Source organism: Dendrobates tinctorius, unplaced genomic scaffold, assembly GCF_039654945.1.
Source record: "Dendrobates tinctorius isolate UK_male_01 unplaced genomic scaffold, ASM3965494v1 ptg000274l, whole genome shotgun sequence".
NCBI lineage: Eukaryota > Metazoa > Chordata > Amphibia > Anura > Dendrobatidae > Dendrobates > Dendrobates tinctorius.
Genome location: NW_027361941.1, coordinates 2,226,056 through 2,370,234, shown reverse-complemented (window position 1 = coordinate 2,370,234; position 144,179 = coordinate 2,226,056). Strand labels below are relative to the sequence as shown.

General features: G+C 45.9%; 1 protein-coding gene across 1 annotated transcript; it reads left to right on the top strand.

Moving 5' to 3' along the window:
• Nucleotides 1-36,978: 36,978 nt before the first annotated feature.
• Nucleotides 36,979-38,800, top strand: LOC141072509 (uncharacterized). Its single transcript, XM_073559784.1, has one exon. The coding sequence runs from the start codon at nucleotides 37,050-37,052 to the stop codon at nucleotides 38,589-38,591; it is 1,542 nt and encodes a 513-aa protein (XP_073415885.1). The 5' UTR covers nucleotides 36,979-37,049; the 3' UTR covers nucleotides 38,592-38,800.
• Nucleotides 38,801-144,179: the final 105,379 nt, after the last annotated feature.

Genomic DNA, 144,179 nt, shown 5'->3' with positions numbered 1-144,179 from the left:
AGCAACATCACCACCTCCCCAGGCAGACCCCCCCTCCAGCATGCACATGCAGCCCCATGCAACCAACATCAACCCCTTCTCCCCAGGCAGACCCACCTCCAGAATGCAGCCCCATGCAAGCAACATCACCCCCTTCTCCCCAGGCAGAACCGTCCTCCAGCAACATCACCCCCTTCTCACCAGGCAGACCCCCTCAAGCATGCACATGCAGCCCCATGCAAGCATCACCCCCTGCTCCCCAGGCAGACCCCCCCTCCAGCATTCACCCCCATGCAACCAACATCACCCCCTTCACCCCAGGCATACCCCCCTCCAGCATGCACATGCAGCCCCATGCAAGCATCACCCCCTTCTCCCGAGGCGGACCCCCCCTTCAGCAAGCACAGGCAGCCCCATGCAAGCAACATCACCCCCTTCACCCCAGGCAGACCTCCCTCTCCAGCATGAACATGCAGCCCCATGCAAGCAACATTACCCCCTTCTCCCGAGGCGGACCCCCCCCCTTCAGCATGCACACGCAGCTCCATTTAAGCAACATCACCCCCTTCTCCCCAGGCATACCCCCCCTCCAGCATTCGCATGCAGCCCCATGCAAGCAACATCACCCCCTTCTCCCCAGGCAGACCCCCCCTCCAGCATCCAGCCCCATGCAAGCAACATCACCACCTCCCCAGGCAGACCCCCCCTCCAGCATGCACATGCAGCCCCATGCAACCAACACCAACCCCTTCTCCCCAGGCAGACCCCCCTCCAGCATGCACATGCAGCCCCATGAAAGCAACATCACCCCCTTCTCCCCAGGCAGACCCTCCTCCAGCATGCGCATGCAGCCCCATGAAAGCAACATCACCCCCTTCTCCCCAGGCAGACCCTCCTCCAGCATGCGCACGCAGCCCCATGCAAGCAACATCACCCCCTTCTCCCCAGGCAGACCCCCCTCCAGCATGCGCACGCAGCCCCATGCAAGCAACATCACCCCCTTCTCCCCAGGCAGACCCCCCCTCCAGCATGCACACGCAGCCCCATGCAAACAACATCACCCCCTTCTCCCCAGGCAGACCCCCTCTCCAGCATGCACACGCAGCCCCATGCAAGCAACATCACCCCCTTCTCCCCAGGCAGACCCCCCCTCCAGCATGCACATGCAGCCCCATGCAAACATCACCCCCTTCTCCCCAGGCAGACCCCCTCTCCAGCATGCACACGCAGCCCCATGCAAGCAACATCACCCCCTTCTCCCCAGGCAGACCCCCCTCCAGCATGCACACGCAGCCCCATGCAAGCAACATCACCCCCTTCTCCGCAGGCAGACCCCCCTCCAGCATGCACATGCAGCCCCATGCAAGCATCACCCCCTTCTCCCGAGGCGGACCCCCCCTTCAGCAAGCACACGCAGCCCCATGCAAGCAACATCACCTCGTTCTCCCCAAGCAGCCCCCCCTCCAGCATGCAGCCCCATGCAAGCAACATCACCCCCTTCTCCCCAGGCAGACCCCCTCTCCAGCATGCACACGCAGCCCCATGCAAGCAACATCACCCCCTTCTCCCCAGGCAGACCCCCCTCCAGCATGCGCACGCAGCCCCTTGCAAGCAACATCACCCCCTTCTCCCCAAGCAGCCCCCCTCCAGCATGCACATGCAGCCCCATGCAAGCATCACCCCCTTCTCCCGAGGCGGACCCCCCCTTCAGCAAGCACACGCAGCCCCATGCAAGCAACATCACCCCCTTCTCCCCAGGCAGACCCCCCTCCAGCATGCGCACGCAGCCCCATGCAAGCAACATCACCCCCTTCTCCCCAGGCAGAACCGTCCTCCAGCAACATCACCCCCTTCTCACCAGGCAGACCCCCTCAAGCATGCACATGCAGCCCCATGCAAGCATCACCCCCTTCTCCCGAGGCGGACCCCCCTTCAGCAAGCACACGCAGCCCCATGCAAGCAACATCACCCCCTTCTCCCCAGGCAGACCCCCCTCCAGCATGCGCACGCAGCCCCATGCAAGCAACATCACCCCCTTCTCCCCAGGCAGAACCGTCCTCCAGCAACATAACCCCCTTCTCACCAGGCAGACCCCCTCAAGCATGCACATGCAGCCCCATGCAAGCATCACCCCCTTCTCCCGAGGCGGACCCCCCCTTCAGCATGCAGCCCCATGCAAGCAACATCACCCCCTTCTCCCCAGGCAGACCCCCCTCCAGCATGCAGCCCCATGCAAGCAACATCACCCCCTTCTCCCCAGGCAGACCCCCTCAAGCATGCACATGCAGCCCCATGCAAGCATCACCCCCTTCTCCCGAGGCGGACCCCCCCTTCAGCAAGCACACGCAGCTCCATGCAAGCAACATCACCCCCTTCTCCCCAGGCAAACCCCCCTCCAGCATGCAGCCCCATGCAAGCAACATCACCCCTTCTCACCAGGCAGACCCCCTCAAGCATGCACATGCAGCCCCATGCAAGCATCACCCCCTTCTCCCGAGGCGGACCCCCCCTTCAGCAAGCACACGCAGCCCCATGCAAGCAACATCACCCCCTTCTCCCCAGGTAGACCCCCCTCCAGCATGCGCACGCAGCCCCATGCAAGCAACATCACCCCCTTCTCCCCAGGCAGAACCGTCCTCCAGCATGCAGCCCCATGCAAGCAACATCACCCCCTTCTCCCCAGGCAGACCCCCCTCCAGCATGCAGCCCCATGCAAGCAACATCACCCCCTCCTCACCAGGCAGACCCCCTCAAGCATGCACATGCAGCCCCATGCAAGCATCACCCCCTTCTCCCGAGGCGGACCCCCCCTTCAGCAAGCACACGCAGCCCCATGCAAGCAACATCACCCCCTTCTCCCCAGGCAGACCCCCCTCCAGCATGCGCACGCAGCCCCATGCAAGCAACATCACCCCCTTCTCCCCAGGCAGACCCCCCTCCAGCATGCGCACGCAGCCCCATGCAAGCAACATCACCCCCTTCTCCCCAGGCAGAACCGTCCTCCAGCATGCAGCCCCATGCAAGCAACATCACCCCCTTCTCCCCAGGCAGACCCCCCTCCAGCATGCAGCCCCATGCAAGCAACATCACCCCCTCCTCACCAGGCAGACCCCCTCAAGCATGCACATGCAGCCCCATGCAAGCATCACCCCCTTCTCCCGAGGCGGACCCCCCCTTCAGCAAGCACACGCAGCCCCATGCAAGCAACATCACCCCCTTCTCCCCAGGCAGACCCCCCTCCAGCATGCGCACGCAGCCCCATGCAAGCAACATCACCCCCTTCTCCCCAGGCAGACCCCCCTCCAGCATGCGCACGCAGCCCCATGCAAGCAACATCACCCCCTTCTCCCCAGGCAGAACCGTCCTCCAGCAACATCACCCCCTTCTCACCAGGCAGACCCCCTCAAGCATGCACATGCAGCCCCATGCAAGCATCACCCCCCTTCTCCCCAGGCAAACCCCCCTCCAGCATGCGCACGCAGCCCCATGCAAGCAACATCACCCCCTTCTCCCCAGGCAGAACCGTCCTCCAGCAACATCACCCCCTTCTCCCCAGGCAGACCCCCTCAAGCATGCACATGCAGCCCCATGCAAGCATCACCCCCTTTTCACCAGGCAGACCCCCTCAAACATGCACATGCAGCCCCATGCAAGCATCACCCCCTTCTCCCCAGGCAAACCCCCCTCCAGCATGCACACGCAGCCCCATGCAAGCAACATCACCCCCTTCTCCCCAGGCAGCCCCTCTTCCAGCATGCAGCCCCATGCAAGCAACATCACCCCCTCCCAGCTCATGCATGAACATCCACTTACCTGCCATGACTCCGGCAGCTTCCTGTCTGCTGCTCTGCTCTATGGAGGAGGAGGCCCCGCCCCTTCTGGTCACATGGGCATGACGTCAGCACAGCTCCAAGCCGACTTGGATTTAGCCTCTACCTTTTTTTTTAACAGCTGTAACCGGAAGTAGAAGCGGCTCACTTCCGGTATTACAGATCATCGATGTTGTGTGGAGCCACAGGAGAGCAGTGTGGAGAGCGCGCAGCAGAGGAGCCCGGAGGAGGGAGCGGCGACACCCCGCAGAGGACAGAAGGGAGACGGTGTGTGGAGAGAGAGTGTGGGGGGAGCAGAGGCTGGGCATGGGGGGGCAGAGCCAGAGCTGGTGAGTGGGGGACGGGGGCAGAGCCGGAGCTGTTGTATGGTGTGTGTGTGTGTGTGTGTATATATATATATATATATATATATATATGCAAGTGAGATCTATATGAAATGCATATATTTCCATCACAATCCCTCCTTATAAGAATCCTGCTCCTTTCACAAGCGCTGCAACTCTTTTATGCTGCCAGTGGGTTGACGCATGCCTGATGCATACACCCCCCCTCCATACAGACTTTTGCAAATGGGCGGTCAGGAGGTCTGTCCCTAGCGGGGGTTCATTGCATTGTAATCAAAGTCTCTTAGTCAGCAGTCTATGCAGTCAGTGGTGTGTATTCTCTAGCGGGTAGGTAATTTATTCAGTCAGGTAGGGCTTCCACAGCATCATTCCAGCTCAGGTTGGGTTGGATCAAGGAAATGCTGTAGATATAGTATATCTTGACTTCAGCAAAGCATTTGACAAAGTCTCTCATACAATCCTTATTGAAAAAATGACTAAGTATGGAATGGACAAGGCAACTGTTAGGTGGATTCATAACTGGCTTAGTGATCGGACCCAAAGAGTGGTCGTAAATGGCTGCACATCCAGTTGGAAGAATGTCTCAAGTGGGGTACCACAGGGCTCTGTCCTGGGCCCTGTATTGTTCAACATCTTTATCAACGATTTAGATGAAGGAATTGAGGGTAAACTGATTAAATTTGCTGATGACACAAAGCTAGGAGGGATAGCTAATACTAGAGAAGAGAGAGGATTCAAAAAGATATAAATAAACTGGAGAAGTGGGCAGCAACTAACAGAATGGTTTTTAACAGGGAGAAATGCAAAGTACTACATCTGGGCAATAAAAATGAAAAAAGCATATACAGAATGCAGGGCTGTGGAGTCGGAGTCGGTGCTCATTTTGGTGGAGTCGGAGTCGGTATAAAATGGAGCGACTCCGACTCCTAAAATATATAATAAATTGGGTACAGTAATTCAATGCAGGATGTGCTGAATATTTTTTCATAGGAGTTTGGGAAAGTTATGAAATGTCCTATAAATGGCTGTTCTATTCCTGATCTAAGGCTACATTCACACACAGCGTTTTTCCTGTGTTTTTTGAGGATACGTTTTTCAGCTGCAAAAGCTGATCATCTTTTTAAAAAACTGCATCACCTGAAAGGTTTTTGAGCTCATAGATAATGTTTTCAATAGCAAAAGCAGATTAGAAATCTGCTCTATCTATCCATTTATCCATATCTGTCTATCCATATCGTATCTGTACCAAAAAGAATGAAAACCGGGTAGTACACCAATATATATTCTGTTCTATCTAAATATCTTGATTATTGGATCATAAAAATGATTAAAGGTCTGAGGTTCACATTGTACTACAATACATTTTTCACTTAAATATAAGCAATATGTGTGGGAGTCGGAGTTGGAGTTGGAGTCGGTGTAAAGGAAATTGAGGAGTCGGAGTCACAGGTTTGGCTTACCGACTCCACAGCCCTGACAGAATAGGAGGAATAGGGCTAAGTGACAGCACATGTGAAAAAGACTTGGGTATACTAATAGATCACAGACTGAATATGAGTCAACAGTGTGATGCAGCAGCAAAAAAAGGCAAATGCAATTCTAGGATGTATTAACAGAAGCATACAGTCTAGATCACGTGAAGTCATTATTTCCCTCTACTCCTCTTTGGTCAGACCTCATCTGGAATATTGTGTCCAGTTTTGGGCACCACATTTTAAAAAAGACATCAAACTGGAGCAAGTTCAGAAAAGAGCGACCAGAATGGTGACCGGTCTGAAAACCCTGTCTTATGAGGAAAGTTTGCAGGATTTGGGAATGTTTAGTTTGCAAAAGAGAAGACTGAGAGGAGACTTAATAGCTGTCTACAAATATCTAAAGGGCTGTCACATTGTAGAAGGATCAACTTTATTCTCATTTGCACAAGGAAAGACTAGAAGCAATGGGATGAAACTGAATGGGAGGAGACACAGATTAGATATTAGAAAAAACTTTTTGACAGAGTGATCAATGAGTGGAACAAGCTGCCACGAGAAGTGGTGAGTTCTCCTTCAATGGAAGTCTTCAAACAGAGGCTGGACAGACATCTGACTGGGATGATTTAGCGAATCCTGCTTTGAGCAGGGGGTTGGACCAGATGGCCCAGGAGGTCCCTTCCAACTCTACGATTCTATGATTCAGGTGTATCTCTTGGTATGAGAGCTTTCTTGCAATGCGATGCGTGGATCCAGGTGGGGGTTCTCCCTCCAGGTTGGTGGCGTCAGCACTTGGAGAAGCGCCATCAATTCTGGAATTGAGTGCTCTTCTTACAAACTTTTTCAACCAACACTTAGTCTCCTGACTTCAGGGCGTGCATACCAGGCACCAAATCTGGACCTGGCCATGAAGAAGAAACTCGAGAATGGACATTAGCAAGAGTCTTGATAAATTCAATTACACAAGCAAAGTATCACATTGCATAGTCAACTGCTGGGAAGAATACCCCTAACCTGAGTTTAGACCAAAATAAAATTTAATATTGGTGACAGCTTTTACTGAGCCTATGGGAGTGTCTAATGCCATGGTTTGTCTCTTGGGCAATTTTTTAGCATGCTGCTCTTAAGTGTCCCACTTAGTCTATGGTGGGAAGTGTGTAGGCCTAAGTCTGACCCTACTGCTGATCAGATCTCTTGTGTCAGGTTTGCTGTGAATGTGGGTCCCTGATCACTTGCTATCACTTCTGGAACCCCATATCTACACACTATTTTTTAGAGTAGCTTCTTTGCAGTAGTCTTCACCAACTGGTTCCTTACTGGGAAAGCTTCAGGCCAGATGATGTGGGAGAACTTTTTCCACTCGCCCAATGTTGCATTTGTTGGGTGCTAGACATCTGCTGGAAATTTGGCTGTTAAGGTGGGAGTCCAGATCAATCAGGTCATTCATCTGTGTCTTCAATTCTGTGTGGGGGCCATGTATCCATTGAACCACCATAGGGTACATACTTAGAGGTAGTCTGGGTGTGCCTTGAGGTAGACGATTGAGGTAGACAGGGTTTTGGAGTTCAGTGCTTTTGCCCTTCAGCATCCAGCTTTCCTTCTCCTCCTTTGGGGTCTGGTCCTACTACTTCTTGAACAGATCCCAGGACGTCATTTTTTGTCAGGTTTTCTCGTCTTCAGTCGTTATGTAGTTGCCGTCCGGCTCTATGACCTCTCCCACTTTTCCAAATGGTCTTCCTTTGGCTGCCACGTCTGCCATGTCGATACCCCATGCCTCTACTGTTTTCAGTTTTCCGTGTGCCTTGACCTTTAACACTGCCACCACTTTTAGAAGTTGAAGAGCATCCAGCACGTCCCTGATGGCTCCATGATGCTTCACGGTTGACCCGCTTGCTATGATGAAGTCTCTTGCAGCCCAGATGGGTCCGAAGTCGTGTGCCATGCCATGCGAGTACTTTCGTCAGCGCTATCAGTTCTGCTTCTTGGACTGACAAACTTCTGGACCATAGGATGTCTTGATTGCTGGTTACTGCAGATCTATGGTATCCTGCAGATTTTTCTCTGAAGAGTCCGTATCTGCATCCCCCTCTTGTGAGTGGGAGTAGAATGGCGGTGGAAGATGTATCTGCATCCCCCCCCCGTGGGAGTAGAGTCAGGCAACGGCTGAGAGCACTGAAGAGTGGTGGGGAGAGAATCTCCATTGGTTGTCCAATAATGACATCAGCAGCCTTGTCCAGGAGGGCGTGTGCTGCAAATATTGTTTTCATGCAGGAGGGCCACCCCCCCTTGCAACTGGATCCAGGCCAGCGGAGAGGTAGTCTAGAGGCCTCTGGTTTTCCTCTGTGGGTCTGTTTTAAGACGCCAGTGGCATGACCTTCTTTTTCCATTCGGTAAAGATGGAATGGCTTCTCGTAGTCAGGGAGGCCTGGAGCTGGCGCAGAGACTATGGAGTCTTTCAGTTTCCTGTACGAGATGAAGGCTGCAATGCGTTGATGCAATTGTACAGAGGCTGCATTAAGACTGGAGCACCAGGGATCCAAGTTCTGCAGTACGAGACTAGACCAAGGAAGGCCAGCGGTCTTCCGGTCATCTGTCAAGCGGTTTGTCTGGCGGGCAATACGGTGTCTTCAGGAACGTAACTTGCTTTTGACACCTGGACTCTGTTTTTCCAGAACTTGTGTTGCTGCTCCACCAGGTAGAGTAGAGGAGATGAGGAAAGGGCTGTGCAGGTAGAGATGTCGATGACTTATGCATGTTCTGCAATCCAGTTGACGAGGATGGAGGACAATGCTTTGGTGAGCTGTGAAAGGCTGTTCTGGGCCCTCTTGGGCATCACTGTCCATGTGTTCTGCACCCCCCTTGTGCGTTTTCAGGTCGTCCAGGTGAACATTGAAGGAAGCATTGGACAGATCCATCACCGTGAGCACTGTTGCTGTGACTGGCATGTTTGACAGCAGAGTGTGCAGATCTGGCACAACTGGGGTTTCAAACATGGTTGCTTTGTTCACAGCCCTCAAGTCATGCACCATTCTGAACCTGGCTGCTTCTCCTTTCACAGGTTTCCTCCTGATTGGGAAAAGCTGGGACTGCACGATGATTCCTATGGACGAGGTGGCTCAATCTGGCCTTGCTCTTCACAATTCTGTGAGGGACTACCATCTTCTGGCACAGAGCCGGCAGGGAAACAAGCCGTTTACTGGGGTCCTCTTCATCAGAGATGACGTTTAGCTGAGCTTTCTTGCTCTCCACCAAGGAGGTCATTGTGGTAACTCCTGCTCTGATCACAGGGGGTCTTTTTGCTGGGACGTCTTCTTTACCAGCCAAAACACAAGCCGTGGAGACACCATCACATGTTTCTCAACGCAAGCAATGACTAGCCAGGTCTTTCCCCAGGAAGGAACAACCACAGGAAGGGCAGTCTCCAATGAAGGAAACCACCTATGCCTCTAGACATTGCTTCTACTGGCCATTTTCCTACTCCACACTGATGAGGGGCAATACCCCAAAACAGCTGTCTGTGGATGGATACCATGTTTTGGCATAGGTGGTTTCCTTCATTGGAGACTTCCCTTCCCGTGGTTGTTCCTTCCCGGGGAAAGACCTGGCTAGTCATTGCTTGCGTTGAGAAACATGTGATGGTGTCTCCACGGCTTGTGTTTTGCATGTTTTTACATATTTCCCATAAGGGATGGGGGGGGGCATTGCTCTAGAATCACTGCATTGAGAAACATGTGATGGTGTCTCCGCAGTGTTGGATGTTGATCTCCAGGAGTTCATTCATCCTCATTTTTCACATTCTTTAACAGCAAGCAGCCGTTCCTTTCACCTAGCTTGATCTCAGGTCAGCATTTGTTAACCAGTTTGAGGAGCTGAGTGGCCTTCTTCTGGTCCAGGGCCTGGATAAACTTCAGGGAGCACCTTCAGAATCTTGTCCAAGATGATCCTCTGGAGCCGGAAGCAGTGCAGCCATTTCACGAAGCGTGTAAGGTCCCTTTGGGTTGAAAATTTCCTGGCCCATACCCAAGTTCTTCGGCCGTTTGTTGAACAGCGATTCCACTCAGACCTCCAGTTGGTCAGAGACAGTTTGACTCTGGGTGGTGGACAGGGGATGCTGGGCATTGTGAGGGTGCGGGGTTCCAAACTTGAGTGACACCCACCCTGGCGCAACTTGAAGTCTCCCTTGGGCCACAGGCTATTGGGTACTATATCCAGCACCTCCTTGAGTAGGCTTGCACCGGTTCAAGGCTCTTGTAGGGCCACCAGCATGATTGATTCTTCTTGGGTCAGAGGTGGAGAAAATGTCATGTCAATGTCTCTCATCCGGTGGGGTGGGCTGTTCTCCACCATAAACTGAAAAAGGATGGAGTGTCCTGGCTGTGTCCACACGCTCAGGGGCTTGTAAAGCCCCCATCACACATAGCGATTTTTTTGTGACGCAACAGCGATCTCACCAGCGAGATCGTTGTGCAGGGGTCCTCAAACTTTTTAAACAGGGGGCCAGATTACGGTCCCTCGGACCGTTGGAGGGCCGGAATATAGTTTAAAAAAAATTATGAATAAATTCCTGTGCACACTGCACATATCTTGTTTAGAAGTAAAAAAAAAAAATAGGAACAAATACAATAATAAAAATGAAGTTAAATCATCAAACTTACCGATTTTTTTTGGGTTCTCCGAATATCCTACACTTCGAGTTAACTTTTTCTCTTTCTTGATATCATTGTTTCCTAGGGATTCAAAATTGCTATTAGTAAAATACCAACATATATACAGCGCTACAAAAACAATATACCAGCAATAAAACTGAGACATACAGACTGCACTGCCCATCAATGCAGCCTGATCAGTGCCCATCAATGCAGCCTGATCAGTGCCCATCAATGCAGCCTGATCAGTGCCCATCAATGCAGCCTGATTAGTGCCCATCAATGCAGCCTGATCAGTGCCCAACAATGCAGCCTGATTAGTGCCCATCAATGCAGCCTGATCAGTACCCAACAATGCAGCCTGATTAGTGCCTATCAATGCAGCCTGATTAGTGCCCATCAATGCAGCCTGATCAGTGCCCATCAATGCAGCCTGATCAGTGCCCATCAATGCAGCCTGATCAGTGCCCATCAATGCAGCCTGATCAGTACCCAACAATGCAGCCTGATTAGTGCCTATCAATGCAGCCTGATCAGTGCCCATCAATGCAGCCTGATCAGTGCCCATCAATGCAGCCTGATCAGTACCCAACAATGCAGCCTGATTAGTGCCCATCAATGCAGCCTGATCAGTGCCCATCAATGCAGCCTGATCAGTGCCCATCAATGCAGCCTGATCAGTACCCAACAATGCAGCCTGATTAGTGCCCATCAATGCAGCCTGATCAGTGCCCATCAATGCAGCCTGATCAGTGCCCATCAATGCAGCCTGATCAGTGCCCATCAATGCAGCCTGATCAGTGCCCATCAATGCAGCCTGATCAGTGCCTATCAATGCAGCCTCACCAGTGCCCATATTGGTGGAACTCCACTTTTACCTCAGGCTCAGACTGGTGTGGTGCAAGAATCCCCAATAGGCAGCATTGGTCCCTAAAAGGCAGGTAAATGTACCCAATAGGCAGCATACGTCTCCAATAGGCAGGTAAATGTCCTCAATAGGCAGCATAGGTCCCCAATAGGCAGGTAAATGTCCCCAATAGGCCGCACAGGTCCCCAAAAGGCAGGTAAATGTCCCCAATAGGCAGCACTTGTCCCCAATAGGCAGCACTTGTCCCCAATAGGCAGGTAAATGTCCCCAATAGGCAGCACAGGTCCCCAAAAGGCAGGTAAATGTCCCCAATAGGCAGCACAGGTCTCCATTAGGCAGGTAAATGTCCCCATTAGGCAGGTAAATGTCCCCAATAGGCAGGTAAATGTCCCCAATAGGCAGCACAGGTCCCCAAAAGGCAGGTAAAAGTCCCCAATAGGCAGCACAGGTCCCCAATAGGCAGGTAAATGTCCCCATTAGGCAGCACAGGTCCCCATTAGGCAGCACAGGTCCCCATTAGGCAGGTAAATGTCCCCAATAGGCAGCACAGGTCCCCAATAGGCAGCACAGGTCCCCAAAAGGCAGGTAAAAGTCCCCAATAGGCAGCACAGGTCCCCAATAGGCAGGTAAATGTCCCCATTAGGCAGCACAGGTCCCCATTAGGCAGCACAGGTCCCCATTAGGCAGCACAGGTCCCCATTAGGCAGCACAGGTCCCCATTAGGCAGGTAAATGTCCCCAATAGGCAGCACAGGTCCCCAAAAGGCAGGTAAATGTCCCCAATAGGCAGCACAGGTCCCCATTAGGCAGGTAAATGTCCCCAATAGGTAGCACAGGTCCCCAATAGGTAGCACAGGTCCCCAATAGGCAGGTAAATGTCCCCAATAGGAAGGTAAATGTCCTCAATAGGCAGGTAAATGTCCCCACTAGGCAGGAAAATATCCCCAATAGGTAGCACAGGTCCCCACTAGGCAGAAAAATGTCCCCAATAGGTAGCACAGGTCCCCACTAGGCAGGAAAATGTCCCCACTAGGCAGGAAAATATCCCCAATAGGTAGCACAGATCCCCACTAGGCAGAACAATGTCCCCACTAGGCAGGAAAATATCCCCAATAGGAACCGGCATTAAAAAAAAAAAAAAAAAAAAAAAAAAAAAAAGTACTCACCTATGTCCCCGCACTGCTCTGAAGAGGCGCCCGCTCGTCTCCGTCTTCTTCCGGCACAGGCCCAGGCGGCGTGACATCATCAGACCGCGCAGGCGGCGTGATGACAATCACGTCGTCTCTGTGCACTGTGCTGCGGGAGGGCTGCGCAACGCCTTTCCTCGGCGCCTCGTCCCGCCCGCAATTACACAGCCCGCCGGCACTGAACTGCAGTGCAGTTCAAGATCTCAAAGTCGGCCTGGCGGAGGGCCGGATAAAAGTCTTTGGAGGGCCGCATGCGGCCCGCGGGCCGTAGTTTGAGGACCCCTGTCGTTGTGTGTGACAGCTATCAGCGACTGGCCCCCCTGCCGGGTATTGCTGATCGTTGTTGAAACATCTGGACATTTTTGGGGTCGCTGGTCTCCCGCTGGCCAGCACGCATCGCTGCGGGAGACCAGCGAGCTGGAGCTGGTAACCAAGGTACACATCGGGTTTCTAAGGGGTGTGCGCCCCTTAGAAACCCGATGTGTACCTTGGTTACCAGCTCTCTGCATCAGCACGCTGGTAATTAAGATACAATGCGGGTAACTAAGCGACGTGCGTCGCTTGTTACCCGCGTGTCACTGGTACTGATCGCTGGTGAAGCTGCCTGTTTGACAGCTCACCAGCGATCATGTAGCGACACACCAGCGATCCTGACAAGGTGATATCGTTGTCGGGATCGCTGGTGAGTCGCTATGTGTGACGGGGCCCTAAGCTGGGAATGTCTGACTTGACCTTCAATCCCCACACAAGACACAGTGTTCTGATAGGCAGGAGGGGTTGGGGAGTTCCACATGCCTCATCACACTTCTGACTGCACCAGTGTCCACAAGGAAAGATATGACAACCCCCGGAGATTTGAGGTATTGGGTCCGCTGATGGAATTTTACATGTCAGGGGCGTGATGTCTTGCGGACCTGGCTTGCCTCTGTCCTATAGACAGGGTTCTTCACTGTTTCCTGTGTTTCTTGGCCTATTCCCCTGCGTGATGTCCTGGGCTGCCGGGGTGCTGTGCACTGGTTCCGGAAATGACCAAGGTTGCCACAGTTGTAACACCTGATGGGTCTCCCGTCCCTGCAGGGTGGGTGCTCTTCCACATCGGTGGCCACCATAGGAGGGGCTGTCTTCCGCACTCCTGGGTGGGACTGAATTCTTCTGGCTACTGCGAGCAGGGCATCTACGGCTATTGACCTGTACTCAGGCCTGGTCACTGTCAGCAGCTTCTTGATTGGTTCTCTTAGTCCATGCCTAAAGGCCTCTGCCAACATTTGTTTGTGTATCTGATCATGAATAGTGAAGCCTAAGTCTTGGAATACTTGCCTCACTCTGCCATGAAACTTGTCTACAGACTCTGTCTCGGCCTGGCTCATGTTATGTAGGCTGAGTGCTTGTCTGGCTTCGGCCCACTCTCTGAGCTGCTCAATTAGCTTTGATCCTGACTCCCAGGAGTGCACATCTAATTCTGATGGAAGCTTGAAGTGTTCCTTCATGATTGGCCAGAGTGTTTCACCTGCTTTTAATTCCATTATGGACCAGAGATCAATCCAGATTGCAGATGTTTGCTGGCTCTGCTGCATTCTTCAGTAAAATGGCATGGGGTCCATATATGGGTTTGGCAGATTTTTCAGAATACTCAACACCTGACTAGGGGTGAAGGGCACATAGTGTAAGAGTTCTGGCTCTATCTGCCCCTGCCTACTTGGTGTCTGTGGGTTTCTTCACCTAGTACTGGGCAGCATGTATGATGTCCCCTCTTCATATTCATCAGAGGAGAAACTGTGACATTGTGTGGGTGCTCCCCCCCCTTCTGAGGTTGCAGGTCTGCCTGGCACTTAGGATCCTCATTGTAAGACCCAGCAGCTGCAGACACTGATGACTCACACCTCCCTTCTGCTAGCTGTTGTATTGGGGGGGCACCTGTGGTGTTATGTGTAGGGAGTGTTTCACTTTCTTCTCCTGGTATCAGCTGGCTCTTTAGATAGGGTGCCCTGTGGAAATAAGGACACCTCATTTTCTGGATTTGGCACTGGCCCAGCTGGTGACAATGAACTGAGAGGTGGAAGAGAGGGTGAGGAGCAGGGAGGGGTAGAGGAGAGAGTGGAAAGGTGGGGAGATGAAAAAAGAAAGAGGGAGGAGAGGAGGAAGGTGATAGAAGAGGAGGGGAGAGAGAAGACGAGGGGGATGAGGGAGGAGGAAAGACAGAGGGAAAAGATGAGGGAGGAGGAAATATAGGAGGAAAAATAGATGAGGGAGGAGTGGAGAGGGAAGGAGCGGCGGACTCCTTCCCCTTTTCTGCTTGGACTTGTGCCCTCTCCCGGGGGGGGGGGGGGGAGTGGGAAGCGGGGTGCCTCACAGACGGCACAGCTTAGAATTCCTCTGAAAACACTTTTTTCTCTCTTGTACATGTAAAAATAATCCTTTCCTGTTCACCTAACTCTCAGTACTTCTATGCTGTAAATCCGCTGCCACTTTATAAAACGCGGACTTCAATTCAGCTCAACTAACTAACTTCCCTTTTTTGTTAATGCATTATGCCATGCTGCAGCTTAAAAGCTGCCCCTGTAAATCTACATACTTAACTTTCTGAATAACACTTACTATGTCTATTCCAAAAACTTCAAAGAAAAAGGTGATTAAAACTTCACAACCCTTTTTTTAAACTTGCTTAAAAAGGAAAGAAAAAAGCAAAAAAAACCAAAATATTTATAAAAACTTCAAAAGAAAATGGAAAACTAATAAAAACTCAAAAAATGGAGAAAAAAGAAAACAAAGAATAATCAAGAAGTTGGTAAAACTTGAAAAGAACACCTCCAAAAAGAAATCAAAAATCCAAAATTCAGTACAACTTCCAGCAATAAAATGTCCGTGCACAAATGGAGGATACACACTTCCCCTTTCCTCTGCCTGCATCTCTCAGTAAAATCTTTTGAGAACAATGGAAACAAAAGAGCAAACTGAGACAATGGTATATATTCAACAACCCAGCATTCCCAAAAATTCTCACACTACAGTAAAAAACTTCCACCAAATGCAAGATATAACAAGGGAAAAGCAGAGTACAGAACAAATGTGACAATATGAAAAATATCAGAGAAGCACCCTACGGGCAAAAGAGGAAGTGTAAAAGGAAAGGAAAAAAAACTTTCTGCTTCAGATCTTCATGGAGAACAGCAGTGAATTTACAGGTTGATGCACATATAGACGTCCGGGGAGAAATCGAGGCCCTCTTTAGTGACACGTAGCACAAGCAGCTCTGGTAACCAACAACTGCCAATCACACTTGGTGTACTACGCTCGGTAACCCGGGAATGTTAACACACTGTACCGGTTGTCCCGCCGGTAACAGGAATCAGTGATAACTCCCACAAAATTGCCACCATCTGTACCTGGCTGGCCTCTCCTGTCCTTCCGATGTACAGGTGAATCGGTGGCAACCTGTCAAGTGATTTGGCTTGCGATATTTCCCCCAAGCTAATCACTACCATGTGCCTGGCGATCTGGGTACTCCTGTCCCTTCCGATGCATGGGTGTATATGTGATAGCTTGATAGGAGACTAGACTAGTGATATCTCTCTAAGCCCCCACAACCCATACCTGGATAGGCTTCTCCTGTCCTCCCTGTGTACAGGTTTATTTGTGAGGACTTAGCAGGGGAAGTTGAATCTTAGATATCGGTTTCCCAGCAACCACATGCACAATCAATCACCGTTCCACCAGCTCTATCCCGGATCTAGACACAAACAGGACCCAAAGCAGACACCTTGGCTTATCCCAGGGTTTGGATAAGGGTGTGGACTTTTACACTACCTGGGAATGCGGTGGTGACCACACCTGACCGGCTAGAGGTACAGACCCGGACTGGGCACAGGGGACATTCTGGTAAGATAACCAGATTTTCTTACCTTACTTATGGAGTTGCGCAAATCTCCGTCCCCATGAGCCAAGGCCTTAGTCGGCACCTCCGTCTCTCTGGTCAGCAGGGTCCCCGTGCGTTTCGTCCACAGCCCCGCGTCTCTGCACCAGATGATATGGAAATTTGGATAGATATATCTCTGTGTGCTGCGGCCTGTCCTAATTAGAACAGAGTCTCATTGAGCGCTCAACAGAAAAGACACCCTAAACACCTTGTTAGCAGTATCTCTTTCCAGCAGGACTCTGCTGGTTTATTGCACATACGCGTATATGGTTTTATAATTACATACAGAAAGGAGTGGTTAGTCAATTAACATAAGGTTTGTGTTTTAATGCTATTGGCTATTTGAGTAAATGAACTTATATGGCAGTGTCCGACATGAGGGTGATTTAGCATCATATGATTTACTCTTATGCATTGTCTTGCAATGTCAGCAAACCTCCGATATCAGCTAGTGCATCTGGTCCAACTTCCTCCTTTCCCATGGCTGGCTGATATATCACAAGACAATGCTACCATGAGACTATGCTGGTTCTCCAGACTGGCTCATGGGGTTAGTAGGTCATTTTCAGCAATTGATTATAAGGTTCAAGATAGCTATGAAAATGTGTCTATCTGTATATAAGGATATATGCAAGTGAGATCTGTATGAAATGTATATATTTCCATCACCGCTGGAGTGTGGTGGACGGGAGATAAAACATAACCTTTAGTAAGATAGTAGGATAAAAACAATTTTGTGTCCCCCAGAGTGAATTAATATAAATGTATCGGTGAAGTCACAAATAAAGGGGCGTGAGGAGCACAGCCCGATCAGGAGGAATGATTCACACTGGCTGAACTGCAATCAGCAAGTCCCAGAATCTCACGTTATGGATCTGGGAGAATCCCACAGAACCCCGCAAACAATGACTGACAGATTCTGGCTGCATATAACAGTAATGACTGGAATCTGGATGACATTAATAGAGTTACCACCTGAAATATGCCAGAGCAATAAGTGAGGAAAGGCACAAGCTCAGCCATTCATGAAGGGGGTGCGGGAGGAAAAGGAGATCCTGGGTCCAGGATGCTCCATATAGGACAAGGGGAAGAAAATGCCCTACAAGACCCTAAAGGGCTAACAGTAGTCTATCCCCAAGACTCCCCCCTGACTGTCCACAGCTCCCCCTGTGCTAAACAAGCCCTGCACACCCCCATGGAAGGGCCCAACGCGTTTCTTCCAAGCTGAGTCATCAGGGGACTTATCCTTGTGATAGGAGGTGAGGTGCCATAGTGCTGAGCTAAAGGTGGGGGGGGAGGGGGGAGTATGAAATACATACCATGGTACTTCCAGTGGTTGAAACACACGCCAGGGTGCCATAAAGGTGCGTGAGCCGCAAGGAAAAAATCTGCGACACTCAAATGAAGGCGAACTACTAATTGTGTCCCATGTGGAACGCACGCCAATGCCACATGCGGCATGTGGAACGCACGCCAACGCCACATTTGGCTTTGATGGCATCTTCCCTTTAAACTGCCATGGTTTTTGTTGCAGCCGCTCTTGTGCCGTCCCTGCGGTGTTCATCTATGTTATGGTTCCAAAAAGAATTAATTTGTAAAAAAAAAAAATGTTTCACTTGTTAAAAAATAGTAAAATGTGTCTTCTGCTTTATGTTTTTCTTTTTACAAGAATTGTTGGAGCCAATTTTTCATTAGAAACGTTTTAATATCGGCTTTTTCTGGAGTTTTTCTTGTAATATAGGAAAGTCTAAGGCCAGAAATAATCCCCATAAATCACTGTACATGGAGACTTTGGGATCAGATCATTTCTGTCCGTTGTGTTTGTGGAAACAAAAAATCTTTTCTAAAAGCCTCAAACTTCTGTGTGTGACTCAGAGCTGAGATCTAACGTGAGAGAAGATTCCAGTGCGGGGAAGACGGGAAACCTTCATATAGACGGCCGGTGGGGATGGAGGCAGTGACCGACTCTGGCCACATCTGTCTCTAGAGCCGCAGTAAAAGATGAAGATGTCGTCCTCATCATGAAGGAGTTATTTCTCATGTCGCGTGTAATGAATATCTCCTGCAGTATTGCTAATGCCGATTCCAGTGTCGGTAATGAGACGAGAATTAGCGTTATGGAAGATGAGTCTATGAGGAACGTGTTCAGCTGCCGACTCCGAGGAGGAAACTGCTTGTTGTCTGTGGCCTAAATATATAGGTTTTATTAGTAGATGTCAGGGAAGAAAACTAAACCCTGTAAAATAATAAATCTCCTCATATGTTTCCCTTATTATCTCCAGTAATTGTATTATTACACAGGATTCTTATGGTGTTACATCGGATCATCTTCTTCTCATTCAGGTCTTTACAATATCGGATCCTCTCAGTGAAGATCTTCTACAGAAGAGAATTTTCCTGATTTACCCATCAAGGATGGATATGGACAGAGACAAGATGGCGGAGAGGATATTACACCTCACCCTAGAGATCCTCTTCCGTCTCACCGGAGAGGTGAGAGATTCTGATGACGTCACATTACATCATTCTTATCTATGGGAATAAGAGATGGACAGAACTGGAGAGGTGAGGACTCTGGAAATGTCTGTAGTGAGATTTATTAATGTGTCTCTCCATAACCAGGATTACACAGTGGTGAAGAAGACCTCTAGTGATCGCTGTCAGGACCCTGTGTCTGAGGGATGGAGAAGACCCCTGAGCCCAATCACGGGGCCTCCACCTCACCCCCTGATACATGAGGACATCAATGACCAGAAGATCCTAGAACTCATCTACAAGATGACTGAGCTGCTGACTGGAGAGGTGACACTGCTGGGAATGCTGGGACATTATACAGTAACACTATGAAGGGATCGGGGGGATGACTGTTTCATTGTATGTGTCAGGTTCCTATAAGGTGTCAGGATGTCGCTGTCTATTTCTCCATGGAGGAGTGGGAGTATTTAGAAGGACACAGCGATCTGTACAAGGACGTCATAATGGAGGTTCCCCAGCCCCTCACATCTCCAGGTAATAAATAGGACTAAATACACACGGTCTATAATTATCTGTATGTAGAGAATGAATTCAGTCCCTGTATGTGTTTCCTCCAGATCTATCCAGTAAGAGGACAACACCAGAGAGATGTCCCCGTCCTCTTCTTCCACAGGACTGTAACCAAGAAGATCCCAGTGCTCCTCAGGATCATCAGGTAGATGGAGAGAAGGTGTCAGGAGATCTCCCCTATGATGTGTAGATGGCTGTGAAGGTCTTGTGCTCAGTCTTGTTTTATCCACCAGTATTATATGTTTTATACTTGTGTAATGAGAACGGTGGAGATGGCAGGATTAGAGCTGATCATAGATGGGACTTCTCCATCTGTCTGTGACTTTTACAATATTTGTTTCAGGGTGAAGATCTGACCCATATTAATACTACAAAGACATATGTGAGAGATGATGAGCGGTGTAAAGAGGAGATTCCCACATATGACTACCCAGGTGAGTAGTAACCACTGAATGCAGAGAAGTCACAGATTCCTCTCAGTCACCGGCTGTGGCTGCTTTATCGGTGGTGTAGTTCTGCCGTATTACCATGATCACCATTTTGCCTCTAGACCACAACATTCTCCTCCACCCAAAACTGTTCAAATGACTTTGGGCATTGAAAGCCCTTTCCTATAGAACTTACAACCTGGAGGATCCACATAACCCCTGGGATTAGTGTGAGGGTGATTCCTTAAAGCGAGATCTATATGATTGCTTGTATCTGACCCAATAGAGGCCGAGCGCACACTTCAAGAGTCACACCGAGCACGGAGTTAGATGTCTACTCCTTTCTCATCAAAGGCTTGCACACAACTGAAGTTCATTCTCAAGACAAAGTAACAGGAAATGGGTGTCACACAATCTTCTGAGTAGCCAGTGTCAGTGTATGATAGGTCCATTTCAGCTTCACTTCCATATATGGTATCCAGTATCTCAGCTTCTGCATTCCAAGGATTCCTTCCAGGGTGTTGTCTGAAGACACAGACGCCATCTTGGTAAACCATATCTGAACTGACTTGTATAAGGGTTAATAATTGATTTCAGTAGCCATTCTCGCCTTCGCATTAGGAGACGCTGACCGTTACCTGCCCAGATCTGTAACTATAAAGCCAAATGACAGCGTAAGTAGAGTGTGCTGACAAGATAGAAAATCACTTGAAGAAAAATCTTATGCTGGGCCTGTAAGAGAAAGCGGAGGGTAATGATGCTGTTGGCTTCCTAGATCCCTGAGATCTTATCGGATGAATCTTCTCTCCCTTCTGTGCTGCTGAATGTCTCATGGTCCCTACAAGACCAGGTCCAGTCTTTCTGGCCAAACTTCCCTTTTATGAGCGACAACAGTAAATGTGCAGTGAGGCCGAGTGTGAATTTCTGCACAATAACAGCAGAGTTTCCCTTTATCCTGACTTTTCAATTTGTATTAAAACCAACTAACTTCAAGGAGGATTGTGATAATCTCCAGGACAAACATTCCACCTGTGCCATGATATATCTCTAAGCTGTGCGTGGCTGAGGGCTGTAATATACATTTATTCCCGCCTGCAGGAGATGTGTTGGCTCCAGCCCTGGTGTCATGGATTCACTCCACGTCATAAATTACATTGTTTCTGATCCTAAGGAATTCAGATTACTGCACAATCTCTCCTGAAATGGGGAGCAATATTATTTCTCTAATCTTCTGCTCAGGATCCATAGTAGCTCCAATGGTCACCATAAATGAGGGCAACTCTGGTTTACTGTTTAATCTGTATTTGTAGCTTTCAGTTAATGAGATTCTCGTGCTCTGGGGCGGGGCTGTGGGCGTGCCCATGGGTGGGGCTGTGGGCGGGGCTTTATGTGGTGCTCTGATTACATATTCATCTGTATTGGCTTATGACAGGTCACTGATCCCTCACTGACCTGCCCCCCATTTTTATATAATAATAATCTCTATATAGCGCCAGCATATTCCTCAGCACTTTACAGTTTAACAGTTTCAAAACACAAGTCATAAGTAACAGTTAATACAATAATTAAAGCAAAATAAGCCGCCCCTGCTGTTGAGAGCTTACAATCTACAATGAGGTGGGGGAGATACAAAGTACAGGTGTGTATTTACAATGGTGTATTTACAATGAAGGTCCCGCCATCTTGAGGGAGTGAGGGATGGATGGAGATAGTGAATGGGATACACACGCACACTTACACATACAATGACTTTGATTAGTGAACGTGATAGGCCGCTCTGAACAAATGTGTTTTAAAGGAACGCCTGAGACTATGCAAATTGTGGATAGTCATTTCTTGGGGTAGAGCATTCCAAAAGATTGGCGCAGCGCGGGAGAAGTCTTGGAGTCAGGAGTGGGAGGTGCGGATTAGTGCAGATGCTAGTCGAAAGTCGTTTGCAGAGCACAACAGTCAGGCCGATAGACAGAAATTAGGGAGGATATGTAGCGGGGTGCCGCACTGTGGAGAGCTTTGTGGGTGAGAACAAGTACTTTGAATTGGATCCTATAATGAATGGGCAACCAATGTAAGGATTGGCAAAGAGCGGACATGTCCGAGTACCGATTAGCCAGATGGATGACCCTGGCTGCTGCATTAAGGATTGACTGGAGAGGGGATAGTAGAGTAACGGAGAGGCCAATTAATAGATCATTGCAGTAATAATAATCTTTATTTTTTATATAGCGCTAACATATTCCGCAGCGCTTTACAGTTTGCACACATTATCATCACTGTCCCCAATGGGGCTCACAATGTAAATTCCCTATCTTTGGAATGTGGGAGGAAACCGGAGTACCTGGAGGAAACCCACACAAACACGGGGAGAACATACAAACTCCTTGCAGATGTTGTCCTTGGTGGGATTCGAACCTAGGACTACAGCGCTGCAAGGCTGCAGTGCTATCCACTGAGCCACCATGCTGCCCATAATCCAGGCGGGAGTGGATCAATGCTACAGTGAGGGTTTTTGTTGTTTCCATGGTGATAAGGCGGATTCTAGAGATGTTCTTTAGGTGTAAGCAGCAATAGCGGGCATGAGATTGTATATGGGATGTGAAGGAGAGATTGGTGTCAAACATAACACCCAGACAGCGCACCTGCTCCCGTGGTGTTATTATGGTGCCACCCACGAGAGGGAAATGTCAGATTTAGGGAGGTTAGTAGACGGCAGGAGCAGAAGAATTTCAGTTTTTGAGAGGTTGAGGTTCAGATAGAGAGCGGACATGATGTTGGAGACTGCAGACAGTCACTGGCGTTCTGTAGTACAGCGGGGGTAAGGTGGGGGATGACGTGTATAATTGTGAGTCATCAGCATAAAGATGTTAATGAAAGACAAATCTGTTTATGGTTTGTCCAATTTGGGGCGGTGTAGAGAGAGAAGAGGGCCAAGGACTGAGCCCTGAGGTACCCCGACATTGAGAGGAAGAGGAGATGACGTGGAGCCAGAGAACAAAACTCTGAAGGAGCAGTCGGAAAGATAGGAAGAGAACCAGGAGAGAGCAGTGTCCTTAATGCCCAGTGATTGGAGCCTAGAGAGTAGGAGACGGTGATCAGCAGTGTCGAAAGATGCAGAAAGGTCAAGAAGAATGAGCAGAGAGTGGTGACCATTACGTTTTGCTGTCAGAAGGTCATTGGTCACTTTGAGTGCAGTTTAAGTCAAATGTAGGGGCGGAAGCCGGACTGTGAAGAGTCTAGGAGGAAGTGAGTGGAGAGGTATTGGGTAAGCCGGGAGTAGACTAGGCGCTGCAAAAGTTTAGAGATGAAGGGGAGATTGGAGACTGGTCTGTAGTTAGTGCAGGATGGGTTGAGAGTGGGTTTCTTTAGTAATGGAGTAACGATGGCTTGTTTGAAGGAGGATGGGAAAATGCCCGAGGAGAGGTTAAAGATTGTAGTTAGGTGAGTTGTGATGACTGGAGAGAGAGACTGGAGGAGATGTGAGAGAATGGGGTCGGTCATGCATGTAGTCGGACGAGAAGAAGACAGGAGTCTGGAGACTTCTTCTGTGATGGGATCAAATGTGGAAAGTGAGCCATGGGAATCACAGCACTTGGTGGTTGGGTGCAGATTTCCTGACAGATATTATCTATTTTTTCTGTCAAGTGGGAGGCCAGGTCATCAGCACAAATGTCTGTGATAGGGGCTTGTGCTTTTGGCCTGAGGAGGGAGTGAAAGGTGTCAAAAAGTTTCTTGGGGTTGTTGGTTAGTGAGAAGATCAGGGTGGTGAAGTAGTTCTGTTTGGCGAGGTGAAGGGCAGCGTTATAGGTTCTTAACAAAAATTTGAAGTGGATGAAGTCTTCTGGTGTGCAGGTTTTTCTCCATAGGCGTTCAGCACTCATAGAGCATCGCTGGAGAAGTTGAGTTTGCGATGTGAGCCAGGGTTGTTTTACTCTGTGTTTGGAAGTTCTGAGGGTGAGGGGCGCTACTTGGTCAAGGGCGCTTCTAAGAGTCTAAGAGTGTCGTTGTAGTGATGAACAGCCAGATCAGTACAGGAAAAAGAGGAGATTGGGGACAGTGATGAGTGTAGTCTCTAATAGATGCTACTACGCAGGCGCCGCCATCGCCGGTGACAATTTGCTGGATGTAATTTTTTTCTAAGCCTCACAATAGCCACAATATTATAGGCATTATCACCAATAATATCAATGCTATTATATGCATTATGTAATAATGGGGGCAGGTCAGTGAGGGGTCAGCGACCTGTCATAAGCCAATACAGATGAATATGTAATCAGAGCACCACATAAGTCTCATTGACAGTTACAGGAATCGTTTGATTGCAGTGATTGCCTCAAAAGGTTGTGCAACAAAATATTAATCCTTTCACGCCAAAGCCTGTTTTTGCCTTTGTGACCAATTTTTTCAGCTCTGACCAGTGTCACTCTATGAGGTCATAACTAGAGTTGAGCGACTTTTGGTTTTTTAGGGTCGCGTTTCGTTTCGTGAAACCCGACTTTTCCAAAAGTCGGGTCGAGCAAGATCGTCCGATTATAGGGAAAAGTCGGGGTCGTCCCGAAACACGAAACCCAATGTAAGTCAATGGGGAATAAAAGTCGGCAGTGAGAGGAGGACAGGAAACACACCTACAGTGCCCATTTGAATGCCAAAAGCATCAATTCTTCTTTCTTAAGCTTGTCAACCTTAATTAACTTCATAATACAAGTTACGCACTGAAAAATGGGGGTTATTTGGCTACAAACTGTGGGGGGGGAGGGCTGGCTCCAGGTTTTCATGTGCCCTGGGCGAAAGAGCGCCCCTTTAACACATACCACAACTCATTATGCTCCGATACGGCAGATAAATAGCGGTATAGTACAATGAAAAATACCTCACTTTTTACATCTCATGACGAGGCCCATCTATTTCTCCATACAGAATCATTGGTCCCATATAATGTTTGAAACAGTATATGATGAGCTCCACATAATGCTACAGTATATGTTGGTCCCCATGGATGAAGCTCCACTGTCTTATGGGCCCAAATAATGCTCCAAACATAATGGGCCCCATTTCTAATGCTCTAGTGTATAATGGGCCCTGTAAATGCTGCTCCAGTGTCTGATGTCCACCTTTGGAATGTTCCAGTGTATGGTGGGCCCCATCTATCATTCTCCAGAGTATAGTGCTCCCCAAAAATTGCTGTCCCAACATTGAAAACAATCAAATAAGTCTCCTCGCTAGGGAATCCCTGTACTTGTCTGGACAGGTGCTGTAGCTTGCTTAACAGCTCGCCAGCCGTTCTCACGCCCAGTATGGATTACACGTGATTGCACAAAGGTGAGAAAGGGTACCGTATCCCCAGATAACATGTATGGATAGCGTACACATTCAAAATATATGTCTCAGGAGGCAGGCTCAGACGGTGTTAGGCCCAGTATGGATTGCACGTGATTGCACAAAGGTTAGAAAGGGTACCGTATCCCCGGATAACATGTATGGATAGCGTACACATTCAAAATATATGTCTCAGGAGGCAGGCTCAGACGGTGTTAGGCCCAGTATGGATTGCACGTGATTGCACAAAGGTTAGAAAGGGTACCGTATCCCCGGATAACATGTATGGATAGCGTACACATTCAAAATATATGTCTATACAGCATGAGGCAGGCTCAGACGGTGTTAGGCCCAGTATGGATTGCACGTGATTGCACAAAGGTTAGAAAGGGTACCGTATCCCTGGATAACATGTATGGATAGCGTACACATTCAAAATATATGTCTCAGGAGGCAGGCTCAGACGGTGTTAGGCCCAGTATGGATTGCACGTGATTGCACAAAGGTTAGAAAGGGTACCGTATCCCTGGATAACGTATGGATAGCGTACACATTCAAAATATATGCCTCAGGAGGCAGGCTCAGACGGTGTTAGGCCCAGTATGGATTGCACGTGATTGCACAAAGGTTAGAAAGGGTACCGTATCCCTGGATAACATGTATGGATAGCGTACACATTCAAAATATATGTCTATACAGCATGAGGCAGGCTCAGACGGTGTTAGGCCCAGTATGGATTGCACGTGATTGCACAAAGGTTAGAAAGGGTACCGTATCCCTGGATAACATGTATGGATAGCGTACACATTCAAAATATATGTCTATACAGCATGAGGCAGGCTCAGACGGTGTTAGGCCCAGTATGGATTGCACGTGATTGCACAAAGGTTAGAAAGGGTACCGTATCCCTGGATAACATGTATGGATAGCGTACACATTCAAAATATATGCCTCAGGAGGCAGGCTCAGACGGTGTTAGGCCCAGTATGGATTGCACGTGATTGCACAAAGGTTAGAAAGGGTACCGTATCCCTGGATAACATGTATGGATAGCGTACACATTCAAAATATATGTCTCAGGAGGCAGGCTCAGACGGTGTTAGGCCCAGTATGGATTGCACGTGATTGCACAAAGGTTAGAAAGGGTACCGTATCCCCGGATAACATGTATGGATAGCGTACACATTCAAAATATATGTCTATACAGCATGAGGCAGGCTCAGACGATGTTAGGCCCAGTATGGATTGCACGTGATTGCACAAAGGTTAGAAAGGGTACCGTATCCCTGGATAACATGTATGGATAGCGTACACATTCAAAATATATGTCTCAGGAGGCAGGCTCAGACGGTGTTAGGCCCAGTATGGATTGCACGTGATTGCACAAAGGTTAGAAAGGGTACCGTATCCCTGGATAACGTATGGATAGCGTACACATTCAAAATATATGCCTCAGGAGGCAGTCTCAGACGGTGTTAGGCCCAGTATGGATTGCACGTGATTGCACAAAGGTTAGAAAGGGTACCGTATCCCTGGATAACATGTATGGATAGCGTACACATTCAAAATATATGTCTATACAGCATGAGGCAGGCTCAGACGGTGTTAGGCCCAGTATGGATTGCACGTGATTGCACAAAGGTTAGAAAGGGTACCGTATCCCTGGATAACATGTATGGATAGCGTACACATTCAAAATATATGTCTCAGGAGGCAGGCTCAGACGGTGTTAGGCCCAGTATGGATTGCACTTGATTGTACAAAGGTTAGAAAGGGTACCGTATCCCTGGATAACATGTATGGATAGCGTACACATTCAAAATATATGTCTATACAGCATGAGGCAGGCTCAGACGGTGTTAGGCCCAGTATGGATTGCACGTGATTGCACAAAGGTTAGAAAGGTTACCGTATCCCTGGATAAAATGTATGGATAGCGTACACATTCAAAATATGTCTCAGGAGGCAGGCTCAGACGGTGTTAGGCCCAGTATGGATTGCACGTGATTGCACAAAGGTTAGAAAGGGTACCGTATCCCTGGATAACATGTATGGATAGCGTAAACATTCAAAATATATGTCTCAGGAGGCAGGCTCAGACGGTGTTAGGCCCAGTATGGATTGCACGTGATTGCACAAAGGTTAGAAAGGGTACCGTATCCCTGGATAACATGTATGGATAGCGTACACATTCAAAATATATGTCTATACAGCATGAGGCAGGCTCAGACGGTGTTAGGCCCAGTATGGATTGCACGTGATTGCACAAAGGTTAGAAAGGTTACCGTATCCCTGGATAACATGTATGGATAGCGTACACATTCAAAATAAATGTCTCAGGAGGCAGGCTCAGACGGTGTTAGGCCCAGTATGGATTGCACGTGATTGCACAAAGGTTAGAAAGGGTACCGTATCCCTGGATAACATGTATGGATAGCGTACACATTCAAAATATATGTCTCAGGAGGCAGGCTCAGACGGTGTTAGGCCCAGTATGGATTGCACGTGATTGCACAAAGGTTAGAAAGGGTACCGTATCCCTGGATAACATGTATGGATAGCGTACACATTCAAAATATATGTCTCAGGAGGCAGGCTCAGACGGTGTTAGGCCCAGTATGGATTGCACGTGATTGCACAAAGGTTAGAAAGGGTACCGTATCCCCAGATAACATGTATGGATAGCGTACACATTCAAAATATATGTCTATTCATCAGGAGGCAGGCTCAGACGGTGTTAGGCCCAGTATGGATTGCACGTGATTGCACAAAGGTTAGAAAGGGTACCGTATCCCTGGATAACATGTATGGATAGCGTACACATTCAAAATATATGTCTCAGGAGGCAGGCTCAGACGGTGTTAGGCCCAGTATGGATTGCACGTGATTGCACAAAGGTTAGAAAGGGTACCGTATCCATGGATAACATGTATGGATAGCGTACACATTCAAAATATATGTCTCAGGAGGCAGGCTCAGACGGTGTTAGGCCCAGTATGGATTGCACGTGATTGCACAAAGGTTACAAAGGGTACCGTATCCCTGGATAACATGTATGGATAGCGTACACATTCAAAATATGTCTCAGGAGGCAGGCTCAGACGGTGTCAGGCACAGTATGGATTTGACGGCCCAGATTACACAGCGGAGGAGCAGGGAGAGGTAAAGATTGCAAATGCTGGGGCCCTGCCCAAGCAAGGGGGGCCCACTCGTGGGCGTCGGTACTGGCACTGGGCCCCTCATAGTACAGCGGTGTGTCTGACGGCGGGTGTGCACCACCACCGTCAGGTACACTTGATTGCACTATGAGGGACCCTGTGCCAGTGCCCGCGCCCAAGAGTCGGCCTACCCACCTGTCCAGGGCAACGGCACTCGCACGGTGTCGTGCGGTATGTGGTGACCCCGGCCATGGGGGGGGAGGCAGCACAGTTAGGGAGTTTTAGAAAGTGGCATATGTTGATGTTGGACATTCAGCTGATGCAAAAGGCGAAATAGGTGAAGTACCAGGAAGAGGTGGACCAAAGCAAGCCATTTTTCTGTCACCCTATGTGTCATCAGGGGAAGGTGGGACAAAATCCTTGGAAACCCATGCGTGGTTCATTTTAATGAAGGTTAGATCATCCACATTTTGGGTTGACAGACGGGTCCTTTTTTCTGTCAGGATTGATCCAGCTGCACTGAAGACTCTTTCCGATAGCACACTTGCAGCTGGGCAAGCGAGCTCCTGCAAGGCATATTGGGCCAATTCAGGCCAGGTGTCCAGTTTAGCGGCCCAATATTCAAAGGGGAATGACCTGTGTGGGAGAACATCGATATGGGAGGAAAAGTAGTTTGTTACCATAGTTGACAACTGCTGTCTCCTATATAAGGAAGAGGAACAGCATCCGGTCTGGGTGAAAAATCGTATCAAAAATTTATTCTGCCAGTATAAAATACAACATTTCGGCCATATTGTGGCCTTTTTCAAGTATAACATAACAGTACATATGGTGGCCTTTTATAGTGTGGCACAGCCAATCACCATCAAGGTAACACCCATCATAAGGAATCTATACATAAAATACATATAATTTCATCCATCAATTACGTTTATATTCAATAACACAGCTTATCCAATCGCTATTAATGATAATCGTATTCATATTAAAGATATTACAAAAATGTCTCATATATAAACATCAATCCCCAAATCTGCCCACCAATGGTCGTAATGCATCAAAGGTATCCATAGAAATAACACACCAATCCCTTGCAGTATTACATATCCATATGTGAACCGCCAATCCCCAATCATATAAAAGTGGCGCCAAACCCAATGGACCAATCCTGAGTGGACTCACAAATCCCTATATCGGCAGAGTTCCCTCCCCCCGCATGACAGCATCAGCCAGAGCCAGGTCACATCAGGAGCGCAGCCCGATGATGCGCACTACACGGCCACAGCGAGCACGCCGCCCATGCCCGGCCACGCACATTTATCTATGTGGCTATTATGTTTTTTAATCAAATATTTTTTTATTTTTAGTGTATATAGGTGATACATTTGAAAGAATGGAGGACACGGGGACTGAACAGTCCTGAAATCATGAAGAGGATGTTTTCCTTTTTGAATTTTGTTGTTGTTTCTTGACTGCCTCTCCCCGTGCCCTCTTTTCTCTTTTTCTTCTTTTTTCTTTTCCTTTTTTCTTTTTTGTAAATATCCCAATTTTGCTCCTTATATAATATACAACATTTATGAATCTTATAAAGTACGGAATATTATTAAATTTACCATGGATGTGGTTTTTTGACTATAAATGTCTTTTTTTAGGAGCATCTTTGGTCTATTCGTGTGGACTCATTATTCAAATGTGGCTTAACATTTGCTTTTAGCTACCAGCACATGTGCGGGTTTCACGGAGGAGTGATGCGTGTGATCGCGCGCTCTGGGCCTCGGCGCGTGCGCGGTCCTCCCCGGTGGGCGGGTCGCGTGGTTGATTCCTCACATAGCACCGCGCATGCGCGAGGTCTGGTGATGGAGTCTTCGCGTGGCCGGGCCTGGGCGGGGATGGGCGGCGTGCTCGCTGTGGCCGTGTAGTGCGCATCATCGGGCTGCGCTCCTGATATGACCTGGCTCTGGCTGATGCTGTCATGCGGGGGGAGGGAACTCTGCCGATATAGGGATTTGTGAGTCCACTCAGGATTGGTCCATTGGGTTTGGCGCCACTTTTATATGATTGGGGATTGGCGGTTCACATATGGATATGTAATACTGCAAGGGATTGGTGTGTTATTTCTATGGATACCTTTGATGCATTACGACCATTGGTGGGCAGATTTGGGGATTGATGTTTATATATGAGACGTTTTTGTAATATCTTTAATATGAATACGATTATCATTAATAGCGATTGGATAAGCTGTGTTATTGAATATAAACGTAATTGATGGATGAAATTATATGTATTTTATGTATAGATTCCTTATGATGGGTGTTACCTTGATGGTGATTGGCTGTGCCACACTATAAAAGGCCACCATATGTACTGTTATGTTATACTTGAAAAAGGCCACAATATGGCCGAAATGTTGTATTTTATACTGGCAGAATAAATTTTTGATACGATTTTTCACCCAGACCGGATGCTGTTCCTCTTCCTTATTTTGGACTATTGTTCATTTGGGTCCATGAACCTTTGAACTGGCATCCAATCCTCCGTTGTGCTGTCGGCTGCTTTTTGCTGTTAACTGCTGTCTCCTGTCACTTTCCATCGATGCAGTATTACCAGTTGTGTGAGCGGTATTTGAAAAATCAGTCCACAACATTGTCATGAAACCCCTGTCTCCAACGCCACTTCTGCTGTGTGCACCACGAACACCTCTGCCAAGCTGCCCCCGGCCCGTACGGCTCGTGTGAGAACCATCACCGCTGCTGTGTGCTGGGAATTCCTCACGCAACCGATTTACCAGAGTTGCTTGTTTATTAGCCAATATTAGGTCAAGGTTCTCCTGTGGCATGATGTTTTGTAATTTGCCTTTATAGCGTGGATCCAGGATGCTGGCCAACCAGTAGTCGTCATCGTTCATCATTTTGGCAATGCGGGGGTCCCTTTTTAGGATCCGCAAGGCATAATCTGACATGTGGGCCAATGTTCCCGGTGTCAATGATGCACTGCGAGTGCTGGGTGGAGGAGCACTTTCTGGCAAATCCACATCCCTCCAGTCACGCACAAACCCTGTACCAGACCTTGCCACGCCAACATTTTCACTTGCCCCACGAGATGCATCCTCCTCCCCTAAGTAATCATCCCCAACATCCTCCTCCTCCTCCTCTTCTTCCTCCACTTCGTCCAGGAGAGGTCCCTGAGCAGACAATGGCTGAATGTCATCAAGGATTCCCTCCTCCTCTTCCTCCTCATCAACATTGACTGCAGACGCCTGCTCCTTAAGGTGCGTCAAAGTTTGCATGAGCAGACGCATAAGTGGGATGCTCATGCTTAGGATGGCGTCGTCTGCGCTTACCAGCCGTGTGCATTCCTCAAAACACTGAAGGACTTTACAAAGGTCTTTCAGCTTCGACCACTGCACACCTGTCAACTCCATGTCTGCTCTCAAAGTGCCTGGCCGTGTATCCTCCCACAAATGCATTATGGCCTGCCTCTGCTCGCACAGCCGCTCCACCATGTGCAGGGTGGAGTTCCACCTTGTTGCAATGTCGATAATGAGGCGGTGGTTGGGAAGGTGGAGCAATCGCTGCAGCTTCTGCATACGAACGGAGTGTACAGGCGACCGGCGGATGTGCGCGCACAGTCTTCGCACCTTCTGGAGCAGGGCTGTTAACTCCGGATAATTTTTGAGGAAGCGCTGCACCACCAGGTTCAAGGTGTGAGCCAAGCAAGGTATGTGGCTGAGTTTTGAAAGGGCTATGGCTGCCACAAAATTACGGCCGTTATCACTAACTACCTTGCCTGCCTCAAATGACACTACCCAGCCATGACTCAGTTTGTCGCTTCAAGTACTCGGCCAGCACCTCGGCGGTGTGTCTGTCGCCCAAACACATCATCTGCAACACAGCCTGCTGACGCTTTCCACTAGCTGCTCGATAGGGGGACACATCGTGTGCAACAGTGGCAGCTGCAGATGGAGTGCTCGTACGACTGCGCTCTGTGGACGAGCTTTCGCTTCTGGAGGAGGAGGAGGAGGGTCGAACGCCTACAGCCAACTGTTTCCTATACCGTGGGCTAGGCAGCACTGTCCCACCACCGCTGTCCCCTGTGGACCCTGCATCCACCACATTAACCCAGTGCGCAGTGATGGACACGTAACGGCCCTGGCCATGCCGACTGGACCATGCATCAGTTGTGAGGTGCACCTTTCCGCTCACTGACTGCCTGAGTGCATGGACAATGCGGTCTTTCACATGATGGTGGAGGGATGGGATGGCTTTGCGAGAGAAGAAGTGGCGACTGGGTAGGTCATAGCGTGGTACTGCATAGGCCATGAGTTCGCGGAAAGCTGTGCTTTCCACCAACCGAAAGGGCATCATCTCAAACGAGATTAGTTTGGCAATGTGGGCGTTCAAACCCAGTGTACGCGGATGAGAGACTGAGTACTTTCTTGACCTACTCATAGTGTCTGGGAGGGTGAGCTGGACTTGAGAGCTGCATATGGTGGAAGTAGCGGTGGACAGGGCGGACTGAGAGAGGGTTGATGATGGTGATGGAGTTGGTGTTCTTTCTGATTGCCTAGAATCAGTCTTTCGTTGATATAAGAGTGGGATTCCCTGACTGCTGTGGTCTTGCAACGACACCTCAACATTTGCTGCTGTGCTAACCGGTGGGCTTACAGTGGGGGAAACAATGTAGCGTTGCTGACTACCTTCGTTGTGATCAGTTGCACATGTGGCACTTGAGGTTTGGTGTTGTGTCCACGCTTGCAAGTGCATGCTGGTTAAATGTCTAAGCATGCAACTGGTATTCAAATTTTTCAGATTTTTCCCTCGGCTAAAGGTCTTTGCGCACTTCTTACAGATAACCTTGGCCTGATCATGAGGATTTTGTTCAAAAAAGTGCCACACTGCACTCTTCCTACTTTGGCAGACATTTTGCGGCCTAGCACTCTGTGATCTTTTGACCCTCTGGACAAGCTGTCCAGCAACTCTTTTGATGTTTGGAACCTGTCTTTGGAGTGCTCCGGGCCTGCCAGATAACAGCTGTTGCGATGTCGATGTCTGCTGTGGATGCTCCTCATCTGAGCTATTGGAAGCAGCACCCTCTTCCCCCAATGGATGCCAATCTGGGTCAACAACTGGGTCATCCATCACCTCCTCTTCAATGTCATGTGCACCTTCCTCTGTGTCACCGTGTATGGTGGTATAGTGTGCGGGAAGGGGCACCTGAGTCTCATCAGGGTCAGAATCTGGCTCTGTACACTGCGAGGACAATGTAGTGCTCTTAGTGAATGTACCAGCAGAATCATCCATCAGCGGCTATGCATCAGTGCACTCCATGTCAGATTCATCTTGGCCTGGGTAATTCACCATTTCACTTGATAATCCAGGCATGGTATGTGAAAACGGCTCCATGGAGTAATCAATAGTATGGCCTGCGTCATCCTTCAATCTTGGTTGGGGTGAAGGACACAAGGAAAGGTGTGGTTCATGAACATGAGCCTCCAATGACGACTCAGTGCTTTTACTTTTTACAACTGAAGAAGAGGAGGCGATAGAGCTGGAGGCTGAGTCAGCAATGTAAGACAAAACTTTTTCCTGATGCTCTGGCTTTAAAAGCGGTTTGCCAACTCCTAGAAAACTAAGCGTTCGAGGCCTTATGTAGCCAAACGATGACGCAGGGTCAGCACCTCCTGCATTTGGTCCTATTTTGCTCTTGCCACTACCATCAGATCCACCACCAACACCATCATTACCAGCTGCCAACCCCCGCCCAATTCCACGGCCTCTTCCACCAGCCTTCCTCATTTTTGGTAGAAATGTAGACAAAATCCAACAAACTATATAGTAATGTAAAACAAGGTACAAGGTGTCTATAGGACAGGGGAGATTTTGAATATCTGCACACACTTTTGGACACTGGACACTTTTGGATTGTGTGAGGCCCACTGATATCTGAGCGCTGTGTGACAGGCTCGATAGCACTGCTGTGACAAAAGTGACGAGAGGATAAGGGAGATTTTGAATATCTGCACACACTTTTGGACACTGGACTCTTTTGGATTGTGTGAGGCCCACTGATATCTGAGCGCTATGTGACAGGCTCGATGGCACTGCTGTGACAAAAGTGACTAGAGGATAAGGGAGATTTTGAATATCTCCACACACTTTTGGACACTGGACACTTTTGGATTGTGTGAGGCCCAATGAATATCTGAGCGCTATGTGACAGGCTCGATGGCACAGCTGTGACCTAAGTGACTAGAGGATAAGTGAGATTTTGAATCTCTGCACACACTTTTGGACACTGGACACTTTTGGATTGTGTGAGGCCCAATGAATATCTGAGCGCTATGTGACAGGCTCGATGGCACAGCTGTGACCTAAGTGACTAGAGGATAAGTGAGAGTTTGAATCTCTGCACACACTTTTGGACACTGGACACTTTTGGATTGTGTGAGGCCCAATGAATATCTGAGCGCTATGTGACAAGATCGATGGCACAGCTGTGACCAAAGTGACTAGAGGATAAGGGAGATTGGATTGCTTTTAAAAAAGCAGTTTGCGGAGCAGTGGGTAAACAGCAATGCCAGCCTGTCAGGAAGCCTTAGAAGGCAGCCCAACAACCAACACCACTGATACACCACAATATAGCCTCCCCTTGCACTGCACACACAGTGACTGGTGTGTTGTGCAGGCCAAATCGCTAGCAGCAGAAGCAGTTTTTTGGTCTTCCCTGCCTAACGCTCTCCCTACAGAATCAGCAGCAACCTCTCCCTATGCTAAGATCGACAGAAGTAAGATGGCCGTCGGCGTGCACGCCCTTTTATACCCCCTGTGACGCCCACCAAAGCAAGCCAATCACTTGCATGCCCTTCTGAAAGATGGTGGTGACCCGTGCCTATGTCATCACGTTGCCCACAGTGTCCGTGGATCCTGATTGGCTGAAAAAGAGCGCAAAACAAACTTTTGAAACGCGACTTTGGCGCGTAAGTCGCCGACCTCGTGGCCGACCTCATCCTAGGGTCGGGTTTCGTTTCATGAAACCCGACTTTGCCAAAAGTCGGCGACTTTTGAATTTTTTCGACCCGTTTCGCTCAACTCTAGTCATAACTCTAAAATGCTTCAATGAATCCTGGTGATTGTGAGAATGTTTTCTTGTGACATATTGTACTTTATGATAGTGGTAACATTTATTTGATATGACTTGCGTTTATTTGTTAAAAAAAGGAAATTTCACAAATGTTGAAAATTTTGCAATGTTCACTTTTTTTTAATGCTCTTAAATCAGAGAGTCATATCGCACAAAATAGTTAATAAATTAACATTTCCCACATGTCTACCATCAGCACAATTTTGCTAACAATTTTTTTTTTGTTAGGAAGTTATAAGAGTTAAAAGTTGACCAGCGATTTCTCAGTTTTACAACAAAATTTACAAAACCATTTTTTTAGGGACCACCTCACATTTGAAGTGAGTTTGGGGGGTCAATATGACAGAAAATACCCAAAAGTGTCACCATTCAAAAAACTGCACCCCTCAAGGTGCTCAAAACCACATTCAAGAAGGTTATTAACCCTTCAGGTGCTTCACAGGAATGAATGGAATGTGGAAGGAAAAAATAAGCATTTCTATAACAAGAAATTTCCTTTAGACCTAATTTTTTTTTACTTTCGCAAGGGTAACAGGAGAAAATGGATTATACATTTTGTTTTGCAATTTCTCCTGAGCATGCCGATGATACCCCATATGTGGGGGAAATCTACTGTTTGGGCACACTGCATGGCTGAGAAGGGAAGGAGCACCATTTAACTTTTTGAATGTAAAATATGCTGGAATAATTAGTGGTTGCCATGTCGTGTTTGTAGGGCCCCTGATGTGCCTAAACAGTGGAAACCCACAACAAGTGACCCCATTTTGGAAACTAGACCCCCCCCCCAAGGAAATGTGTGATGGGCGTTTTGAGCTTCCAAGTGCTTCTTAGAAGTTAATTACGTAGAGCCGTGAAAATAAAAAGTTGTTTTTTTCCACAAAAAATGATCTTTTTGCCCTCCTTTTTTTTTTTCCAAAGGGTAACAGGAGAAATTGGACCCCAAAAGTTGTAGTGCAATTTGTCATTGGTGTGCGCCAATTCAAGAGCACTAGGGACAGCGCTAGTACTGGGCATTGTTCCCTGAGTTGGAGACATTTCTCCAGAAGCGCTATTTGTCCTTCTTGTTGTACTGGTCCTTGTGTGTGAGGATGGACCAGAATCACTGCTCATTTCTGAGCTATCACTGTCACTGCTACTAAAGCCCTCAAAATCCACATCACCATCTGACACTGCACTTTCTTCACTGTCAGAACATAAAAGTGCATAAGCCTCCTCTGCACTATAATACTGATGGACCATTTAACCCTAACAGTAACCCTAACTTTAGTCTAACTTTAGCCTAACAGTAACCCTAACAATAACCCTTACTTTAGCCTAACAGTAACCCTAACTTTTGCATTAACTGTAACCTGTAACTGTAACAGGCAGCACGGTGGCTCAGTGGTTAGTGCTGCTGGGGTCCTGGGTTCGAATCCCACCAAGGACAACATCTGCAAGGAGTTTGTATGTTCTCCCTGTGTTTGCGTGGGTTTCCTCCGGGCCCTCCGGTTTCCTCCCACACTCCAAAGACATACTGATAGGGAATTTAGATTGTGAGCCCCATCGGGGACAGTGATGAAATGTGTGCAAACTGTAAAGCGCTGCGGAATACGTTAGCGCTATATAAAAATAAAGATTATTATTATTATTAACCTGCCTTATCTGTTTTTCCATTGACAGATGAAGTGAATGCCATTACTCCAGATATATCATCATCCATTCACAGCAAAGGTCTGTCATCTGATCCTATGAAACAGGTCCCATCTTCTGATTCATTACTGACTACTAAGGAAAATCAAAGTCACAAAAGAGGCATTAAAAAACAAACTTCTCCTAAAGCAAAGAAGCCATTCTCATGTTCACAATGTGGGAAATGTTTTAACCACAAAGGGAATCTTATTAGTCACCATGGAGCTCACACAGGGGAGAAGCCTTTTTCCTGTTCAGAATGTGGGAAATGTTTTAACCAGAAAGGGAATCTTGATGCACACCAAAAAACCCACACAGCAGAGAAGCCATATTCATGTTCAGAATGTGGGAAATGTTTTAACCGAAAATCACATTTGGTTAATCACCATGGAACTCACACAGGAAAGAAGCCTTTTTCATGTTCAGAATGTGGGAAATGTTTTACTCAGAATTCAAGTCTTGTTACACATCAGAGAATTCACACAGCAGAGAAGCCATATTCATGTTCAGAATGTGGGAAATGTTTTAACCGGAAATCACAATTGGTTGATCACCATAGAACTCACACAGGGGATAAGCCGTTTTCATGTTCAGAATGTGGGAAATGTTTTACTCAGAATTCAACTGTTATTGCACATCAGAGAATTCACAGAGCAGAGAAGCCATATTCATGTTCAGAATGTGAGAAATGTTTTACCCAGAATTCAACTCTTATTGCACATCAGAGAATTCACAGAGCAGAGAAGCCATATTCATGTTCAGAATGTGGGAAATGTTTTAACCGAAAATCACAATTGGTTAATCACCATAGAACACACACAGGGAAGAAGCCTTTTTCCTGTTCAGAATGTGGGAAATGTTTTACTCAGAATTCAACTCTTATTGCACATCAGAGAATTCACAGAGCAGAGAAGCCATATTCATGTTCAGAATGTGGAAAATGTTTTAACCGAAAATCACAATTGGTTAATCACCATAGAACACACACAGGGAAGAAACCTTTTTCCTGTTTGGAATGTGGGAAATGTTTTAACCACAAAGGGACTCTTATTAGTCACCATAGAACTCACACAGGGGAGAAGCCTTTTTCCTGTTCAGAATGTGGGAAATGTTTTAACCACAAAGGGACTCTTATTAGTCACCATAGAACTCACACAGGGGAGAAGCCTTTTTCCTGTTCAGAATGTGGGAAATGTTTTAACCAGAAAGGGAATCTTGATGAACACCAAAGAACTCACAAAGGAGAGAAGCCTTTTTCATGTTCAGAATGTGGGAAATGTTTTACTCAGAATTCAAGTCTTGTTAAACATCAGAGAATTCACACAGCAGAGAAGCCATATTCATGTTCAGAATGTGGGAAATGTTTTACTCAGAATTCAAGTCTTGTTACGCATGAGAGAATTCACACAGGGGTGAAGCCTTTTTCCTGTTCAGAATGTGGGAAATGTTTTAACAATAAATCAGATTGTGTTAAGCACCAAAAAACCCACACAGCAGAGAAGCCATATTCATGTTCAGAATGTGGGAAATGTTTTATCCGAAAATCACAATTGGTTAATCACCATGGAACTCACACAGGCGAGAAGCCTTTTTCCTGTTAATGTGGGAAATATTTTAACCAGAGATCGCTTCTTGTTAGACATCAGAGCAGTCACACAGAGGAGAAACCTTTTTCATTTTCTTAATGTGGGAAATATTTTACTTGGAAATCAACTGTTAATAAACATCAGAGATGTCACATAGGGGAGAAGCCTTTTTTGTGTTCATAATGTTGGAATAGTTTTAGCCAAAATTGAATCTTCTTAAATGAGTTGTCTCTTGTCATTCTTCATGTTTGCTGACAAAAGGATAAAACTAAGTTTTATTAATTCCAAATATAAAACTATACCCATAATTCATCCCCTGAAGGTTAGTCAATAGGTGACTAATAGAAAAAACATGTACCCCACAGTTCAGTACAGTACATAGGGTGAGGTGATGTATACACACTCACTCTCCAAGCCTCTCATTTCTATGGGTTTCATCATCCTCACCAAAGACGACTCGTCAGGAGACTATTTAATATTGACCTATATTCAAACGAGACTAGACAAAAAAAAAGCTAAAATGATTTATCATGTTATCCAAAACAGTCAGAAAACTAGCCACATATTGGCAGATCCCAGACCTCAGACTATATGCTTTGTAAGTTTATAAGCCACTCCAGTGTCAGGAATAGATAGTATGTGATAATACAGTATAATTCTTGTATTTTTCTCCTATAGGGACTGCCCTAGTTTGGTATTGTAACTGCTGATAATTAGTAGTGCAGACAAATTGTCCTAGACTAAACGCTGTTTTCAGACGGCCCAATATGTACCATTCAGGGAAAACTTACCTGCTCCAAAGATCATTAGCAGCTTCTAACTAATGGCCATGCTGCGGTCTGTCAGGGAATGAGTGCAATATCGTTATAGAGACTAGGGATATGTGCAGTCATAATGCCTGGGAGATCTGTGCCATTATTTAGTATGAATATGGAAATTATCTCTGAAAGGTAAGTGTTCCCTGAGCGGTATATACGGTATTTTCACATACTATCTATTCCTGACACTGGAGTGACTTATAAACTTACAAAGTATATAGTTTGAGGTCTGGGATCTGCCAATATGTGGCTAGTTTTCTGACTGTTTCGGATAACATGATACATGATTTTAGGGTTTTCTTCGTCTAGTCCCGCTTGAATATAGTTCAATATCAAATAGTCTCCTGATGAATGAATGAATCCAATGAATATTCATTTCTCTTAAGTAGCGGCACACGTGACCGCCAGCAGCAGCAGGAAGCCGGTGGCTGACACTGCGCGCTACTGAAGAGTAATGAATACTCACCGCTATCTCTGATGATCAGTCCCGGTGAGCACTCCGGCAGCTGTGCAAATAACGCTATAACAACGCATTCCTATGCAATCCTATGGGAATCCGCAATTGCTGTGCCCATGCCGTGGATTTTTCCGCTGTAGAATCGCATCGCGGTAAAATCCGCACCATGTCCATTGAAACGCTCACTTTACACATGTGGCTATGCCCACTATACGTAAAGTGAGTGCTTCATGTGCGGATGGTACCCAGGGTCTGGAGGAGACTTTCCTCCATGCCCTGTGTACCATATTTCTGTAAAAAATAGAATTAAAATAAAAAAAAAATGGATATATCTACCCTCTGTCGGCCCCCGGAGTCCTCCCGGCCCTCAACGACGCTGCCAGCAACTTCCGTTCCCAGGGATGCATTGCGCGAATGACCTTTGTGACGTCACGGTTGCGTGACAGCTACGTCATCAGAGGTCATTCGCGCAATGCATCTCTGTGAACGGAAGTTGCTGGCAGCGTCGCTAAGGACCTGGAGGACTTTGGGGGCCGACAGGGTAAGTATACACATTTTTTTTATTATTTTTAACATTCTATCTTTTACTACTGATGCTGCATAGGCAGCATCAATAGTAAAAAGTTGGTCGCACTTGTCAAGCACTATGCTTGACAAGTGGGACCAACCTGTTTATCACTTTTTCAAGCGATGCTTCAAAGCGGTTGGAAAGCGCTAGCATTATGGAAGCTAAAAACGCTTGCAAAATGCTTGTGTTTTGCCGGAAAACGCTTGCAAATTCCCCATGCATTTTACCCACGGCAGGGAGTTGTGGAAATGCTGCAGACAATTTTGCAGCGTGGGCACATAGCCTAAAACAATTGCTGGCATCGGAGCAGGATGCTGTGAGGGAGCCCTGGGTAGGTAAGTGTAATTTTTTTAAAAATATTTTCTGATGGGGCCATGCATAACAGGACCGGGATGGGGCCCTGCATACTAGGACGAGATGGGGGCCCTGCACACCAGGATATGGATGTGACTATGCATACTAGCATAGGGATGAGGGCGATCATTCCTGCCAGGATAGGGATGAGTGATCCATGCATACTAGGTAAGGATGAGATGGCCATGTGTATCAGGATGGGGGTGAGGGGACCATATATACCAGGATAGGGGATATTAAGTACAGAATTGACCACATTTTTTGCGTTAATTTTTTTCCTAATTTCCTGCTCTAAAACCTAGGTGCATCTTTTAGTCCAAAACATACGGTATATATATTTTTTTTTCACCAAACTCATTCCTCATGTTTGGCCTCATTAAAATAAAAACACTCATACTCCGCTGGTGTGCCGGCTCCACTTCAGCTGTGTCGAGACTCACTGTCCTGGGGCTTATGTGAGGTTGTCACATCACACGAGCCCTGCACCCAATCAGCAGCAGCTTTCACTGTTCCTTCCTTCACACATTGAAAATCAGCAGGAGGCCAGGGCTGCGGCTGCTCTCTGACAGCCTCATGATGCTTGATTTGTCTGAAGGTGGGGACAGTGACGTCAGCGCTGATTGGGCACAAGGCTCACATGATGTAAAAACCTCAAAAGAGCCCCAAGAACACAAGTGCCCAGACCACTGAGACGGAGCCAGCATGGGAGGTTTGTGTAAGTGTTTTTATTTTAACAGGACCAAACATGAGGAATGAGAAGGGGTTGTCCAACTAGTTGTCAACCTCTTTATCAAAAATCCCACACAGGGAAAAGTCATTATTATACCTAGAGCGTGAGAAATGAATTACAGGAAAATCATTTTTTCTTCACCTTCAAAAATAACTCAGACGAGGAGAACCTATATATATTATTCACAAATTGTACAAAAACATGATGCACGCGGCGTGCGTTCAAGGATGGAACATTGTATGGAAGTTTTATAGGATAAATTCAAGGATGAATATTATATGGGAGTTTATTCGGACTCCCATGACAGCACCACGAGAAAGGGGATCCGCCCTTCGGGAACAGGAAACCTACAGATACAAAAGGGCGGCACCTCTCCCACACATCAGTTGGTTTCCTGTTCCTGAGGGGACGGGATCCTACAGACCAGATCCCAGGCCGGCCGGTACAGGTAGCGAGGGGGTCTCCTACCTCGGCCTGGGAGGTGGAGTCCTTGAGTGGAGGCTGCCGACGCCCTTCTGCCCTGCGGGTGATTTCTCTGTGGACTTCTAGGACACCAGTCTGATTCCTGCTCCTCTAAAGCTAAGTTTTCTGTTTTGCCTGTTAGCATTTTTGTTTTGTTTTTTGTTTTCCTTGCTTTTCTGTATTCTGCCATCCTCTGCTGGGGTGAGCTGAATCTCCTTTTGCCTGTAGCTCTGTCTTCAGAATATTCCTGAGTACTGACATAGCTTTTTTGAAGCCTAGCGTCTTCAGGGCCTTTTTCTCTGTCAGTCTGTTGGCTCTTATTTTCATAGGGTTTTTCTCGGATTGCAGACAGCAGCCTTCCTGTCCTTTTCTATCTAGTTAGCTTGGGCCCCGTCTTTGCTCAGTCTATCTTTCTGTCTGTGTTAGTATTTTCATCTTGCTTCACCGTCATTATATGTTGGGGGCTGCCTATTGCTTTGGGGTCTGCTCTGGGGCAGTTTAGATTTCCCCTTTCTTTAGGCCTATTTAATTCTCCGGCTGTGATCGAGGGGTCTAGGGCATCGTAGGAACACCCCACGGCTACTGCTAGTTGTGTTGATAGGTTCAGGGGTCTGCAATCCGATAGCTGCCAACTTCTCTGGTTTTCTGGACTTAGCTAGCATTTCTGTTTTTGCCTCCTACGGTGACTCAATCATAACACACCTGCTTGTAACAAAGCAAAGATCCCAGCTGAGCTATATATTCCCACAAATGGTGTTTCGAATGCGGACAACTGTGGCTGCTGGACTGTGACTGCAGAGAAAACGCTGTGTATGTCCTGGCTGAAAGCTTCTGCGCTTTTGAAGAGCCAAGAGTCCAGTAATATGGAGGAACTAGTGAAGCAGTTATTGCAAGCAAATGTGCAACAACAGCAGACTAATACTTGCTTCCAGAAGGCTCTGGAGCAGCAACACCAGATGCAGCAAGAGCAGTTGGAGGCAATAAAGCAGGCCTTGGTTCGGCAACCCCGAGATGAGGGAGACCGTGCACAAAGCGCTGCTAGTGCGCAGAAAGCTGTACAGAAGACTTTACTTAAAATGACCGCAGACGATGATGTGGAAGCGTACCTCACCATGTTTGAACGTATTGCAGAACATGAGCACTTACCGCTGGACAGATGGGCTGAGGTAGTTGCTCCATTTCTGAGCGGAGATCCACAAAAGGCCTATTACTATCAGAGTGGAGCGGATGCTATGGACTTTATCAAACTCAAAGGCAAAATCCTGGCAAGGCTGGAAGTAAACACATATGTACAGGCACAGAGGGAGCATTTATGGACTTTTGTGGAGCATCAGCCAGCCCGCTCACAAATGCATGATCTCATCCACTTAGTAAAAAAATGGTTGCAACCAGAGACTTTGACATCCGCACAGATGGTGGAACGTGTTGTTCTAGACAAGTACCTGCGGTCCTTATCCGCTAAGATCCAGAGGTGGGTTGGACAGGGTGACCCAACTACCGCTGACCAGTTGGTGAATATGGTCGAACGCTACAATGCTTCTGAAAGCCTACTCCATGGGACGTTATCACCCCGCTCTGGCTCCCCAAGAAATGCCGGGGAGCCCTGCGAATCCTACTTCATCTTCAAAAGAAGAGAACGTCATAATGAAGGGTAGCAGACCTACAAAGGACTATGGAGGCGGTACGGGCTCACAGCAAGCCAGCAGACCCAGTCTAGGATCCCCATCGAGGAGGCAAGGGCCCATACAATGTTGGCGATGTCACGGGTTTGGCCATGTAGCAGCTAACTGCCCAATGACTACAAAGCCAATGGACTGTAACGCTATGCGGCGTCTTTCGTTATATGTGCAGTCAGTCTGTGTGGTGGAGACCCTCACGGGAAATGAACAACACGTGTGCCGCGTTGAGGTTGACGGTTATAGTGTTAATGCTGTCTTGGATTCCGGCAGTCAAGTAACTTTGGTACATGCCAGTTTGGTGGACTCTAGCACCCTAACGAACTTAACCGTGGGCATTACTTGCATCCATGGCGATACTAAGAACTACCCAACTGCCTGGGTTACTCTTGCCATGCCAGTAGGGACCAAAAGGCATCAGGCGGCAGTCGTAAAGTCTATGGGACATAGTGTAATCCTGGGGAGAGACTTTCCCTTATTTTGGGACTTGTGGAACTTTAAAAATGCCATGAACACTCTAGTTGAAGATGGTACTCCAGGGCTAGCCCCTGTGCCATTGCAGCAGGACGACGGGGAACCCATCTCAGAGGAAGTACCAGAATCTGTGGACTCTCTGGCTGTGTATGCAGGCGAGGCAGACAAGCTAGAGGATGATTTAGAAATGCCAGGCCTTGAGGTGGCCCGTGGTAAGTTCGGGATCGCTGAGCACCAGGATACTACTCTAGCAAGGGCATGGGAAAATGTAAAGGTCTCCGAGGGAAGACCATTGTACCCAGGGGCTCAAAACGAGTTCCCACACGTGGCGGTGCAGCAGGATATGCTGTATCACATAGACAAGGTGCGAGGCGTGGTGGTAGAACAATTAATGGTACCTAAGTCCTTTCGCCAGGTAGTTTTGGAGTTGGCACATAAACATCCCTTGGGAGGACACCTGGCGGTAGAAAAAACAAAACACCGTATTCTGCAACGTTTCTTTTGGCCGGGTCTAGTGGGAGACGTGACCCAGTACTGTTGGTCCTGTCCTACGTGTCAATTGACCACACCTATGTCACATCTTAGAAACCCCTTAGTGCCATTGCCAATAATAGAGGTGCCCTTCGAGAGGATAGCAAAGGATATAGTTGGTCCGTTAGTTAAATCTGCCAGGGGTCATCAGTACATTTTGGTAGTATTAGATTATGCCACGCATTATCCCGAAGCAGTGCCCTTGCGGAATGCCAAATGCGAAATCAATTTCAAAGGAGCTGGTTAATATGTTTTCCCGCATCGGCATTCCGAAAGAGATACTTACTGACCAAGGGACCCCCTTTATGTCTTGTATACTTAAGGACTTATGTAAACTACTAAAAATCTCCCATTTGCGTACCTCAGTATATCACCCTCAGACTGACGGATTGGTGGAGCGCTTTAATAAAACCCTAAAGGGAATGTTGAAAAGGGTGGTGGATAAGGACGGGAGAGATTGGAATGCCCTCCTACCATACCTGCTGTTCGCTATACGTGAGGTACCCCAATCCTCCACAGGCTTTTCCCCTTTTGAGTTGGTTTATGGGCGGTGTCCTAGAGGCCTGTTAGATATTGCCAAGGAGACTTGGGAACAAGAGGTGACTCCTTATCGCAGTGTAATTGAACACAACACTTATGCAGGACTGAATTGCAGCAGTTATGCCAATAGTTAAAGAGTGTTTAGAGCGCGCACAACATGCCCAAAGCATGGTATACAACCGAGCGGCTAAAACACGAGTCTTTCAACCCGGAGACAGGGTATTGGTATTGGTACCTACCGTAGAAAATAAATTTCTTGCGAAATGGCAGGGACCATATGAAGTTCTGGAACGAATAGGTGAAGTAAATTATAAGATACACCAACCAGACAAGAGAAAGCCCGAACAAATATACCACATAAACTTGCTTAAGGCCTGGCGGGACAGGGAGAGTCTAGTGGCAGGAGCTGCCCTTGAGGATGGGCCTCGAGGGGCACCACCTTCTAAGGTAAAGGACCCCCAGGTAGCTCCTCGAGAAGTGGGTATTGCAGATACGCTATCCGAAAGCCAAAAACGAGAGACCAGGGAGTTCATACAGAGGAACGCAGATGTTTTCTCAGAACTTCCTGGCTGGACTCACCTAATTAAACATGACATTGTTACTGATCTACAGGCGCGGGTACGGCTAAAACCATATCGAATTCCAGAGGCTCGGAGACAAGCCATAGCCCAGGAAGTGAAGATGTTAGAGTTCGGGGTCATTGAGGAGTCCTGGAGTGATTGGGCTAGCCCAATCGTACTGGTGCCCAAACCCGATGGGACTATCCGGTTTTGTAATGATTTTCGGAAATTGAATGAGGTATCGAAATTCAATGCCTACCCGATGCCAAGAGTTGATGAACTGATATAGAGACTGGGTCCGGCCAGGTACGTATCCACTACTGACTTAACAAAAGGTTATTGGCAGATTCCCCTCACGGAATCAGCCAAAGAGAAAACTGCCTTTGTTACGCCCCAGGGATTATTCCAGTACCGAGATATGCCATTTGGGTTGCATGGAGCCGCAGCCACCTTCCAACGTCTAATGGATATTGTCCTAAAACCCCATGTCCAGTATGCGTCCGCATACTTGGAAGATATCATTATCTTTAGTGATGACTGGGACACGCATTTGTCAAAAGTACAAGCCATCTTGGACTCTCTAAAAACTGCTGGGTTGACTGCCAATCCCAAGAAATGTACTTTGGGATTGGAAGAGGCTCGCTATCTGGGATATAGCATAGGGAGAGGAGTCGTGAAGCCTCAAGCCAATAAAGTGGACGCTATTCAAAATTGGCCACGACCGGTAACCAAAAAACAGGTTGGAGCTTTTTTAGGGATCATTGGTTATTATAGGCGGTTCATCAAACACTTTGCAACCATCGCAGCCCCTCTCACAGATCTTCCTAAGGGGTCGAAATCTGTCACAATAAAGAGGAACGCAGAAGCAGAGGAGGCCTTTCAACGATTGAAACCGGTCCTCTGTGACCAACCAGTGTTGGTTGCACTGGACTTTAAATGGGAGTTTATTGTCCAAACGGACGCCTCTGGTGTGGGCCTCGGTGCAGTGTTGTCACAAGAAGTGAATGGCGAGGAACACCCAGTGGGCTATCTAAGCAGAAAACTTACGAGGGCAGAAAGGAACTACAGTGTAGTTGAGCGGGAAGCCCTGGCTGTGAAATGGGCCCTGTACACCTTGCGCTATTATTTACTAGGTCGCCAATTTAGGCTAGTGACGGACCATTCGCCCCTAACCTGGATGTCCCGGGCAAAAGAGGGCAATGCGTGAGTGACACGCTGGTTCTTGGCATTGCAAGGTTTTAAATTTTCCGTTGAGCACAGGGCGGGCGCAGCGCACAGAACTGCAGATGCGTTGTCTAGAACGCACTGCTTGGTGACTCGTTGTGTCCGACCCCACGGGCTCGAACAGAGGAAGGGGGGGGTGTGTGATGTGCCAAGGGGAGAGGTGCTAGAAAACAGATATATTTCTCCCCGTTTCATTTCATATGTCTCCCTGTACTGATGGTGAAGCCGGTTTATTTCATTATAATCCAGTCCTGGTTTCCTTAGTGGTCAGCGTGGAAAGGACTGGTAGTTCCCCTCCACAGATTCAATCCAGGTTTTGATTCTTGACAGGTCTAGCAGATATAATCAGGAGGAGCTGGGTTCTCTGACACTCTCCCGTCTGCTGAGCTGGGAGCTGACACAGTAAGATTACATGGACTTCTTTGTTGTTATGTAGGTTTATTTTGTAGTTAGCTTCTATTGTTAGTTAGCGGCCAGATGGCCTTAGACGTTTTATTTCATGTTTTGGCATGTGTAACATTGAATAGCAAGTGTGCACAATAAATATGCTGTGCCCATGTCCGTGTGGAACTTGCTAGTCTGCTGGAGTGACTTCATAGCCACACGCTTGTGCCAAAGCAAAGATCCCAGCTGAGCTATATATTCCCACAGTTGATGTATCTGCACCATTTCTGTAATTGATTTTAATGATCATGTATACACTGTATTGATTTTTATCTGTTTTGTATATTTGTATGTTTTTTCTATTTATTACTGCTGTTTATTATACAAAGGGCGGTCTTTTGATATTGATTGGTCACTGTGACCTATATAAGACCGCCATATTTGCTGTTTTGTATGCTTGTAAAAGACCATGTGATGGTCGAAACGTCGCTTATCTTCATGGCTAAAGAAATCTCTACATATTTCTTCACCTGGATGGGATGCTCTTCTTTATTTTCCTGGGATTTCTGATGTCCAACTGGGTCTGTGGACGGTGAGCGTGCATCTCGTTGATCCTATGAGTGCTGTCAGCCATCCTTCTTATATGCTTGACGATTTGGACCCTGGCCGACGGGCACTGGATCTACATGATGGAACCTATCAATCCAGAGGTGGGTGATCTGGATACTGCCATGATTTTTTCATATACTGAAGATGATGCCTTGTGGACTTTGTCTGGATCCTATACTGATATGTCGTTTCTGAACAAACCAACTACTGATATGCTCAAGAGAAAATATGAAAGTGAAAAGAGGAAACGTATTTCCTTTGAGCTTCATGTCACAACATTATGTGAATATTATAAGGTACATAGAATACCACGTGGATTAAGACCACATTTACATCCGACCTTGCTTGCGGACAATGTACTTTTCTGTAATCGGTCAGAGTCCATCACGAACAAGTATGCTTTTGATCTAATGCTTCTTAATATTGAGTTTCTTCGGCTAGAGATGGAAACTATAAGGAAATCGATGACTGATCTGGAACAACAACTATCATCCCAGATGACGACACAGGAAATGGAATCCACTAAGACCCAGTTGGATAAAAAATTACTTAAATATCGTGCTGACATTGAAAAGACAAAGAGGGCGAAATGGTTCCGTGATGCCGATGACTACAAATCCGGTCATATTTTTTCCTGGCATATGGGAGCTGGTTCTTCCTCCTACAATAGGAGGGATAGACCTATACAAACACGGAAACGGAGGAGACCACAGGATAGACAGCAACAGAACTTTGGGTTTACTACAGCTGAATCTGACTCCACTGATGATTCAAATGTCGGTGCTTCCTCTTCTACTTTTTTAGGGAAAGACAAAGCCGACAGAACAATGGCAAAAGAAGGATCCGGCGAGGTGGTAGGAAACACGGGGGAAAGGAGTGATATGCACAGTCATGGGAAGGGATACAACCCCTCGATGAGGACTCGCAATCTGGAGGGGAGACGGAAAGGCCTGTAAGGCAGGACAATTTGGTGGTAAATATTTCTTCCTGTGAATTGTCAGAAATTGATTATAATATTTTATCGAAAGGACTGTCGTTTTGCCCTATGAATTCTACAGATTGGTTTGAGATTGAATGTGATTTATTCTCGTTTTTTAGGAGACTTCGATTAACTACATATTTTTCGGAAAAGCAGGTGGCTTCCAATGCTCTACCTGATTGTGAATCTGGCACTTTCATGCTTCATCGGAGTGGGTTGTATTCAAAGTGTAATTTTCAACCCCCTGCTAGAAATAATTTTGTGGAATCTTATATTCAACTCGTTAAAAGAGATGTTGCTCAACTGAGAAAAAATACCAGCCATTGTGGTAGAAATAACCTTAGTCTTGCAGAAAGACAAGAAAGACAAGCATTACAGAGGTTATCTGAAAATACAGCTATTATGATTAAGAATGGTGGCAAGGGTGGAGCTGTTGTTATAATGGACACGAGTAAATATAAAGTGTAGATTTTGCAACAACTGTCAGATTGTGATGTCTATATGAAATTGGCAGGTGATCCTACCTCCCGGTTTCTTGGTGAGTTGCGGCTTCTGGTTGGTAAGGCCTATTCCAATGGACTCATAGACCAGAAGTTGATGGATTTTTTGATTGTGGATACTCCGGTGACACCAATTTTGTATACTTTACCGAAGAGCTACAAGTATCTTTTAAATCCTCCCGGGTGCTCTATTGTTTCAGGAAGGGGTTCGTTCTTCAATAAGGTAGCCATTGTTTTGGATAAAGTTTTGAGACGGTTTGCAACATCAGCACGATCTTATATCATGGATACTAATGATTTTTTGAATAAGATCAAGGATATTGAGGTCGATTCTAATAAAGTATTAGCCTCTTTTGATGTGACCTCACTGTATACATCTATTCAGCATGACAAAGGTCTAGAGGCAGTCGATGTGGTGCTATCGGGCTCGGACGTGGCCCCCAAATGTGCACAGATGATCCTCTCCCTGCTAGGTTTTTACCTTAGGAAGAATTATTTTCTTTTTGGGGATGATTATTACCTGCTGGTGCGGGGTACCGCCATGGGGTCCAATGTGGCCCCAACTTATGCAAACATCTATATGGCAGTATTCGAGGATCGTTTTGTGTACAATTCCTCCTTTTGGGGCTGCGTCCGTGCCTGGTGGCGCTACAGCGATGATGTTTTCTGTGTATGGGATGGCAGTGTGAAGGATTTTTATAATTTTCAAATAGAGTTGAACAGCGTTTATCCAGAACTTAAGTTTACTTTGACGCAATCTCTAGCTCAAGTCCAATTTTTGGACACAATGGTATATAAGGAAGGGGGTGCATTATGTACAGCTCTTTATGTTAAGGAAACTGATAGGAATAGCCTTTTGTTATATAGTAGTAATCACCCAAGAAAGATGGTGGAGTCTTTACCTTGGAGCCATATGGTACGAGTACGAAGAATAGTCAAGAATGAGAATAAGCTAAATGATAGACTTGATGAGATGTGTGATAAATTTATCAACAGGGGTTATCCAGTGAGACATGTTAAATATTTTAAAGAAAGGGCTATGAATTTGACGTCTGGTGATATTTGTCAGAAACGAGATAGAACAACTGTTAGACGGGTACCATTTGTATCTACTTTCTGCCCTATTAGTGACAAAATCAATGGAATTTTGAATAAACATTGGGATGTATTACGAAAGGGGCTACCTGAGGTCCCTGAATTTACCACCAGACCAATTTCATCATACAGACGTGGATGTAATTTAAAAGACAAACTGGTAAAAGCAGATGTAGGACCTAGTAAAATTCTGCGACAACTGACATTAGGCCCCTTGAGTGTTGGTAATTTTCCGTGTCTCGGATGTGCCTGCTGTGGGAATATGATTAAAGGTGATAGCTTTTTTCATCCACACACTGGACAGAAATTTTTGATTAAGGAACGATTTACATGCACTTCCAGTTTTGTTGTCTATGTGGTCACCTGCCCTTGCGGGTTGATGTATGTAGGTGAGACTACTATGGAAGTTAGGGCACGGATCAGTAAACATAAGAGTACAATTAGAACACAACTTTTAGAACTTCCAATAACCAAGGATTTTATTGAATGCAGACATTCTGTGAATCAGTTGCGATTTAAGGGAGATAGATGGGGTCCCTTTGTTGAGTCGTGGGGGCGATAGGATTACACTATTGAAAAGAAAAGAGTTGAGATGGATCTCGACTTTAGGTACTCTTCAGCCGAAGGGTTTGAATCTTGACTATAATCTGCAGATTTGTACAAAGTAGCCCACATTAGTCTAGACAGTATCATTTTTCAGTGTTTAATAGCATTAAAATCATAGAATAATAGAATCATAGAGTTGGAAGGGACCTCCTTGGCCATTTGGTCCAACCCCCTGCTCAAAGCAGGATTCGCTAAATCATCCCAGTCAGATGTCTGTCCAGCCTCTGTTTGAAGACTTCCATTGAAGGAGAACTCACCACTTCTCGTGGCAGCCTGTTCCACTCATTGATCACTCTAACTGTCAAAAAATTTTTTCTAATATCTAATCTGTGTCTCCTCCCATTCAGTTTTATCCCATTGCTTCTAGTCTTTCCTTGTGCAAATGAGAATAAAGATGATCCTTCTACAATGTGACAGCCCTTGAGATATTTGTAGATAGCTATAAAGTCTCCTCTCAGTCTTCTCTTTTGCAAACTAAACATTCCCAAATCCTGCAATCTTTCTGTTATGGTCGGTGGAACGCACCAGATATAAAATAATAAGAGGTGCGTTCGCCGCCCGGGGTCCACCGTGCGGTAGTTGGTAAGACCGATGCTGGGTAATGGCAGATGCACCAGAAGGTGACGTAGTGCGCACGGGTTAACTTCACCCGAACGCTAGGAGCGGCTCTGTTCAGACACAGAGTTGCTTGCCAGAAATATATGCAAAGGCGCTGGCCCTGTTAACGTCACAGGAGTCAGCGTGTGGCGTCGCAGCCGCGAACACCAATAGCTGCTGTTAATGCAGCGCAGTGGCAACTATAGCCGCAAGCGTCGGCGCCGAGAACCGGGCACCGACGGACGCTAGTGTAGGCGAGGGAGCACTGTGGCGTAGCTTGCCACTATCTGGTGCTGACCTAAGAACACACTCTGTCACCAATCGTATTATCTGAGGGAAGGGGTTTCATAATGAGTCAGCCACCAGTCCATGCATCCGTCACCATTCACACACATAGCAAGATAAGTCTACACTAGCGCATCGCCGAGCCGCCCTGCAGGCTTTTTATAGCGATGCGCTTCCGGGACCTTCCATTAGCTTGGGAAGGACCAATCAGATCCGACGCAGGACCTGAGCATGTGACCCCTGCTCTCCAGTGAGAGGTCAAGTTGCGGGCATGCCCAGTAGCACGGCATGAGGACTTAGCCTCAGGAGCTGTTCCCTGCAAAGCAGGTTGCGCTGCCATTGCTGCACCAGAGGTGGCAGCAACATCCAGGCTGTCAGAGCGAGTCTGAGCAGCAAGCCTGGCTCGCCGTGTTTGCTGAGCAACACCCAGAGCGATCGAGGAAGAATGGGAGACCGTAGGATGTCTGGCTCTGGATTCCCGCTGTGCAGTGCCAGGAATCCGATGCCTAAGACAGGGTTTGCAGACCGGTCACCATTCTGGTCGCTCTTTTCTGAACTTGCTCCAGTTTGTTGATGTCTTTTTTAAAATGTGGTGCCCAAAACTGGACACAATATTCCAGATGAGGTCTGACCAAAGAGGAGTAGAGGGAAATAATGACTTCACATGATCTAGACTGTATGCTTCTGTTAATACATCCTAGAATTGCATTTGCCTTTTTTGCTGCTGCATCACACTGTTGACTCATATTCAGTCTGTGATCTATTAGTATACCCAAGTCTTTTTCACATGTGCTGTCACTTAGCCCTATTCCTCCCATTCTATATATGCTTTTTTCATTTTTATTGCCCAGATGTAGTACTTTGCATTTCTCCCTGTTAAAAACCATTCTGTTAGTTGCTGCCCACTTCTCCAGTTTATTTAAATCTTTTTGAATCCTCTCTCTCTCTTCTCTAGTATTAGCTATCCCTCCTAGCTTTGTGTCATCAGCAAATTTAATCAGTTTACCCTCAATTCCTTCATCTAAATCGTTGATAAAGATGTTGAACAATACAGGGCCCAGGACAGAGCCCTGTGGTACCCCACTTGAGACATTCTTCCAACTGGATGTGCAGCCATTTACGACCACTCTTTTGGTCCGATCAGTAAGCCAGTTATGAATCCACCTAACAGTTGCCTTGTCCATTCCATACTTAGTCATTTTTTCAATAAGGATTGTATGAGATACTTTGTCAAATGCTTTGCTGAAGTCAAGATATACTATATCTACAGCATTTCCTTGATCCACCCAATCAGTGATTCCGTCATAGAAGGAAATTAAGTTAGTCTGGCATGACTTATTAGTTACAAACCCATGCTGACCCTGTTTAATCACTTCATTCTTATCCAGGTACTGACATACATTGTCTGGTTTTAATTTTAATTATATGTTTTTTTGTTTTTTTTTTCAGATATTGTGCGGTGGAGTAGCCAGAGGACATGGGGACTGAATGGTCCTAAAATTTTGCTAATTATGTTTATTTTTGTGAATTTATTTTTCAATCCCCATGCCCTCTTGTCCCTCTCTTTTTTGTATATGACAATAAAGTTATTATTTTTTTGTCAAGTGTATTTGGGTTTTGTAATAGTGCCTATTGCTATATTCTGTGGGATGCCTTTTGATATTACCATTCCTTTGCCCTCATTTAGACCTTACAATTGTGGTCACATGAACATTCATGTAATTGTCATTTTGGTGGATGTATGTTTTTTTGAAGCTACTACTATATTGGTCCTATTATCTAATTTGTCTATTTGTAGTATGTTAAACGGTATTGTGATGATTATATTGGAGTACCATGGAGTTGGTTTTCTAACAATGTAGATGATACGAGTGCTGCTGCTTTGTTTTGAAGTTGCGGTCATGTGGCCTTATCATGTGACCGCTCTTTGTATAATAAGGGCTGGTATAGTTGCAGTCGTGTGACCGGTCATGCGATCGCTGTTTATTTATCTAGGGCCTCTATGGTTACCACGTTTTGAGCTATCGCGTATGAGCGAAGTGTGAGTTGTTACACCGTGATAGCCGGGACTTGTGACCGGTCATGTGACCACTGATTAGCGTCTATGGACTGTGCGCTAATGCGCAGGCGCGGGATTCTTATGACGTTGTACTGCGAGATGTGGCTTCTATGCAGTGATCGCTGTTTATTTATCTAGGGCCTCTATGGTTACCGCGTTTTGCACTATCGCGCATGAGCGAAGTGTGAGTTGTACACCGCGATAGCCGGGACTTGTGACCGGTCATGTGACCACTGATTAGAGACTATGGACTGCGCGCTAATGCGCAGGCGTGGGATTCTTATGACGTTGTACCGTGAGATGTGGCTTCTATGCTGTGATCGCTGTTTGCAACAACAGACTGGCGCTTTATGGTAACTCTAGTGGGCAGATATGGGACGCTGAAAGGTGACTCTGAGACTTCTGGGAATATGAGGTAATGTGTGGGTAATCCTAATAGGCTGCCGGGTTTGACGCCGATTTCAAAGGGACTTAGCAATTGGCCAGTTCACCTGATTTGTGATGTTATTTGTATGTCTATGGCTCATTGGTAGAGGGTTGCTGGGATACATGGGGATGCTGACCTTTGATTGGTTGCCACAGGTATGGGGTTTTGATTTACCTCTGTTTGTTTTTCTTTATATGTTGATGTATCTGCACCATTTCTGTAATTGATTTTAATGATCATGTATACACTGTATTGATCTTTATCTGTTTTGCATATTTGTATGTTTTTTCTATTTATTACTGCTGTTTATTATACAATGGGCGGTCTTTTGATATTGATTGGTCACTGTGACCTATATAAGACCGCCATATTTGCTGTTTTGTATGCTTGTAAAAGACCATGTGATGGTCGAAACGTCGCATATCTTCATGGCTAAAGAAATCTCTACATATTTCTTCACCTGGATGGGATGCTGTTCTTCTTTAGTTTCCTGGGATTTCTGATGTCCAACTGGGTCTGTGGACGTTGAGCGTGCATCTCGTTGATCCTATGAGTGCTGTCAGCCATCCTTCTTATAGGGGACGGTGTCCGTCTAGACCTACCGTGCATGCGGCGTCGCTACTGCAGACGCCAGTAAGTGCTGCTGAATGCAGAGCGGCAGCAGACACAGCCGCTATGCGATAGTGCCATGAGAGATGAGACACCACTGGACGCTAGTGTAGAGGTGCGGTGTGCACAGTGGCCTAAGGTTTGCCACTGACTGGCGCTGACTCTTTCTATAGTTTCCTATCCACATGCGTAATATCAGAGGGAGGGGAATCTTAATAAGTCTGTCACCAGAATCATGCATCCATCACCATTCACACATTTAGCAAGAAGAGTCTATACTCCAGCGCATGGCCGAGCGGCCATGCGGGCCTTTGATAGCTGTGCGCTGCCGGGACCTTCCAGATCTCTGAGATGGACCTGAGCACGTGACTCCCGACCTCCATTGGGAGATCGTCTCGTGAGGATGCTCAGTGGAGCGGCAGAGGAACTTAGCCTCAGGAATGACTTGATGCAGAGCAGCATGTGAGGCTCTGGATTCCTGTTGTGTAGCTGCAGGAATCCGACGCCTAATATATACAGCGTACACAGAGGTGTCTGCAACCGAAGCTGGGGGTATACGAGTGTATAAAGAGCACACTGAGGGGTCTGCGACCGAAGCTGGGGGATTACAGGTGTATAAAGCATAAACAGAGGTGTCTGAGACCGAAGCTGGGGGTATACGGGTGTATACAGCGTACACTGAGGGGTCTGCGACCGAAGCTGGGGGATTACAGGTGTATAAAGCATAAACAGAGGTGTCTGAGACCAAAGCTGGGGGTATACGGGTGTATACAACATACACAGTCGTGTGTGACCGAAGCTGGGGGTATACTGGTGTATGCAGCATACATAGTGGGGTCTGCGACCGAAGCTGGGGGTATACGGGTGTATACAGCATACACAGGGGGGTCCGTGACCGAAGCTGGGGGTATACAGGTGTATACAGCATACACAGAGGGATCTGCGACCGAAGCTGTGGGTATACGGGTGTATACAGAGGGGTCTGAGGCTGAAGCTGGGGGTATACAGGTGTATACAGCATACACAGAGGGATCTGCGACCGAAGCTGGGGGTATACAGGTGTATACAGCATACACAGAGGGATCTGCGACCGAAGCTGTGGGTATACGGGTGTATACAGAGTACACAGAGGGGTCTGAGGCTGAAGCTGGGGGTATACAGGTGTATACATTGTGAGAAACGCGGGGTCTGTGACCGAAGCTGGGGGTATACGGGTGTATACAGTATACACAGGGGTCAGCGACTGAAGCTGGGGGTATATGAGTGTATACAGTGTACACAGGGGTCTGTGACCGAAGGTGGGGGTATACGGGTGTGTACAGTGTACACAGGGGTCTGCAACTGAAGCTGGGTGTATACGGGTGTATACAGCATACATAAAGGCATCTGCAACCGAAGCTGGGGATATATGGGTGTATAAAGAGCACAATGAGGGGTCTGCGAATGAAGCTGTGGGTATATGGGTGTATACAGCGTACACAGAGGGGTCTGCGAACAAAACTGGGGGTATACAGGTGTATACAGAGTACACAGAGGGATCTGCGACTGAAGATGGGGGTATACGGGTGTAAACAGCATAAACACAGGGGTCTGAGACTGAAGCTGGGGGTATACAGGTGTATACAGTGTGAGAAACACGGGGTCTGTGACCGAAGCTGGGGGTATACGGGTGTATACGGTATACACAGGGGTCTGCGACTGAAGCTGGGGATATATGAGTGTATACAGTGTACACAGGGGTCTGTGACCGAAGCTGGAGATATACGGGTGTGTAAAGAGCACAATGAGGGGTCTGCGACTGAACCTTGGGGTACACGGGTGTATACAGAGCACACCTAGTACACACTGCTCCGCTCCGTACACCTCGTACACACACGACTCCACTCCGTACACCTCGTTATAAAATATCAGTATTTCTATGATAAAAAATATATAGATTAATTCTCACATACAGAGTCTAGTCCAGCCAACAGGCTCTGCTTAGTTTAGAGTATGACTGAGTTATTCTGTGTTCCTTGGTTCATACAGCTGTACCTCACTTGTCAAAACGTATAGGTCATTTGTCAGAACTGTCAATATGTGACTATTCTGAGATGATGGATGATTCAATGGCTGGATATCCTTAAAGACAAAAATGTCCAGGAAGGATGGGAAATCTTGAAAAATGAAATTCTCAAAGCACAGTTGTTAACAATTCCGAAAAGAGGGAAGAATAGGAAGCATTTAAGGAAACCAGGATGGGTGAACACAGAACTTAAGCACATGCTAAAAAGGAAGAAAAAAATGTTTATAAAATGGAAAGAGGGAGGCATATCTAAAGAAGAATATAATGCTGTCTGCAGAATCTGCAGGGCACAAATCAGATTAGCTAAAGCTGAAAATGAATTGAGGCTTGCAAGAGATGTCAAAAGCAATAATAAAGGATTTTGGGGATATGTCAAAAGTAAAAGAAAAGTCAAAGATGCTATAGGATTTTTACAGGATGAAAATGATGAAATGGTAAGACAGGATGTTGAGAAGGCTGAACTTTTAAATTCCTATTTTGCATCTGTTTTCTCTCAGAAAGGAAATGTAACATCAACTGTTATTCACTGTCCTATTAAGGGAATAGAAGAATCCAGGATATCTATAAACAGAAAGATAGTGAGGAAACACTTAGCTAACCTAAATGAATTCAAGTCTCCAGGTCCAGATGAATTACACCCCAGAGTACTGAAGGAGATAGCAGAAGAAATTTCTGAACCACTCTCCATAATCTTTGAAAATTCTTGGAGAACAGGAGAAGTGCCAGAAGACTGGAGAAGAGCAAATGTTGTTCCTATCTTCAAATAGGGGAAGAAGGTGGACCCAGGCAACTATAGGCCGGTGAGTCTGACTTCTATACCAGGAAAGATCTTTGAACAAATTATTAAACAACATGTAAGTCAATACCTGGATAAGAATGAAGTGATCAAACAGAGTCAGCATGGGTTTGTAACTAATAAGTCATGTCAGACTAACTTAATTTCCTTCTATGACGGTATCACTGATTGGGTGGATCAAGGAAATGCTGTAGATATAGTATATCTTGACTTCAGCAAAGCATTTGACAAAGTCTCTCATACAATCCTTATTGAAAAAATGACTAAGTATGGAATGGACAAGGCAACTGTTAGGTGGATTCATAGCTGGCTTAGTGATCGGACCCAAAGAGTGGTCGTAAATGGCTGCACATCCAGTTGGAAGAATGTCTCAAGTGGGGTACCACAGGGCTCTGTCCTGGGCCCTGTATTGTTCAACATCTTTATCAACGATTTAGATGAAGGAATTGAGGGTAAACTGATTAAATTTGCTGATGACACAAAGCTAGGAGGGATAGCTAATACTAGAGAAGAGAGAGAGAGGATTCAAAAAGATTTAAATAAACTGGAGAAGTGGGCAGTAACTAACAGAATGGTTTTTAACAGGGAGAAATGCAAAGTACTACATCTGGGCAATAAAAATGAAAAAAGCATATATAGAATGGGAGGAATAGGGCTAAGTGACAGCACATGTGAAAAAGACTTGGGTATACTAATAGATCACAGACTGAATATGAGTCAACAGTGTGATGCAGCAGCAAAAAAGGCAAATGCAGTTCTAGGATGTATTAACAGAAGCATACAGTCTAGATCACGTGAAGTCATTATTTCCCTCTACTCCTATTTGGTCAGACCTCATCTGGAATATTGTGTCCAGTTTTGGGCACCACATTTTAAAAAAGACATCAACAAACTGGAGCAAGTTCAGAAAAGAGCGACCAGAATGGTGACCGGTCTGCAAACCCTGTCTTATGAGGAAAGGTTGCAGGATTTGGGAATGTTTAGTTTGCAAAAGAGAAGACTGAGAGGAGACTTAATTGCTGTCTACAAATATCTAAAGGGCTGTCACATTGTAGAAGGATCAACTTTATTCTCATTTGCACAAGGAAAGACTAGAAGCAATGGGATGAAACTGAATGGGAGGAGACACAGATTAGATATTAGAAAAAACTTTTTGACAGTTAGAGTGATCAATGAGTGGAACAGGCTGCCACGAGAAGTGGTGAGTTCTCCTTCAATGGAAGTCTTCAAACAGAGGCTGGACAGACATCTGACTGGGATGATTTAGCGAATCCTGCTTTGAGCAGGGGGTTGGACCAGATGGCCCAGGAGGTCCCTTCCAACTCTACGATTCTATGATTCTATGATTCTATGATTCTCTATAGGTTTAAGTTTCCTAAGATAAGGTAATGCATAGCTAATTATATGCATATTGAAAAATAGCTGTATGCTTATTCTGTAAGATATTAGAGTTCTACTAATATGGAAGAAGCTATAAACATAGTGGCGAATCACCCTATGTGGAAACAGACATTTACAAGTCTAGGAGGCTAAATAGTATATAAGCCAACCTAACTCTGTTCAGTCAGATCTCCTATAGCTGGAGACTCTCAAACACACGGAACACAGCTGCTCAAGGCCATATGTAAGAACAATTGAATGCTTGTTTTTCCCTTCAAATATTTATTGCATGTCATGAACTCACTTTTCCTCATTTTTGTAATCACTTTTTGAATGAACTATTAAACATTATTTATTTTATCCTCAATTCAACATTGCTTTTACTTTTTATCCTCATCGTGCACTTACTTGAAAGTAAGTAAGGTAGAGATATATTTTTCTTCATTTTGGCGAGCCTTAGCCAGACTGCTCTTTTGTGCTAACTTTGGTTGGCATTCCTTCCTCGATTGTACAAGGGGGGAGCACTAGACTGCTAAAAACACTTGTTGTACAAGCCTCCTCAGGAATTCCACTATTTCATGGCACAAGGATCAGACTGAATCTAAAGTAGACGGGTGAGGATCTTAAAGAGCTGCATGCGTCCCATCCAGACGGAGATCTGAGGATTGCATAAGGACACAGAGGACCATCCATTGACGGAAAAGACGCTCCATAGGTGAGAAAAATGGATTTTATACATGATTATTCTAAGAAAAGTAACATAGATTTCAAGTTTGTTCATAGCCATACAGATGCACAATTATGGTCTAGTTTGTATAATCAATGTGAAGCAGAAAATGTTATATTGATAAAAGATTTTTCTCAGTAAGGAAGTTACAAAGAAAACTTCAGAATGTTATGCAGCTAGTCCATGTGTACAATAGCCTAGTCTTTGAGAAAACTGAACCCAACACTTATAAAACATGCATTGTCGCACAAAAAAACAGTCAGCATGGGTTTGTAACTAATAAGTCATGTCAGACTAACTTAATTTCCTTCTATGATGGAATCACTGATTGGGTGGATCAAGGAAATGCTGTAGATATAGTATATCTTGACTTCAGCAAAGCATTTGACAAAGTCTCTCATACAATCCTTATTGAAAAAATGACTAAGTATGGAATGGACAAGGCAACTGTTAGGTGGATTCATAACTGGCTTAGTGATCGGACCCAAAGAGTTGACGTAAATGGCTGCACATCCAGTTGGAAGAATGTCTCAAGTGGGGTACCACAGGGCTCTGTCCTGGGCCCTGTATTGTTCAACATCTTTATCAACAATTTAGATGAAGGAATTGAGGGTAAACTGATTAAATTTGCTGATGACACAAAGCTAGGAGGGATAGCTAATACTAGAGAAGAGAGAGAGGATTCAAAAAGATATAAATAAACTGGAGAAGTGGGCAGCAACTAACAGAATGGTTTTTAACAGGGAAAAATGCAAAGTACTACATCTGGGCAATAAAAATGAAAAAAGCATATACAGAATGGGAGGAATAGGGCTAAGCAACAGCACATGTGAAAATGACTTGGGTATACTAATAGATCACAGACTGAATATGAGTCAACAGTGTGATGCAGCAGCAAAAAAGGCAAATGCAATTCTAGGATGTATTAACAGAAGCATACAGTCTAGATCACGTGAAGTTATTTCCCTCTACTCCTCTTTGGTCAGACCTCATCTGGAATATTGTGTCCAGTTTTGGGCACCACATTTTAAAAAAGACATCAACAAACTGGAGCAAGTTCAGAAAAGAGCGACCAGAATGGTGACCGGTCTGCAAACCCTGTCTTATGAGGAAAGGTTGCAGGATTTGGGAATGTTTAGTTTGCAAAAGAGAAGACTGAGAGGAGACTTAATAGCTGTCTACAAATATCTAAAGGGCTGTCACATTGTAGAAGGATCAACTTTATTCTCATTTGCACAAGGAAAGACTAGAAGCAATGGGATGAAGCTGAATGGGAGGAGACACAGATTAGATATTAGAAAAAACTTTTTGACTGTTAGAGTGATCAATGAGTGGAACAGGCTGCCACGAGAAGTGGTGGGTTCTCCTTCAATGGAAGTCTTCAAACAGAGGCTGGACAGACATCTGACTGGGATGATTTAGCGAATCCTGCTTTGAGCGGGGGGTTGAACCAGATGGCCCAGGAGGTCCCTTCCAACTCTACGATTCTATGATTCTATGATTCTAAGAAATTGATCACACTGACACACCAGATGACACACAGGAGTCTGACGGGGATTACTTTGATTGTCCAAATTGCTTGATATTGTCAGAACATATTGAACAATTGGAGGATCAGATTGATACTCGGACAGAGTTATTGTCCAAATTACGACAAGACATAAAAAGGGTTTCTGCTAACACAAGATCAACAGGTAAACAGGAGGACAGTGCTGCTGCCTCATCATTTGTACCAGACACACAAGATCCAGATGCTTCAGTAGAGGAATTAGAGGCAGTAGAATTACAACGGAAAAAATTACATGACAGAGCAGCACGCATTAATCTGAAAATACACGATCAGTTAATGAAAATTGTAAAAGACATTCCAAATTACAATGATAAGATGGACGCCTTTTATAATGCGGACATTTTTGAATCAAACACAGACAAATACAATCTTAATGATGAACAGAAGAATAAAATATTCAAAGTTTGGTTACCTTCACATATGGGAAAAAGATTACTGACCACACCCAGATTAAATGATGAGAATAAAATGACACATAGTACAAAAGAAGACAGACTTAGACAATTGGTATTGTTTACAACTGGAGAAGACATGCCTACAGTTGATATTTTAGGGAATTTACAAACAAATATTTCTGAAGACCCATTCTCTTTTTTGGTAAAATTTGAACAGGCCTATAGGATGGTAATGGATCTCGGGCCTCACGAAGAGCCAGCATCCATGATGAGATTTTTTGTAAAAAAGTTCAAGTACTTGGATCCTGCCTCAGTGCAATTGGCTAACACTCAGCCATCATTGCAAGAAGCAACAGTTTTTATAGACAGAATAAGGACATCCATGAAACAAAACCAGGTCAAAGCTAAAATAGCGGTAGTTCATGAGAAGGAAGACAGTCAGCTGAAACCTAGAGCCACAGTAATCTCCAAGAGCAGGGATCACATTGATCATAGAGGTAAAAATACTACACAAAGGAACAATATCCATTGTTATTTTTGTGGTATACCTGGACATTTGAAGTGGCAGTGCAGGAAATTTTTGAGAACAGAATCAGAAATAGGTACACAAGGAACAGGTAAGCTTGGAAGGGAAAACGGACTCATGCCAAAATCATACACCACACCTTCCGCACCTGCATTACAATCTTCTGCACCTACTCACACTGCCAACAGACAAACACAGTCACCATATGCACCATTAATCAGACAGATCAGAGAGATGACAGTGAAGGAGACAGAGTCAAGGGATAGAATTCCAAGGTCTTTTAAAAAGGACACAGGTCTTCTCCCATCTCCTTCATCTTTCTGACAATCACAGACTATTCCTCTACCACATCCATTGGAATTTGTGACTCGAGTTACATTGGATGACTGTGGAAGACCATTTATCAGAGTAAGTTTAGCAGGCCAGAATGCTGTATTCCTCATTGACACAGGAGCTCAGTTAAGTGTTACAAACCTTGATTTGAAGCTAAACCCAGATTCACCAGTTTGTACAATTGTCGGTTTCAGTGGAAAAGGTGGAACTAAAGCAACCTTAGTTCCCAATGTGACATTGGAAATGCCTAGTTCTTTCAAAACAGAAATTGACATCTGGTATTGTCGTGATTCTGAAAATATACTTGGCACAGATTTTATGCAGAAATTCGGATGGGTAGTTGACCTAGGAAATCAAGTGATCTGGAAAGATTCCAATGGTTGTAAACCGGTAGTCATTGATCCTAATGATTATAGCCATGTTGGAAGTATTTGCTTGAATGATGTGGTGTCATCTGACCATTTGTGGCCTGACACTAATGATGACAAGGTATTGACAGAAATTGTACAGCTTTTTCCTTCTCTTTGGGCTCAGTTCAGGAATCAGGTTGGAACAATGAAAGACGTTATCGTGAATGTGGAGGGGCGTGATCCCCCGCCACAGCGTCAGTATAAATTGCCTCCAGAATCAATTGACTCTATGTCAAAGATCATACAGGAATTGTTAGATCAAGGTGTTATCCGAAAGGCTAATTCTGTAAGTAACAATCCTTTGTGGTGTGTTTTGAAATCTGATGGTTCTTATCGAATGATATTGGATTTACGGATGTTCAATAAGCATACACCCAATGTCGCACCAATTGTGGCAGATACTCATGACATGATGGCAAGGTTAAATGCAAAGGCCAAATACTTCTCTGTACTGGACATTAGCAATGGTTTTTTCAGTATACCTCTTGAAAAGAGTTGTCAGTATAAGTTTGCATTTACTTTCTTGGACGAGCAATATCTGTTTTGCAGGTTACCTCAAGGAGCACATTTGTCACCTAGTGTTTTTCATCAGGCATTGGCAAAGGTATTATCCAGATTTTCGAGGCCTGATTGCATTCTGCAATATGTGGATGATATTTTATTGTCTACAGAGGATAAAGAGACACATGTTTCTCTTCTGACAGAATTGTTTGAGTTGCTGCATGATGCAGGGTTGAAATTGAACACCAAAAAGGTCAAATTAATGCAGACTGAGGTCAGATTTTTAGGAGTGCTGTTGAGTCCAGGAAAAAGGCAGCCACTGCAGGAAAGAATTGAGGCAATTGCTTCCCTACCAATTCCGACATCACACAAGGCATTGAGACATTTTTTAGGTCTTATGAATTATTCAAGGGATTTCATTGAGAATTTTGCAGATAAGGCCAGATCTTTATATGATCTTTTGAAAGGTGAAAACAGTGATTACTTTGGTCCTTGGGGTGATGAACAGCAAACCTCATTTGAACAATTGAAAATGAATTTACAAAATGCACCTGCTTTGTCCACAGTAGATCCTTCGGCTCCATTTGCTTTGCAAGTGCACACATCGGAGAATTCTGTTTCTGCTGTGTTACTGCAATTACATGGGGAAGAGTGGAGAATTTTGGGCTATTTTTCAAAACTTCTCTCACCTGTTGAAAAAGGTTTTGAGACCTGTGCAAGACACTTGGTAGGTGTGTACTTTGCAGTCAAAGCAACCGAACATATTGTCGGGTTCAACAAAATCATTTTGCAAACTCCTCACTCTACACTAAAACTTCTCTTTGAGAATAATATCCCAGGTGTGTCACATCAGAGATTTGCTCATTGGTTATTGTCATTGTCTCCCAAACAAATTGAGGTAGATTACAAGGCCAAATATGTTCTTCCTCAGCTGATGCAATATGAAGGACAAACTCATGATTGTTTACAGTCTTTTCAGGATCCAAGTCCATCACTTTTCAGACGGAAAGCAGAGGCAACAGACGAACCAATTTTTGTAGATGGTTCCAGATTCTATTCAGATGGGCACTATTATTCAGGATATGCCATTTTTTATCCCAAAAGAGGACAGGTTGTGAAGCACAAATTACCGAGTCATTTTTCAGCTCAAAGAGCAGAGCTAGAAGCAGTAAAAATGGTACTACAGCTGAATGAAGCAGATGATCAGTGTCCCATTGTGATCTACAGCGATAGCTCTTATGTTGTAAGATCACTGACAGATTACTTGTCAGTTTGGGAAAAAAGAGGCTATGTAGATTCATCTAATAAGACTCTTGTTCACAGTGACACACTGAAGACAATTTTCAGGATAGCATCAAAAAACCCTAATGGTTTTGCTATTGTCAAGGTTCCGGCCCATAAAAAATCTGATGATGAATTATCTGTTGGAAATGCAACCGCAGATATGCTAGCCAAAGAGGCAGCCCTGACAGGAGAAGAGGTGTTTGAACCTGAACCTCTCGAGGTTTCAGCAGTTCAAAGAACAGACACGCATATCCCTTCTTTTGCGGAAGAACAAGGAAAAGACTCATCTCTTGTTGCTTCCCGGGTTGATCCAAAACCTCCCTTTGTTTGTGAAAACGGGGTTTTGTGTCATGACTTAAACGGGGAGTTGCGTCCTGTTGTCCCAAGACATCTACAGGTTGAGTTCACAAAATACAATCATGAAAGTTTGGGTCATTTGGGCCAACAAAAATTGTTAGGCATTCTCAGAGAGAAATTTTACTGGGAAAAGATGGAAGAGACAGTGCAAAGTGTTGTTCAATCATGTCTCATTTGTGCCCAAATTAATCCAAGACCAAAAGGACAGAAACCGCCACTACTCCGAATCGCACCTGCAGATGGTCCATGGTCTACGTTACAAATCGACTACATTGGACCGTTACCATCAGGTAAAAATGGTCTCAGGTATGCATTGGTTGTGGTAGATGTTTTTTCTAAGTGGGTTGAAATTTTACCTGTCAGGAAAGATGATGCTTTGTCTACAGCTAGAGCATTAGTTAATCATGTCTTTTGTACTTGGGGGATCCCAAGAATGATCACCTCTGATCGAGGAAGTCACTTTACAGGAAAAATCATGCAAGCCGTTTGTGCTATTCTAGGGGTACGACAACAGTTTCATGTACCCTATCATCCACAGTCTGCTGGTATTGTGGAAAGGATGAATAGAACAATAAAATCCAGAATTGCCAAGATGTTATTGGACAAAGGCAATACTTGGGTTGATGCAGTACCTTTTGTACTGTTGAGTGTAAGAGGAACAACCTCTGCCACAACTCAGTTTACTCCTTTTGAACTGATGACAGGAAGAAAAATGCCATTGATTTTTCCTCATGAACCATTTTTGTCTACACCACAAAAAGATGCTGTTGCAAGGTCCAAATGGTTGCAATTGTTACAGGAAAATTTGAAAACGATTCTTCCACATGCTGCATCAAGAATGCAGAGAATGGAGCCACCATACGTATCCAAATTCAAGAAAGGGGCTCTAGTGATGATTAAAACTTTCAGGAAGAATGGACCTTGGGAAAGTAATTGGGAAGGTCCCTTTGAAATTATCGAAACCATGGGACAAGTGATGATTCTTGTGCAACGAGCATCTAAGGTGGTTAAAAATACCCGCAGACAACAAAAATTGTGGGTACATGTTGATCAATGCAAACTGTATATTGCAAAATAATGATACTGCATTTCTTTTAGGAAGAAATGGATTCCAATAAGAACTGGAATACGAAACTCCACGTCCTTGATGGAAGGGATTCAACACCAATCCTTCAGGAGAAAAAGAAATTTCCCAGGAAAAGCTACTATCTGATGGGAATCACATTTCTGCTGTTTTGTACTGTTTCAACTGTGATCTACGCTGAAGATATTTCACACCATGGAACAAATACTAGTGAAGTGAAGGAACTTTTCAAAGGAACTTTACATCCAAGGAAACCAAGAGGAACGAATCTACAAAGCTTAATAGATGAGGACATACCGGACGATTCAGTAGATATTACTGGAAACATTTGCATGGGTTTTGGTGCAAAATGCTGTATTGAGCTACACTTCATACATGACACTGACATATTACATGCAGCCACAGGACCTAAGACGAAGTTCACACAGTTACAAGGAGATTATATACACAATAATAAGACAGGCACATGGGAATGTAGTCCTACAGATGTGTTATTCTGGAATATAGAGATAAGAGGTGAAGAGAGAGCTGTGTGGTCAGGCGACATTACAAATGATATGATCGCAAAAGGGAAAGTTGAAACATCCAAAACAGATGCTTGGTTAAGGACACAACTATTTGGGAAAGTTTTAGATCCTGCATTTCTTTCTATTACAGAAGGAGACGAGGATTGGGTAAAAACATGGAATTTTCAGATAACCAGAGAACCAGTACAAGTACAGGTATCTGTAGTTTTTACAGTTTCAAATACTATAGCTCCAGAAGTAAGGGTTACACCACAAGCAGTATATAGTCAAGAAAATATGTCTCCTTTATTACTAAAATGCAGCACGAGGTTAGAGCTACCTTCAGAATCTTTGTTAATATGGACCAAAGATAAATCATTTTTGGGAAGTTTTTCAAATGGTCCAACAAATGTTATACACAGAGGTCAATCCGGTAACGTGAGATGGTTAAATAAGGATTTTATTTTTTCTGTAGATAATCCATCTCCTAAGGATTCTGGACCTTACCAATGTTGCATTTTAACGAAATATAACTACAAACAATGTAGAGATGTAAAGGTAAATATATGGTCAGCAGTAGATAATGTATGCACACAGACAAGATTTCAACCATCTACTCCTTTTCAGATCAATCAGTTCCAAACTAAACCTCTGTTACGAGATGGAATGTTTCTGACCATGGTATGGACCTTTAACATGTCTAACTGGAAAATCTCTTCTAGATATCCCCAGTGTCAACCACATCTCACTAACATGGAGATGGGAATAGAACAATGGTTTGGGAAAAGAACTTCAACACAGGTTAGGAGTAAGAGGGGAGTGTTAGAAGGTATTTTGGGGGGATTAGGAACAGTAGGAAGTTTAATTAACACTATGGACATTCATACACTTAAATCAGATCTGGAAAATATTGGGTATATTGGAGGAAAAGGGGTAAAGATTCAGAAAAGCTTGAATCAAGTCCTTGAAAAGATGGTTTTGAACACTGCTGCTGTATTGGGATCTTCTGTATCACGTCTACAAGATGCTACTTTAGCTTTAATGGAAAGTGAACAGGAATCTCAAGTGGCCAAAACATGTCTAGAAATTCAGATTGAATATTCCACCAATCTGAAAATGATTGCACAAGCCTTACAAAGTGGAATTACCCCTTTAGGGCTAATAAGAAATTTGCCCATAGAATATAACTTTGCGTTAAACCATACAGATTTGTGGGTAAATAAGTGGTTAGGATGTGAACAGAACATTTGTGTAGGAACATCACTGATTCCAGTGTCAGGAAGAGAAGAAACCCTGGTTCCTATAGGTGTTCTGGGAATTCCTGTCAGCCCTACACAATTGTTATATTATCAATTACAGTACACAGATTTTGCATTTGATGGTACAAACATTGAACAATTAGACATTTCGTCATGCTTAAATTTTGTTTCCAAGGTAATGTGTCTACCTGGCCAGGATAAAGTCATTTATCATTCATGTTTCCATAATCATACTTCTTGTCATGCCAGAGTTGAGAATGTCCACACGATACATGACTTGGTGACACCAGTAAGCGCTAACAAAACTTGTTTCCAAGTCATGTCAGGAAGAGAAGCAGTTTCTGCATTCTTCTCATCTTGTGTACATGTCGAAAATCTGACAATGGGTTTATATTGTATTGAGGGAAATGTTAAAACTCTCACAAAGAAGGAAGGAAGTATTAATATTACGTCAATAGGCTCAAGACGTCTGAAAATCCTTCCGATCCAGTTCAATTTGTCACAAGTCAATAAATTCCCTTGGGATTTGTGGACAAATGAAATAAAGAAAGACAAGGGTTTATTAAATCTGCTGACAAAACAATTAAAAGAAGCTGAAATTGTATTTAGACATGAACAAGGTAATCTAAATGATATTGAACATGAATGGACGAGTATGTCAGGCTCATCTTGGTGGAGAAATTTAGGAAAATCTGTAACTAGTTGGTCACAGTCTTCAGCGAAAATGGCAGCAGGGAATGTATTGTCTAATCCGATCGTTATTTTATTTATCATAGTTTTGCTGTGTATAATATATCAAATAATTATTATGTGTAAAATTAGGAGTATTTATAAGAATATAAAGATAGAAATGAAAAAGGAAGATGATATTTTAAGAGAGATGTTAAAACGAAAAAAATATAACTCTCTGATCTAATTTTTGTTTTTACAATAGGTTTGAAAATTCAGATGACATTCAGGGCAGATGTTGATACAAGGTTTTCAGAATAAAGAATGAATGTGATACGAATGGTGAGAGAATGAGTTAGGATTGATTATGATATGTCTCAAATCATAATCAGGGGGGACTGTAAAATATCAGTATTTCTATAATATAGATTAATTCTCTCATATAGATTAATTCTCACATACAGAGTCTAGTCCAGCTAGCAGAGGCTCTGGTTAGAGTGTGACTGAGCTATTCTGGATTCCTTGGCTCACACAGCTGTCTCTCTTGTCAAATGTATAGGTCACTTGTCAAAGCTGTCAAAATGTGACTATTTAGAGATAATGAATGGTTCTAAAGATCTCAGACTTTAGGCTTAAATATCTCAGACTAAGGTAATGCATAAATAACTGTATACATATTGTTAAAATAACTACGGTTCACTTAATATGGAAGAACTTCTGAACATAGTGGCAAGCCACCATATGTGGTTATAGTTTATAGGTCAGAATAGTATATAAGCCGGCCTAACTCTTGTTCAGGAGATCTCATATCCCTTGAGACTCTCGAACACCCGGACAGCTGCTCAAGACTATATGTAAGAACAATGCTCGTTTTCTCTTCAAATAATTACTGCATGTCATGAACTTACTTTTCTTCATTTTTGTAATCATTTTTTGAAATGAACAATTAAAAACAAGATTTATTTTATCCTCAATTCAACATTGCCTTTACTTTTGATTCTCAACCGTGCAAGAAGATATATATATATATTTTTCTACAGGCCCCGGCTCCTCGCTCCGGTCTCTCCTGTACAGTGAGGCCTCATTATACCCCTGTATAAGGATCTAGTGACGCAGTGTAGACTGTTATTCAGCATTGCTGTCTCCTCAGATTGTCAGCTCTTGTGATCAGGCCTCTGCTCCTCGCTCCGGTCTCTCCTGTACAGTGAGGCCTGATTATACCCCTGTATAAGGATCTAGTGACGCAATGTAGACTGTTATTCAGCATTGCTGTCTCCTCAGATTGTCAGCTCTTGTGATCAGGCCCCTTCTCCTCGCTCCGGTCTCTCCTGTACAGTGAGGCCTCATTATACCCCTGTATAAGGATCTAGTGACGCAGTGTAGACTGTTATTCAGCATTGCTGTGTCCTCAGATTGTCAGCTCTTGTGATCAGGCCCCTGCTCCTCGCTCCGGTCTCTCCTGTACAGTGAGGCCTCATTATACCCCTGTATAAGGATCTAGTGACGCAATGTAGACTGTTATTCAGCATTGCTGTCTCCTCCGATTGTCAGCTCTTGTGATCAGGCCCCTGCTCCTCGCTCCGGTCTGTCCTGTACAGTGAGGCCTCATTATACCCCTGTATAAGGATCTAGTGACGCAGTGTAGACTGTTATTCAGCATTGCTGTGTCCTCAGATTGTCAGCTCTTGTGATCAGGCCCCTGCTCCTCGCTCCGGTCTCTCCTGTACAGTGAGGCCTCATTATACCCCTGTATAAGGATCTAGTGACGCAGTGTAGACTGTTATTCAGCATTGCTGTCTCCTCAGATTGTCAGCTCTTGTGATCAGGCCCCTGCTCCTCGCTCCAGTCTCTCCTGTACAGTGAGGCCTCATTATACCCCTGTATAAGGATCTAGTGACGCAGTGTAGACTGTTATTCAGCATTGCTGTGTCCTCAGATTGTCAGCTCTTGTGATCAGGCCTCTGCTCCTCGCTCCGGTCTCTCCTGTACAGTGAGGCCTCATTATACCCCTGTATAAGGATCTAGTGACGCAGTGTAGACTGTTATTCAGCATTGCTGTCTCTTCAGATTGTCAGCTCTTGTGATCAGGCCCCTGCTCCTCGCTCCGGTCTCTCCTGTACAGTGAGGCCTCATTATACCCCTGTATAAGGATCTAGTGACGCAGTGTAGACTGTTATTCAGCATTGCTGTCTCCTCAGATTGTCAGCTCTTGTGATCAGGCCCCTGCTCCTCGCTCCAGTCTCTCCTGTACAGTGAGGCCTCATTATACCCCTGTATAAGGATCTAGTGACGCAGTGTAGACTGTTATTCAGCATTGCTGTGTCCTCAGATTGTCAGCTCTTGTGATCAGGCCTCTGCTCCTCGCTCCGGTCTCTCCTGTACAGTGAGGCCTCATTATACCCCTGTATAAGGATCTAGTGACGCAGTGTAGACTGTTATTCAGCACTGCTGTCTCTTCAGATTGTCAGCTCTTGTGATCAGGCCCCTGCTCCTCGCTCCGGTCTCTCCTGTACAGTGAGGCCTCATTATACCCCTGTATAAGGATCTAGTGACGCAGTGTAGTCTGTTATTCAGCATTGCTGTCTCCTCAGATTGTCAGCTCTTGTGATCAGGCCCCTGCTCCTCGCTCCGGTCTCTCCTGTACAGTGAGGCCTCATTATACCCCTGTATAAGGATCTAGTGACGCAGTGTAGACTGTTATTCAGCATTGCTGTGTCCTCAGATTGTCAGCTCTTGTGATCAGGCCCCTGCTCCTCGCTCCGGTCTCTCCTGTACAGTGAGGCCTCATTATACCCCTGTATAAGGATCTAGTGACGCAGTGTAGACTGTTAATCAGCATTGCTGTGTCCTCAGATTGTCAGCTCTTGTGATCAGGCCCCTGCTCCTCGCTCTGGTCTCTCCTGTACAGTGAGGCCTCATTATACCCCTGTATAAGGATCTAGTGACGCAGTGTAGACTGTTATTCAGCATTGCTGTGTCCTCAGATTGTCAGCTCTTGTGATCAGGCCTCTGCTCCTCGCTCCGGTCTCTCCTGTTCAGTGAGGCCTCATTATACCCCTGTATAAGGATCTAGTGACGCAGTGTAGACTGTTATTCAGCATAGCTGTTTCCTCAGATTGTCAGCTCTTGTGATCAGGCCCCTGCTCCTCGCTCCGGTCTCTCCTGTACAGTGAGTCCTCATTATACCCCTGTATAAGGATCTAGTGACGCAGTGTAGACTGTTATTCAGCATTGCTGTTTCCTCAGATTGTCAGCTCTTGTGATCAGGCCCCTGCTCCTCGCTCCGGTCTCTCCTGTACAGTGAGGCCTCATTATACCCCTGTATAAGGATCTAGTGATGCAGTGTAGACTGTTATTCAGCATTGCTGTCTCCTCAGATTGTCAGCTCTTGTGATCAGGCCCCTGCTCCTCGCTCCGGTCTCTCCTGTACAGTGAGGCCTCATTATACCCCTGTATAAGGATCTAGTGATGCAGTGTAGACTGTTATTCAGCATTGCTGTGTCCTCAGATTGTCAGCTCTTGTGATCAGGCCTCTGCTCCTCGCTCCGGTCTCTCCTGTTCAGTGAGGCCTCATTATACCCCTGTATAAGGATCTAGTGACGCAGTGTAGACTGTTATTCAGCATTGCTGTTTCCTCAGATTGTCAGCTCTTGTGATCAGGCCTCTGCTCCTCGCTCCGGTCTCTCCTGTACAGTGAGGCCTCATTATAACCCTGTATAAGGATCTAGTGACGCAGTGTAGACTGTTATTCAGCATTGCTGTGTCCTCAGATTGTCAGCTCTTGTGATCAGGCCTCTGCTCCTCGCTCCGGTCTCTCCTGTTCAGTGAGGCCTCATTATACCCCTGTATAAGGATCTAGTGACGCAGTGTAGACTGTTATTCAGCATTGCTGTGTCCTCAGATTGTCAGCTCTTGTGATCAGGCCTCTGCTCCTCGCTCCGGTCTCTCCTGTACAGTGAGGCTTCATTATACCCCTGTATAAGGATCTAGTGACGCAGTGTAGACTGTTATTCCGCATTGCTGTCTCCTCAGATTGTCAGCTCTTGTGATCAGGCCCCGGCTCCTCGCTCCGGTCTCTCCTGTACAGTGAGGCCTCATAATACCCCTGTATAAGGATCTAGTGACACAGTGTAGACTGTTATTCAGCATTGCTGTCTCCTCAGATTGTCAGCTCTTGTGATCAGGCCCCTGCTCCTCGCTCCGGTCTCTCCTGTACAGTGAGGCCTCATTATACCCCTGTATAAGGATCTAGTGACGCAGTGTAGACTGTTATTCAGCATTGCTGTGTCCTCAGATTATCAGCTCTTGTGATCAGGCCCCGGCTCCTCGCTCCGGTCTCTCCTGTACAGTGAGGCCTCATTATACCCCTGTATAAGAATATAGTGACGCAGTGTAGACTGTTATTCAGCATTGCTGTGTCCTCAGATTGTCAGCTCTTGTGATCAGGCCCCTGCTCCTCGCTCCGGTCTCTCCTGTACAGTGAGGCCTCATTATACCCCTGTATAAGGATCTAGTGACGCAGTGTAGTCTGTTATTCAGCATTGCTGTCTCCTCAGATTGTCAGCTCTTGTGATCAGGCCTCTGCTCCTCGCTCCGGTCTCTCCTGTACAGTGAGGCCTGATTATACCCCTGTATAAGGATCTAGTGACGCAATGTAGACTGTTATTCAGCATTGCTGTGTCCTCAGATTGTCAGCTCTTGTGATCAGGCCCCTGCTCCTCGCTCCGGTCTCTCCTGTACAGTGAGGCCTCATTATACCCCTGTATAAGGATCTAGTGACGCAGTGTAGTCTGTTATTCAGCATTGCTGTGTCCTCAGATTGTCAGCTCTTGTGATCAGGCCCCTGCTCCTCGCTCCGGTCTCTCCTGTACAGTGAGGCCTCATTATACCCCTGTATAAGGATCTAGTGACGCAGTGTAGACTGTTATTCAGCATTGCTGTCTCCTCAGATTGTCAGCTCTTGTGATCAGGCCTCTGCTCCTCGCTCCGGTCTCTCCTGTACAGTGAGGCCTGATTATACCCCTGTATAAGGATCTAGTGACGCAGTGTAGACTGTTATTCAGCATTGCTGTCTCCTCAGATTGTCAGCTCTTGTGATCAGGCCCCTGCTCCTCGCTCCGGTCTCTCCTGTACAGTGAGGCCTCATTATACCCCTGTATAAGGATCTAGTGACGCAGTGTAGACTGTTATTCAGCATTGCTCTGTCCTCAGATTGTCAGCTCTTGTGATCAGGCCCCTGCTCCTCGCTCCGGTCTCTCCTGTACAGTGAGGCCTCATTATACCCCTGTATAAGGATCTAGTGACGCAGTGTAGACTGTTATTCAGCATTGCTGTGTCCTCAGATTGTCAGCTCTTGTGATCAGGCCCCTGCTCCTCGCTCCGCTCTTTCCTGTACAGTGAGGCCTCATTATACCCCTGTATAAGGATCTAGTGACGCAGTGTAGACTGTTATTCAGCATTGCTGTCTCCTCAGATTGTCAGCTCTTGTGATCGGGCCCCGGCTCCTCGCTCCGGTCTCTCCTGTACAGTGAGGCCTCATTATACCCCTGTATAAGGATCTAGTGACGCAGTGTAGACTGTTATTCAGCATTGCTGTGTCCTCAGATTGTCAGCTCTTGTGATCAGGCCCCTGCTCCTCGCTCCGCTCTTTCCTGTACAGTGAGGCCTCATTATACCCCTGTATAAGGATCTAGTGACGCAGTGTAGACTGTTATTCAGCATTGCTGTCTCCTCAGATTGTCAGCTCTTGTGATCGGGCCCCGGCTCCTCGCTCCGGTCTCTCCTGTACAGTGAGGCCTCATTATACCCCTGTATAAGGATCTAGTGACGCAGTGTAGACTGTTATTCAGCATTGCTGTGTCCTTAGATTGTCAGCTCTTGTGATCAGGCTCCTGCTCCTCGCTCCGGTCTCTCCTGTACAGTGAGGCCTCATTATACCCCTGTATAAGGATCTAGTGATTCAGTGTAGACTGTTATTCATCATTGCTGTCTCCTCAGATTGTCAGCTCTTGTGATCAGGCCTCTGCTCCTCGCTCCTGTCTCTCCTGTACAGTGAGGCCTGATTATACCCCTGTATAAGGATCTAGTGATGCAGTGTAGACTGTTATTCAGCATTGCTGTCTCCTCAGATTGTCAGTTCTTGTGATCAGGCCCCTGCTCCTCGCTCCGGTCTCTCCTGTACAGTGAGGCCTCATTATACCCCTGTATAAGGATCTAGTGACGCAGTGTAGACTGTTATTCAGCATTGCTGTGTCCTCAGATTGTCAGCTCTTGTGATCAGGCCCCTGCTCCTCGTTCCGGTCTCTTCTGTACGGTGAGGCGTCATTATACCCCTGTATAAGGATCTAGTGACGCAGTGTAGACTGTTATTCAGCATTGCTGTGTCCTCAGATTGTCAGCTCTTGTGATCAGGCCCCTGCTCCTCGCTCCGGTCTCTCCTGTACAGTGAGGCCTCATTATACCCCTGTATAAGGATCTAGTGATGCAGTGTAGACTGTTATTCAGCATTGCTGTGTCCTCAGATTGTCAGCTCTTGTGATCAGGCCCCTGCTCCTCGTTCCGGTCTCTTCTGTACGGTGAGGCCTCATTCTCCCCCTGTATAAGGATCTAGTGACGCAGTGTAGACTGTTATTCAGCATTGCTGTGTCCTCAGATTGTCAGCTCTTGTGATCAGGCCCCTGCTCCTCGCTCCGGTCTCTCCTGTACAGTGAGGCCTCATTATACCCCTGTATAAGGATCTAGTGACACAGTGTAGACTGTTATTCAGCATTGCTGTCTCCTCAGATTGTCAGCTCTTGTGATCAGGCCCCTGCTCCTCGCTCCGGTCTCTCCTGTACAGTGAGGCCTCATTATACCCCTGTATAAGGATCTAGTGATGCAGTGTAGACTGTTATTCAGCATTGCTGTGTCCTCAGATTGTCAGCTCTTGTGATCAGGCCCCTGCTCCTCGCTCCGGTCTCTCCTGTACAGTGAGGCCTCATTATACCCCTGTATAAGGATCTAGTGACGCAGTGTAGACTGTTATTCAGCATTGCTGTCTCCTCAGATTGTCAGCTCTTGTGATCGGGCCCCGGCTCCTCGCTCCGGTCTCTCCTGTACAGTGAGGCCTCATTATACCCCTGTATAAGGATCTAGTGACGCAGTGTAGACTGTTATTCAGCATTGCTGTGTCCTCAGATTGTCAGCTCTTGTGATCAGGCTCCTGCTCCTCGCTCCGGTCTCTCCTGTACAGTGAGGCCTCATTATACCCCTGTATAAGGATCTAGTGATTCAGTGTAGACTGTTATTCAGCATTGCTGCTTCCTCAGATTGTCAGCTCTTGTGATCAGGCCCCTGCTCCTCGTTCCGGTCTCTTCTGTACGGTGAGGCCTCATTATACCCCTGTATCCAAGGATCTAGTGACGCAGTGTAGTCTGTTATTCAGCATTGCTGTCTCCTCAGATTGTCAGCTCTTGTGATCAGGCCCCCGCTCCTTTCTCCGGTCTCTCCTGTACAGTGAGGCCTCATTATACCCCTGTATAAGGATCTAGTGACGCAGTGTAGACTGTTATTCAGCATTGCTGTCTCCTCAGATTGTCAGCTCTTGTGATCAGGCCCCTGCTCCTCGCTCCGGTCTCTCCTGTACAGTGAGGCCTCATTATACCCCTGTATAAGGTTCTAGTGATGCAGTGTAGACTGTTATTCAGCATTGCTGTGTCCTCAGATTGTCAGCTCTTGTGATCAGGCCCCTGCTCCTCGCTCCGGTCTCTCCTGTACAGTGAGGCCTCATTATACCCCTGTATAAGGATCTAGTGACGCAGTGTAGACTGTTATTCAGCATTGCTGTCTCCTCAGATTGTCAGCTCTTGTGATCAGGCCCCTGCTCCTCGCTCCGGTCTCTCCTGTACAGTGAGGCCTCATTATACCCCTGTATAAGGTTCTAGTGATGCAGTGTAGACTGTTATTCAGCATTGCTGTGTCCTCAGATTGTCAGCTCTTGTGATCAGGCCCCTGCTCCTCGCTCCGGTCTCTCCTGTACAGTGAGGCCTCATTATACCCCTGTATAAGAATATAGTGACGCAGTGTAGACTGTTATTCAGCATTGCTGTGTCCTCAGATTGTCAGCTCTTGTGATCAGGCCCCTGCTCCTCGCTCCGGTCTCTCCTGTACAGTGAGGCCTCATTATACCCCTGTATAAGGATCTAGTGACGCAGTGTAGACTGTTATTCAGCATTGCTGTGTCCTCAGATTGTCAGCTCTTGTGATCAGGCCTCTGCTCCTCGCTCCGGTCTCTCCTGTACAGTGAGGCCTCATTATACCCCTGTATAAGGATCTAGTGACGCAGTGTAGACTGTTATTCAGCATTGCTGTCTCCTCAGATTGTCAGCTCTTGTGATCAGGCCCCTGCTCCTCGCTCCGGTCTCTCCTGTACAGTGAGGCCTCATTATACCCCTGTATAAGGATCTAGTGATTCAGTGTAGACTGTTATTCATCATTGCTGTCTCCTCAGATTGTCAGCTCTTGTGATCAGGCCTCTGCTCCTCGCTCCGGTCTCTCCTGTACAGTGAGGCCTCATTATACCCCTGTATAAGGATCTAGTGACGCAGTGTAGACTGTTATTCAGCATTGCTGTGTCCTCAGATTGTCAGCTCTTGTGATCAGGCCCCTGCTCCTCGCTCCTGTCTCTCCTGTACAGTGAGGCCTCATTATACCCCTGTATAAGGATCTAGTGACGCAGTGTAGACTGTTATTCAGCATTGCTGTCTCCTCAGATTATCAGCTCTTGTGATCAGGCCCCTGCTCCTCGCTCCGGTCTCTCCTGTACAGTGAGGCCTCATTATACCCCTGTATAAGGATCTAGTGACGCAGTGTAGACTGTTATTCAGCATTGCTGTCTCCTCAGATTGTCAGCTCTTGTGATCAGGCCCCTGCTCCTCGCTCCGGTCTCTCCTGTACAGTGAGGCCTCCTTATACCCCTGTATAAGGATCTAGTGACGCAGTGTAGACTGTTATTCAGCATTGCTGTGTCCTCAGATTGTCAGCTCTTGTGATCAGGCCCCTGCTCCTCGCTCCGGTCTCTCCTGTACAGTGAGGCCTCATTATACCCCTGTATAAGGATCTAGTGACGCAGTGTAGACTGTTATTCAGCATTGCTGTGTCCTCAGATTGTCAGCTCTTGTGATCAGGCCCCTGCTCCTCGCTCCGGTCTCTCCTGTACAGTGAGGCCTCATTATACCCCTGTATAAGGAGCTAGTGACGCAGTGTAGACTGTTATTCAGCATTGCTGTGTCCTCAGATTGTCAGCTCTTGTGATCAGGCCCCGGCTCCTCGCTCCGGTCTCTCCTGTACAGTGAGGCCTCATTATACCCCTGTATAAGGATCTAGTGACGCAGTGTAGACTGTTATTCAGCATTGCTGTGTCCTCAGATTGTCAGCTCTTGTGATCAGGCTCCTGCTCCTCGCTCCGGTCTCTCCTGTACAGTGAGGCCTCATTATACCCCTGTATAAGGATCTAGTGATTCAGTGTAGACTGTTATTCATCATTGCTGTCTCCTCAGATTGTCAGCTCTTGTGATCAGGCCCCTGCTCCTCGTTCCGGTCTCTTCTGTACAGTGAGGCCTCATTATACCCCTGTATCCAAGGATCTAGTGACGCAGTGTAGACTGTTATTCAGCATTGCTGTGTCCTCAGATTGTCAGCTCTTGTGATCAGGCCCCGGCTCCTCGCTCCGGTCTCTCCTGTACAGTGAGGCCTCATTATACCCCTGTATAAGGATCTAGTGATGCAGTGTAGACTGTTATTCAGCATTGCTGTGTCCTCAGATTGTCAGCTCTTGTGATCAGGCCCCTGCTCCTCGCTCCGGTCTCTCCTGTACAGTGAGGCCTCATTATACCCCTGTATAAGGATCTAGTGATTCAGTGTAGACTGTTATTCATCATTGCTGTCTCCTCAGATTGTCAGCTCTTGTGATCAGGCCTCTGCTCCTCGCTCCGGTCTCTCCTGTACAGTGAGGCCTCATTATACCCCTGTATAAGGATCTAGTGACGCAGTGTAGACTGTTATTCAGCATTGCTGTGTCCTCAGATTGTCAGCTCTTGTGATCAGGCCCCTGCTCCTCGCTCCGGTCTCTCCTGTACAGTGAGGCCTCATTATACCCCTGTATAAGGATCTAGTGACGCAGTGTAGACTGTTATTCAGCATTGCTGTCTCCTCAGATTGTCAGCTCTTGTGATCAGGCCCCTGCTCCTCGCTCCGGTCTCTCCTGTACAGTGAGGCCTCATTATACCCCTGTATAAGGATCTAGTGACGCAGTGTAGACTGTTATTCAGCATTGCTGTCTCCTCAGATTGTCAGCTCTTGTGATCAGGCCCCTGCTCCTCGCTCCGGTCTCTCCTGTACAGTGAGGCCTCCTTATACCCCTGTATAAGGATCTAGTGACGCAGTGTAGACTGTTATTCAGCATTGCTGTGTCCTCAGATTGTCAGCTCTTGTGATCAGGCCCCTGCTCCTCGCTCCGGTCTCTCCTGTACAGTGAGGCCTCATTATACCCCTGTATAAGGATCTAGTGACGCAGTGTAGACTGTTATTCAGCATTGCTGTGTCCTCAGATTGTCAGCTCTTGTGATCAGGCCCCTGCTCCTCGCTCCGGTCTCTCCTGTACAGTGAGGCCTCATTATACCCCTGTATAAGGAGCTAGTGACGCAGTGTAGACTGTTATTCAGCATTGCTGTGTCCTCAGATTGTCAGCTCTTGTGATCAGGCCCCGGCTCCTCGCTCCGGTCTCTCCTGTACAGTGAGGCCTCATTATACCACTGTATAAGGATCTAGTGACGCAGTGTAGACTGTTATTCAGCATTGCTGTGTCCTCAGATTGTCAGCTCTTGTGATCAGGCTCCTGCTCCTCGCTCCGGTCTCTCCTGTACAGTGAGGCCTCATTATACCCCTGTATAAGGATCTAGTGATTCAGTGTAGACTGTTATTCATCATTGCTGTCTCCTCAGATTGTCATCTCTTGTGATCAGGCCTCTGCTCCTCGCTCCTGTCTCTCCTGTACAGTGAGGCCTGATTATACCCCTGTATAAGGATCTAGTGACGCAGTGTAGACTGTTATTCAGCATTGTTGTCTCCTCAGATTGTCAGTTCTTGTGATCAGGCCCCTGCTCCTCGCTCCGGTCTCTCCTGTACAGTGAGGCCTCATTATACCCCTGTATAAGGATCTAGTGACGCAGTGTAGACTGTTATTCAGCATTGCTGTTTCCTCAGATTGTCAGCTCTTGTGATCAGGCCCGTGCTCCTCGCTCCGGTCTCTCCTGTACAGTGCGGCCTCATTATACCCCTGTATAAGGATCTAGTGACACAGTGTAGACTGTTATTCAGCATTGCTGTGTCCTCAGATTGTCAGCTCTTGTGATCAGGCCCCTGCTCCTCGTTCCGGTCTCTCCTGTACAGTGCGGCCTCATTATACCCCTGTATAAGGATCTAGTGACGCAGTGTAGACTGTTATTCAGCATTGCTGTGTCCTCAGATTGTCAGCTCTTGTGATCAGGCCCCGGCTCCTCGCTCCGGTCTCTCCTGTACAGTGAGGCCTCATTATACCCCTGTATAAGGATCTAGTGACGCAGTGTAGACTGTTATTCAGCATTGCTGTCTCCTCAGATTGTCAGCTCTTGTGATCAGGCCTATGCTCCTCGCTCCGGTCTCTCCTGTACAGTGAGGCCTCATTATACCCCTGTATAAGGATCTAGTGACGCAGTGTAGACTGTTATTCAGCATTGCTGTGTCCTCAGATTGTCAGCTCTTGTGATCAGGCCCCTGCTCCTCACTCCGCTCTCTCCTGTACAGTGAGGCCTCATTATACCCCTGTATAAGGATCTAGTGACACAGTGTAGACTGTTATTCAGCATTGCTGTGTCCTCAGATTGTCAGCTCTTGTGATCAGGCCCCTGCTCCTCGCTCCGGTCTCTCCTGTACAGTGAGGCCTCATTATACCCCTGTATAAGGATCTAGTGACGCAGTGTAGACTGTTATTCAGCATTGCTGTCTCCTCAGATTGTCAGCTCTTGTGATCGGGCCCCGGCTCCTCGCTCCGGTCTCTCCTGTACAGTGAGGCCTCATTATACCCCTGTATAAGGATCTAGTGACGCAGTGTAGACTGTTATTCAGCATTGCTGTGTCCTCAGATTGTCAGCTCTTGTGATCAGGCTCCTGCTCCTCGCTCCGGTCTCTCCTGTACAGTGAGGCCTCATTATACCCCTGTATAAGGATCTAGTGATTCAGTGTAGACTGTTATTCATCATTGCTGTCTCCTCAGATTGTCAGCTCTTGTGATCAGGCCCCTGCTCCTCGTTCCGGTCTCTTCTGTACAGTGAGGCCTCATTATACCCCTGTATCCAAGGATCTAGTGACGCAGTGTAGACTGTTATTCAGCATTGCTGTGTCCTCAGATTGTCAGCTCTTGTGATCAGGCCCCTGCTCCTCGCTCCGGTCTCTCCTGTACAGTGAGGCCTCATTATACCCCTGTATAAGGATCTAGTGATTCAGTGTAGACTGTTATTCATCATTGCTGTCTCCTCAGATTGTCAGCTCTTGTGATCAGGCCTCTGCTCCTCGCTCCGGTCTCTCCTGTACAGTGAGGCCTCATTATACCCCTGTATAAGGATCTAGTGACGCAGTGTAGACTGTTATTCAGCATTGCTGTGTCCTCAGATTGTCAGCTCTTGTGATCAGGCCCCTGCTCCTCGCTCCGGTCTCTCCTGTACAGTGAGGCCTCATTATACCCCTGTATAAGGATCTAGTGACGCAGTGTAGACTGTTATTCAGCATTGCTGTCTCCTCAGATTGTCAGCTCTTGTGATCAGGCCCCTGCTCCTCGCTCCGGTCTCTCCTGTACAGTGAGGCCTCATTATACCCCTGTATAAGGATCTAGTGACGCAGTGTAGACTGTTATTCAGCATTGCTGTCTCCTCAGATTGTCAGCTCTTGTGATCAGGCCCCTGCTCCTCGCTCCGGTCTCTCCTGTACAGTGAGGCCTCCTTATACCCCTGTATAAGGATCTAGTGACGCAGTGTAGACTGTTATTCAGCATTGCTGTGTCCTCAGATTGTCAGCTCTTGTGATCAGGCCCCTGCTCCTCGCTCCGGTCTCTCCTGTACAGTGAGGCCTCATTATACCCCTGTATAAGGATCTAGTGACGCAGTGTAGACTGTTATTCAGCATTGCTGTGTCCTCAGATTGTCAGCTCTTGTGATCAGGCCCCTGCTCCTCGCTCCGGTCTCTCCTGTACAGTGAGGCCTCATTATACCCCTGTATAAGGAGCTAGTGACGCAGTGTAGACTGTTATTCAGCATTGCTGTGTCCTCAGATTGTCAGCTCTTGTGATCAGGCTCCTGCTCCTCGCTCCGGTCTCTCCTGTACAGTGAGGCCTCATTATACCCCTGTATAAGGATCTAGTGACGCAGTGTAGACTGTTATTCAGCATTGCTGTCTCCTCAGATTGTCATCTCTTGTGATCAGGCCTCTGCTCCTCGCTCCTGTCTCTCCTGTACAGTGAGGCCTGATTATACCCCTGTATAAGGATCTAGTGACGCAGTGTAGACTGTTATTCAGCATTGTTGTCTCCTCAGATTGTCAGTTCTTGTGATCAGGCCCCTGCTCCTCGCTCCGGTCTCTCCTGTACAGTGAGGCCTCATTATACCCCTGTATAAGGATCTAGTGACGCAGTGTAGACTGTTATTCAGCATTGCTGTTTCCTCAGATTGTCAGCTCTTGTGATCAGGCCCGTGCTCCTCGCTCCGGTCTCTCCTGTACAGTGCGGCCTCATTATACCCCTGTATAAGGATCTAGTGACACAGTGTAGACTGTTATTCAGCATTGCTGTGTCCTCAGATTGTCAGCTCTTGTGATCAGGCCCCTGCTCCTCGTTCCGGTCTCTCCTGTACAGTGCGGCCTCATTATACCCCTGTATAAGGATCTAGTGACGCAGTGTAGACTGTTATTCAGCATTGCTGTGTCCTCAGATTGTCAGCTCTTGTGATCAGGCCCCGGCTCCTCGCTCCGGTCTCTCCTGTACAGTGAGGCCTCATTATACCCCTGTATAAGGATCTAGTGACGCAGTGTAGACTGTTATTCAGCATTGCTGTCTCCTCAGATTGTCAGCTCTTGTGATCAGGCCTATGCTCCTCGCTCCGGTCTCTCCTGTACAGTGAGGCCTCATTATACCCCTGTATAAGGATCTAGTGACGCAGTGTAGACTGTTATTCAGCATTGCTGTGTCCTCAGATTGTCAGCTCTTGTGATCAGGCCCCTGCTCCTCACTCCGCTCTCTCCTGTACAGTGAGGCCTCATTATACCCCTGTATAAGGATCTAGTGATGCAGTGTAGACTGTTATTCAGCATTGCTGTGTCCTCAGATTGTCAGCTCTTGTGATCAGGCCCCTGCTCCTCGTTCCGGTCTCTTCTGTACGGTGAGGCCTCATTATACCCCTGTATCCAAGGATCTAGTGACGCAGTGTAGACTTTTATTCAGCATTGCTGTGTCCTCAGATTGTCAGCTCTTGTGATCAGGCCCCTGCTCCTCGCTCCGGTCTCTCCTGTACAGTGAGACCTCATTATACCCCTGTATAAGGATCTAGTGACGCAGTGTAGACTGTTATTCAGCTTTGCTGTCTCCTCATATTGTCAGCTGTTGTGATCAGGCCTCTGCTCCTCGCTCCGGTCTCTCCTGTACAGTGAGGCCTCATTATACCCCTGTATAAGGATCTAGTGACGCAGTGTAGACTGTTATTCAGCATTGCTATTTCCTCAGATTGTCAGCTCTTGTGAACAGGCCCCTGCTCCTCGCTCCGGTCTCTCCTGTACAGTGAGACCTCATTATACCCCTGTATAAGGATCTAGTGACCCAGTGTAGACTGTTATTCAGCATTGCTGTTTCCTCAGATTGTCAGCTCTTGTGATCAGGCCTCTGCTCCTCGCTCCGGTCTCTCCTGTACAGTGAGGCCTCATTATACCCCTGTATAAGGATCTAGTGACGCAGTGTAGACTGTTATTCAGCATTGCTGTGTCCTCAGATTGTCAGCTCTTGTGATAAGGCCACTGCTCCTTGCTCTGGTCTCTCCTGTACAGTGAGGTCTCATTATACCCCTGTATAAGGATCTAGTGACGCAGTGAAGACTGTTATTCAGCATTGCTGTGTCCTCAGATTGTCAGCTCTTGTGATCAGGCCCCTTCTCCTCGCTCCGGTCTCTCCTGTACAGTGAGGCCTCATTATACCCCTGTATAAGGATCTAGTGAGGCAGTGTAGACTGTTATTCAGCATTGCTGTGTCCTCAGATTGTCAGCTCTTGTGTTCAGGCCCCCGCTCCTCGCTCCGATCTCTCCTGTACAGTGAGGTCTCATTATACCCCTGTATAAGGAGCTAGTGACCCAGTGTAGACTGTTATTCAGCATTGCTGTTTCCTCAGATTGTCAGCTCTTGTGATCAGGCCCCTGCTCCTCGCTCCGGTCTCTCCTGTACAGTGAGGTCTCATTATACCCCTGTATAAGGATCTAGTGATGCAGTGTAGACTGTTATTCAGCATTGCTGTTTCCTCAGATTGTCAGCTCTTGTGATCAGGCCCCTGCTCCTCGCTCCGGTCTCTCCTGTACAGTGAGGCCTCATTATACCCCTGTATAAGGATCTAGTGACGCAGTGTAGACTGTTATTCCGCATTGCTGTCTCCTCAGATTGTCAGCTCTTGTGATCAGGCCCCTGCTCCTCGCTCCGGTCTCTCCTGTACAGTGAGGTCTCATTATACACCTGTATAAGGATCTAGTGACCCAGTGTAGACTGTTATTCAGCATTGCTGTTTCCTCAGATTTTCAGCTCTTGTGATCAGGCCCCTGCTCCTCGCTCCGGTCTCTCCTGTACAGTGAGGCCTCGTTATACCCCTGTATAAGGATCTAGTGATGCAGTGTAGACTGTTATTCAGCATTGCTGTGTCCTCAGATTGTCAGCTCTTGTGATCAGGCCCCCGCTCCTCCCTCCGGTCTCTCCTGTACAGTGAGGCCTCATTATACCACTGTATAAGGATCTAGTGAGGCAGTGTAGACTGTTATTCAGCATTGCTGTCTCCTCAGATTGTCAGCTCTTGTGATCAGGCCCTCGCTCCTCGCTCCGGTCTCTCCTGTACAATGAGGCCTCATTATACCCCTGTATAAGGATCTAGTAACGCAGTGTAGACTGTTATTCAGCATTGCTGTCTCCTCAGATTGTCAGCTCTTGTGATCAGGCCCGTGCTCCTCGCTCTGGTCTCTCCTGTACAGTGAGGCCTCATTATACTCCTGTATAAGGATCTAGTGATGCAGTGTAGACTGTTATTCAGCATTGCTGTTTCCTCAGATTGTCAGCTCTTGTGATCAGGCCTCTGCTCCTCGCTCCGGTCTCTCCTGTACAGTGAGGCCTCATTATACCCCTGTATAAGGATCTAGTGACGCAGTGTAGACTGTTATTCAGCATCGCTGTCTCGTCAGATTGTCAGCTCTTGTGATCATTCCCCTGCTCCTCGCTCCGGTCTCTCCTGTACAGTGAGGCCTCATTATACCCCTGTATAAGGAGCTAGTGACGCAGTGTAGACTGTTATTCAGCATTGCTGTCTCCTCAGATTGTCAGCTCTTGTGATCAGGCCCCTGCTCCTCGCTCCGGTCTCTCCTGTACAGTGAGGCCTCATTATACCCCTGTATAAGGATCTAGTGACGCAGTGTAGACTGTTATTCAGCATTGCTGTTTCCTCAGATTGTCAGCTCTTGTGATCAGGCCTCTGCTCCTCGCTCCGGTCTCTCCTGTTCAGTGAGACCTCATTATACACCTGTATAAGGATCTAGTGACGCAGTGTAGACTGTTATTCAGCATTGCTGTGTCCTCAGATTGTCAGCTCTTGTGATCAGGCCCCTGCTCCTCGCTCCGGTCTTTCCTGTACAGTGAGGCCTCATTATACCCCTGTATAAGGAGCTAGTGACGCAGTGTAGACTGTTATTCAGCATTGCTGTCTCCTCAGATTGTCAGCTCTTGTGATTAGGCCCTTGCTCCTCGCTCCGGTCTCTCCCGTACAGTGAGGCCTCATTATACCCCTGTATAAGGATCTAGTGACGCAGTGTAGACTATTATTCAGCATTGCTGTTTCCTCAGATTGTCAACTCTTGTGATCAGGCCCCTGCTCCTCGCTCCGGTCTCTCCTGTACAGTGATGCCTCATTATACCCCTGTATAAGGATCTAGTGACGCAGTGTAGACTGTTATTCAGCATTGCTGTTTCCTCAGATTGTCGGCTCTTGTGATCAGGCCCCCGCTCCTCCCTCCGGTCTCTACTGTACAGTGAGGCCTCATTATACCCCTGTATAAGGATCTAGTGATGCAGTGTAGACTGTTATTCAGCATTGCTGTCTCCTCAGATTGTCAGCTCTTGTGATCAGGCCTCTCCTCCTCGCTCCGGTCTCTCCTGTACAGTGAGGCCTCATTATACCTCTGTATAAGGATCTAGTGATGCAGTGTAGACTGTTATTCAGCATTGCTGTGTCCTCAGGTTGTCAGCTCTTGTGATCAGGCCTCTCCTCCTCGCTCCGGTCTCTCCTGTACAGTGAGACCTCATTATACCCCTGTATAAGGATCTAGTGACGCAGTGTAGACTGTTATTCAGCATTGCTGTGTCCTCAGATTGTCAGCTCTTGTGATCAGGCCTCTGCTCCTCGCTCCGGTCTCTCCTGTACAGTGAGACCTCATTATACCCCTGTATAAGGATCTAGTGACGCAGTGTAGACTGTTATTCAGCATTGCTGTGTCCTCAGATTGTCAGCTCTTGTGATCAGGCCTCTGCTCCTCGCTCCGGTCTCTCCTGTACAGTGAGGCCTCATTATACTCCTGTATAAGGATCTAGTGATGCAGTGTAGACTGTTATTCAGCATTGCTGTGTCCTCAGGTTGTCAGCTCTTGTGATCAGGCCTCTCCTCCTCGCTCCGGTCTCTCCTGTACAGTGAGACCTCATTATACTCCTGTATAAGGATCTAGTGACGCAGTGTAGACTGTTATTCAGCATTGCTGTGTCCTCAGATTGTCAGCTCTTGTGATCAGGCCTCTGCTCCTCGCTCCGGTCTCTCCTGTACAGTGAGGCCTCATTATACTCCTGTATAAGGATCTAGTGATGCAGTGTAGACTGTTATTCAGCATTGCTGTGTCCTCAGGTTGTCAGCTCTTGTGATCAGGCCTCTGCTCCTCGCTCCGGTCTCTCCTGTACAGTGAGGCCTCATTATACCCCTGTATAAGGATCTAGTGACGCAGTGTAGACTGTTATTCAGCATTGCTGTTTCCTCAGATTGTCAGCTCTTGTGATCAGGCCCCTGCTCTTCGCTCCGGTCTCTCCTGTACAGTGAGGCCTCATTATACCCCTGTATAAGGATCTAGTGACGCAGTGTAGACTGTTATTCAGCATTGCTGTTTCCTCAGATTGTCGGCTCTTGTGATCAGGCCCCTGCTGCTCGCTCCAGTCTCTCCTGTACAGTGAGGCCTCATTATACCCCTGTATAAGGATCTAGTGACGCAGTGTAGACTGTTATTCAGCATTGCTGTTTCCTCAGATTGTCAGCTCTTGTGATCAGGCCCCTGCTCCTCGCTCCGGTCTCTCCTGTACAGTGAGGCCTCATTATACCCCTGTATAAGGATCTAGTGATGCAGTGTAGACTGTTATTCAGCATTGCTGCTTCCTCAGATTGTCAGCTCTTGTGATCAGGCTCCTGCTCCTCGCTCCGGTCTCTCCTGTACAGTGAGGCCTCATTATACCCCTGTATAAGGATCTAGTGATGCAGTGTAGACTGTTATTCAGCATTGCTGTCTCCTCAGATTGTCAGCTCTTGTGATCAGGCCTCTGCTCCTCGCTCCGGTCTCTCCTGTACAGTGAGGCCTCATTATACCCCTGTATAAGGATCTAGTGACGCAGTGTAGACTGTTATTCAGCATTGCTGTCTCCTCAGATTGTCAGCTCTTGTGATCAGGCTCCGGCTCTTCGCTCCGGTCTCTCCTGTACAGTGAGGCCTCATTATACCCCTGTATAAGGATCTAGTGATGCAGTGTAGACTGTTATTCAGCATTGCTGCTTCCTCAGATTGTCAGCTCTTGTGATCAGGCTCCTGCTCCTCGCTCCGGTCTCTCCTGTACAGTGAGGCCTCATTATACCCCTGTATAAGGATCTAGTGATGCAGTGTAGACTGTTATTCAGCATTGCTGTCTCCTCAGATTGTCAGCTCTTGTGATCAGGCCTCTGCTCCTCGCTCCGGTCTCTCCTGTACAGTGAGGCCTCATTATACCCCTGTATAAGGATCTAGTGATGCAGTGTAGACTGTTATTCAGCATTGCTGCTTCCTCAGATTGTCAGCTCTTGTGATCAGGCTCCTGCTCCTCGCTCCGGTCTCTCCTGTACAGTGAGGCCTCATTATACCCCTGTATAAGGATCTAGTGACGCAGTGTAGACTGTTATTCAGCATTGCTGTCTACTCAGATTGTCAGCTCTTGTGATCAGGCCCCTGCTCCTCGCTCCGGTCTCTCCTGTACAGTGAGGCCTCATTATACCCCTGTATAAGGATCTAGTGATGCAGTGTAGACTGTTATTCAGCATTGCTGCTTCCTCAGATTGTCAGCTCTTGTGATCAGGCCTCTGCTCCTCGCTCCGGTCTCTCCTGTACAGTGAGGCCTCATTATACCTCTGTATAAGGATCTAGTGACGCAGTGTAGACTGTTATTCAGCATTGCTGTCTACTCAGATTGTCAGCTCTTGTGATCAGGCCCCTGCTCCTCGCTCCGGTCTCTCCTGTACAGTGAGGCCTCATTATACCTCTGTATAAGGATCTAGTGATTCAGTTTAGACTGTTATTTAGCATTCCTGTCTCCTCAGATTGTCAGCTCTTGTGATCAGGCCCCTGCTCCTCGCTCCGGTCTCTCCTGTACAGTGAGGCCTCATTATACCCCTGTATAAGGATCTAGTGACGCAGTGTAGGCTGTTATTCAGCATTGCTGTCTCCTCAGATTGTCAGCTCTTGTGATCAGGCCCCTGCTCCTCGCTCCGGTCTCTCCTGTACAGTGAGGCCTCATTATACCCCTGTATAAGGATCTAGTGATGCAGTGTAGACTGTTATTCAGCATTGCTGTGTCCTCAGATTGTCAGCTCTTGTGATCAGGCCCCTGCTCCTCGCTCCGGTCTCTCCTGTACAGTGAGGCCTCATTATACCCCTGTATAAGGATCTAGTGACGCAGTGTAGACTGTTATTCAGCATTGCTGTCTCCTCAGATTGTCAGCTCTTGTGATCAGGCCCCTGCTCCTCGCTCCGGTCTCTCCTGTACAGTCAGGCCTCATTATACCCCTGTATAAGGATCTAGTGACGCAGTGTAGACTGTTATTCAGCATTGCTGTCTCCTCAGATTGTCAGCTCTTGTGATCAGGCCCCTGCTCCTCGCTCTGGTCTCTCCTGTACAGTGAGGCCTCATTACACCTGTATAAGGATCTAGTGACATATACTTAGATTAGATTAGATTAGATTAGATTAGATAAACTTTATTGATCCCGGAGGAAATTACAGTATTACAGCAGCAGAACAAAGATCAAGAACATTACAAGAACAATACACACTTTACAAAATAAGTCTATATGGACAGCAGATGCGGATAGACTGGTACTTGTAACTCACCAATTCCCCCCATACACTTTGAACTTCATTTAGTCTTGGGATGCTTTACACTTATACATTTGTTAAACATCCCCACAGCTGTCGGAACAAACGATTTTCTATATCTTTCCTTTTTACACATTAGTTGGAGTAGACGCTTGCTGAATGTGCTCTTTTGCTTCGCAAACAGTTCATAGAGCGGGTGTGTATTGTTGCTCATTATAGCCTTGCATTTCTTAGTAATTCTATCCTCTAATACCTCCTCGAAAGTCCTGAGTTGTAGACCCACCGCCGCACTAGCCTTCTTGATAAGTTTATTCAGCTTATTCGCGTCAGCTGTGCGCACACTACTACCCCAGCATATAATTGCATCAAAGATTGCACTCGCCACAATGGATTGGTAGAACATTTCAAGCATTTTGCTACACACATTAAACGACCTTAACTTCCTTAGGAAGTAAAGTCTACTCATCCCTTTCTTGCAAACCTTCTCCATATGGCACCTCCAATCAAGCTTGCATATACATGTGTATATATATCATAACACGTTATAGAGGACTCTATTTCCTTGGGAGAGTTTTCTATTCATTTTCTTACGTTTAGTGACATTACATGCAGATGTCATTGTGCAGGAAGGGGGAAGAGGTGAGCTGTGACATTACCTACTGAGAATGGTGGATTCTGTTTTCTCCCATTGTAATCCTGCTTGTTATAATTATGAGGTGACTGCTAATAAGGGATCTCTTCTGGAAGTGCCAGTCTATTAGAAAAGTCGTTTCTGTTTATTTATTATTTTATGATATAAGGGTTACATACTTTAAACTCAATTATTGCAAAACTTTATTAACTATGAAGGATTGGCCATGTTCTGGTTATTGGTCACGAATGTGTTTGAGATGATAGGGCTCTTACTAATATGGCCTTTCTTGAATTACAGCAACAAATATGGAATATGAGAAATAGAAATATAGGCTATGCTGAATTTCTGCACTAAATGCCTTTTAATCATCTCATATAATTGTAGATCGTGAGCCCTCACGGGCAGGGTCCTCGCTCCTCCTGTACCAGTCGTGACTTGTATTGTTTAAGATTAGGCTACTTGTTTTTATTATGTATACCCTTCCTCATATGTAAAGCGCCATGGAATAAATGGTGCTATAATAATAAATAATAATAATATACTCATTGGTTAATAATAATAACTAGAGAGTGGACAATGCCCAAAACATAAAACCTTCATAACACATTCCCACTAAATGTTTTGCTAACTAAATCTATTTTCATAAGAGTCATTTAGTTAAATCCTTTGGTCAATTACATAAAGTGCAAAATTACAGTGCCAATAACAAAAGAGAAAACAAAGAAAACAGACAAAACAAAAACAACACATATAACAATAACATATAACACAATGAAAATAAGGTCATTTTGTGAGTTCAGAGAAACATAATATAAAAACAACAAAGAGTATTGCACACAATCTAAGGAACTGAAGCAGCTCCGACCCCCCTCTTTGCTTCTGCTCACCGGACACCATACACTAGTAAGGGCAGTAATGCCCTGATGGCGGCCCTGTTCCTGCCTACATGAAGTATGTAGCTAGTCTACATAGATCATGGGATGTCAGGCATCCATTCCTGGCTACTTACAGTTGCCATTTCATCTAAGTATTCAGTCAATCTATATTAAAAGGAAACTGTCACCCCCCCAAGGTCATATATGACCTATTAATATGGGCACACAGGTAATAGGTACTAGTCTTACCTGTATGCCTCATATTAACCGTCTTGTTGTGGAGAAATGTTATATTTTGTCTTTACATTAATGATTTCTTCCAGGCTCCGGGGCATTCTCTGCCTGGAAGAAATCCCTGCCCTCTCTCCTCATTACAATACTACCCTCCTCCCATCAGCGCCAGTAATAGCCCCAGAATCCTGCGCCTGAGCCATGCACCTTGTCGGCGCGCACACCAGAAATTACTGGAGCGGAAGGCGCCGGCACCTCTGCAGAAGATCCCTGAGTGCAGTACCCATAGAAGGGAGGATGAGATATGTATTTCTGGGGGAGTGCAGGGCGCAGGAGTGGGATTGCAGGGCCAAAACTGCCGTGCATGAGAGGGGGTTAGTATTACAATGAAGAGAGAAGGCAGGGATTTCTTCCAGGCAATGCAAGCCCCAGTGCCTGGAAGAACTCATTAACTTAAAAAAAATGTAACATTTCTCCATAACAAGACCATTAATATGAGGCATACAGGTAGGACTAGCGTAACATTTCTATTACCTGTATGCCCATATTAATAGGTCATATACGTCTCGGAGGGGTGACAGATTACCTTTAAAGCATAAACACACATAGATAAGAATTAATATATATAATATGATGACGACAGCCGTCCAGACCTGCATCCCACCACAAGAAACAGTCCAGAGTAATCCCTGGAGAATGCTATCATCCTCAGTGACACAGTGAGGGGCTATGCGCCCCCTTCTGATCTCAGGCTATTTACTCATTTAGGAGTGTCTGCTCAAACTGTTGGGGTACAGCTGTGGGACCCTATTTTCAGAGATGATGTCCTCCACCCAAGTCTCAAAAAGCTGAAAGGGTCTTCAGGAGAGGTGGGTAGTCGAGCTAGGCTATCAGACGGTCACCTCTGTAGCTGTAGTCATCCTTCCTATGGTACTATTCAGGGGTGGACATGTTATTGGTACAAATTGTGAAATTGCCCACGGGCCAAGAGGTAAGGGGACCCATTTCCACCTCCAAAGCAGATACAATTGTGCATTATGATGAGTTATTGGGCTGATCTTTAGCATAAAGACATAATATATCCACAAGACCATTAATATGAGTCATACAGGTAGGTCTAGCGTAACATTTCTATTACCTGTATGCCCATATTAATAGGTCATATACGTCTTGGGGGTGACAGATTACCTTTAAAGCATAAACACACATATATTAATTCTTATCTATCTAATAGGATGACGACAGCTGTCCAGACCTGCATCCCACCACAAGAAACAGTCCAGAGTAATCCCTGGAGAATGCTATCATCCTCAGTGACACAGTGAGGGGCTATGCGCCTCCTTCTGATCTCAGGCTATTTACTCATTTAGGAGTGTCTGCTCAAACTGTTGGGGTGCAGCTGTGGGACCCTATTTTCAGAGATGATGTCCTCCACCCAAGTCTCAAAAAGCTGAAAGGGTCTTCAGGAGAGGTGGGTAGTCGAGCTAGGCTATCAGACGGTCACCTCTGTAGCTGTGGTTCCATTCAGGGGTGGACAGGGTTGGACATGTTATTGGTGCAAATTGTGCAACTGCCCACGGGCCAAGAGGTAAGGGGACCCATTTCAACCTCCAAAGCAGATGAAATTGGGAGCTATGATGAGTTATTGGGCTGCAAAGGATCCATATATTGTTCGTGCACAGTGTCCCTCTTCTGCCTGTGTCTTCCAGTGGCTCCAATATATAATTAATTTCCTGCACATTAATAATTTCCCGGCAATCAAGCTCAACACCATCAATCCTATCACTACCAATCCTGTGTGGGCTTTTGAAAAGTTGAGAGTAAATTGTTTAACCCAACTCTGATAGACCCCATCCAGAAAAAGGGATTCCATCCCTCCTTGGCTATATCTCCAGCTTTTTGCTGCAGCTCCTTTACTTTATCCATTATTGAATCATGTGCATCTTCTAGGAGCAGCATTGCTCACCTATAACAGCGCAAGTGCCCCCTTCACCTGCTAACAGGCAGTCAAGCGCCATTGTCTTCTGAAGGGCTACTATCCACATTAGTGACATCACAAGTAGAAGCTAATGGAGGTGACGCCAACAACCAAAACATTTGGTGACATCACAAGTAGTAGCTTATGGGGCAAAACTAACCACCAAAACATTCCGTGAAATGACAAATAAGAGCTAATGTGGGCGGAGCCAAGAACCTCCCTTCCATTGAAGTGCATTGCCCAATATACTAGAGATCAAACGCTATGAATCCTCCAGTGTGGGGGAAGATCTGACTAGCTTCACTGCATATGGAGCTAATATGTATATACATCGGTGTTGTACAAGGATTTCCCAATATTGGTTGGATTTATATTGTTGATCTGGACTGTATATTACTATATGTCTCAATAACATCCGACAATTACATAGTTATCGTCATGTTACAAGTGTTCCCTTTACAGGATATAACTTTAATCTCCCAGATTTGGATGATTCTCTAACAATACATGGCCTAATAATCGAGAAGTCGTCATGTTCCAGTTCTGGCTGAGGGGATTCTCTCAATTATAACTAATCTATGGAGCTGATGAGCAAGAAAGTCAGAAGCCAGAATCATGTGATGGATAATCGGTAAATCGCTGTCATTTCTGGGCTTGAAGATAAATCCCGTCACACCCTATATATCTCCCTTTACTATTGGGAGAAGAGCTGTAACGCTTGGACAGCTCCTAATCTGAGGGGTTCACTAATTATTTTGGACCTGCTTGTATTATATAGAATAAAGACTCCATAATGAATAAAAAATACATGAGAAATAGATGATAGAAGAGAATGAAGGACACAACAAGAGATGACATAGAGCCGACTTACCGCTCTCTCCACCGTCTGCAACTGTCAGACGGAATGTTGGCTCTGCAGCTCCATACACAATGTGTGTGATGTCATAAGGCAAGGGGGCGGAGTCAGAAACCTCAACATTGCGTGACATCAGCAGCAGGAGCAGCAGTTATTTAAAGAGACCAGAGCAGGCCATACAACCAATTCATTACCATATAAATGAAATTGACTCTAATTATCCATCTTGACCTCTTAAAACTTTCAAAAAATGCCACAATGTCATTATTACCATACATTGTAATTCCGGAGTAGTTTCCACTGATGTGAACAGTGATAAATCAACAATAATAACCCATATATCCCAGTATTACAGAAGATTAGATGATATGGATGGTTGGATGTGGAGGTGGACATGCTGCTGTAGGATAAATGGCCAGTAAATAGGGGAGGACACTATAGACAATGTTACTATATACCAGGATTGGGCTATTAGTTTTCCCAAGTGGCTATATGAGAGACCATAACATATTAATTACTATTATTATTTTATATTAATAATAATTGTATAACTTAATATTGAGTAGAATTAAATATGCTGACACCCCCTACATACCATATGAACCCATATACAGCCCCCTTTATACCTCTATATACTGTAAGAGCTCACACCTAGCTTCCTACATACAGTATGAGCCCTTACATAGCCCCTCCACATACATTGTAAGGACCCACCTAGCCTCTCTATATACAGTATGAGCCCCCACATATCCTCTCTATATTCAATATCAGCCCTCACATAGCGCTTTGTATATAGTATGAGGCCAACGCTAACCAAAAAAAGGGTACACTAATGTCAATAATGATCCCAAATAGAGTACAACACCTAGCCTATAAACTAATGAAGCCAAAAGACACGGAGAAAAAGAAAAGGCAAATAACCCGGTATACACCTCCGTATATACAAAAGTGAGAAAACCTTTATTTCATCATGGACATGGTAACTTTAAAAACATTTAAAATACACAACAAACCAATAGCCCAAAACTCCCCAAAAGGCCCATAAGCCTTAAATACAACCCATGTAATGGGTGAATGGCCGCCCCCAGCATATGCAGAAAGAAAATACATGTGTCATACGGTGATAATGATAAATGAACCTATAACTACAAATATAGACAGAATGGGTGATGGTACATGCAGGATGCGACTAATCAACATCATTTCCCATTACACAGGTATAAACAGTCAGAAAATAGAGACTCCCACATATACCAAAGCATGTATGCAAAGAAGTCACCATAAAATAGTTGTCACAATACAGATGACGTCAAAAAATGGTCATAACTGACTGAGAATGCTATAATGAAATAAAAGTATGATCACCCAAAATGAGAAAGCCAGACACTGACATGGGGGCGGCAAGAAGTCCCGAGGGGGACAAGAAGAGAGAGTGGGAAGAGGCCCCACGCGTATCGCCGCTTCGTGAGTCAGTTATGACTAAATCCAGTAACTGTTGACTACTAGTGACAGATATGGGTCGCCCTCCCAGGGCTGTGGGGTACTCGGTACCGGGCTGGTGTCGGCGGGATGTGTCACAGCAGCGGGGACCCGGTCCGTGGCCCTGGGCGCCCAATTAATAGGGGGAGTTTGCATGGTAGAATGTAGTGAATGGAATAGTTCGTGAGGCCACCTGTGGTGTTCGGCAAGTGAGATGTTAAGCCGATGCTGCTTGCAGATCCTCTGGGGCTGGTGGTGTGTTGCAGCCAAGATGGTGAAGCTCCCCACAGGTGAAGCTATAGCCCCAGGGCAGTGTAGATGTGGAGTTAGAGGAGAGGCACAAGCAGTGTCGAAGCTGGTACCCAGATGTAGCAGTGCTGGGTGTGTTGACGCAAGAATCAATGGAGGACACCAGGGCTTGTAGTTCCAAAGCTTTACTCACAGTCTGTAGTACACACAGGTGCCTGCCTCCGTACTGTGTCCTCCGGGTCAGAGGCTCAATGAATCTCCAGGTCAGATGGAATGCTCCCTTCCAACACTCCACCAACATGTACCTTTCTGAACGTCTCCTCTTATAGCGCCTTTAAGTGTGAAGATCTCCTAGTACTGAGTTACACTGGAGTTCCTCCTGACAGATGTTTCCAAGAACTCTACTTGTACGGTAGACAGCTGTAGCCTGCTTCGGGGACTCCTCACTCCTGAGTCCCGGCTCACTATCCAAGTTGCTGTTGTTCCCCCAAGTCTTAGATGGGAGTAGTGCATTTACAGCCCACTACTCCACTGGTGTCTGCTGCAGAACCATTAGTGTCCATACAACCTCGGGGACCGGGCCCCGGCCTTGCGCTTAGAACTTGTAGGCAGGGTTCTTCCTCTAACCCACGTCCTCTCTGTTCCCTTTACTCCTTCGTCCCATTCTAATCTCTCTCTCTTATGGAAGATCAGGTTTCAGTTCAATGTCTTTCTCCTTCTTTCCTTTCCCGTGCCAGCAGACCCAGGTCACTGAGGTCTGCTGCAGCACCTCCTTCCTCCATTCCTCTCTCAGGGATCTTCTTTCCTCACTCCTCTCTGACTGGCTTCCTCTCCCAGACTGACCTGTAATCCAAAACCTTCCCACTCTTTTATGTTTTCTCAACTCCACCCGCCTCCCAGCACGTTTCGTGTTCCAAGCAGGGAACCACCAAAGGTGCTCTGCTACTCTCTAAGCAAGGAGCCGCAATGTGGCTTTGCTGAACTACTCTGTTGTGTGGGGTGCGAGTGCTGGAGCGTGGTCAGGAGCCTCCAAATTACCTGGGTGGTGGGGCACCACACACCTCAGGAGGAGGTGCAGTACCTCTGTGGCGACTGAGCCTCAGGGGCGCCACAGATACAAAAGAAGGAAGCGTATCACAGAAGAATATAAAATAATATTCAAGTCACCTTTATTCCATCCAGGTTAAAAATTAGAACATTCACGGTACAAGATTATTTTACGACTAAGGTCTTCAGCCTGAAATGTGTCAGAATGAACATGTTTTTAATCTTGTACCATGGATGTTCTAATATTTAATCTGGAAGGAATAAATACTTGAATTCACATTCTGCTCTGCCCTCCAGTTCTTTAGAAGGAACATGAAGCAATTTGAGAGCCTTTTAGGCAGATAGGTCCAAGTTGCCATCTCCTAGTCTGTGGTTAGGCTAGCTCTGCCCCGTCGGCACCACTAGGGACTGCGGTGCCAAGAGATCTATTCTGTACAAGAACCGTCAGGGTCAGTTGCAGCTATTTAGTGTATAACCTATTTTCCCAAGTGAGTTACCACACAGACATAACACCCCGATTTGCCTGAGCGACTTGTGAAGGAACGCCTCGTGTGCGCCCATTTACACAAGTCAGCTACAGCTGCCGCCGGTCTAGCAGTGCTTCAGCAGCTCTTGCAAGTGCCAGTTCACACACTGGTGTGCGACGTGACCATACTCTGGAACCCCACATTACATATGTTGGCAAGTGTTTGTGAGCAGCAGAGGGCAGTAGTTGAATACGAGCTACAACATGCCCGTCAGTATTCCGATCAGTCTCCGCACATAACAACTGACAAGTTGGCATTACCAATTACCATCGATTACCAATATACAACACTACAGAGAGAGGTTGAGCTTTGTCCTGGGTAACTGTATCCCTGTAGAGACTTGTTATTAACACTATTATTTAGTCCTCTATCTCTTAAATCTGTGTAGTTATATCCTGTAAGTGAATGGTCACTGATACATCTAATATATAAAGCTCAAAGTGTGTATGTATGTATGTATGTGTGTGTGTGTGTATGTATGTGTGTATGTCCGGGATAGGCATCCGCACCGTCGCAGCTACAGACACAAAATTTGGCCACACGTCTGGACCCCGAGAGCGTCCTAAGCTATGTTGTGAGGTGAAATTTTAACCCTGTGCATTCCAATTCACCAAACAATTTTGCCCCATCTACATACTGGGGGGAAAAACTGTGTGCGCGTCAAGCCCCGCCCCTCATTATGATGTCATAATGCCCCTATCTGCATACTGGGGAAGCAGTGTGTGCGCATCAAGCCCCGCCCCTCATTAGATGTCACAATGGTTGCCATGGCGACGCTGATGTCATCATAGGTTGCAAGCCCTGCCGCCGCTCATTATGATGTCATAATGGTTGACTATGGGATGGAGGATGTGTGATGGGTATATGGGCACTGGACTATGGGATGGAGGATATGTATGATGGGTATATGGGCATGGGGCTATGGGATGGTGGATATGTATGACGGGTATATGGGCACGGGACTATGGGATGGAGGATGTGTGATGGGTATATGGGCACTGGACTATTGGATGGAGGATATGTATGATAGGTATATGGGCACGGGACTATGGGATGGAGGATATGTATGATGGGTATATAGGCATGGGACTATGGGATGGTGGATATGTATGACGGGTATATGGGCACGGGACTATGGGATGGAGGATGTGTGATGGGTATATGGGCACTGGACTATGGGATGGAGAATATGTATGACGGGTATATGGGCACGGGACTATGGGATGGAGGAAATGTATGATGGGTATATGGGCACTGGACTATGGGATGGAGGATATGTATGACGGGTATATGGGCACGGGACTTTGGGATGGAGGATATGTATGATGGGTATATGGGCACTGGACTATGGGATGGAGGATATGCATGACTGGTATATGGGCATGGGACTATGGGATGGAGGATGTGTGATGGGTATATGGGCACGGGACTATGGGATGGCGAATATGTATGATGGGTATATGGGCACGGGCCTATGGGATGGAGGATAATTATAATTTGCTATAACTAAGCACAGTTAGTTACTATACCCGGGCAGCGCCGGGCTCTTCAGCTAGTTGCCTCTAAATCTGGATAATTGTATCCCATTGGCCAGATAAATACCTTATATTCCAGGACCTGGGAAATTGTATCCCAGTAGTGATAGCTCTACTGCTTTATACAGTATACCTATCCTGTTGGCTAATGGTCTGGCTAAATTTATCCCTCTACTGTCAGCAACTATTGTATTTCTAATTGCACTTTAATCTTATTATTATATAATTTATCAATAAAAGTTATATTTTAGTAGACTTTAGTTAGGGTTTATTTGCTGTCTCAGATTTTTCCCTCTCCCCATATTGTATACGCATACATCTCTTCCTTGCCCCCCAAGCTGTGTATTCAAATCTTCCCCAACCCCATTACAATAAATCGTCAGTTTCTTCAGTTCCATTGGAGCACTTAGCACCGATGCTGTTTGCGCCTCTGAGGCGCCGTCGAATGACGTCAACAGGGTGATCACATGACTTGATCACGTTGCTGACATCGCCATATCCCGGTGGTCAGGACTTCAATTGTGCTCAGTCCGTCTGAAAAATGCAAGTACAATTGATCACTGGGATCCGGCGTACTTCATCTTCTCTGAGCTTGACATCCGTCTCAGAGAACAGCCGACTCATAGTCTGCCTGGCCCATAATGCAACCTCCGGGAAATCTCCTCGGACCGCCGGATGAGGCGGCTCAACAGTGTTCCCTTGCCAGCTGAACCGGGGTCAGATACCCCTCCTGCCCTCCCCTAGACCTGCCTCTGGATTAAGGCTAAATACCTGAAGCAGTTGCTGTTTTCTATAAAATTTATAAAAAGCAGTACATTATAGTAATACCTTGACTAACGAGTGCATCTACTTATGAATTTTGCGAGATGCGAGCCGTCGCTCTGTCAGCTTTATGATGTGAGCCGAGATCTGAGTTACAAGCGAGCGAGCTTACACCACTCACCTCGTGGTTACCCTGCCGTGCAAGCACCTCTGTCATTGCTTCATTCTTCAACTATGGGTCCTAAAACAGTGAGTTGCTCTGTCAGTTCTTTTTACCTGTTCTTGTGATTCAGGACCTTACCATCTTTTGCTGCACACAGGTTTTTAGTATTACCAACGTTGCCATTTTCCTGGGGTGGACTCTATTTTAAGCACTGCATGCTGCATGTATTTGACATGGGGCTGTTTATAGGATAATGGTTATTTTTTGGTTCATTCTTCTTCTAATTTTGCTGTTAATGAATCTTTTTTAAAAACTCCTAATAAAATAATTGGTGTGGTTTTTGGGGGGCTGGAACGGATTCATTTCATTTCATTTTAATGGGGACATTTAATTTGATATACAAGCAAATTGAGTTAAGAGTTCGGCCACAGAACGAATTAAACTTGTAAGTCAAGTTATCATATATGGTTTATAGTGATGAGCGAACATGCTCGGATAATGTCTGATCCAAGCATGCTCGGGTGTTATCCAATGCCTTCAGTGTCACCAACTCCTTGCCATCCCCTTGTCCGGTTCCAATAGGGAAAGGTTCCAGGAAAAACATCTCAGCTACTCCTGCCTCGGTCGTAGACCCCGGATCCTTCTTGAGACAGCCCTTAAGCTGGTGCCCACCTGCACGATCCTAAGCCTGGGACCCCTTCTTGCTGTAGCAGCTCTATCCCCACAGTCGGCAAACTGTCCCCTTCACTGCTCCTTGCACCTTGCCCTAGGCAAGACTGCCCGGGCTCTGCTGCCTATCCAGGAAGTGTCCTGACTATATCCCTATGCTCTGCCCTGCTCAACTCTGACTCCTCCCTACTGACAAACCTCTATGCTAACTGTACCTAACTAACACTCCTAATCTATTTTATTCTATTCATTTTCTCTATGATGATCCCTCTATTCTAATCCCCCTACGGTCCTATACTATCTAAGATCCTATCCTGGCCCTGAGCCTATACATCGTACATGACAGATACATCACATTACAGTACATAACAAGTATAATAACGTTAGTGAACAATGAGGTGCCCCACGTAACCATGAGAGCAGCGTCCAGGGAAGAGGAGGGATATGAGGGTCCCCGCCACCTCCTTACACTCCTCCCTCCTAAAATATGGTCATCCCTGAACATGGAGGCACCTGTAAGCTTAAAACTGTTAGAATTTTTTTTAAACATATATACAGTTAGTACAGCCTATGTCCAATGCTGCTGAGGGTCAAACATGACCCTGGCTCCACTTGGTTAGAGACCCCCAACAAAAGAATTCAAGTTCCTTTAGTGTGGGTACGACTGACCTCGGTCTCCTGGCTGCTGGGACCCATCTTAAAGGGAACCTGTCACCCCCCAGGGGCATTTTTCAGTTAAAGAGCCACCTTCAGCAGCACTAAGTCTGCATTCTGTGAAGGTGGCTCTTCTTTTTCTGACCCCCAGTAATGCCAAAATATTGACTTTTATAATTAGCTCCTCTTACCTGTAATGTGTCCCATAGGTATGATGTGTCCCCCTATATCAGCCGCCTACCATCCGTCAATCATGCCTGAGCGGCGCCTCGGCGCCACCCACCATCTGTCCATCATGATGCCCTGTGCGTCGCTGCCTCCTCTTGATTTGAATCCTGACGCCTGCGCTGTGACAAGCGTTCTCGGGCATGCGTAGTGCGCGCTGCCCTAGAACCGATATCAGGCTATTGCGCCTACGCGTTGTGGAGGCCCCAGATCCCGCCCTGCAATGTGTTATGACATATTCACACTGCGGGGCTGGGGCCTCCACAACGCGCAGACGCAATAGCCTGATGTCGTTCTCGGGCAGCGCGCGCTGCGCATGCCCGAGAACACTTGTCACAGCGCAGGCGCCGTGATTCAAATCAAGAAGAGGCAGCGATACACAGGGCATCATGATGGACAGATGGTGGGCGGCGCCGAGGTGCCGCACAGGCATGATTGACGGATGGTAGGCGGCTGATAGAGGGGGGCACATCATACCTGTGGGACACATTACAGGTATGAGGAGCTAATTATAAAAGTCAATATTTTGGCATTACTGGGGGTCAGAAAAAGAAGAGCCACCTTCACAGAATGCAGCCTTAGTGCTGCTGAAGGTGGCTTTTTAAGTGAAAAACGCCCTGGGGGGTGACAGGTTCCCTTTAACAACAACAGTACATATAGTCCTGACCTGACTTGCTCCTCGGGTCCTCCTGTTCAGATTTTCCCCCCTTCCTCCTTTAGCAGATTACGGACCCTTAACAAAACAAGTGGGCTGCTTTTATCAGAGGACAGTACAGGGTTAAAACAGGAAAAGTTCAGGGTTAAAACAGTCCAGTACATAATGCAGCCACACACAGTCCATTACTGTTTCCAAGGGTGATTAACCCCTTCAGGTTTTAGTCCCGTAATCCAGCAGGGGGTGTGCAAATGTTCACAAATAAACTTGGATAAAGGGTAGAAGAAAAACAAACAGTCCTTCAACTGTGACCATACTGGCCACCACTGACACCAAGTCCTGGTCCCGTCCAGGGCTCACTACCCTTTCTCAGATACGGAACAGTCTCTCCTGCACTTCAATCCATGCAACTAGCACATCCAGTTCATTTTAGGGGCTGCCTTCACTCCTTGCTCTCCTTGTGACTGGAATAATGGGCCGCATTCTGGTCCTGAATTATTATAAAGGTGTTGCCTGAAGACCCGCTGGAGGAGGACTCTCCGCTCTTTCTCCTGCTCCTTTCCTCTGTCAGCGGCTGATTCATGGTACCTGGAGCTTCCTACTCCCGTGACCCGATTGTGGCCACCGCTTCCTTTAAGGGCGCCTCTGACTTTCTGTAGGGACTACGATCATTGCAGACGGCTGCACGCAATACTGCGCTTCCTGTGCCTGTCTCTCTTTGATGCTGGAGACCATTTTCACCACCACAGCATACTGTCCACGGGGCCCTTGTTCTTTAATAAATGTCACTAGGTCCCATTCCTGAAAAGGACCGTCAAAACTAAAGGACCCGGCATTCACATAGACCTTGTCCCCAGTCTCGACCTCATGGATGAATCATACAGCCCCTTATCTACTATGATGTTCCAACTGTCAGCACCCTATATAGTGCGATTGTACCCCAGAGCTCCCAAAAAAGAAAAAAGAATACCTATACTCACCTAATCGAGATTCCTCATCCTCCGCAGTGTCTGTCTCTTCTTCTATCCATTCTCGCAGTGGATTCTGATGGCATGATGCAGTGACATCTTTGCACCGCCAATGTTCCTTGCTTAGTGCCGGACTCCAGCAGGCCAAAGATAGAAGGGACGCCCACAGCTGGCTGGGGTAAGTGACGAAGCCAGTGACTTTGTGCTCTGTCACAACTGTTAAAAGTATGCGCATCTTGAGGAAGCCGTTTCTGTTAGTAACATAGCAGATAAGGCAGCCAACAACCAGACAGGCCCTTCTGCCATTTGCCAGAATTGCAAGATGGCCAGTCCGGCCCTGCAAGGTCCTTAATCCTGCAAATCTTCTAGCGCACTTTGGTTCCGCTTGATTTTGGCTGGCCAGCACATAGCAGTCTTTCCTCATTAATGGCTCATCACTTTGTTACTTTCTTCCCCCCTTTTTGCTCGCCAGTCCTTGGGTGAGTGAATTCTTTTGAGTTTGAGGTTTCCCCACAGGTAGGCCGATGTCAGCCAACAATTGCGTGCATTCCTGGGTCTTCTGGGATCAAACAAATTCATCCTGAGCATACTGGTTAGGGGTAATCCCGGCATTGGCTCGCTCAGTTCTGAGGAGCTCTTCCTGCAGAGGTGCATTTGGGGTACTTGGAGACTCAAGCACTGGGTGTGGTAAGTCGACTCTGAGTTTGTTTTGACCCTGTTAACCATTATTCTTCTTCCTCTAAGACTGCCCATTGTGGACCTCAGCCACTTCAGTTGGGGCCCATGCCTGGTATGGTCTTCTGCTTCAGAAGAGCAGGGTCACAGCATATTCCTGTGCAACACCTGAGGTGGCATCATCCCCTTCAGGTCTAACCTCATAGACTGGGTTTTTCAAGTGATTCTTCCTCACCACTCGGTAGAGTACCGCCTCCCAATGATGATGCAGCTTGTTTCCGGGTCGTTTGACCGGCATCAACACATGGTCCCCTGGCTGAAGTGGTCCATCTGACATCGAGGATCGACTTGAATGTTCCACTTCCTGAAGCTTCTGCTCACCCAGCTTCCTTACCGTCTGAAATCTCTGACTGTGTTCTCAGCTCCTGGCACTAGGACTACTGCCCGAACAGGAATCCTCTGCCTCCAGCTCCAGTTCAGTGGTCTCTCCGCCAAACAGTAGCATGTAAGAGGTGTAACTAGCTGTCGCATGGAAACAATTATTGCAAACCCACAACAACTCAGAGGCAAATTCGAGCCACTTCATCTTCTTGTCCTCTTCCAGGGTCCGCAACATTTGCAACAGGGTTCGGTTGACGTGCTCACAATCCCCATTCCCCTGTGGATGATATGGTGTGGTTCGGGATTTTTTGATTCCATGGATGCAGTACAGTTTGTTCGTCACTTGCCCCTGGAAGCAGGACCCTGGGTCGTAGTGAATTCACTTTGGGCATCCATATATGCGAATGAAGTCCTGACAAATGGCTCTGGCTGTAGGTTCAGCTGTCTGATCCTGGGTGGGAGTCACCACTGCAGGGTTGCCATTAGGAATTTCGGGGCCCCATATGGGCAAAATTTTCGGGGCCCCCTTGAAACTCTGCCCAGGCTCCACCCTAGCCCCACCTCCACCCCTCGGACCTTCCACGGTCCCACCAACCTCTCTTGGAAAAACTCCACTTCTGCACCATGTCCTCACCAATTATACATCACCAGATCACATACATAGCCAGCAGGTTTTGTTTTGGCCAAAAGATTTTTTAATCCCCCTCCATGACAAAGTAGTCTCTTCTGGCCAGGCTCTACTCTACTGTAACTTATTAAACAATTGATAAAATATCCAATACAATTTTAGGCATATTTTTATTTATCATTTTTTTAAAATGACCATTAACATCACATACAAGGGAAAAATACCACCGCACCATGACCAGATCACATATTACCACCACATAGTGACCAAATATTACCACATACAGGGAATAAATACCACCACAATATAACTAGACAATATATTACCCCCACAGTGACCGAATAATAGCATGTACAAGGAACAAATACCACCACATCATGACCAGATCACATATTACCACCACATAGTGATTGAATATTACAATACTGATCATTAATAAAATAAAAACACAGTATTAATGCCATTATACACAGGGGATCTGTACTTAGTATACAGTGTCCGTGTACAGGTAATGCAGTGATCACCTTTGACATTATACACAGGAGCTCTGTATATAGTGTCAGTGTACAGGTAATACTGTGATCACTAGTGACTAGAGTTGAGCGAAACGGGTCGAAAAAATTCAAAAGTCGCCGACTTTTGGCAAAGTCAGGTTTCATGAAACGAAACCCGACCCTAGGATGAGGTCGGCCACGAGGTCGGCGACTTACGCGCCAAAGTCGCGTTTCAAAAGTTTGTTTTGCGCTCTTTTTCAGCCAATCAGGATCCACGGACACTGTGGGCAACGTGATGACCTAGGCACGGGTCACCACCATCTTTCAGAAGGGCATGCAAGTGATTGGCTTGCTTTGGTGGGCGTCACAGGGGGTATAAAAGGGCGTGCACGCCGACCGCCGTCTTACTTCTGTCGATCTTAGTATAGGGAGAGGTTGCTGCTGATTCTGTAGGGAGAGCGTTAGGCAGGGAAGAAGACAAAAAAACTGCTTCTGCTGCTAGCGATTTGGCCTGCACAACACACAAGTCACTGTGTGTGCAGTGCAAGGGGAGGCTATATTGTGGTGTATCAGTGGTGTTGGTTGTTGGGCTGCCTTTTAAGGCTTCCTGACACGCTGGCATTGCTGTTTACCCACTGCTCCGCAAACTGCTTTTTTAAAAGCAATCCAATCTCCCTTATCCTCTAGTCACTTTTGTCACAGCTGTGCCATCGAGCGTGTCACATAGCGCTCAGATATCAGTGGGCCTCACACAATCCACAAGTGTCCAGTGTCCAAAAGTGTACGCAGAGATTCAAAATCTCCATTATCCTCTCGTCACTTTGGTCACAGGCAGCTGTGCCATCGAGCGTGTCACATAGCGCTCAGATATCAGTGGGCCTCACACAATCCACAAGTGTCCAGTGTCCAAAAGTGTACGCAGAGATTCAAAATCTCCATTATCCTCTCGTCACTTTGGTCACAGGCAGCTGTGCCATCGAGCGTGTCACATAGCGCTCAGATATCAGTGGGCCTCACACAATCTACAAGTGTCCAGTGTCCAAAAGTGTGCGCAGAGATTCAAAATCTCCATTATCCTCTCGTCACTTTGGTCACAGGCAGCTGTGCCATCGAGCGTGTCACATAGCGCTCAGATATCAGTGGGCCTAACACAATCCACAAGTGTCCAGTGTCCAAAAGTGTACGCAGAGATTCAAAATCTCCATTATCCTCTCGTCACTTTGGTCACAGGCAGCTGTGCCATCGAGCGTGTCACATAGCGCTCAGATATCAGTGGGCCTCAAACAATCCACAAGTGTCCAGTGTCCAAAAGTGTACGCAGAGATTCAAAATCTCCATTATCCTCTCGTCACTTTGGTCACAGGCAGCTGTGCCATCGAGCGTGTCACATAGCGCTCAGATATCAGTGGGCCTCACACAATCTACAAGTGTCCAGTGTCCAAAAGTGTACGCAGAGATTCAAAATCTCCATTATCCTCTCGTCACTTTGGTCACAGGCAGCTGTGCCATCGAGCGTGTCACATAGCGCTCAGATATCAGTGGGCCTCACACAATCCACAAGTGTCCAGTGTCCAAAAGTGTACGCAGAGATTCAAAATCTCCATTATCCTCTCGTCACTTTGGTCACAGGCTGCTGTGCCATCGAGCGTGTCACATAGCGCTCAGATATCAGTGGGCCTCACACAATCCAAAAGTGTCCACTGTCCACAAGTGTGTGCAGAAATTCTAAATCTCCCCTGTCCTATAGACACCTTGTACCTTGTTTTACATTACTATATAGTTTGTTGGATTTTGTCTACATTTCTACCAAAAATGAGGAAGGCTGGTGGAAGAGGCCGTGGAATTGGGCGGGGGTTGGCAGCTGGTAATGATGGTGTTGGTGGTGGATCTGATGGTAGTGGCAAGAGCAAAATAGGACCGAATGCAGGAGGTGCTGACCCTGCGTCATCGTCTGGCTACATAAGGCCTCGAACGCTTAGTTTTCTAGGAGTTGGCAAACCGCTTTTAAAGGCAGAGCATCAGGAAAAAGTTTTGTCTTACATTGCTGACTCAGCCTCCAGCTCTATCGCCTCCTCTTCTTCAGTTGTAAAAAGTAAAAGCACTGAGTCGTCATTGGAGGCTCATGTTCATGAACCACACCTTTCCTTGTGTCCTTCACCCCAACCAAGATTGAAGGATGACGCAGGCCATACTACTGATTACTCCATGGAGCTGTTTTCACATACCATGCCTGGATTATCAAGTCAAATGGTGAATTACCCAGGCCAAGATGAATCTGACATGGAGTGCACTGATGCACAGCCGCTGATGGATGATTCTGCTGGTACATTCACTCAGAGCACTACATTGTCCTCGCAGTGTACAGAGCCAGATTTTGACCCTGATGAGACTCAGGTGCCCCTTCCCGCACACTATACCACCATACACGGTGACACAGAGAAAGGTGCACATGACATAGAAGAGGAGGTGATGGATGACCCAGTTGTTGACCCAGATTGGCATCCATTGGGGGAAGAGGGTGCTGCTTCCAATAGCTCAGATGAGGAGCATCCACAGCAGACATCGACATCGCAACAGCTGTTATCTGGCAGGCCCGGAGCACTCCAAAGACAGGTTCCAAACATCAAAAGAGTTGCTGGACAGCTTGTCCAGAGGGTCAAAAGATCACAGCGTGCTAGGGCGCAAAATGTCTGCCAAAGTAGGAAGAGTGCAGTGTGGCACTTTTTTGAACAAAATCCTCATGATCAGGCCAAGGTTATCTGTAAGAAGTGCGCAAAGACCTTTAGCCGAGGGAAAAATCTGAAAAATTTGAATACCAGTTGCATGCTTAGACATTTAACCAGCATGCACTTGCAAGCGTGGACACAACACCAAACCTCAAGTGCCACATGTGCAACTGATCACAACGAAGGTAGTCAGCAACGCTACATTGTTTCCCCCACTGTAAGCCCACCGGTTAGCACAGCAGCAAATGTTGAGGTGTCGTTGCAAGGCCACAGCAGTCAGGGAATCCCACTGTTATATCAACGAAAGACTGATTCTAGGCCATCAGAAAGAACACCAACTCCATCACCATCATCAACCCTCTCTCAGTCCGCCCTGTCCACCGCTACTTCCACCATATGCAGCTCTCAAGTCCAGCTCACCCTCCCAGACACTATGAGTAGGTCAAGAAAGTACTCAGTCTCTCATCTGCGTACACTGGGTTTGAACGCCCACATTGCCAAACTAATCTCGTTTGAGATGATGCCCTTTCGGTTGGTGGAAAGCACAGCTTTCCGCGAACTCATGGCCTATGCAGTACCACGCTATGACCTACCCAGTCGCCACTTCTTCTCTCGCAAAGCCATCCCAGCCCTCCACCATCATGTGAAAGACCGCATTGTCCATGCACTCAAGCAGTCAGTGAGCGGAAAGGTGCACCTCACAACTGATGCATGGTCCAGTCGGCATGGCCAGGGCCGTTACGTGTCCATCACTGCGCACTGGGTTAATGTGGTGGATGCAGGGTCCACAGGGGACAGCGGTGGTGGGACAGTGCTGCCTAGCCCACGGTATAGGAAACAGTTGGCTGTAGGCGTTCGACCCTCCTCCTCCTCCTCCTCCTCCTCCTTCTGAAGCGAAAGCTCATCCACAGAGCGCAGTCGTACGAGCACTCCATCTGCAGCTGCCACTGTTGCACACGATGTGTCCCCCTATCGAGCAGCTAGTGGAAACGTCAGCAGGCTGTGTTGCAGATGATGTGTTTGGGCGACAGACACACCGCCGAGGTGCTGGCCGAGTACTTGAAGCGACAAACTGAGTCATGGCTGGGCAGTGTACATCTTGAGGCAGGCAAGGTAGTTAGTGATAACGGCCATAATTTTGTGGCAGCCATAGCCCTTTCAAAACTCAGCCACATACCTTGCTTGGCTCACACCTTGAACCTGGTGGTGCAGTGCTTCCTCAAAAATTATCCGGAGTTAACAGCCCTGCTCCAGAAGGTGCGAAGACTGTGCGCGCACATCCGCCGGTCGCCTGTACACTCCGTTCGTATGCAGAAGCTGCAGCGATTGCTCCACCTTCCCAACCACCGCCTCATTATCGACATTGCAACAAGGTGGAACTCCACCCTGCACATGGTGGAGCGGCTGTGCGAGCAGAGGCAGGCCATAATGCATTTGTGGGAGGATACACGGCCAGGCACTTTGAGAGCAGACATGGAGTTGACAGGCGTGCAGTGGTCGAAGCTGAAAGACCTTTGTAAAGTCCTTCAGTGTTTTGAGGAATGCACACGGCTGGTAAGCGCAGACGACGCCATCCTAAGCATGAGCATCCCACTTATGCGTCTGCTCATGCAAACTTTGACGCACCTTAAGGAGCAGGCGTCTGCAGCCAATGTTGATGAGGAGGAAGAAGAGGAGGGAATCCTTGATGACATTCAGCCATTGTCTGCTCAGGGACCTCTCCTGGACGAGGTGGAGGAAGAAGAGGAGGAGGAGGAGGATGATGGGGATGATTACTTAGGGGAGGAGGATGCATCTCGTGGGGCAAGTGAAAATGTAGGCGTGGCAAGGTCTGGTACAGGGTTTGTGCGTGACTGGAGGGATGTGGATTTGCCAGAAAGTGCTCCTCCACCCAGCACTCGCAGTGCATCATTGACACCGGGAACATTGGCCCACATGTCAGATTATGCCTTGCGGATCCTAAAAAGGGACCCCCGCATTGCCAAAATGATGAACGATGACGACTACTGGTTGGCCAGCATCCTGGATCCACGCTATAAAGGCAAATTACAAAACATCATGCCACAGGAGAACCTTGACCTAATATTGGCTAATAAACAAGCAACTCTGGTAAATCGGTTGCTTGAGGCATTCCCAGCACACAGCAGCGGTGATGGTTCTCACACGAGCCGTACGGGCCGGGGGCAGCTTGGCAGAGGTGTTCGTGGTGCACACAGCAGAAGTGGCGTTGGAGACAGGGGTTTCATGACAATGTTGTGGACTGATTTTTCAAATACCGCTCACACAACTGGTAATACTGCATCGATGGAAAGTGACAGGAGACAGCAGTTGTCAACTATGGTTACAAACTACTTTTCCTCCCATATCGATGTTCTCCCACACAGGTCATTCCCCTTTGACTAATTCCCCTTCTAATAGCAGAGTTCTCAATAGCATTTGTCATACACCTGACAAATGCTATTGAGAACTCTGCTATTAGAAGTGGAAAGGAAGAACAAAGACGAAAGAATCTAATTAATAAAAATAATGGAGAAAGAGAAACCAATCACAAACTAAAATGTTTCTATACTAATGCACAAAGCATGGGCAACAAACAAGGAGAATTGGAACTACTAACACAGGAACAGAAATATGATGTAATTGGAATCACTGAAACTTGGTGGGACAATACACATGATTGGAATACAAGACTAGAAGGATACAACTTATTTGCAAGAAATAGACTTGATAAACGAGGAGGGGGTGTCGCATTGTATGTTCGAAACGCGTATATCTGCACAGAGATTGAAGCTTCAGAGACTGGGAGTTCTGTGGAAACTGTTTGGGTAAGAATACAAGGACAGAACAATGGAAAGGACACCATTGTAGGCATTTACTACAGGCCGCCTGTGCAAGCCGAAGATATAGATGAACTCTTTATGCATCAGATGGCCAAGTTCTCCAAAAAATATGACATAGTTGTCATGGGAGATTTCAACTATCCAGACATTTGTTGGGAATCTCTCTCAGGCAAAACTAACAGGTCAAGGAAATTCTTATCCTCTCTTGCTGACAACTTTATCTTCCAAAAGGTAAGGGAGAAAACAAGGGGAACTGCTACCTTGGATCTAATCCTTATAAACAGGGAGGAAATGGTTGAGGAGGTAAAAGTGGCTGGGACCCTAGGAGGTAGCGACCATGCTATTTTAGAATTTTGGATTACTAGAGGTGGAAGACCTGTGAAGACTCAGACGTCAAGGTTAGATTTCAGAAAGGCAGATTTTAAGGGATTCAGAAAGAGAATTGGAGGGATCCAATGGCTGGATATCCTTAAAGACAAAAATGTCCAGGAAGGATGGGAAATCTTGAAAAATGAAATTCTCAAAGCACAGTTGTTAACAATTCCGAAAAGAGGGAAGAATAGGAAGCATTTAAGGAAACCAGGATGGATGAACACAGAACTTAAGCACATGCTAAAAAGGAAGAAAAAAATGTTTATAAAATGGAAAGAGGGAGGCATATCTAAAGAAGAATATAATGCTGTCTGCAGAACCTGCAGGGCACAAATCAGATTAGCTAAAGCTGAAAATGAACTGAGGCTTGCAAGAGATGTCAAAAGCAATAATAAAGGATTTTGGGGATATGTCAAAAGTAAAAGAAAAGTCAAAGATGCTATAGGATTTTTACAGGATGAAAATGATGAAATGGTAAGACAGGATGTTGAGAAGGCTGAACTTTTAAATTCCTATTTTGCATCTGTTTTCTCTCAGAAAGGAAATGCAACATCAACTGTTATTCACTGTCCTATTAAGGGAATAGAAGAATCCAGGATATCTATAAACAGAAAGATAGTGAGGAAACACTTAGCTAACCTAAATGAATTCAAGTCTCCAGGTCCAGATGAATTACACCCCAGAGTACTGAAGGAGATAGCAGAAGAAATTTTTGAACCCCTCTCCATAATCTTTGAAAATTCTTGGAGAACAGGAGAAGTGCCAGAAGACTGGAGAAGAGCAAATGTTGTTCCTATCTTCAAAAAGGGGAAGAAGGTGGACCCAGGCAACTATAGGCCGGTGAGTCTGACTTCTATACCAGGAAAGATCTTTGAACAAATTATTAAACAACATGTATGTCAATACCTGGATAAGAATGAAGTGATTAAACAGAGTCAGCATGGGTTTGTAACTAATAAGTCATGTCAGACTAACTTAATTTCCTTCTATGATGGTATCACTGATTGGGTGGATCAAGGAAATGCTGTAGCTATAGTATATCTTGACTTCAGCAAAGCATTTGACAAAGTCTCTCATACAATCCTTATTGAAAAAATGACTAAGTATGGAATGGACAAGGCAACTGTTAGGTGGATTCATAACTGGCTTAGTGATTGGACCCAAAGAGTGGTCGTAAATGGCTGCACATCCAGTTGGAAGAATGTCTCAAGTGGGGTACCACAGGGCTCTGTCCTGGGCCCTGTATTGTTCAACATCTTTATCAACGATTTAGATGAAGGAATTGAGGGTAAACTGATTAAATTTGCTGATGACACAAAGCTAGGAGGGATAGCTAATACTAGAGAAGAGAGAGAGAGGATTCAAAAAGATTTAAATAAACTGGAGAAGTGGGCAGCAACTAACAGAATGGTTTTTAACAGGGAGAAATGCAAAGTACTACATCTGGGCAATAAAAATGAAAAAAGCATATATAGAATGGGAGGAATAGGGCTAAGTGACAGCACATGTGAAAAAGACTTGGGTATACTAATAGATCACAGACTGAATATGAGTCAACAGTGTGATGCAGCAGCAAAAAAGGCAAATGCAATTCTAGGATGTATTAACAGAAGCATACAGTCTAGAACACGTGAAGTCATTATTTCCCTCTACTCCTCTTTGGTCAGGCCTCATCTGGAATATTGTGTCCAGTTTTGGGCACCACATTTTAAAAAAGACATCAACAAACTGGAGCAAGTTCAGAAAAGAGCGACCAGAATGGTGACCGGTCTGCAAACCCTGTCTTATGAGGAAAGGTTGCAGGATTTGGGAATGTTTAGTTTGCAAAAGAGAAGACTGAGAGGAGACTTAATAGCTGTCTACAAATATCTAAAGGGATGTCACATTGTAGAAGGATCAACTTTATTCTCATTTGCACAAGGAAAGACTAGAAGCAATGGGATGAAACTGAATGGGAAGAGACACAGATTAGATATTAGAAAAAACTTTTTGACAGTTAGAGTGATCAATGAGTGGAACAGGCTGCCACGAGAAGTGGTGAGTTCTCCTTCAATGGAAGTCTTCAAACAGAGGCTGGACAGACATCTGACTGGGATGATTTAGCGAATCCTGCTTTGAGCAGGGGGTTGGACCAGATGGCCCAGGAGGTCCCTTCCAACTCTACGATTCTATGATTCTATGATTCTATGATTCTATGACTATTGGGCCGCTAAACTGGACACCTGGCCTGAATTGGCCCAATATGCCTTACAGGAGCTCGCTTGCCCAGCTGCAAGTGTGCTATCGGAAAGAGTCTTCAGTGCAGCTGGATCAATCCTGACAGAAAAAAGGACCCGTCTGTAAACCCAAAATGTGGATGATCTAACCTTCATTAAAATGAACCACGCATGGGTTTCCAAGGATTTTGTCCCACCTTCCCCTGATGACACATAGGGTGACAGAAAAATGGCTTGCTTTGGTCCACCTCTTCCTGGTACTTCACCTATTTCGCCTTTTGCATCAGCTGAATGTCCAACATCAACATATGCCACTTTCTAAAACTCCCTAACTGTGCTGCCTCCCCCCCCATGGCCGGGGTAACCACCTAGCGCACGACACCGTGCGAGTGCCGTTGCCCTGGACAGGTGGGTAGGCCGACTCTTGGGCGCGGGCACTGGCGCAGGGTCCCTCATAGTGCAATCAAGTGTCTCTGACGGTGGTGGTGCACACCCGCCGTCAGACACACCGCTGTACTATGAGGGGCCCAGTGCCAGTACCGACACCCAAGAGTGGGCCCCCCTTGCTTGGGCAGGGCCCCAGCATTTGCAATCTTTACCTCTCCCTGCTCCTCCGCTGTGTAATCTGGGCCGTCAAATCCATACTGTGCCTGACACCGTCTGAGCATGCCTCCTGAGACATATATTTTGAATGTGTACGCTATCCATACATGTTATCCAGGGATACGGTACCCTTTCTAACCTTTGTGCAATGACGTGCAATCCATACTGGGCCTAACACCGTCTGAGCCTGCCTCATGCTGTATAGACATATATTTTGAATGTGTACGCTATCCATACATGTTATCCGAGGATACGGTACCCTTTCTAACCTTTGTGCAATGACGTGCAATCCATACTGGGCCTAACACCGTCTGAGCCTGCCTCATGCTGTATAGACATATATTTTGAATGTGTACGCTATCCATACATGTTATCCAGGGATACGGTACCCTTTCTAACCTTTGTGCAATGACGTGCAATCCATACTGGGCCTAACACCGTCTGAGCCTGCCTCATGCTGTATAGACATATATTTTGAATGTGTACGCTATCCATACATGTTATCCGGGGATACGGTACCCTTTCTAACCTTTGTGCAATGACGTGCAATCCATACTGGGCCTAACACCGTCTGAGCCTGCCTCATGCTGTATAGACATATATTTTGAATGTGTACGCTATCCATACATGTTATCCAGGGATACGGTACCCCTTCTAACCTTTGTGCAATGACGTGCAATCCATACTGGGCCTAACACCGTCTGAGCCTGCCTCATGCTGTATAGACATATATTTTGAATGTGTACGCTATCCATACATGTTATCCGGGGATACGGTACCCTTTCTAACCTTTGTGCAATGACGTGCAATCCATACTGGGCCTAACACCGTCTGAGCCTGCCTCATGCTGTATAGACATATATTTTGAATGTGTACGCTATCCATACATGTTATCCGGGGATACGGTACCCTTTCTAACCTTTGTGCAATGACGTGCAATCCATACTGGGCCTAACAACGTCTGAGCCTGCCTCATGCTGTATAGACATATATTTTGAATGTGTACGCTATCCATACATGTTATCCAGGGATACGGTACCCTTTCTAACCTTTGTGCAATGACGTGCAATCCATACTGGGCCTAACACCGTCTGAGCCTGCCTCATGCTGTATAGACATATATTTTGAATGTGTACGCTATCCATACATGTTATCCGGGGATACGGTACCCTTTCTAACCTTTGTGCAATGACGTGCAATCCATACTGGGCCTAACACCGTCTGAGCCTGCCTCATGCTGTATAGACATATATTTTGAATGTGTACGCTATCCATACATGTTATCCAGGGATACGGTACCCTTTCTAACCTTTGTGCAATGACGTGCAATCCATACTGGGCCTGACACCGTCTGAGCCTGCCTCATGCTGTATAGACATATATTTTGAATGTGTACGCTATCCATACATGTTATCCGGGGATACGGTACCCTTTCTAACCTTTGTGCAATGACGTGCAATCCATACTGGGCCTAACACCGTCTGAGCCTGCCTCATGCTGTATAGACATATATTTTGAATGTGTACGCTATCCATACATGTTATCCGGGGATACGGTACCCTTTCTAACCTTTGTGCAATGACGTGCAATCCATACTGGGCCTAACACCGTCTGAGCCTGCCTCATGCTGTATAGACATATATTTTGAATGTGTACGCTATCCATACATGTTATCCGGGGATACGGTACCCTTTCTAACCTTTGTGCAATGACGTGCAATCCATACTGGGCCTAACAACGTCTGAGCCTGCCTCATGCTGTATAGACATATATTTTGAATGTGTACGCTATCCATACATGTTATCCGGGGATACGGTACCCTTTCTAACCTTTGTGCAATGACGTGCAATCCATACTGGGCCTAACACCGTCTGAGCCTGCCTCATGCTGTATAGACATATATTTTGAATGTGTACGCTATCCATACATGTTATCCAGGGATACGGTACCCTTTCTAACCTTTGTGCAATGACGTGCAATCCATACTGGGCCTAACACCGTCTGAGCCTGCCTCATGCTGTATAGACATATATTTTGAATGTGTACGCTATCCATACATGTTATCCGGGGATACGGTACCCTTTCTAACCTTTATGCAATGACGTGCAATCCATACTGGGCCTAACACCGTCTGAGCCTGCCTCATGCTGTATAGACATATATTTTGAATGTGTACGCTATCCATACATGTTATCCAGGGATACGGTACCCTTTCTAACCTTTGTGCAATGACGTGCAATCCATACTGGGCCTAACACCGTCTGAGCCTGCCTCATGCTGTATAGACATATATTTTGAATGTGTACGCTATCCATACATGTTATCCGGGGATACGGTACCCTTTCTAACCTTTGTGCAATGACGTGCAATCCATACTGGGCCTAACACCGTCTGAGCCTGCCTCATGCTGTATAGACATATATTTTGAATGTGTACGCTATCCATACATGTTATCCGGGGATACGGTACCCTTTCTAACCTTTGTGCAATGACGTGCAATCCATACTGGGCCTAACACCGTCTGAGCCTGCCTCATGCTGTATAGACATATATTTTGAATGTGTATGCTATCCATACATGTTATCCGGGGATACGGTACCCTTTCTAACCTTTGTGCAATGACGTGCAATCCATACTGGGCCTAACACCGTCTGAGCCTGCCTCATGCTGTATAGACATATATTTTGAATGTGTACGCTATCCATACATGTTATCCAGGGATACGGTACCCTTTCTAACCTTTGTGCAATCACGTGCAATCCATACTGGGCGTGAGAACGGCTGGCGAGCTGTTAAGCAAGCTACAGCACCTGTCCAGACAAGTACAGGGATTCCCTAGCAAGGAGACTTATTTGATTGTTTTCAATGTTGGGACAGCAATTTTTGGGGAGCACTATACTCTGGAGAATGATAGATGGGGCCCACCATACACTGGAACATTCCAAAGGTGGACATCAGACACTGGAGCAGCATTTACAGGGCCCATTATACACTAGAGCATTAGAAATGGGGCCCATTATGTTTGGAGCATTATTTGGGCCCATAAGGCTAAAAGAAAATTTTTGTGAAAAAAAAGTATTTTTTTTTTTACAGATCAATTTGTGAAGTACTTGGGGGTTCAAAGTGATCACTATGCATCTAGATAAGTTCCTTGGGGGGTCTAGTTTCCAAAATGGGGTCACTTGTGGAGGAGCTCCAATGTTTATGCACACAGGGGCTCTCCAAACACGACATGGCAACCGCTAAATATTCCAGCATATTTTCCATTCAAAAAGTCAAATGGCGCTCCTTCCCTTCTGAGCCGTGCCGTGCGCCCAAACAGTGGTTTATGACCACATATGGGGTATCGTTGTACTCAGGAGAAATTGCCCAACAAATTTTAGGATCCATTTTATCCTGTTTCCCATGTGAAGATGAAAAAATTGATGCTAAAAGAAAATTTTTGTTGGAAAAATTAAAATGTCCATTTTTTCTTTCCACATTGCTTTAGTTCCTGTGAAACACCTGAAGGGTTAATAATCTTCTTGAATGTAGTTTTGAGTAGCTTGAGGGGTGCAGTTTTTAGAATGGTGTCACTTTTGGGTATTTTCTGCCATATAGACCCCTCAAAGTGACTTCAAATGTGAGGTGGTCCCTAAAAAAAATGGTTTTGTAAATTTTATTGTAAAAATGAGAAATCGCTGGTCAACTTTTAACCCTTATAACTTCCTAACAAAAAAATATTTTGTTTCCAAAATTGTGCTGATGTAAAGTAGACATATGGGAAATGTTATTTATTAACTATTTTGTGTCACATAACTCTCTGGTTTAACAGAATAAAAATTCAAAATTTGAAAATTGCAAAATTTTCTAAATTTTCAAGAAATTTCTGATTTTTTGACAAATAAACGCAAAAATTATCAACCTAAATTTACCACTAACATGAAGCTCAATATGTCACGACAAAACAATCTCAGAATCGCTAGGATGCATTGAAGCGTTCCTGAGTTATTACCTCATAAAGGGACACTGGTCAGAATTGCAAAAAATGGCCTGGTCATTAAGGTCAAAATAGGCTTGGTCATGAAGGGGTTAAAAGTTGGGAGCAATTTTTGGAGAGCACGATACTCTGGAGAATGATATCTGGGGCCCACCATACACTGGAGCATTCCAAAGGTGGACATCAGTCACTGGAGCAGCATTTACAGGGCCCATTATACACTGGAGCATTAGAAATGGGGCCCCTTATATATGGAGCATTATTTGGGCCCATAAGACACTGGATCTTTATCCATGGTGAACAACATATACTGTAGCATTATGTGGAGCTCATCATATACTGTATCTAACATTATATGGGACCAATGGTTCTGTATGGAGAAATATATGGGCCTCATTACTCTGTATGAGGGACTATGCGGTGGCCATAATACTGTATGGAGGAATATACTGTCCGTTTTTGGAGCTATTGGAGAATTTAAAATGGATATCAGTCATGTGATGTAAGAAGTGAAGTATTTTTCATTGTACTATACCGCTATTTCTCTGCCGTGTCAAAGGATCATGAATTGTGTCATGTGTTAAAGGAGCCCAGTGACACTCTTTGGCCCTGGGCCCATGAAAATCTGGAGCCAGCCCTACTCCCCCACAACTTTAGCCAAATAACCCCCAGTTTTCAATGCCTAACTATTATTATAAAGTAAATTAAGGTTGACAAGCTTAAGAAATAAGAATTGATGTTTTTGGCATTAAAATGGGCACTGTAGGTGTGTTTCCTGTCCTCCACTCCTTGCCGACTTTTCTTCCCCATTGACTTACATTGGGTTTCGTGTTTCAGTCGGCCTTCGATTTTTCACAATAATCGGCCGATTTCGTTCGACCCGACTTTTGCGAAAGTCGGGTTTCATGAAACCCGACTCGACCCGAAAAAAGGCAAAGTCGCTCATCTCTACTTCTTACCCATGGTCTTACGAGACATTATACCTTAGTTCATAATAAAGATTTTAATAAGTTACAAATTATTCCTATTGATCATATCCCTACTCATATTCCAAATAGGATTCTGAAATTAAACAGGAAACAGGTGTATTGGATCTATAAATTAAGAAGCCTCAAACCACAGGGTCTTCATGAGATCACAGAGGTTTTTATTTAATTTATTAATAGAGGTTGTTATATGCATTTATTTATATTTTTTTGATATTTATGGATGTCCTTTGATATTTATTTTTCTATGGGAGTTTATAAGGAATTTCACCATGAAATATCTGATGATTATTTAATTGTTATAAAAGATCTTATTCATGTTTTATAAGGGAAGTATTTTTAATGTGTTTTTAATATAATTATTTCCATCATACTCCTTTATGTCTAGTAAGCCCTTTAAATTTAGAGACTTTTTAAGTATAAGCGCTCCACAGTAATAGGATTAAACCGATGGTGCTGCGGTTAGAAAATGGGATGAGTGGGGGCGTGGCCTAGACTGTCATGGAGTAGGACGTGCAGTCTAAGATCTCCCGGCACATCCACCCTAAATCAACTGAAATCATAGCCCATCCAGGCTAAATCCTCTCAGAAATCTTCTCAGAGTCACTCAGGAGTGACACCCCAGGCCTTTGGAGCCCTATTTGCCAGTTCCTACGGACTTTTGAGGTCTGGTACGTGCGAGGCCTAACACTTACTGCGGGGCCTGTTGAGGCCTACGGGCCATACCCGGACTGTATTACTTGGGCTCAGATCCCACCTGAAGAATTGGGGTAGAATCCCCCTCAGCAATCATCCGAACCATCTTCGGCACGTAAAGAAGCTTATATCAGGCTTATTATAGCCCCCTCTAGGGATAGAGGATCCCGGACCTCAGGCTCCCTCCCTCAGCCCTGATTCGACCCCCCATCTGGGCCACGGCTCTCATAGGAGCTCCTAAAGAAGATTACCGCCTATTTCTGAGGTAACCGGAGACAAAGACGCTCATATAATAGTTCACAGAAAGATTTATTTCTTCAATTGACTATTAATTTTTGCTGACGGGCACTCAGGTGCTTTTATAGAAGAAAGAGAGAAAAAAAAAAAAAAACCCACTGCGCAGGCGCGACATTCCCTGGCCGCGGCTGACACCGCCGAGCGGCTTGAGGCAATAGCGCGCGCCTGAAATTCAGACTTCGGCCGCCCGCGGCTGCATCTTCATTACGGTACGCCTTTCCTTCCCTCCTGCTTCCGCTACCTAACCTCCCGCGGTCAGAACAATTGTCCGGGACCTGCCTGGAAAATCCTGAGGAGCGAATCTGTGGCAGCGGTTTAGAGCCATATTTTCAAGCGCCTCGCGCAGGAGCACCTCCCCCCGGCTGATAAACCCGACTTCCGTAGCTACAGCGGCACGGGAAGGCATTGCCACTCACCGTCCCCACTGCAAATAGCTCCTGGGGTCCTCACCACCCCCACCACCACCAGGATATCCTCCTTCAATTGCGTTCTTAGCCCCCTCAGGGCTTATCGGGAGCCGCTCTCTCCTCTCTCAGAGCGGCTTCCTGATTCACAGCTGCGCACTCCACATACGCAATTTGCGTAAAATCCGGCATATCTTACGTCAAAGGAGCAGCCTTCTAATCCAGCTCCATAGTGCTGCTGGCTTCAACTCCCCACATAACGTAAATCACTGGTGGACTGCCCAGACGGTTTTTGCCATACATGAAATCAAACTAAAACAAAAGAGAATTAAAATAATAAACAAATAAACAAACAAATAAATAAACAAAATAATAATAATAAAAAAAAAAGGGGTGACGAAAGTCGCTGCCACCACTTCCCAACTCACCCTCATTGTCTCTGCAGCCTAGTTCTATTCATACCGATAAAATGAGTCAAAACAGATCAAACAGCCTCAAACAACCAAAAACTCCCTCCACAACTACTATGTCCGCCAAATCGGATAGAGACAAGAGACAATCATCTCACCCTTCCTCCGATTTGGGGAATACCATCAGTCCTACTAGATCCAGGACGCCCCACAAAATTACTGACTCCATGGATACATCAGCTTCCTCAAAAAGACGGAATCCGGGGGCTTGGAGTGAGAAACTTTCTTTTCTAAATGACCCCAAAAACGACATGGACAATGATTCTTGGGCTTCAACACCAAATACCAGCCCAGACAAATCCAGACCAAAACTGGACTCTCATGTTGAAACGAGCCATGACACCATCGAGGCTTATATGGCCTCACTGGCCGACAAAATTAATAATAACCTGAAGCTCACTCTAGAATCCACATTAGAGTCACAAATGAAAATCTTTAAGTCTACGTTTGAAACGTTTAATCAAAAACTGGAAAATCATGAATCCAGAATGGTGTCGTTAGAAAAACAAACAGAGATGTCTACAGACGAAAATCAGCAACTGAAGTCTGAACTCATAAGGCTGGAAAGAAAACTAGCAGATTTAGAAGACAGAAGTAGAAGGAATAACGTGAAAATCAGGGGCATCCCGGAATCTGTCACCCCTGCCAAGCTTGAGGAATATGTTCAAAAAGTCTTCAAGAAAATTGTTCCGTCACTTATTACCCAAGAGACAATTATCAATAGAATCCACAGATTACCAAAGCCGGCCCACCTACCCAAGGATACCCCGAGGGATACCATTCTTAGGATCCACTTCTTTCATATAAAAGAGAGGATTCAAAATACCATCAGGGACAATGGCGGCTTCCCAGAACCATTTTCCCATCTCAAGATATTTACAGATTTATCCAAAGCTACAATCGAAGGTAGGAAATCCTTCCAAGATATTACCATTCCCTTGAGGGATAATAACATACCATACAAGTGGGGATTTCCCCTTAAATTGTTGGTCCACCACAGTAGTAAAACTACTGCTATACTATCTGCGGAAGAAGGCCACAAGTTTCTCAAATCTATGAACATTAAACCTAGAAGCAAGCCTGCGGCGTCTCCGGACTTCAAATCTTCTACTTGATCTTCAGGGACTCATGGGTCTTGTTTAGGCCCAAGGAAATTCAACACAATAACACTTTATATATTATTATTATAATTATAGTTATGATAACTCTTCCTCCAGGCTCGATCCTTTGGAATACTATCTTTCAACAGGCCTATACTTTAGTAACACATCGAAAATGTTTACCTTATATATTGTTTAGTTATCAGTTGGACTCTAGGTTCGTCCACCTTTTACTTCCCTCGACTATTCTTGGATGAGCGTATTTCTCCCTTCAGAAGATGTCGCCGGGAAATCCTCACACGAACTTTCCCCCGAACTGAGCAGAGTTCGCCTTAGAATTCTGCTCCTGTTGGTCCCTATAAGTTTATTCTGACCAAATTTGTTGCTAATTTATCTTGTTTTTCCTTTATTGTGTGTTTCAGTTGCAGCCAATACACCCTTGACCTTATCCATCTGAACCTAAACTTCTCCATCAGCCACAACCTCACCAAGAACAGCAGCATCACAGGTATCTTCTCAGCCACAAAACACCACACTGACAATGAAAATAAACCTGGCCACGTACAATGTCAGGGGCCTGAACAGCCCTAGAAAGCGTCATGTAATATATCATGAGACCAACAGGCTGGGTTCTGATGTTGTGTGTCTTCAGGAAACGAAATTTAAAAGAGGCGCTCACCCTAACTTTTCCCACAAAAACTTCCCCCACATATATGAATCATCGGGATTAAAGAAAAAGGCAGGAGTCCTTACTATGATAAAAAACTCCATCAACTTTAAATTCATTGAAGAACTAAGAGATGAGAAAGGCCATTATCACATCCTAGTTTGTAGCATCAATAACTCAATTTTTACTATTGTAAACGTCTACGTCCCCAACACGGGTCAAATTAGATTCTTAAATAAGCTTCTAAAGAAAATCAACCTAATAAAGAAGGGTTCCTTAATATTCGCAGGAGATTTTAACATGGTCCCAAATGGAAAATTGGATTCCTCCGCCCCCAATAGACATAAAACAGAAACGTTAAACAACTGGATTTATTACAACGAATTCTTTGACACTTTTCGTTGTCTAAACACGACCTCAATCGAGTATAGTCATTATTCGGATGTCCATCACACTGCTTCTCGTATTGACCTAATTTTAACAGATATTTTCTCACTTCCCAAATTTACTTCCATCTCTATCCACCCTAAAACGGTCTCTGACCACGCTCCAGTAGTCGCTACATTCACTGTTGGCCCGGCCACCAACCAACAGTTCCTATGGAAATGCAACTCCTCATTACTCAATATTCCACACTATAATGCAGAGATTACTACAGCCTTATGAAATTACTTCAAAGAAAATGATACTGAACTTTCCAGCCCTTTCACCTATTGGAATGCTCATAAGGCCGTTCTGCGAGGAATCCTAATCAGGATATCCTCGAGACATTAAAGGGCAAACAGGGAAAAAATAACAGATCTGCAGAATCAAATCAAAATCAAAGAAACCATGATAACCGACAATCCCAATTCAGATATTGACGTACGCTCAGAACTCTCCAGGTTAAGACAGGAGCTTAGGGCCTTGATTTTCTCGTTTCATGACTCAGCAGTCAAAAACTACCGCTTTAAACAATACCAGAATCTAAATCGGCCATCCCGCTATATGACTAACATCTTGAAAAATTCTAGACGGAAAAACAGGATTGACACCATTCTCTCCACCAAAAATACCCCCTTGTCCCACCCACAGGACATAGCTAACTCCTTCGCTACATTCTATGAGAATCTCTACAACATCAATCAAAATTCCTCCCTCCCCTCTCCAAGTCATTCAGATATCACTTCTTTTCTAACCAAAATTAATCTCCCGAAACTAGATGAAGTTGACAAATCTACTCTATCATCTCCTTTCACTGAAAAAGAAATGCAATAAACCACCTTAAAACCTTCAAAGCTCCCGGCCCTGACGGGTTTACGAATAATTACTATAAAACTTTTGCCGAAATCCTTGCACCCCACTTGACGAAAATTTTTAACACAGCTTCTACTTTGGGCTATTTCCCCAAGGAAATGCTCGAGGCCACCCTTATTCTTATCCCCAAACCCAATTCGGACACAACCCTCATGAAAAACTTTCGGCCAATTTCGTTAATAAATACAGACATCAAACTATATGCTAAATTATTATCAAACAGACTGAACTCCATACTCCCTAAGCTAATCAACAAAGATCAAATCGGGTTTATAATCACTAGACAATCTACAGACGGCACCAGAAGATTGATCAACCTTATGAAACTCATTAATACACATAAAACCAAATCCATTATAGTTTCTCTTGACGCCGAAAAGGCCTTCGACAGATTAAATTGGGACTACTTGTTCGCCACTCTAGCCAAATTTGGCTTTCATCATGAACTAATCACTAGCATTAGAGCATTATACACTGCACCATCGGCCAAAGTTTACGTTAACAATCACCTTTCAAAAGTCCTCCAAATATCCAATGGTACAAGGCAGGGTTGCCCGCTTTCCCCTCTACTGTTTGCCCTGGCAATTGAACCCCTAGCTCAGTCTATCAGAGATAACCCAGATATTCATGGCATTAAAGCAGGCGATAAAGAATATAAAATATGCCTCTTCGCAGACGACGTTATTCTCACCCTGTCAGATCCAATCAAATCAATTGTTAAAGTCCAAGAACTTCTGCTGAAGTTTTCGGACATTTCCTGTTTCAAAGTCAACGTTTCAAAATCCAAGATGCTATCCCTTCATTTAGACAGCGACCAAATTAACTCCATCAGCCGCTCTTGTCCTTGGAGCTGGACTTCAGACTACATTACATATTTGGGACTTAAATTTACCAATAATATCCCTTCCCTCATGCCTCTGAACCTAAAATCCCTTACAGAGACCATCTCAAAAGACCTAAAAATATATGGGGAGAAAAACCTCTCTTGGTGGGGTAAAATTATAACATTTAAAGCCTATATCCTCCCCAAAATAGTATATCTTTTTAGATCACTCCCTTTACCCATTTCCACCCCCGCCCTTACCAACCTTCAATCCATGACAAACAACTTTGTTTGGAACGGGAAAAAAGCCAGAGTTGCAAAAAATATTTTATATGGCAACAGGAGATTTGGTGGAGCTGGCCTTCCGAATATCTCAGCTTACTATTCCTCACTCCTTGTCAAAAACAGCCTCCCTTGGTGGTCAACCGAGGACCCTCCGGCATGGGTCAACATTGAAAAGGCGTTAAACAACAATAGGTCTCCTTCCCTTCTCGTCTTGGAGTCTATCCTTCTCAAAAAGGTACATTCCATCACGCATCCAATCTTCCGCGCAACACTAGAAGCTTGGGGTCTCTTAGCTAAACAACAAAAAGGCCTCACTAATACTGACCCGTTAGGACCTCTATCCATTAACGTAATTGCGTCTCTTTTTCAGCTAGAACTGCCCTCCATCTGGTCCGACCATGGTGTCAAAAAATTAAAGGATCTTTGTGGACACAATCACATCTCTTCCTTTAGTGATATGAAACACAAGTTCAGTATTCCATCATCAGCATTTTATGACTATATTCAACTAAAAGAATTAGCAACTACACTTAGGAAGAAAGACGCTAAACCCTCTGAACCTTTCTTTAATCTCACTAACAACATAAACCATTGCCTTTTCTGGAGGGTTTCGTACATTTATATGTGGTTCAATAAGAGCCACGAACTCATCAAAACAAATAATATAATTAAGTGGGAGACGGAACTTGGGATAAGCCCAGGGGCAGCAGACTGGGAGCAGGCTTGTTCCTCCTCTATGTCCGCCACGTTATCTATGTCTCTTCTGGAAACCCATCAGAAAATCATCTCCCGTTGGTACTATACCCCAGCCAGACTAGCCAGGATATCCAGAGATCTCCCCATTATGCTGGAGAGGATGCGGACAACACGGGAACCTTCTTCATATATTGTGGTTTTGTCCGGTGATCAAATCTCTTTGGAGAGCTATCTCTCTCCTAATAAACTCCCTTCTCCAAAAACCCATCACCCTCTCACCTCAACTGGCCTTGCTATCTATCACCCCACAAGAACTAAATCAAACTCTTCCCCCTTTAATATTTCATATCCTTCTTATTACCAAAAGTCCTTTAGCTTTTCATTGGAAACGACCGGACATTCCAACCATTGAAGATATAAGAGACAAAATCTCCCTACATAAATCTTTTGAACTAAAACTAGCCACTATTAACAATAATATTGGCCATTTCTCCCGCAAATGGTTCAGATGGATTGCATTATTTCCCTCAAGCTAACTCTACAGCAATTGCTGCACTGATACTTTGTTGTTTGTTCTTTTCTCTGTTCCAGAGATAATCTGGCGACTGTTAAACATATAGTTATAGTATTGTTCTGGTTATAAAATAACCCAGTTAATTATACTACACCGCTAATGTCTTGAAAATAAAAACTTGTTCGGACCATTTGGTCCTTCCCCCCCTTTTTTCCCTTCCCTCCTCACCCTCCCATCCCCTCCCTGAGACCCCTTTTTCCTCACTATTGTAAAACCCCTTAATAAAATTGGTTTGAAAAAGAAAATGGGATGAGTAACGCCAAATAAGTATTTGTCCCCCTTGTTAGGTGTTCTTGGTCCTTCCTGATACATTTTACACCATAATTACATATAGAGCTTCACTCTCTCTTTTTCCCGCAGAGCGGGTAAGGGAAAGCCCGAAACACTGTTTTATCAATTTTTCGTACTCTATCTCCACTCAGAGAAATAGTAGTTCTACAGAGCATTAACCCTCTCCTCTTTCCAGACTGTCTGTGGACCCCAGTACAATTATATAAATGATTACTGGTATATATATATTTTTTTCTAAGTTTGTTAATATTCCTCTCAGAAATCTTTATATAGAACCAATCATTCCTTTGTCCTAAAGAAATCATCCCCTGACATGATTTGCTATCCTCAGGAGGTGTTAATATCACTGCTGAAGGAGTGAGTTTTTAAACTTTGGGATGTGACTTACACTGACACCGGTCGCTGTATAATCTGACTCTGTGCGGGAGATGTAACAGCCGTGTGGTATTGGGAGAAGCGCCGTGTGCTCCTCCTGCGGTGCGATCCTGAGCGTGTGCACAATATTGCGGGTGTGGAGCACATCGTCCTTCCCACTTTGCCACTGAGCTTTTACAGATGAGCGATTCCTTTTTTTTTAATAATAAGCCGAACCTGAGATTTAAAAAAAATGTATATTATTTTTTTATTAATAAAACATTTTTTTTTTAATTGATTAAAATTTAGATCCTTACAATTTGGAGAAAGAGAAACCAATCACAAACTAAAATGTTTCTATACTAATGCACAAAGCATGGGCAACAAACAAGGAGAATTGGAACTACTAACACAGGAAAAGAAATATGATGTCATTGGAATCACTGAAACTTGGTGGGACAATACACATGATTGGAATACAAGACTAGAAGGATACAACTTATTTGCAAGAAACAGACTTGATAAACGAGGAGGGGGTGTCGCATTGTATGTTAGAAATGCGTATATCTGCACAGAGATTGAAGCTTCAGAGACTGGGAGTTCTGTGGAAACTGTTTGGGTAAGAATACAAGGACAGAACAATGGAAAGGACACCATTGTAGGCATTTACTACAGGCCGCCTGTGCAAGCTGAAGATATGGATGAACTCTTTATGCATCAAATGGCCAAGTTCTCCAAAAAATATGACATAGTTGTCATGGGAGATTTCAACTATCCAGACATTTGTTGGGAATCTCTCTCAGGCAAAACTAACAGGTCAAGGAAATTCTTATCCTCTCTTGCTGACAACTTTATCTTCCAAAAGGTAAAGGAGAAAACAAGGGGAACTGCTACCTTGGATCTAATCCTTATAAACAGGGAGGAAATGGTTGAGGAGGTAAAAGTGGCTGGGACCCTAGGAGGTAGCGACCATGCTATTTTAGAATTTTGGATAACTAGAGGCGGAAGACCTGTGAAGACTCAGACGTCAAGGTTAGATTTCAGAAAGGCAGATTTTAAGGGATTCAGAAAGAGAATTGGAGGGATCCAATGGCTGGATATCCTTAAAGACAAAAATGTCCAGGAAGGATGGGAAATCTTGAAAAATGAAATTCTCAAAGCACAGTTGTTAACAATTCCGAAAAGAGGGAAGAATAGGAAGCATTTAAGGAAACCAGGATGGATGAACACAGAACTTAAGCACATGCTAAAAAGGAAGCAAAAAATGTTTATAAAATGGAAAGAAGGAGGCATATCTAAAGAAGAATATAATGCTGTCTGCAGAACCTGCAAGGCACAAATCAGATTATCTAAAGCTGAAAATGAATTGAGGCTTGCAAGAGATGTCAAAAGCAATAATAAAGGATTTTGGGGATATGTCAAAAGTAAAAGAAAAGTCAAAGATGCTATAGGATTTTTACAGGATGAAAATGATGAAATGGTAAGACAGGAGGTTGAGAAGGCTGAACTTTTAAATTCCTATTTTGCATCTGTTTTCTCTCAGAAAGGAAATGTAACATCAACTGTTATTCACTGTCCTATTAAGGGAATAGAAGAATCCAGGATATCTATAAACAGAAAGATAGTGAGGAAACACTTAGCTAACCTAAATGTATTCAAGTCTCCAGGTCCAGATGAATTACACCCCAGAGTACTGAAGGAGATAGCAGAAGAAATTTTTGAACCCCTCTCCATAATCTTTGAAAATTCTTGGAGAACAGGAGAAGTGCCAGAAGACTGGAGAAGAGCAAATGTTGTTCCTATCTTCAAAAAGGGGAAGAAGGTGGACCCAGGCAACTATAGGCCGGTGAGTCTGACTTCTATACCAGGAAAGATCTTTGAACAAATTATTAAACAACATGTATGTCAATACCTGGATAAGAATGAAGTGATTAAACAGAGTCAGCATGGGTTTGTAACTAATAAGTCATGTCAGACTAATTTAATTTCCTTCTATGATGGTATTACTGATTGGGTGGATCAAGGAAATGCTGTAGATATAGTATATCTTGACTTCAGCAAAGCATTTGACAAAGTCTCTCATACAATCCTTATTGAAAAAATGACTAAGTATGGAATGGACAAGGCAACTGTTAGGTGGATTCATAACTGGCTTAGTGATCGGACCCAAAGAGTGGTCGTAAATGGCTGCACATCCAGTTGGAAGAATGTCTCAAGTGGGGTACCACAGGGCTCTGTCCTGGGCCCTGTATTGTTCAACATCTTTATCAACGATTTAGATGAAGGAATTGAGGGTAAACTGATTAAATTTGCTGATGACACAAAGCTAGGAGGGATAGCTAATACTAGAGAAGAGAGAGAGAGGATTCAAAAAGATTTAAATAAACTGGAGAAGTGGGCAGCAACTAACAGAATGGTTTTTAACAGGGAGAAATGCAAAGTACTACATCTGGGCAATAAAAATGAAAAAAGCATATATAGAATGGGAGGAATAGGGCTAAGTGACAGCACATGTGAAAGAGACTTGGGTATACTAATAGATCACAGACTGAATATGAGTCAACAGTGTGATGCAGCAGCAAAAAAGGCAAATGCAATTCTAGGATGTATTAACAGAAGCATACAGTCTAGATCACGTGAAGTAATTATTTCCCTCTACTCCTCTTTGGTCAGACCTCATCTGGAATATTGTGTCCAATTTTGGGCACCACATTTTAAAAAAGACATCAACAAACTGGAGCAAGTTCAGAAAAGAGCGACCAGAATGGTGACCGGTCTGCAAACCCTGTCTTATGAGGAAAGGTTGCAGGATTTGGGAATGTTTAGTTTGCAAAAGAGAAGACTGAGAGGAGACTTAATAGCTGTCTACAAATATCTAAAGGGCTGTCACATTGTAGAAGGATCAACTTTATTCTCATTTGCACAAGGAAAGACTAGAAGCAATGGGATGAAGCTGAATGGGAGGAGACACAGATTAGATATTAGAAAAAACTTTTTGACAGTTAGAGTGATCAATGAGTGGAACAGGCTGCCACGAGAAGTGGTGAGTTCTCCTTCAATGGAAGTCTTCAAACAGAGGCTGGACAGACATCTGACTGGGATGATTTAGCGAATCCTGCTTTGAGCAGTGGGTTGGACCAGATGGCCCAGGAGGTCCCTTCCAACTCTACGATTCTATGATTCTAATTTAATGTTTATCTAATGGTTTATTTCATCCTATGTCTCTTCCACATCGGATCCACTTGCAGGAGCTTGTTAGTATAGCCGAGTGGTCTGATTGTCGGGCGGCAGAGCTGGAGGAAGCTGAGGCAGATCTCTAGGAGTTCGTGTCCGAGATTTGCTTTTCTTGCTCAGTATATATGTGTTTTTTATTTTTCCTTATTTTTTTCCTTTTGTTCAACAACCTGTGAAATTATAATAGACATGTGAATATAAGAACAGCTTCTAACTCTTACTATGAATATTTATACTTTCTGCTAACTATGAACTTTGACATCTGTCATCTGACTGGAGCTCATTTTTTTAAATCTGTGTGTACTTAATGCACCACCTGTGTATGCGTCATGTGGTATTTCCTGAAGAAGAGGTTCAAAAAACCTTGAAACGCGTAGAATAAACAACTCTCAAACGTTATTAACATTCTGGAAGTTCATCATTTGGGCAGCGCGGATGAAATCCACGTATTCCTTTGCAGAGTTATGGAAACTATTGAAGCAGGCCAAAAGTAAAAAAATGTTTTTAAAAATATTAAAAAAATATAACAGTTCAAACCCCCCCCCCTTTCACACCATTCAAAATAAAACAAAAGAAAAATAAAACATACACAAGTTTGGTATCGCCACGTTCAGAATCGCCCGATCTATCCATAAAGAAAGGAACAACCCGATCACTAGACGGCGTAGTGAGAAAAAAAAGTCAGAATGCCAGAATTAAGGTTTTTTGGTCACCGCGACATTGAATTAAAATGCAATAATGGATGATGAAAAGATCGTATCTGCACCAAAATGGGATCAATAAAAACATCAGCTGGGCGCGCAAACAATAAGCCCTCACCCAACCCAAGATCATGAAAATGGAGCAATTTTTTCCCAACAATTTATGGATTTTTTTACCACTTAAATACAAAAGAACTGAGACCTGTTTGGTGTCTATGACCTTGTAATGACTTGGAGAATCATAATGGCAGGGCAGTCTTAGCATTTGGTGAATATGGTAAAAAGAAAATCCAAAAAAAGTTGTGGCATTACACTTTGTTTGCAATTTCACCGCCCTTGGAATTTTTTCCCATTTTTGAGTACACGATATGGTAAAACCAATGATGTTGTTCCAAAGCACAACTTGTCCAGCAACAAACAAACCCTCATATGGCCATACTGACGGAAACATAAAAAGTTATGGCTGTGGGAAGAAGGGGGGCGAAAAACAGAAACGCAAAAACGAAAAAGGGCAAGGTCTCTAAGGGGTTAACAAACCCTATTTTTCCTTCCCCAATCTCCTCCTTAACCCTTTCTCCCCTTTATTCTGCCTCTCTCTTTCATGACTTTACATTTCTCTTTTTTGCTGTTGTTTGGTTCTTGTCTGTATTACTGGGTATTTATAATCTGTCTCCCCTTTTTCTTTACCCCATTTATGTAAATAAATCTTTAATAAAAACTACTTTACCGTAAAAGGCGCCCGCTGTGCGCCCAAGGACGCGGCTGATCTGTGCCGATTTGGGCCTTTTTCTTCTCTTCTATGTGTCTAAAATCGCAGGTAAAAAACTGCAGAAACTTTATTAAGTGCAGAATCAAAGCTTTTCTGTCCTCTAAAAAGCGCATTAAAACCGCGGCTTCACCTCTGCACCAAGAACGCATCAAATAAGGGGGAGAAGATTGTTATTGTAGATGGTGCGGATCCTGCAGAAAACAAAAACACCCTATTTTTGCAGTGTGTGAACACGGCCTTACAGACACAAATAAGCCGGGTGTCGTATAGTGACGCTACATAAAGAGGAGAACGTTCTGGAGGCTCCGACTGTGAATGACGGCACAAAAAATAATCCCCAGGTCCCACGCACGCTGGACCAGAGAGCCATGAATCCATCTGCTCATCTCTAGTCCCAACTGTCCCGGATACAGCGGTCAGTCCCGGATTTGGGTCTACACCCTGCAGTCTCAGGCGTCTGCTGAATTTTCCTCACTACCAGTGTCCCTCTGATAACTCCTCCTGCTGGGGGAGAAAGCAGTGGTAAATGGCCGTGGATTAGGGTGATGCCAAAATTTGCTGCTATGCGCGTCGCATGATCTGTGCCTCTTTCTGTGCTTCAAAAGTTGTGAGGTGTGCACAGTTACTTGGTGTAACATTGGTGGATGTGGACCCACTGCACCATCGGTCAGGCTTACTCTAAAGAGGTCTAACTAGGTGTCCACCAGGACTTCACTAGAGCTACTGGTGCAGAGGATAGGCTGGACAGCCGGTAGACACCAGGAACTACTCCAGGGTAGTCCCCAAGACTACCTCAGCTGATTGGTGGGTCAGAGACTCGAGTGTGAGGTACAACAGGCAAAGTGAACTGCCTAGGAATCAACATCAAGCAGAGGGCGGATGGTGGAGCTGCCTAATATAGGACCTGCCAGCATGGGATAGGCTGGGGAACCTAATCTGTGAAGGACACAGCAGGGTTAAATTCCTGTACAGACTGGCCAATCTCCCTAAGGCTAAAAGGAAACAACATGCTGATGTGGCACTCCTGAGGCTCAGCCGCCACAGAGGTACTGCACCTCCTCCTGAGGTGTGGTACCCCACCATTCAGGTAAGGTGGAAACTCCTGACCACACTCCAACACCTGCACCCCACACCACAAAGTAGTGTAGCAAAGCACCTTCGGCGGCTCCCTGCTTGGAGTGTAGCAAAGCACCCATTGGTGGCTCCCTGCTTGGAACACGAAACGTGCTGGGTGGAGTTTAGTTTACATTAGAGAGAGCGGGGAGAGTTTGGGAGAGGAGTCAGTTGTTGAGTAAGGAAAGAGAAGAAGATCCCCGGAGAGAGGGATAGATGGATGGAAGTGCTGCAGCATATCCCAGTGACCTGGGTCTGCTGGCACGGGAAAGGAAGAGACAGAGAGCAACATAGACTGAAAGCCTGATTTTCCATAGAAAGAAAGATTAGTACGGAACGTGAGGAGTAAAAGAGAACAGAGGACGTGGGTTAGAAGAGAACCCTTCCTAGAAGTTCTAAGCGCAAGGCCGGGGCCCGGTCCCCGAGGTTGCATGGATACTAATGGTCCTGCAGCAGACACCGGAGGAATAGAAGGAGTGACTGCTTTATTCCCACACAAGACTTGGGGGCACAACAGCAACTGGATAGTGAGTCGGGACTTAGTAGCAAGGAGTCCCCGAAGCAGGCTACAGCTGCCTGCTGTACCAGTAGAGTTCATAAGAACATCGGACAGGAGGAACTCCAGTGTAACTCAGTACTAGGAGTACTTCATTTAAAGGCGCTATAAGAGGAGACGTTTAGAAAGGCACATGTTGGTGGAGTGTTGGAAAGGAGTATTCCATCTGGCCTGGAGGACACGGCACAGAGGCAGGCACCTGTTTGTACCACAGACTGTGAGTAAAGCTTTGGAACTACATGCCCTGGTGTCCTCTACTCATTCCCGCATCACACACACCTGGCACCGCTGCATCCCTGTGCCTACACTGCACCATTCCTGCAACGCGTCTCTACACTGCCCTGGGACTACAGCCCTGCCTGTGGAGGGCTATAACATCACTGCTGCACCACACCATCTGTCCTAGAGGATCTGTCTGCAGTGTCGGCTTACATCTCTATTGCCGAACGCCACAGGTGGCGTCACGAATCACTCATAAACTTTCATCACTCTAAGCACACTGCAACAACTCCTTTTACAATGGGCGCCCAGGGCCATGGGCTGGGTCCCAGCTGCCGTGACATCTCCCATTGAAGCTCATCGGGCCCGGTACCGAGTACCCCACAGCCCTGAGAGGGCGACCCAACTTTGGTGTCACGAACAGGATGATGAAATCCGATGCCATCGGGTTCTGTGTGCCTAAGACTCAAATCTTTTGAAATGTGCAGAAGACCCAATTTAATAGACTGTAAAATGAACGCTAAGGCTAAGTGCACACGTTGCAGAAAATTTCTGCACAAAAACCTGAATCCCTTCCCAGAAACCGCACCTATTTTTCCGCGGCGGTTTTTGCGCGTTTTTTGCGCGGTTTTGATGCGTTTTTGATGCGTTTTTTACCACAGCGGTTTCTAAAAGCATGGGAGAAGCCTAAACCGCGGAAAAAAACGCAAAATTAATGTGCATGCTGCGGTTTTTACCGCGATGTGGTTTTTTCGCGGTAAAAAACGCATCAATGTGCACAAAAAGTGCAAAATGCATAGAAATGACTGTGCACCTTATTTTCAGCAGTTTTATAGCGGTTTTATAGTGAAAACCGCTAAAAAAATGCTGTGTGTGAACACAGCCTAAAAATGGCCGCCGGTGTGGTGAAGAAGGGCGTGACAATATGGGTGATCCTAAGAAAAGAGCGCGGACAGTCCCGGGCCTCCCCTGTCTGAACTTCTATGCGACAGCAACATGGCCCCCCCGAGGGGTTCGTATACTGGCTTGGTATGGAGAAGTAGGAAGAAGACGCCGCCCTCAGAAGGAGGGGCGAGAGCCAGTGGCGGGAAAAGAGCCCAGGCAGGAAGAATGCAAGAACACCATATTGGAAGGAGAAGGTAGGAGGCCTGTGGAGCACGAGGAGGTTGAGCTGAATCTCCCCGGCGCAATGGCTGAAGGCTCTGACCCGGCTTCCAGGATGAACCGCCAGCAGCTGGAAGACGAGATTGCCCAGCTGGCGCACCGTTTACAACTGAGACACGAAGCCTTATGGACCTTGAATCTGCAGCGTGTCCAGGAGGGGCCTACACCCGCGGTACCCCAGTCACCGGTACCCGCCATCGCTGCACCGGATCTCCCCCAGGCAAATCCTGTAGAGCCTGCGACCGCTGCAACACCACCTGCAGCATCCTTTGCAATCTCTCCATTACCATCGCCACTGTGTGAGGCTTTGGGAGTTGAAGCGGAGGAAGAGGAGCTCCCGTCTGGACCTGACGCGGCCGCGCAGGTCCCACCGGAGGCCCCCGCGGACCAGGAGCCGCCATCTGTTCCACCGCCGTCACTCATATCTACCCGGGCAGCCCTGACTACCACTGTTGCCACCAGGACCCGCACCGTGCCTGCACCGGAGCCGAGACTGCACCTTCGGGAGGCACTAGGTATAGATGCTGGCCCTCCTAACGGGCTACCCCCCGAATTCTCATTGTCGGAGGCTGGCCTGCTGGAGCTTGAAATGGGGGTATTGGATGAGTCGTCCAGGGGCATTAGGCTGACGGAGATGGGAAGGTGGAAGAAATCCCTGCTGAGGAGGGTGCGGTTGGAATAGGCCGCACCATACGACACCTTCAGGGCTTGGACGAGTCTAGGCCGCTTCGGGACATTGAAACGCATCATGGGCTCTCTTGGCCGCAGCTGCAAAACCCCCGTGTAGCCTCCTACCTACGTCAACAGGCCACGGCATCCCTAGATATTAGACCAAGGACCAGAGCAGCAGTACCCCCAGAGGATGAAGAACCTTATCCATTGATACCAGCTGCCACTCCTATCGACTTACTGGTGGCAGAGACATCACCAGCAACAGCTGATATGCCTACCCCTGCTGTACCTCAGGCAGCAGCTGTCTCCAGAATCTGGATACCCAGAGCATCTCCCCTGGAAGAAGCCCAAGCAACCAGCTTCCAGAACCCCAGGAGGGGATAACCAGCCATAATGTTGATTTAAACTAACTTTTGTTACCCAGGAGGGTATTTCCACCTTAGTGCTTGTTTTTCTATTTTGGTTATCATGTTTTTGTTTTCTTGTTTTTTCCCATTGGATCCAGTTGTTGCCCAGTTTGATTGGTAGCCGTTACACTTGAACTGTGGAGATCATGGACGTTGAGTGATCCAGAACTGCTAATGTAAATAGTTTGCACCTCTTTAGGTGCTCTCTCTTGGTTTTACATAGGAACCTTCCCTTGGAACAAGGACTACCTCGTTATAAGGACATTTCCAGACATGATGGCCGGTCCAATGTCTACTCTTTGCACTTAGTAATAATGCTTAGTATTTTTGAACAAGAAACTAGAAAGTGATAGTGTGTAGTGAAAGTATTAATGACATATTTCATAGGGTTTAATTGAGAAAGAAATATAGTGAATGTTTTACAATGTTTGAATAAAGATGTGAGAATTATTAATAATAATAATAATAATCTTTATTTATATAGTGCCAACATATTCCGCAGCGCTTTACAGTTTAACAGTTTCAAAGCACAAGCCATAAGTAACAACGTTAACAATGCAATAATTAAAGCAAAATAAGACGAAATAAGACGACCCTGCTCGTGAGAGCTTACAATCTACAATGAGGTGAGGGAGATACAAAGTACAGGTGTGTATTTACAATTGTATATTTACAATGAAGGTCCAGCCATCTTGAGGGAGTGAAGGATGGATGGAGATAGTGAATGGGCTACACACGCACACTTACACATAGAATGACTTTGATTAGTGAACGTGATAAGCCACTCTGAACAAATGTGTTTTGAGGGAGCGCCTAAAACTATGCAAATTGAGGTTAGTCCTAATTTATTGGGGTAGAGCATTCCAGAGGATAGGAGCAGCACGGGAGAAGTCTTGGAGTCGGGAGTGGGAGGTACGGATTAGTGCAGAGGTTAGTCGAAAGTCATTTGCAGAGCGCAGCGATTGGCTAGGCCGATAGACAGAAATGAAGGAAAAGATGTAGGGGGGGCACGCACCGTGGAGAGCTTTGTGGGTGAGAACAAGTACTTTGAATTGGATCCTATAATGAATGGGCAGCCAGTGTAATGACTGACGAAGAGAGGACACGTCCGAGTACCGATTAGCCAGATGGACAACCCTGGCTGCTGCATTAAGTATGGACTGGAGAGGGGATAGTCGAGTGACAGGGAGGCCAATTAATTGAGCGTTGCAGTAATCCAAGCGGGAGTGGAACAATGCTACAGTGAGGGTTATTGTTGTTTCCATGGTGAGAAAAGTGTGGATTCTAGCGATGTTCTTTAGGTGTAAGCGGCAAGAGTGGGCAAGAGATTGTATATGGGATGTGAAGGAGAGATTGGTGTCAAACATAATGCCTAGACAGCGTGCCTGCTGCTGGGGTGTTATTGTGGTACCACCCACGGAAAGGGAAATGTCCGATTTAGGGAGGTTAGTAGATGGTGGGAGAATTGAACAAAAATATGCAGATGATGAACCAGACACCAGCAGTTGTCAATTAAGGGTAAGAAGAAGAAAAGTAGAAAATGTGAAGAATGACAGAAAGGCAATGTATTGCTAGAAAATGTGTTACTATTTGCTTCCATGGCACCTTAAATTAGGTAGCATAACTTTAAATATTGATAGACAGTTAAACTGTAACGTTCAAGAAACAGTGCCTCCCACATTGGGAAGTTTAGTATAAGACATGTTCATTATGCAATATAAAAATTTGTATGTTCCTGTATTGTCAACTTTGTTTCCCTTGCAGCCCGCGGACGTGCTGTGTTTAACAGGGGGGTATGTGGCACCCCTGAGGCTCAGCTGCCACAGAGGTACTGCACCTCCTACTGAGGTGTGTACCCCACCATTCAGGTAACTTGGAGGCTCCTGACCACACTCCAACACCTGCACCCCACACCACAATGTAGTGTAGAAAAGCACCTTCGGCGGCTCCCTGCTTGGAGTGTAGCAAAGCACCCATTGGTGGCTCCCTGCTTGGAACACGAAATGTGCTGGGTGGTGGGTGGAGTTTAGTTTACATTAAAGAGAGCGCGGAGAGTTTGGGAGAGGAGTCAGTTGTTGAGTAAGGAGAGAGAAGAAGATCCCCGGAGAGAGGGATAGATGGATGGAAGTGCTGCAGCAGATCCCAGTGACCTGGGTCTGCTGGCACAGGAAAGGAAGAGAGAGAGAGCAACATAGACTGAAAGCCTGATTTTCCATAGAAAGAAAGATGAGTACGGAACGTGAGCAGTAAACGAGAACAGAGGACGTGGATTAGAAGAGAACCCTTCCTAGAAGTTCTAAGCGCAAGGCTGGAGCCCGATCCCCGAGGTTGTATGGATACTAATGTGTTATGAATGAGTCACCGGAGGAGAAAACAAAAATACAAGCTAAGTCCAGAAAACCGGAGAGGTTGGTAGCTATCGGATTGCAGACCCTTAATCCTATCCACACAACTAACAGTAGCCGTGGGGGGTTCCTACGGTGCCCTAGACCCCTCGTCACAGCCGGAGAACTACATAAGCCTAAAGAATTAAAGGGGAAATCTAAACTGCCCCAGAGCAGACCCCAAAGCAATAGACAGCCCCCAACATGTATTGTCGGTGAAATACAGATGAAAACACAAACACAGACACAAAGACAGGCTGAGCAAACGATGGGGCCCAACTAACTAGATAGGACAGGACAGAAAAGATGCTGGCTGCAATCCGCAAAAAACCCTACCAAAAATGTCCCAACCGTCTGATAGGGAAAAAGGCCCTGAAGTCGCTAGACTTCAAAATCACTATATCAGCACTCAGGTATATTCTGAAAACAGAGCAAAGAGATAAACTGATCAGAGACAAAAATGGAATTCAGCCAGTCCCAACCAGGATGAATATCAGATGCAGGGACCCAAGAATTATCCTCCTGGCCATAACCCTTCCATTTAACCAAATACTGGAGTCTCCGTCTAGCCAGACGAGAATCCAGTATCTTCTCAGCCTCATATTCCACATTACCTTCAACCAATACAGGGTCAGGAGGTGCCACCACAGGAACTACTGGCTCAACAAACCTCTTTAACAGAGACTTATGAATCATGTTATGGATCTTAAATGTAACAGGAAGAGCCAATCGAAAAGAGACCGGATTAAGAATCTCCAAAATCTTGTAAGGTCCAATAAATCTAGGTTTAAATTTTGGAGAAGCCACCTTCATAGAGATATTCTTTGATGACAACCAAACCATATCACCCACCTTAAACCGGGGACCAATGGTCCTATGCCGGTTGGAAAACCGCTGGGCCTTTTTCTGGGAGAGAGACAACTTATCCACCACTTGGTCCCAGATCTGGTGCATTCTCTCCACCACAGTGTCAACACCTGGGTAGGCAGAAGACTCCACCTGCCCTGAAGAGAATCGAGGATGAAACCCAAAGTTACAAAAAAAAGGTGACATCAAAGTGGCAGAACTAGCTCTATTATTTAAAGCAAATTCGGCCAAGGTCATAAATGAAACCCAATCATCCTGATCAGCAGAAATAAAACATCTCAAATACGACTCCAAAGTCTGGTTTGTTCTCTCTGTCTGCCCATTGGTCTGAGGGTGAAACGCAGAGGAGAAGGACAACTGAATTCCCAGCTTGGAACAGAAAGTCCTCCAAAATCTAGAAACAAACTGAACTCCTCTGTCAGATACAATGTTCTCAGGAATCCCGTGCAAGCGAACCACCTGTTGCAAAAACAAGGGCACCAACTCTGAAGAAGATGGCAACTTAAGGAGTGGTACAAGATGGACCATCTTAGAGAATCTATCACAAATCACCCAAATAACAGTCATTCTCTGAGAAACAGGCATATCAGAGATAAAATCCATTGAAATATGGGTCCATGGCCTCCGGGGCACCGGCAAAGGCATCAACAACCCACTAGAGCGAGAACAAGGTTTAGACCGGGAGCAAGTCCCACAGGACTACACAAAATTCCTGACATCACGAGACAAGGCGGGCCACCAAAAAGACCGACTCACCAAATTTCTAGTACCAAAAATACCTGAATGACCAGCCAATGCGGAGCAATGAACCTCAGACATCACTCTCTTTCTCCACTGGTCAGAAACATACAATTTTCCAATGGGACAACGCTCAGGTTTGTCCTCCTGAAACTCTTCCAGAACACGTCTCAAATCGGGCGAGATGGCAGAAAGAACTACCCCCTCACCTAAGATGGTAGCAGGCTTGGTCACAATAGGAGAATCAGCAAAGAAACTCCTAGAGAGAGCGTCTGCCTTGACATTCTTAGTGCCCGGAAGAAAAGAGACCACAAAATCAAAACGTGTGAAAAACAAGGCCCACCTAGCCTGTCTAGGATTCAAGCGTTTGGCCGACTCCAGGTAAATCAAATTCTTGTGGTCAGTAAGGACCACGACTTGATGTTTAGCTCCCTCCAACCAATGTCTCCACTCCCCAAATGCCCATTTCATGGCTAACAGTTCCCGATTCCCCACATCATAGTTACGTTCGGATGGGGAGAACTTTTGGGAAAAGAAAGCACAGGGATTCATTTTAGATGTTACAGGATCTTTTTGGGACAAAACAGCTCCTGCACCAATCTCAGAAGCGTCCACCTCTACCTGAAACGGGAGTGAGACATCAGGTTGCCGCAAAACCGGAGCAGAAGTGAACCTTCGCTTCAGCTCCTGAAAAGAAGAAACAGCCTCCGGAGACCAATTCAGCACATCAGCCCCCTTCTTAGTCAAATCAGTCAATGGTTTGGCAATACCAGAAAAATTAGCTATAAATTTACAATAAAAATTAGCAAAACCCAAAAACTTCTGGAGGGCCTTCAAAGAAGTGGGCTGAACCCAATCATAAATGGCCTGTACCTTGGCCGGGTCCATTTCAATAGTTGACGGAGACAAAATAAATCCCAAAAATGAAATCCTCTGTACACCAAAAAGGCATTTCGATCCCTTGACATAAAGGGAATTCTCCCTCAAAATCCGGAACACAGTCCGAACATGTTCCACATGAGAGTCCCAATCCTTGGAAAAGATCAAAATATCATCCAGATAGATGATCAAAAATTTATCCACAAAGTCTCGGAAAATATCATTCATGAAGCACTGGAAGACAGAAGGGGCATTAGTGAGCCCAAAAGGCATCACCAGGTACTCAAAATGTCCCTCCGGAGTATTAAATGCCATCTTCCATTCATCCCCCTGCTTAATGCGAATAAGATTATACGCCCCCCTGAGGTCAAGCTTGGTAAACCAGCAAGCACCTTTAACTCTGGCGAATAGATCAGAAATCAGGGGTAACGGATACTGATATTTAACAGTAATTTTGTTGAGGGAACGATAGTCAATACAAGGCCTTAATGAACCATCTTTCTTGGCCACAAAAAAAAACCCAGCACCTAAGGGTGAAGAGGATGGTCTAATATGACCCTTCTCCAACGACTCCTTAATATAGGATCGCATAGCCTCGTGCTCGGGTACTGATAAATTGAAAAGTCGACCCTTGGGAAATTTACACCCAGGGCTCAGCTCAATTGCACAGTCATAACTCCTATGAGGAGGCAAAGACGCAGACTCATTCTCACTAAATACATCATAAAAATCAGCCAAATAGTCAGGAACATTATGCGGCTGGGGAGAGGTGGAGAAAACAGGAGTGTCACTAAGGGCACACCTACAACCCCAACTCACCAGAGATAAAGATTTCCAATCCAAAACTGGATTATGGATTTGCAACCAGGGAAACCCCAGAATGAGGGTATCATGCAAATTATGCAACACCAAAAATCTGCAATTTTCTTGATGGTCTGGGGCGACCCGCATTACGACCTGGGACCAAAACTGAGGTTTATTCTTCGCCAAAGGAGTAGCATCAATCCCCCTCAAAGGGATAGGCATCCACAGAGGTGTCATAGGAAACCCACAATGTTTAGCAAAATCCAAGTCCATCAGGTTCAGAGCTGCTCCCGAATCCACAAAAGCCTTAGCGGAAAATGTGGACAGGGAGCAAATCAGAGTAATTGCCAGAAGAAACTTAGGTTGAACACCACCCACAGCAAATGTGTGTGCAAAACGTTTCTCTCATTTAGGGCAGACAGAAATAATATGAGAGGCATCTCCACAGAAAAAACACAGCTTATTACGCCTTCTGAACTCCTGACATTGCGCCCTAGACAAAACTCTATCACATTGCATAGGTTCAGACATTTGTTCAACAGGTGGCAACACCTCTCGTGCAGTTTTGCGTTCACGCAAACGCCGATCAACCTGAATGGCTAATGACATAGAATCGTCAAGACCAGAAGGAACAGGAAATCCCACCATAGTATCTTTTACGGTTTCTGACAAACCCTTTCGAAAGAGAGCTGCCAAGGCACCATCATTCCAGGTAGTGAGGACCGCCCACTTTCGGAATTTTTGACAGTACAACTCTGCAGAATCCTGACCCTGGCTTAATGCCAACAGGGCCTTTTCAGCCTGATCAATAGCATTAGGTTCATCATACAACAACCCCAAGGCCTGAAAAAATGTGTTCACATCAGTCAGAATAGGATGATCAGGTTTCAAAGAAAACGCCCAATCCTGGGGATCGCCGCGCAGCAAAGAGATGACAATTTTAACCTGCTGCGCGGAGTTCCCCGATGAGTTAGGCTTCAAGGCAAAAAATAATTTACAATTATTCTTACAATTCAGAAATTTAGACCGATCCCCAAAAAACACATCAGGAGTAGGGATCTTTGGTTCAGCAGCATGTGAATGAGCAAGATAGGTGGAAATTCCCCGCACTTCAGCAGTAAGCTGCTCCACACGATCAGACAATTGCTTAATCTCCATTGAGAAAAAATTCCCCCTACGGCCTCAGAGAAATAGAGGAAAAAATATACACAAAAAAAAATTCTGACACTTTTTTTTTTTTTTTACAATTCTTTCCTGCTATTGAGTACCCTAGAATCTGCGGTATGGCTGGTGATTCTATTATGAATGAGTCACCGGAGGAGGAGAAAACAAAAATACAAGCTAAGTCCAGAAAACCGGGGAGGTTGATAGCTATCGGATTGCAGACCCCTGATCCTATACACCACAACTAACAGTAGCCGTGGGGGGTTCCTACGGTGCCCTAGACCCCTCGTCACAGCCGGAGAACTACATAAGCCTAAAGAAGGAAAGGGGAAATCTAAACTGCCCCAGAGCAGACCCCAAAGCAATAGACAGGCCCCAACATGTATTGTCGGTGAAATACAGATGAAAACACAAACACAGACAGAAAGACAGGCTGAGCAAATGATGGGGCCCAACTAACTAGATAGGACAGGACAGAAAAGATGCTGGCTGCAATCCGCAAAAAACCCTACCAAAAATGTCCCAACCGTCTGATAGGGAAAAAGGCCCTGAAGTCGCTAGACTTCAAAACCACTATATCAGCACTCAGGTATATTCTGAAAACAGATCAAAGAGATAAACTGATCAGAGACAAAAATGGAATTCAGCCAGTCCCAACCAGGACTGGCTGAATATAAACATTAAGGAAACCAGACAAAATCTCATGGAATAAAAGCAGGGCAAAAACTTAGCTTTTAGTAGTTAGGAACTAAAACTGGATGCAAGAGCTCAGAGCAGAAAGGATCACCAGCAACCCTGCAGGGCGTCGGCTGCCTTATATCCACTCAGAAATTCCAGATATCCAATCACACTCCGCCTGTTCAGATGACAGGTTCTTCCCATCCCAATCAATTTCATTACCTCTCTTCACCAGCAGAGGGAGTTCATCAGACATCAAAGGTGAAGGGGAGAATGAACTCACAACAATAATGGTCCTGCAGCAGACACCGGAGGAATAGAAGGAGTGACTGCTTTATTCCCACACAAGACTTGGGGGCACAACAGCAACTGGATAGTGAGCCAGGACTTAGTAGCAAGGAGTCCCCGAAGCAGGCTACAGCTGTCTGCCGTACAAGTAGAGTTCATAAGAACATCGGACAGGAGGAACTCCAGTGTAACTCAGTACTAGGAGTACTTCATTTAAAGGCGCTATAAGAGGAGACGTTCAGAAAGGTACATGTGGGCGGAGTGTTGGAAAGGAGTATTCCATCTGGCCTGGAGGTTGACTGAGTCCCTGACCCGGAGGACACGGCATGGAGGCAGGCACCTGTTTGTACAACAGACTGTGAGTAAAGCTTTGGAACTACATGCCCTGGTGTCCTCCACTCATTCCCGCGTCACACACACCTGGCACCGCTGCATCCCTGTGCCTACACTGCACCATTCCTGCAACGCGTCTCTACACTGCCCTGGGACTACAGCCCTGCCTGTGGAGAGCTATAACATCACTGCTGCACCACA

What these genes read in the sequence shown, in the direction of transcription:
- LOC141072509 (XM_073559784.1), top strand. Translation starts at nt 37,050, where the DNA reads ATGAAACAGGTCCCATCTTCTGATTCATTACTGACTACTAAGGAAAAT.